The sequence below is a fragment of the Cricetulus griseus genome, chromosome 2 (assembly GCF_003668045.3).
Source record: "Cricetulus griseus strain 17A/GY chromosome 2, alternate assembly CriGri-PICRH-1.0, whole genome shotgun sequence".
NCBI classification, from domain to species: Eukaryota; Metazoa; Chordata; class Mammalia; order Rodentia; family Cricetidae; genus Cricetulus; species Cricetulus griseus.
In genome coordinates, this window is record NC_048595.1 from 398,266,186 (window position 1) to 398,407,969 (window position 141,784).

The window sequence follows — 141,784 nt, forward strand, 5'->3', positions numbered from 1 at the left end:
CCCATGGGATACTTCATGTTCCTACCCGGAAGTCTGCCTGCAGAATGAATCTTGACTCGGAACACTGGCTTGGACTGAGCAGACATGGCAACTGGACTACACACCCATCCTGCACAGTCCTCAAGAGGGCACCTTGAATTATTTCCTTCTCTGGGGGATGGCTTATGTGCATCACCTGGCTCTTTTTTACCAGAATTGAGTATCTGCCATTACAGGTTCTATGGCAGCATCACAGTCTATGGCAACACCACATAGCTCATATCTTAGGACGGCTGTAGCTCCCTCTCCATCCACTCAATACTCCCCACTCCCAGGTGAACACTCTGTCCATGTTTGGCACTGCCATGGCTTCCTCTGGCTGGCTGCCCTTGCAGCCTGCGGACCATGAAGGGGCCTCTGACTTGAAATGATCGTTCTTTTCCCTTCCACCTCAAACCATTCCATCATGTAGGAACCAGCAAAAGGCCAGTTTCACCAAGATGCCTTGTATGACCAGTCTGACCCCTGAACTGTCCTGTCCCAGCTCTTGGGACACCCATTCTCCTACTGTTCCCTTAAGTCAGAAGAAACATCCTATAGCCCCTCTGCCAGAGCAGAAAGTCTTAGAGGGCAGGCACCATAGGCCCCATCCCCAGAATCCAGCCAATCCTATGCAACTTGAGAACATTTTAGTTTCCAAAAGCAGTTTATTGTCTTATTGCTTTCATGAGTTCATATGTCAGCACTTAGACCCTGACATTCATGGGGCATCCTCACCTTTTAAAGCCCCTTCCCTTATTTAATTTGACAAACAAATGGACAACATGCCCAGACAAAGAGCAGCAAAGGGTGAGGACTGAGAAGCTATCCATCCATGTCTGGATTCACACTCCCCACAGACCCTCCGTTCTTCACAACTGGACATCTAAAGACAGCAGGGAGTCTGACTGTGCTGCTGAGCCTAATGCCCTCCTCGTTGATTAGGAAAGACAGAAGAGTCAACTTTAATGAGATATGGGAAAGCATGATTCGGAGGTTGATGAGGCACAGATGGGTTTGGCAAGAAGAGGGGTGTACACTGACCAGACCCTAATACAAGTAACAAATGTATGGTTGGAACAGAACCCAAGAACATTTTGGTGTTCTGGAGCTTGAACTAGCACAAAGAAAGACTTAACAGAGATTAACTAAAAGCCCGCCACATGCATGCAAACAAAACACCCGCACAACTCCACATGAGACATATAGTATGGGAATGACACAGAAAGTGGTGCCAACTCAGGGTGAGTCAGCACAGGGAGGGGTTGCCAAAGACCCAGGTCAGGCTGGGAGGGCTCAAAGAGAAGGCCTGTGCTCGCCCCTTTCCTGGGCTAGCCAGACCTCACCTAGAGGGCTGGGTTCCAGCACCCAGAAGATTCCTGAATGGGAAAGCACTCAAGACATCAGGGGCATCCCAAAGCAAAGGAAATAGAAGTGACGCCCTGAAAAATAAAATTTATGAAGGGAAAGCCATGGGTACATTTTCAGACTCAGACACAAGGGATTCAAGTTGTCCTTCCCTAGGACCTCTGAGGGCAAACTTATATTCACGAGTGAAACTTATAAGGACTGTGTGGGAATGAGGATGCCCCAACACAAGAGAATGGCTGCCACTGTGGAGAGTGTTTTAGAGGAAATAGAAGTGTCTAAAAGGCGCTTCCTCTTGATGGTTTCTGAAGTTGTTTCTAGTTAATTCTTCAGAAATGAGTTAACAATAGTAACCCTGGAAATAACAGTGGTCAAATCTCACACTGTGTTCAAGGAAAAGCCATACAGAGCTCTAACAGCCTGCACACTGTTTAACTGATCTGTTGGTCAACAGGTGCTTGTTGAATACACAAGATATTACCTGGCATAGCCCCTTTATTTAAAGAGTCAGTAATAAGGTCAATAATCTAAATTTGCAAACATTTAAAGATCACTTCTCATTTTAAGATATATTAGGGGAGTTGAGACAGGGTCTAACTATGTAGTCCTTCTATCCTGGAACTCACCAGGCTGACTCACAGAGATCTGCCTGTCTCTGCCTCCTGAGTTCTGGGATTAAAGGGGTGTGCCACAATACCCGGGTCATCTCTCATTTTATAAGGTGATTTTTATATATTTATTATTTAATTTATTCCTTGAAACATCCATGTAAGAAAGATATTATTTCATTATCAGATTAATGAATAATATTGTTGACATTTTAAAATCACTTACTCGGGCTTGCAATATGGTTCAGAGAGTAAAGGTGCTTACCACCAAGCCAGATGACCAGAGTTCAATCCCAAGAATCCACAGAGTGGAAGAGAAGAATCTACTCCTGCAATTTGACCTCTGACTTCCACTTAGACCCTGTGTAACTCCCATGCACTCACATGTATAAATAAATAATTGTATTTTTTAAGGTTTTAATTAATTGTTCCACCGTCTCTGGGAGCTTGCAGTTTGGAATGTCACTCATCACTAATATATCCTTAAAGAGAAGACCAGTTTTTTAGGGTTTTCACATCACTTTCATCCCCATAAAAAATAATCCATGGTAGAAGAAGTACATAATCCAATCAGAAGTCACGGACAGTCTCCAGCAACCAAGGCAGAGAGGAAAACATAAAGACATTCAAGTCTCACCCCTAGCAACTATGAGAGACACATGATTTGAGGTCTTGATTTCGTAGAACACAAGTGGGATGGATTCTTAAGCCTATTTTAGAGTTGTGCTTTGAATCAAACGTTTATTTGACTTTAGACAAGAAATCCGCTAGTCCAGATGCAACAACAACGAAAGTAGCTAAAGCAGGGATGGGAGTTGACTTAGAGGAAGCTCTGGGAGTATCAGACATAAGACTCCTGAAAGAGAAGACACATACATTCACACACACACACGCACGCACGCACGCACGCACGCACGCACGCACGCACACACGCACGCACGCACGCACGCACGCACACACGCACGCACGCACTCACACTCACACAGGCACTAACAACCACAAGAGAAAGAGAGAACACATCAGAGCTTGCACAGGACCCGTTTCAGCACCATGGACAGAACAGGAGCACTCCCTCACAGGGGCATCTATCCAGCTCCCTCAGGGTAAAGGAAACCTAAAGCTATGGACTTCTATGAGACCCTGGACCACTAGAGAGCAAATATAAAGAAGCTAAGGCATCATTATTATCTTTGTAGAAAAGCATACCCAACCTTTGAAAGACCCGCTCGGAATGCTTCTGCATGCCCCCTGCCCCTCTGTCTTCCCCGCCTGTGCCGATGCTGGGTGTTCTCTCTGGAGCAGGCAGGAGGGCAGCGCGGCGGGGACTGAGCAGGGCAGGGCCAGGGTTCGGCCAGGCGGCGCCTGGAAGGGGAACTCGGGCTGGGAGAGCAGCGGTGCTGCTTGTCCAGGAGCTGCAAGCGGGGAGCCGCCTCCAAGGCCAAAGACACGGGGCCGAGGAGCTGCGGGGCCTCCCAAGCCTTCACCCCGGCAGGGCTCGCGCCCCCGGCCCGCCCCGCCTGGCACCGCGCCTCGGGGCTGGGGCCGAGCAACGAGCACCAGGTGGCTGGCCCGAGGGCGAGAGCACCAGTTAGGCCGGCCCGGGGCCCCGCCCCCCACACCCCCACCCTCCGTCCCAAGGTCAGCTATCTGGACTCGGAGGGAATTGAGTCTGTTGTACCAAACACCAGACCTTGAGAATATGCTGATCTGGAATGGCTCTGTGTCTCATTTGAACCATCCAACAGAAATGATTCTGTATTTCGCCTCATTTGAAAGACTCTGTGTTTCACCTCATTTGAATGACTCTATACTTCGCCTCATTTGAATAACCCTGTATAGCGCCTCATTTACATTGACCAATGGGAATAGCTCTGTACAATGCCTCATTAGAATTATCCAATAGAATCCCTGCTTCTAGCTTGCGCCTTTTTCCTATATAAGGACCCCTTTCCCTTGGCTCGGCGCGCTTAGCCACACAGAAGCTAAGTCGCCCCGGGTACCCGAGTCTCTAATAAAACCTCTTGCGGTTTTGCATCCAAGTCCGTGGTCTCGCTGATTCCTGGGTGCGGGTCTCCTTCTACGAAAGTACCTCTTCGGGGGTCCCTCACCTTGCCTTGAGCAGTGAGGAGGCCACCCAACCTCAGAGACTAGGGACAACAGGAATTCAACAGTGGATTGGAGGTAGCTTCCTTTCTCCCCAGATCTTAGTGTTCAGGACAGCGATGGTCTAACAAAACCACTGGGGCCACTGTGCCAGCTATGAAGCTCAGGTTATGCATAGGGACTTCACTACAAGAGTGAAATAAGAACCTAAGGCAACCCATACACTTCACAACCAAGCTGAATGTTCCACATGAGCTGCATTGGCTACATTTTTACCAAAAGGCAGCAGGAAGTTGACTGACAGTCACACTGAGAGAAGCTTGAGCAAAACAGACCTCATTGTCCCTCCCCCACAGTGACATACTTCCTCCAACAATGTCACACCTCCTAATAGTGCCACTCCCTCTGGGGACCATTTTCTTTCAAACCACCACAGTTGGAATAAGAATTATTATATAAAGACGTTGTTTGGAAAGTTTCTTCTAAGCTAAACAGTAAACTCTAAAGACAGAAACTGCATTCTCTCCTTCCTTGGTCCTGGCACAATGCTGAGGACATGATAGAATTTGCTCTAGAATAGACTAGATAACAATCAGAGTAGAAAGCAGTATACATTATAAGTCTCTGCTCGGTGAAATGTATATGTAAACGTTCATACTTCTATGTTATACATGTGTGCATGGAGGTTATGCTGTGGGTTTTCCTGGGGACATATGAACAAGCATCTATTTGTCTCAGATGGGGGACTGACAACAGTGTAAAGAAATGATGCTACTCAACTCTAATTTGTAAAGTCAGGGAGTTTATCAGGGTTACTTACAGAATCAAGGGTGACTCAGAGGCAGCTGCAACAACAAGAAGCCCACCCCAGGATGGGTGACAACAACCAAATCTATATCTCTGGAGCTCCTTGCACAACTTGCGGGTGGCTCAGACTTGGGGTTTCCTCTCCAAGGATGGTTTGTTGATTTTATTAACTTAGGGAGAGAGTCTTAGCTTTCTTTGCCTAAATTCATGAACTGCTTGAATCCTATGACCTTCTCCCATACCCACAGAAGAGAATGTTCTCTTCAGTGGAACTAGCCACACAGCACATGAGTATCAGTGAAGGAAAATGTCACCATGGTAGAGTGGTAAGAAAGGGTGTTTGTTTTTTACTTGTTTGTCTTAAGCATTTTGCTGTATGTGATGTTTTCATAATGGAGAAAACTTTGAAGGGAGTTGGAGAAGAGGAGTGGATAGAAAATAAAGAGGCAGTCACCACTAAGGGTTGAAGACGACTGATATGGTTTTCTGTGTCACTTCGGAAAAGCTCCTCTCTCCCTCTGACCATGCCACTAACAAACAGAAAAACCTTCTTGTGTACCTCCCTGCTGCCACAGAAGAAAAGCTGCCCCAGTTCTGTACCCAACTGAAAGTAGACCCAGGAGGTTTTGCAAGGCCAAGGAAGCTCAGGGTGGATTGTCAGGCTCCCCAGGCTTAGAAAGATCCCATTGCCCCAGCCCTAGCTCAACCTCGGACCAAAGCCCTCACTCTGGAAGCTCTGTAATAGTCAGTCTCAGCGATGTCAAGTGCAGCCAATCCAGGCGGTCTCCTGGGGTTTAGTCTGTCCCTTCACCCCTCCCAAACAATTTTTTTCTATTCTGGTCTTATCTAACATGCCTTTCACCCTCCCTACCTCCACCCCCAGTTTTCCAGCACCCTTTGACTTTCATCCTTCAACTATCTCTCTCCACCGTCTCTCCTCACAACAGTTGACAAGAGGCTCATCTTTCAAGTCTGTCCTACTGCTAGTCTAATCCTACTCCACCTTCTTGTTCTATGAATTCATCTCTATTTCTTACTGTAACTGAACACCAGACTTTCTCTGGGTTCCCTAACCCCTGTGCAGGACCCCGGAGAGCACTCCCAAATGAGCACACTATGCAGGTGGGTAGAACAAGGTGTTAGACCACATGACTACACTCCCAGTCTCTTGTTTAATCTTGTATTTGGCTCAGAACTGGCTTAGGGTAAAGAGGGTGTTGTGTGTTGACTGAGGTCCAGGAGTTCTGTTCGCAGAGAGAATTTACCGAGTCCACTGTGGTGGAGATGGAGCAAAAGAGGAAAAGTTTTCTGAGTCAGACTTCCAGAGAAGTCTGTTTTCTGTGTGTACAAGCCAGGAGTGTGCAAGCCAGGAGCATAGTGCCTGCTCAGAGGCTGGGGGATGATGAAATGAGCTTCCCAAGGTTAGAAAGAGTATAGTGAGTGCTTCTGGCTATACCTGTCACTAGAACTCAAGCAGATAAATAAGGATGAAGCCTTATCAACTCTATGTCCTTTATACCTACTACTAGTCTTCTAGAAGACATATTTTGTTCTGCTCTTATATCTGATCTGTTCCTTGAATAAAAGGCAAACACCCGTTTCTGAAGCATGGTACAATTTATTGAGGAAGGAAAGTGTAACATGTCATCATCAAATGATCCAAAACTCAAGAGATTAAGGTACAGATGTGCCAGGTATGAGGAGAGCTTTACAAAAACCAACCATTTGGAAAGCCTGGCCTGTGAGTAGACAACCAGAATGGACTAGGCTAGACTAGAAGGCTCAGTAAGTCATGGGCTCAGGCATTGATGTTAAATTTGGGGCCCATCACAGGGCCTTCTCCAGGAGCACCACCATCCTAGACTAGTAACTGGGCCACCCTGGCCTAGGAAAAGACCCACAATGTAGGAGCCAGGAGTTGAGCCCCTTCTCCAAGGAACCTGAGTGAAAGCAGGGTTGCACTAAGCACCTGTTGATGCTAAGCAGATGGGGGAGGGGCGCAGTTGCAGGCTGAGGCAGGAGACAGCAGGGGAGTGGGAATGTTTTGCTCCTGAGGATCACTTGGAGCGCTGCTGGCTGGAACTGGTGGTCTGAAAGAAGTGGACACTGCCGCTGCCTCCTCTGCCAGACTTGTAGCTGCCGCCTGTGGAAGCCTGGGTGCCCATTCCTCGCTGGCCTACAGAGGAGCTGTCTTCCCTGCCAAGCCTGCTCCCAGTGCTGTCCCTGCTGCAGCTGTTGCTGACACTGCTGTCCCCTCCATAGTTGCTGCCACCAGCCCCTCTGAAGTCTCCGCTGATGCTGCTGCCGCCTCTGGAGCCGCTGCCACCGGCCCCTCTGAAGTCTCCGCTGACGCTGCTGCCGCCTCTGGAGCCGCTGCCACCGCTGCCACCGCTGCCACCGGCCCCTCTGAAACCTCCGCTGACGCTGCTGCCACCTCTGGAGCCGCTGTCACCGCTGCCACCGGCCCCTCTGAAGCCTCCGCTGATGCTGCTGCCACCTCTGGAGCCGCTGCCACCGCTGCCACCGGCTCCTCTGAAGCCTCCACTGCTGCTGCTTGTGCTGGTAACGTTGCTAACCACCGCTACAGAGAGAGGACAGTTGAGGACAAAGGCCCGGGGAGCTGAAGACTGACTCTGTCTTAGACCTGCCCCGCCCTGGAACTTAGAAAAGATGCCCATCACCTCTGAGGCCTTGGCTTTAGGATAATTGGTGAACTTGGCTCTCTAGTGCCTTAGCCAAGAACAAGATCTGGAGATGTTCACAAAATTTCTGATTCTCCAACTTATGGCACAAGCGGAGGATGGAGAGCCAGAGCATAGTTTACATGAAGAGTACAGCACACAGCTACAGATGAGAGATGGCTGCTGTCACAGGGATGCCTTGAGTGAATTGGACCAAATGCCTGTGCCCATGCACATACACATGCAAAAACCAAAGGAAGATGTCTATCTCCAACTTATTCCCTTGAGATGGGATCTGAAGCTTATCATTTTAGCAAGGATGGCTGGCCAGCCAGTTCCCGGGATCTAACTCCTCAGTCCCAGTCCTAGAACACAGGTGTGCACACCATGCCCAAGTTTTAAGTGAGTAGTAGAGAATTCAAACTCGGGTCCTCGTGCTTGCATAGCAAGGGATTGCCTCCACTGAACCATCTCTATTCCCCAGGGTAGGCTCTTGAATGTGCTACTTACAAATGCTCACAGCACTCTGACATTCTCCAGACATCCTGAGAAGACAAGAGGAGACACAGTCACTTCTTTGGAGAGTCAACAGCCAAAGAACTGGGTTTATAACCTCAGACACCACGTTTTCCCATCTGCCCTCCCAGGGGCCAAGCCCTGGGAATGGAAAGGCAAGTCCAGGTTGTTCCCATCTCCATCGCCCCCAGAGAAGAGGGCTGATTCTGTTTATAACTTGCAGCACCTCTGCCAACCACACTCCATCTCCCTGTCTTCCCACCCTTAGCCCTAAAGATCTGTTCCAAGCAAACTGCCACCTCTCGCCTGCCGCTAAGATCAACTTCTCTGTCTGTGCGTGTCCTTCCCCTCTTCTCCATCCCTGCCTTTATTTACCCACGTTTCCTCCTCCAGGAAGCCTTTCCCAGTGAGGCTTGGGGTGGCATGGGGCTTGGGGCAGCAGTAGTGGTAATGATGGTGGAGAAAACATGAGATGCTGACGCTCAGTGTGTGCTGTATTTGAAATTTTCCTGCTCACAATGCCCAGCTCCCTGGGCCTGATGCTTGTTCATGGAGAACTGTGCAGAAATGGAATGTTTGCATGCCCCCAGCCACAGTCCCACTGATGCTGACCACTCCCTTCTTATCACTCTTAACTCATCTCCGTTGTTTCCCATAGAGACTCATCAGAATTCCTTTTCTTCCCATCCTGGGCTCTCCTCTATCAGATTGAGGACTGACTGAGGGCAAAGGCTCTGAATGAAGATGCATGAGACAGGGGTCAACCGAATGCCCCCTCAACTCTTGACACTGCCTTCACACATGTTGTCCATTCACCAAGCCTTCACCTGCCACTATAAGCTGTGATGTTTTCCAGGGATATGTGTACGGCAAGCACTTCCCCATACAGACTCAGTTTCAGCAATGGGGGTTGCAGGATTGTTCACACTGATTTTCCAACATGGAAGCCACTGGACACATGAAGCTATGTAAATTCATTTCAATTAAATGTAAAGCCCAAATCCTTGGTTACACTACACCCATTTCAGATGCCGGAAGAAGCCAGGTATTGAAGCATAGCCAGTAATCCCAGCACTCAGGAGACTGAGGCAGAAGAAACAGAAGATCAAGATCAGCTGGGGCTACATAGTGAGACCCCAGCTCAAAAAAAAAAAAAAAGAACAGTGGGGGTGGGAAAAGGAAGAGAAGGAAGGAGGGTAAAAGGGAGGGAAGGAAGAAGGAAACCAGGGAGGCTAATGCCCCAGGCTATTTTCATCTTGGAAAGTTCCTGGTCTATAACTTTTATCACAACCTCAACATGCTTTTCCTACCACATTGATGAATAGAAGAAGTATGTGATTCAATATTGTGCCCATGATAAATTAGATAATAATGACTGGTGGAAAACTGTGAACTTGAACGCTTCCTCTGATTCCTTCCTCCTTCCCTGGCCTCTGTCTGACTTTCCCCCTCCCCCCCCCCACAGGATTTCTCTGTATAGCTTTGTAGACCAGGCTTCGAACTTACAGAGATCCTGCTGCCTCTGCTGGGACTAAAGGCATGTACCACCACCACCCAGCTTTGCCCTCTCCTTTTTTATTGTTTTTTTTTTCTCCTTTCTCAGTACCTTAGGTGGCTATAAAACCACACTTGGAAAATGATGACCCTATCACCCTCACCTGCACTCCTCGCCCTCCAGCAGCTTGCAGTAGGTGGCAATCTCCACATCCAGGGCCAACTTGACATTCATCAGCTCCTGGTAGTCACGCAGCAGCCGGGCCAGGTCATCCTTGGCCTTCTGCAGGGCAGCCTGCAAGTCTTGGAGTTTGGCATCAGCATCCTTGAGGGCCCCCTCGCCACGCTGTTCAGCTTCTGCAATGGATGTCTGCAGATTGGCGGTCTGGAGAAGAGAGAATAAAAGATGACATTAGCATAAGACTAGGGAACAAATACCTGATGGTCCTTAGGACAGGCTTTCTTCACCTGTCTGTCACTCCTCCTTCCCTTTCCCAGTAGCACTTGCTCACAAGTCAGGGAGATGTTGTAATTTGGCTAATTCATCCTGGGCCCATTGAAATCAACCCCTCACTCATGGGGAAAAAAAAAGAAAAAAAAACATCTGCTTCCTTGAGATGGCATAGGTAACAGCTATCTGGTTAGCCTTTGATCTCTTTTGCAAGACTATTTAAAAAAAAAAATCCTTTCTCTGACCACTTTATTCCAACGATACAAAGTAGCCGTTGGGGTTGTAGAAGTGTGATTTAAAAAAACAACAACAACAAAAAGCTCCATCTTACAGTGTCACTGGCTGCTTTAAACCAACACTGCAATGGTCAGATTAGCTATGCTGGCCAAAATTGCAGCCCTCCCTCCTGCTGGGTCCTGGGGCATTCCAAAAAGTCCAGCCTCCATGAGAAACAGTTGGAGAGCAGAGGCTCCTGATGCTGTGACTCCTAAGAACTGAGAAAAGTGGACAAAGGAGCTCAGCTGCTGCCACACCTGCTTCTTCACGTTCTCAATCTCTGCTCGAAGTCTCTGGATCATTCTGTTGAGATCCATGATCTCGCTCTTGGTGCTCTTCAGGTCATCCCCGTGCCTGCCCGCTGTGGTCTGCAATTCCCCAAGCTGACAAGAAGAGATGGATCAGAAGGGCTTTGTAAAGTGTTGACAAATTTTTGATGAAGCTGATCAGAGCTTAATGGCCTTAGGGGTGAAGGGAAGTGTCCCACCTTGGTCTGGTACAGAGCCTCGGCCTCAGCCTTACTCCTCTGGGCAATCTCCTCATACTGGGCCTTGACCTCAGCGATGATGCTGTCCAGGTCCAGGCTGCGGTTGTTGTCCATGGACAGGACCACAGATGTGTCTGAGACATGACTCTGCATCTGGGACAGCTCCTATTGGGGAACATGGATGGTCACAGATTCCAAATGATACTGGGACGTCTCTACTAGCAGAGATGTCTAAGAATACTGAATAACGGGGTAATAGAAAAATTAAGCCTCATTTCTGTAGGTCTGGCTACAGCCTACAGAACGCCAGCAACAAGGCTACAAGAAAAGGGCAAGTTGCAAAGATATGTCAGCCTGGAAACACAGCTGGGGAACCCAAGCACGGCTTCTCCTTGGAGTGAAGGGTGGAGGGTGTTATTTAGTAGCAGATTGTGATCTGAAACTGTGGAGTTGTGGGGAAAGAGAGGCCTTGACCCTGCAGGCAGGAGGAGCAACTGGGGCATTTCCTAGATGGAACAGAACTGAGTTAGCTGGCTTTAAGGGTATGCTGCCACTTGGCCTGCCCCCCACCCCCCCGCAAAGTTGTGTTTATGAAGTTGCTGGTAGCCAGTCTCTATGCAGCAAACTGAGGAATCACCATGTCATAGAGAGTTCTCAGAAAGTTGATTTCATCTGTCAGACTGTCCACTTTAGCCTGCAGCTCCACCTTGTTCATGTAAGCAACATCCACATCCTAAAAGAAAGAAAACCCAGAAATGACTTCTGTCCCCTTCTACCCAAGCCTCCCTCTGAGCCCTCCTCTCTCGATGGCCCTCTCCTAGTCCTTCTAGAGGTAACTTCTTACCTTACCTTTGAAAGGGAACAGAGACAAAGTAAGGTACAGGTGTAGGCTAAAAATTATCTTGATCAAGGCCACACATGAGATGTTCATCATTAGTTCACATTACTAATTACCTTGTTAGTTACAGTCAGCTTTAAAGATGAACAGCTCCCTTCAAAGATTTCCCAAGAATGTAAGGAAAGGAGGAAGCCCTGTCCATAGCAGTACTCTGCTCCCTCTGTGGGACACAAAGGGATTCTGGGTCTACTCCACTTCTCACTCACCTTCTTCACCTCCACAAACTCATTCTCTGCAGCAGTACGTCTGTTGATTTCCTCTTCATACCTGGACAGAGAGAGCCACAGGTTGAGACAGTGACATTTCAGAATTGGAGAGACGACTCAGCAGTTAAACATACTGGCTATTCTTCCTGAGGTTCTGAGTTCAATTCTCAGCACCCACATGGCAGCTCAAACCATCTACAACCGTAGAGCCATGCCATCCAACACCCTCTTCTGGAGTGCAGGTGTCCATGCAGAAAAAAACAGCCATAGACATAAAATTCAGAAGTGGAAAAAATGAGGACCCCTGTGCTACTGCAGAATCTCTCCACCCAGACACATGACACCTGCTTCATGGGCACATGGCCTGTGCAATCACACAGAGGCCACAGTATCCTCACCCTGATATCACCATCATCTCAAAATTGTTCAAAAATTTTAACAAGGAGGCTATGTAATCGTTTTGCCAAGAACTGAAAATCACATACTACATGGAGACTTCTCAGAGCTCAGGGTCTGCCTCTCCTTCCTCCAAGTTCAGTGCAAAGCTAAAGTGTATATACTTGGGGTGTATCAAGAGTCCAACTGCTTGCCTGAGCTCTTTGAACAACTTCAAAGAGTCAATGGAGGAAGGATGGGGCCTCCCAGGAGTAGGTATACCCCTCTACATGGGTCCTGACTCCTGGGGATGTCTGGAGCTCCCTCCCATCTCAGGAGGCCCTGTTCACTTCTCAGGTGTGCACTCAAATTTGGAACCTTAAGAAGGAGGCATAGTGAAGCTGCAGAAGACCAGACACATGAAAGACCAGAATGAATTTACACAGTACATCCCTGGACCAGGGGCTAGGAAGGTCTCAGACCCAGCACTGCCATGCCCCCACTGTTTCAGAATAGCAGCAACAGGAACACAGGGATATGCCCTTCTGATGACCTTCCTTAGTAATTCTGTCTGCAACTTCCAGGGAACCCTCTTGCTCATCTGGGCTGATGATATAGGAGGGAAATCTTACATAGTTTCAGGAGACTGAAAACCTCATAAGGATCAGTCCCACAAGCATGGGTTCCCGCCTCTCCAACTTCGACTTGGCCAGACTTCACTCAACAAAGAAGAGAAGAGTGTTGAAATCCCAAATGAGGCAGCTCCTCCACTGGGACCCTTACTTCTTTTTAAAGTCTTCCACCAGGTCTTGCATGTTCTTCAGCTCTCCCTCCAGGCTTCCCTTCTCCCCGAGAAGGGAATCTAACTGCTTGCGCAAGCAGCTGATGTAAGATTCAAAGAAAGGTTCCAGGCTCTGGGGGCCTGAGCCAGAGCCTGTGGTCTGCTGCTGCAGGAGGTTCCACTTGGTCTCCAGGACCTTGTTCTGCTGCTCCAGGAAGCGCACCTGCATCAAGAGAAGAAGGAAAAGAGACCTTCAGGTAGGCACATGGGCTGCCCACCCCAAAGGGTAGGAAGATGCAGAACAGAGCCAGCTCCTCAATCTACGGTGACCTCTGTGTTTCAGAATTTGGAGAAGATTCAGATTAGAAAAGGGGGAGCCAGTGTGTATGGAGTACTTTGTAAACATCTTGTTTTCATATATCCTATGTCCCTTAATTCTTACAACCACCTGGACAGCTGTAAATCATCAAAAGTGAGATGCGAACAGAATTGTAAAATGAGGAGCCAAACCCAGGACTACTCTTGGTCTATCAGGATCCTTCAAAACGTGACTAAAGCCATTTTAAACTAAATTTTAGAATTTAGCTTCTTTCTCCTCCATGAAGGTAGTAAAAACAGCCAATGTATCCTCACCTTGCAGCTCACCAAGGCTCACTTCAAATCATGGGCTCCTCTCTGCCTTGGACCCAGCATGCCTTTCTCTGCCCCACTGTTGACAGTTCAGCTTACCATTGGCAGAGGGACACTATCACTGGGAAGGTACAGTGCTGCTAAGGATATGAGAAGCAGCCCCAGGGTCTGTGCAGAGTTAGTTAGCTGCTAGTTAAAAGCAGTTGCTTGCCAAACAGAAGGTAAGCTGTTCTGGGTTTGTGGCTCAATTTTTCATAACTAAAAGTGCAACTGGATCCTTCAACATGCTGGCCCTCATCTCATCACTAAAGGGAAACTAAAACCAGGAATCCTTCCCTCCTTCCACAGTTGGAATGAGAGGACACAAAAAACAAGAAAGGTGTGCTCACTGCCCTGGAAGCAGTAAGGTAGAACAGGCCAACTGCCAGACATCCCACTGGCAACTTTGAGTACAATCCCCTAGCAGCCCAAACACCCCACAATGCCTTGGGGCTCTGGCCTTACCTTGTCGATGAAGGAGGCAAACTTGTTGTTGAGTGTCTTGATCTGTTCACGCTCCTGGGCCTTCACTTCCCCAATCTGGGGGTCAATCTCCACATTGAGGGGCTGCAGGAGGCTCTGGTTGATGGTCACTTCCTGGATTCCCCCAGGGCAGCTACCAGGGCCAAAACCACCAGGCCTACCAAAGCCACTAGCTCCTCCAAATCCAGATGCTCCCCCAAATCCAGATGTTCCCCCAAATCCAGATGCTCCCCCAAAGCCACCTCCTATTCCTCTGCTACCACCAAAACCACCTCCATAGCCACCTCCAAAGCCACTGCCACAGCTGCCATGCCCTCTGCCGAAGCCACCAGTCTGGGAGCCACCAGCTGCCACACTAATAGAGATACTCCTGCTGCCACCCAGGTTGTAGAGGCTCTGACTGCCAAAGCCACCTGCTCCACTCCGGAACCCACAAGCCCCTCCACCGGCTGCCCGAGTTCGTGCCACACAGCTCCTCCTGCTGCTGCCAGATACCACAGCCGAGTGGCCGGAGAAACCCTGGCTTCCACGGCTGAAGGACTGCTTGCAGGCTTGTCTGCTCATGGTGAGGAGTGTGACAGTGAGCTAGCAATCACTTAGCAGAGCAAAGGGCTGCAGAGAGGATAGGGATGACAGAAGAAGCTGGCCTTTATATTCCAGGCTGCTTGACTTGGCAGAAGGAGAGGCAAGCAATTACCTGAGAGTCATCTCGGGTTTGGTTTGCCTTACAGGCAATAAGTTACTTCTCGGTTCCCAGCACACCTCAAAGATAATCCCCTCCGCCAAAATGCCTTTGCTTTCTTAGCTTAATCACCCAAACTTGCCTCAGTTGACAGAAGGCAGGCTCTCTGCTCCCTCCCAACATGTGATTTCCTCCAGAGTTTCAGAAAGTGAAGCAGAAACCATTATAGCAGGATAAACTGGCTCTAGACCCCAAGGGCTTAGGGGCCCTTGACCTCTGTGACCCCATCAGCCTCTCCCAGGAAACTGAGTTCCAGACCTAAATTCAATGGATGATTGTAATGAGCCAGGTCTTGTGGCACTCCCATAGTGCCCAAGCTATTTCCCTCGTTACTAGACATTGTCTTCTCATGACATGTCACCTGTGCCCTATGTTTCAGAGAACACCTAGAGTGAAGCTGGCAGTAAGAACGCATTAAAACAAGGTCCAGTCTGCTCCCTCTGTAGTCAAAGTTTTCCATCTCAGCAGACCCAGAGTTTGAGGAGAAACATGGTAGTTGTGAAAAAGGAACTAAAGTAGAGCCAGAGTGTATAGTCTCTGGGAAATGGAAGCCCAAGATTTGAAGCCAAGAAGTATGAGGCTAGGGAGAGGAGAAGGTCTCAGAGCAGGCCTACCCCCACCATCCTGAGGTCTTGTAGCAGTCCTGTCCCCACCATCCTGAGGTCTTATAGCAGCCCTGCCCCTACCATCCTGAGGTCTTATAGCAGGCCTGCCCCTACCATCTTGAGGTCTCAATGTAGTAGCTGATAGTTACTGGATCCACAAACAAGACAGGACAGAATACAAAGACAACTCGGCTGGACAGTAGAGTCACTTCAAAGACCTCACTCATCCTGGAATAAGAATATATGTACACCTTAGTATCTATGAAGATACAAGCATTGGGATCTCCTTCCCCTCTGCCATCTGATCTAGTCAGTATCCCTGGCTGTTCACATGCCAGCACTCCTCTAGGCTCTGATCTCCCCTGTGGAAGTACTTGACTGCTACCACTCTGCCTGTCCAGCCCCTAGCACACCAGGGTGAGCACACCACAAAGGATCAGCTGACTCAAGACTTGAGGTCCAAGATCACAAACACCTAGACCTATTTCCACGCAGAGGAAGTATGGGTATCTGTCTGTATAACAAGCATCCCTGTAAATCCTTTGGATCCTGGCCACTTAGGAGGCCCTCATCTAGGCTGGGATGTCTTGCACCTTTTCTACTTGCAGGCTGCTTTTTGCTGGAGACATTTTTACATGACCCAGGGTATAAAGATAGATACACAAATCAAACCTTTAGCAATAAATCATAAAGAAATTTATTTTTTATAATTTATTTAACTTTATTTTGATGCATGAAGGTATCAGATCCCCTGCAACTGGAGTTACACAGTTGTGAGTTGCCATATGGATGCTGGGAATTGAACCCAGGTCCTCTGGTAGAAAGAACATCCATTGCTCTTAACCACTAAGCCATCTCTCCAGTCCCAAGGAATTTATTTTTAAGACAATTGTTTAGTATACATATAATCTTACCATACTAATGAGATGAATGAAGTTATTTATATGTATACATATTTATAAAGAGTTAATTCTTGGCTAAACATTTGATGCTGCAGGATACAGAGCATCTACAATATTTTTCAGAATTGACTGGTATTTTGATTTTTATAATTATCAATGCTGAGACCGCCAATTCACATAAACACACAGCACAAAATGGCAGAAGTCTACATAGAACCATTTCAGAGATTTTGGCAATTCTGCCCTCATCACAACCCAAAAGTTGATGAATGATACTTTATGAAGCTCAAGTCAGCAATTCAAAGATGAATTTTTAAAATCAAACATTTTAACATAACACAACCTAAAGATAAACTCATTTCCTATGTGCATGCTGAGGAAAGACAGTGGGAAAATATTTATAGTCATTGTTTTCCATAATCCAACAGTTACGTTTCTACAGAAACAGAAAACTTTGTGAGTATGGAAAAAACCTGCAAATCTGAATCAAAGTGCTTTGGGCTGAATCCTTTGGTTTTGTGTGATATGACGCCATGCACAGTGCAACACACTCATGATATGTGTTGAGAAGTTAGACTATAGTGAGGTCCACAATGTAACACAGGGAACACTGCCAGAAACAGCTCAGACTCATTAAGTGTTTGGCTTTTAGCAATATTTCTGTCATTAGGCTTTCAAAAACCCTTTATTACCAAATTTTTCATGACTCCCATACTCAGTCACTGAACCCCATACCAAGTGGCAATCTTCAGCTTAAAAGTCTAGACTCAGATCTAGTTCTATCTGGACCAGGGTAGGGGATAGAGGACCCCTTGGTGGCAGGACAGGTACCGCCATGAATGGCTATTCTAGCTTCTAGGAATTCTTTGCTGTCTCCCCACATACATACCACCTCACCTTCACACCCAGCCATCACACACACGGTGCAGTCACACTTTCCAGATATTATCCCCATACAAGACTTACATGATGTGGCAACAGCAGGAGAGTCTGACTCTAGACTTCACCACAAAAGAACTGTCTGGATTATCTGCAGGATTCCAACCCAGCTGGTGGCAAGAGGATAGAGAGCAAGCAGAAGACTGGTGGAAGGCAGAAGGACCAAAGACAACCAACCTCCCTCATTCCTGTGCTCCCCAGTTCACATGTGGCCATATGCCTAACTGAGTCCCAGCTTCATCTCTTGTTGTCTCCTTGGTCTAAGGAAATTTATTTTTGTGTGTCCAGTTCTATCAAGTGTAAAATGAGGCTAGTAATGCCAGCTACTTTATGGGGCTTTTGTGAGCAGTAAATAAGTTAAAGTGTTTGGTGTGGAGACCAGCAAGGTGGCTCAGCAGGCAAAGGTACTTGCTGTCAAGCTTGATGATCCGAGTTCAACCCCTGGGGAGAACCAGATTCCACAAGGGCTCCTCTGACACTTCTACACTCCTATGTGCACACAAACCCTAAATATAACAATTTTTAAATGTTTTGTGTAGAGCTGGACACACGAAAAAGTGTTATAGCATAAGCTACTGTTAGTATTGTCTAGGTACAGGAAAGGAATTCGTTATGTTCTGCCCTGGCTGATAAGATAACCTTGTGGCCCACAAAGAGGTGAGAATGGGAAAGAAAGTCAGTAATGAGCAGTAATGGGCATCGGAATGGAGGAGAGCTACACCAGAAGCAGCTGGCCTGGGTAACCCTGGACCATGAGCCAACACCAGAAATCTGTCCTAATCTGTCAAACACTTGCCCGCCTCTCTGATTTGTGTGAGTCCCACAGCATGTAACAAAATTAAAAATACCTTGAAAAGGATAAGGTGCCACCCAATCAGTCTGCCAGAAAGCCTGTCAGAGCTGAGTTCAAATCCTCCCACCCTGTAGTGACCTTGGACAAGGTACTTGGCATTTCTTTCCTTATTTATAAAAAGAAACATCTATCCCAATTGAAAGACATTTTTGTAATTGATAATGCATAGTTTCCAGCAATAAATATTTGGATTTAAGGGTGGAGGCTGGGAACAGAACCTAGTGTGCTGTAGAAACATATTAGACAACTGAACTGCTAAGAGATCGGTGAGAATTTTGAGAAAGCATCTCATCCAATTGCCCCAGGTGACTGTGAATTCACTCTGTAACCCAGGCGGCCTTTGAGGTTACCATCCTCCTGCCTCAGCCCTGAGTAGATTTGCCTTACAGGTCTGCACTTGTGCCAGTCGCCCGTGGAAACACAAGGGGGCTGTGTAATGCTCTTCTTTGAGACACGGTACCTACCCACTGGATGTCAAGCCCTACCCCTCCAGCGAGGTTTTTATTCACGTTAAAAGCAGAGGATCTGATACCTTGCCTGGGAAGAAAGCTGAGCCAGGCTCCCCTGAAGCCACAGGTAAGCACCTGAAAGAACACGGACAGCCCTCCATGTCTCCTATGTCCTCCCCCTCCCTGGACTCCAGCACCAAGGCAACAAGGGTCAGCCTCCTAAGTGTGGCCATTGCTGCCTCCTGACGCCAAAGGGAGACACTGGGCAGATCACAAGGGCCTGTGTTGAGCTGGGATCTCCCAATCCATGCTTCTTGAGCCTGCCAGTGCATTTTCACCTTGCCTGGCAAGTTAGAATTGTTTTTCCAACAGCTCAATGAAGTTGCCAAGACTATCCAGAGTTGCCACGCTTGGCACTGGTTTCCTTATTTGCTGTAGGATCTGGTAGAGGAGTGTCTGAATGGCTTGACTACTGCCGGCAGCCTGAGTTCTAATCCCTCACATGCCAAGATCTTCTGTAAAAAGATTAGCATGCAGCTGAGCACTCTGGACTCTTACTCCCCACCCATAAAACAGGAAGAATTTGTTCCCAGGTAGTTATTTACTTTAACCAAATTGTTCTCTGGTATTCCCCTGCAATGAAGAGGCTTAAAAGGTGTCAGGATAATTGTGGGTGGGGGAATAAAGTGAACGACACTAGTCATCACCTCTAGGTCAAGGTGAGCAGGCAACCCTCTCCACCCCAGGGCCTGCTGAAGGGGCAGGAGGTATCTTTTTAAATGTGTAGAGCCATGGATCCATTTCAGAAGAGTCACTATTTTGTTATAGAGGAGGTGAAGAAAAAGGGCAGGGCGGGGAGGGAGAGTAGGAGGGAAGGTGGGAGGCAGGGAAGGATAAATGAAACTGTCACTCTGGGAATACTACCTCTGAATAAAAATTAGCATTTTTTCTCTCCTTGATACCATGTTGAAATAAGAACTCATCGCTACTAAAATTGTTTAGCCAACTACTAGTAAAAATGTATGCTAATAAAGAGCAAGCTCACATTACAGCTCGAGCTTGATGATGAAGCACGTGCCTAAGCACAATTAATCCCCTTATTACTAAGGCTCAGCTGGTAGTGCTTATAATTTATATTAATTATGGTCTCATACCGGAACTCACCCCAAACCTTTGTCTAATTCTTGGATCTCTCCCAGGCTTATCTAGTACAGAAGTTGATTCCCTAAGATGGCCTTTGTTAAAAGGTTCTATGGTCAAACAAATTTGGGAAATGAAAATCCTATAGCTCCTTGGAATTACAATAATGCCCATTAGTCCATTCACCTGTTAAGACACCCTTAGCGGTTCATTGGGAAACAATCCTTTGACCTTTATTTAATCAGAGCTTTTCAAATAAACTTAGTCATGAGCCACATTAGTATTGGATGTACTTGAGGAAGCACCAGTCAATGCTGATCCCAGAAAAATAAGACCGGCAGACCAATGCCTATTGTGGGATATTCAATCACACTGTGAAGCCTGAGTTTGCATTTGTGTCAAATAAAATCAACCTTGGGTCAGGATACAGAGTCAGCAAATTGACAGAAAGTAATCATAGAAAGTCAGAGGGAGTCTGGAAGACAGACAGAGGGATGCACAGGAAGTAGTTGGAAGGGACTTTGAGTGTGGCAGTCTTTTCTGGTTTAGTGGAGCAGAAGGATACTCTCTTTCTGAAGTGCCAGCAAAGAGGGAAGATCAGCTAGTTGCTCCTCAACTTCTATGAGATAGCAGGTTTTCACCCCAGCCTCTGAACCCTGTGTCTTATTGATAAATAGAATGACAGAGATTTATTTAAAAACTACACTTCGTGGCAGCAGCAAGAGACAGATCTTGTGGGACTTCTACTGCCTGAGAAGCTGGCCAGTAACTTGGAGCCACAATTGCTGGCTGAAACAGCAGTAAATTCAGGTGCAGCTACTGTGCCAGAGGAAAAACAATATTTTGGCACCCAATGTGGGGGCACCATATACAATCAGACTTTCTTTGGACTGCCAGTTCTCAAATAAGACATGGATACTTCTTATTAAGTATTGAAAGACCCCAACTCAAACCCAGCCTGATACCCACCAGCATGTATCTGAAAATCACCCTGGCCACACACGCACAGCTCTGGGAAAAAGAACACGTGAGATGGTCAGTCATGATGACCAGTCTCTGGAAATTGTTATTATTACTAGTTTCCAAGGAATGTTATTATCTTCAACAACTGTCAGGTTTCCAAAAATTGTTATGAGTTACCCTGCTCCAGAGATTCATAACCACCCAGGTTATCACCAGCTGTCCCATGGCCTTGCAGGTGTAAAATCCAAAATAACATTCCAAACCCCTCGTGGGCAAAATTGTAAGTTCAGTTCCCAACCAATCAGTAAATGACTCATGTATGTTATAGCCAATCAATATGTTATCATACTCTTGCCTAGTGACCAAAAAGATATAAAAACTGCTTACTTTGGAAACTGGGGGTCAATCTCTTCTCAGAGAAAGATCCTAACATGTTTGAATAAAAGCCTTTTGCTTTTGCATCAAACTTGTGTCCTGTGAGTGACTCTGTGGGGTGCGTCTCCCGGAGCTGGACTTCACTTTTGGGTCCAACAGAATAAAAGCTTGGCCTTAGCTGAGGCTTGTTCCCAATTAGTTCTTAAAACTTAAATTAACCTGTTTATATTAATCTACATTCTGCCATGTGGCTCATTACCTCTCCTCCATACTGTACACTCTACTTCCTCCGAGGCTCACTGGCGAATTCCACCTCTCTGATTCTTCCCCCAAGTTCCTCTCTCTCCCCAGACAGCCTGCCTATCCTCTCCTGCCTAGCTACTGGCCATTCAGCTCTTTGTTAAATCAATCAGAAGGTGCTTTCCGGCAGGAAGGACAGAGATGCATCTTCACACAATGTGATCAAATATCCCACAACAAATGCCAGGCATGGGGGATGAGGTCTCAGGAGAGACAGCTTGCTTCAAGACAAGACAAGAAGCTTGCAGCCACCAAGGCCTGGGCTTGAATAAGCAGGCAGAAGGACACTGGGGGCATGGAAAATGGATTCAATCTCTATGGACCAGCTCTTGTCCTTTTTGTTTCTCTCCAGCAATACATCTTGTTGGGTCTTTCCAAAAACTATCAGCATGGAGGATTTTTTTGGAACTCAACTGACTGCATCTCCTCCTTCTCTTGTACCTCAAAGGAATGGGGAACACGCAAGTCTTGTGAGTAGAGAGGTCTGTGTTTAAGCCCTAGCCTTGCCAGTGTCTGATTTATGGCATATGGCAAGTTATTTTGCCCCCTGGATCTCAACTTTCCATCTACTGAATAGGATTTGGTATGGCATCCTCATAACATTACAGTGAGACTGTTAAAGGCAATAAATAGTATAAAACCTTTACACAGGGCAGGTACTCAAACATATGGCAGGCCTTGTGATCATAGTCTCAATAAGAAGCCTTCCTAGAAACTGAGTTTTCAGGCCAAAGAGTAAAGAAGAGTTCTGAGAGCAGCTCAGCTTAGGGTCAAAGAAACACTGATATCTATGAGTTGGGCATGGTGGGACATGCCTATAATTCCAGCCCTGGGAAGATGAAGACAGAGAGTCAGTGGTTCAAAGTCAGCCTGAGCTACAGAGTGTTCTTGGAAAGCCTGGGGTTACACAGTAGTGCCTGGATGGATACCTACATACAGAGAGAGAGAGAGAGAGAGAGAGAGAGAGAGAGAGAGAGAGAGAGAGAGAGAAACTTTCAACTCTATGACGATTTTTTGCAATAAGTTGCAAGGAATCATGGTGTCTACAGTGGGAGGGTCCCACTACAGCTTTCCTGAGTAATCCATCGATTGATGAAGATTTATTGAGCACTGCACACTTCCCAGAGGTAAGAGGATAATGTTTTGGTAAAAATAATTTTCCTTTTCAAATCTTCACTCCTGGAGCTGGACCTGTAACTCATAGAGTGCTTGCTTGAATTGAATCCCATCACTGCCTAAAACCTTATGGTGCCACACACCTATGACCCCTGACCCCTGCACTGGAGAGGCAGAGAGAGGGAAGATCCAGAATTCTAGTCGTCCTCCGATACATAGTGATTTCAGAGTGATCTAGACTACATGACACTGTCACAAAAGGAAAGGAAAATCAAATCTTTATTTCTACCATGTATCTGTGGGGAAAAAATATAAAAATGGTGACTGGAGAGCTGGCTCTGCAGTTAAGAGCACTTGTTGCTTTTGCAGATGACCCAAGTTCAGTTCCCAGCACCACATGGTGGCTGAGAGCCATCTGTGACTCCAGTGCAGGGAATCCAATGCCCTCATCTGGCCTTCCAGAGCTCTGAACATACATGGTTCATTTACATATATGCAGGTTAAAAAAACACTTATACACATAAAATAAAAGGGTTTTTATAAAGAATATATAAATGGCTAGCATGGATTGAGTGCCCACTGTGTACAAAACATTGCCTTAGGTTATTTACAAGATAATTTCTATTTATCATAAAACTCTGCAAGGTCAGAACTTTAATCTCATTTTATAGAAAAAGATATGTGGCTAATTAGCTTACTAACCCAAGGGTTTAATTAAATTATACAGTTCTAAGGCCAGATATAAATTCACAGCACCTTTTTAATGTCTATGTGGACTTTAGCAAGTCAAAATCCATCATCTCCGGGTAAAAAGTTCACTTGGACATTTAAAGAATGCAGCCACACAATTCAATGGCTAGATTTGTCTTGAAGTATCAACCTGTGTTAATGAAAATGGTTTTAAACTTCATGAATACTTCTGTGATAACAAAGAAAACCATTCTTCATTATCAACGTGTACACACACACACACACACACACACACACACACACACACACACAGAACAAGCTTACTACCCGCTCCACCCCACCCTACTGCCTTAATATCTGCTAGAGGTCAGATCTCTCTGAAGTTGAAGGTACCCACCTCCCTGTGGACAGATGAACCTGGCCTGGGTCCGCAGGGCTTGCTATATCAAGCGCTGCACTGGCCGTGAGGAGTATCGGGTGAGTCAGGTCCCTTCTAGCAACCTCCACTCTGGTGTGGAGAACAGACATGAGAAGTGCTGAAGCGTGTCACAGAAGTGAGTAACGACTTGCTGTGAGAGTGTAGACAGCACTCGGCCCTATGTGGGGCGGAGGGACACTTTCAGAATCCATGCTAGGAACTCTCCAAGGATGAGGAGATGACTGAGCAAGTTCCTGGTAAAAAGCATGGTGCCATCAAATAGTACTTTGTATCAGTACCTGGCCCTTCCAGATCATTTGTACAGGTTTTAAATGTCCCTCATAAGGAGGCTGAAGAATTGGCTCAGGGGTTGAATACCAGGTTTAGTTCCAGTACCCACATCAACCATCTATAATAATCTCAGTCCCAGGCAATCCAACTCTTTCCTCTGGCCTCCATGGACACACACACACACACACACACACACACAGAGAGAGAGAGAGAGAGAGAGAGAGAGAGAGAGAGAGAGAGTGCATGCACACAGAGACATGTGTATACATAAATAAAAATAAATACAACTTTAAATGGGAAAATGTCCTCACATAAGACTATGTGGTTGTATAACTTATTTCATATGTTTTTGTCCAGAATTTTAAAAAAGACTTCCAAGGCCTGGAGAAATAGCTCAGCAGTTACACCACTTGCTGCTCTTACAGAGGACCCCTGTTCAGTTCCCAACACGCAAGTCATGTAGCTCACAACTACCTATAAATCCATTTGTAAAGGATCCAAAACCCTCTTCTGGCCTGTATACATGTGGTATACATAAAGTCATGTAGGTGCACACATATAGATGCTAATAAATAGATAATAGATAGATGACAGACAGACAGATGATAGATAACAGACAGATAGATGATAGATGACAGACATATAGACAGACAGATAGATAGATAGATAGATAGATAGATAGATAGATAGATAGATAGATAGATAGATGATAGATGACAGATAGAAAACAGAAATATGGATAGATGATAGATTGATAGAAATAGCTAGATGACAGATTGATGATAGATAGATAGATAGATAGATAGATACATAGATACATAGATACATAGATACATAGATATATAGATAGATGACAGATATCTAAAATTAATTAATAAATGAGCAAAAATTTTAATAAGAATTTCCATTTTATAACAAAGTTCTCATGAGCTAGATATGGTGGCTCACACCTGTAATCTTAGCAATAAGGAGTCCGAGGCAGGAAAATTGCCTATAAGTTTGGGGGTCCATGGGCTCTGTAGTAATTTTGAGGTCAACCTCATAATAAGTTTTAGTCCCCAAGAGCTATATAAGCAAGATTCATCCAAGATAAAGACATGCATGTACACAAATTAAAAAAAAAAAAAACCTCTCATGCCCAGAAGGGTCTCTATTCAGGGTCTCTATTCAGCCTAGCTGCAGCATTGTCCCTCAGCTGAATGCCTTCACCAAGGTGGCCACTGGGGTGAGTTGCTGCCCCTGTGCAGGCTCCCCATCAGTGGAACTGTTGATGTCTCTACAGGGGCAGACCTGTAAGGTGTGGGAGGCTTAGCAACATCTCAGCCTCTTAGGTATCATTTAGAACAGTCAAAGCTGTCACTAGACATTAGCCTTTGTTGGGGAGGGAATTGCATGCCCAGCAAACCACAGCTTTATTGGCTTGCAGAGCCATGCCATCTTTCCTGCCCCATTGATGGAGCTGTAACCATTTAGCTGGGACATGCTCCCAAGTGTGTCAAGTGCTCAGTCATAGCTTCCTAGGAGAAGCAACTCTCCTTCAGCTTGCAGTCCAGGTGACCAACTTGCCCTTAGCCAGTGTGTATGTTGGAAGCGCCTGTAAGGGATATAGACAAAAACCATACAATATACACAAAGAATGTGTTTTCAGAACTGAATCTTCTCTGTCATCCCAATGTTACCACAAGGTGTCCTCATGTGTGGCCTTTGTCAACAGAGGGAGAATGTGCTTGGGCTGAAGTGCTGAGTGGGCAGAAGGAGTGGCCTAAATGCCACCAGATGAGATTTCTGATGACTGGCTGACAGAAATCCTACCTAACTTCAGCTTCATGTCCTCATGAGCAGCAGCAGGTTGAGATGGCACACAGAGGGTACTATATGGCTTTCCGATCCTTTGGGGGAACAGTCCCAGCTTCCTAACCAGTGTGCTGATGTTGATGTTTTCTCTGGCCTGAGGCCTGCATCCCCACTGGAGAGAGAAGGGAATAACCCAAAATCTACAAACACCCCAGAGTGGATGGAGGGTTGAATCAGTGAGTCATCAGTTCCTAGAACAGAAAAGAGCTCTTTGGAACGCGCTCACCCAGGGTGAGGTGGGGGAGAGCTGGCTGATAGAGGGAGTCACGGATAGAAATTGGTGCCTCTTGTCATTACAAGAGGATTTACTACTCCACAGATAAGGAAGGGAGGTAGGGCACAAAGTGGAGAGCCAAAGAGACCTGTGAACCTTGCCCGGTAGCTCCAAGCCCCTCGTAAGAGTCCAGTCATCTAGTTATCCATATTTCCCAGGCACTGTAGACTCCCCCTATTTGCAAAAGCATGCCTTGGGACTACCCACTCGAAGACTGAAAGTCTGGTCCAGCAGAAGAAAGCAAGCTGAAGGCCAGCGCCTCAGAGCCTGTGGAAAGTCAGCGTGAAACGGCAACTGTGTAAGTGTTGAAACAAAAGAAAAGAAGGAACACTGGAGGTCTCTGGGAGTGCCATCAGCCTGGATTGGAAATAGGCAGTATAGTGCAATCTTAATTATTCTTATCAATAAAAACCCTGAGTCAGATATCAAGGTAAAAGATGAAAGATCAGAAAAGCAACAGAGCAGCCACAGTCACTTCTTCCTCTCCAAATCCTCTTACTGAAAGATCCTGTCTAAGCCCCACCTTACCACTTCCTATCTCCACCCCATATTGTCACTTCCTGTCTCTTCTCTATACAGACCTCCAGACCTCTATGGTTAACTAGTGGCCAGCTCCACCTTCTGTTCTACAGGCAAGCTTTATTTGTCAGAACACAAACAAAATACCACAACAAGACAGGGTTAGGCTGAGACACACAGCCAGTCATGATGTTTACTTCCTTGGTCTTGGGTCATCTACTATGGCTGTTCCCCTGGGACAATGACTCCTCTAAGAAATAGCCCTATCTTCCATGTACTCCTCCTGGGCTTCCTATGCCACCCCAGAGGTCTACCTAGAAAGTGGGGCTCCCTGTATACACCCAAGATGAGCAAGGATAGGGGGCATAGGCTAGAGTCTAGGGGGAAGCAGTAATGGACAGCGTCCACTCTTTCAATATGAGACTCACCATGGGCAGTATCCCAAGGAGGGGTAGGCCTGCTTTGATGTTTTTTCTTTTTTCTTGGAGGCACTTTAGAAGCCCCTTTAAGTCTCATGTAGAGTATTCTAGAAAACCTGGACCACTTTGTAACCTGGTTGATGGTCCTCCTCACCCTGACTCTAAATATCAGGGTTTGCATGTCTCACCTGAACCCCCCTTTCCTTCTTTCTGGATGGACTGTCAGTCCCTGTGGCTTTCAAAACTATGCTTGTCATCCAAATGTCAATGATACCCAAATGAGCTTCTCCAGTCTGGCAGGCATTCCTCAGAACATCTCCAACTACCATCTGGACACCACATCTAGCTGTCTCATGAACAGCTCCAGCCAGTCTGTCCAGGAGCGCTCTCCCATACCCACCCCACCCTCCCACCCTTGTCTGGCCAAATAGCATCACCTGACAGCTCACTGTTCTCTGACCCATTCAATCCATCATCATTCCTGTCATTTCTTCAACCGGCCCCTGGCTCCTTTTCTCTGCATACTAATTACAACCTAAAATGATCTCACTCTTGAATGTCTATCTGACCAAAATTAGAGAGGGCTGTGTCTCACTGTTGCTTACCAACTCATCCCTAGAATTTCTCCCAGGATCTGACATAATAAACACTTTATGGGTATCAGCTGTAGGAAGCAAAGGATTTACTGACAATGACTTTGTCCGGGATGAAGCAGCCATCATCAGTCTGGCATGTTTCCCACAGTGACAGCCCACTGAACTAGATGAGACACTGGGATGTCTCACCAGTCTGCTGACTTTTCCACAGAGAGACACCAGCCAGAAAAGTAACATTCCTGACTCAAAATGAGGTATGAGCCACAAACGCCCACCTTTCTAGAAGGTGGCTGAAGTGGCGCTGAAAGCTGGTTCTCTCTGGCCCTTGGTTGCAGGTTTTCTTTGTTTAACTGCCACTTCCCATCCCTGAGATACTCTCTACTTCAGCCTAAGGAGGAAAATATCAGTCCCACCAGCCTGGCTTGACTAATGGTTTCTGTCTGTAGTCTGTGAATGCCCCAAGTGCCCAGGCAGCAGGCATGGCCAGATGGAGCCAGTGCAATCTCACTCAGAGACAGTGTGGGTATGTGGGATCCTGGACTCAGGATAACCAAAGAGCCTAAGTGAGTTGTTCCACCCCTCCAGTTAAAGAAAAAGAGTAAAGACTTTGGAATCCATGCTCCCGATGTGCACACCGGAAGGGGACTGTGGAATATCTGGGCTGAAGAGTGCTAGCAGGTTTTCTTCTCCGCAGGGCCTTTTCTGTACCTTCAGCATGTTCTTCTAAGAGAGAAGCTAACCCAGTCAAAGAACCCTTTATCAGAGTGTGTAATTACACTGTGCTCATGGTGGAGCTTTTAGATGTGGGCAACCCTGTGGTTCTAGCAGTTCACTGTCCATCTCTGTGCACCTTCACAGGGGACAAACTTTCAGGATGTCAGATGCAATGAGAACCAGCACCCTGTGAAGAAACACTGTTTCCAAGACCTTCCTAGTTCTCATACACGAAAGCAGAAGAAAGTGGGTGTCTGTGTGCCCAGCCTTCCTCCAAGAAGCAAGTGAGGTCACACAAGCCCTCCCCACAGGGCTCCAAGGATAAATTAGCCAGCACCTGCCCATTTGGTTACACACAGTGGATGTTGAGTCAATGATTTGGTTCAGAGCTGGAGTTCTGTAGTTGCTCCACAGAAACCAAAGGAAGAGACAAAAGCCCAGAGGGGACCAGATGGGTCTCTGGGGAGAAGGGTACAGAAAATGCTCAAAAAAGCTGGTATAAGACACAATGCTGTTTATTGACAATAGAACAGATGGGTCGGGGACTGTGTATATAGATCCATCACTTCCACCAAGGAAGGAGAGACTTCAGGGAAGCAGAAGATGGCAGCTGAGGTCACACCAGAACAATTACAGGCACAGCATGGCACCGGGAGAAGGACTCTTGTAATCTTCATATGGAGCTCCACCAGGAATATGATGGAAGAGCCAAGGCTTCCAGCCTTCCAGCCCCAAGAAACTGTCCTCTTGGGAAAAGAGTGGGGTGACACTGATTTTGGGGGAGCAGATGAAGAAGAGAGGTGCTCTAAAGAAGAGAGGTGCTCTAAAGAAGAGAGGTGCTCTAAAGAAGAGAGGTGCTCTGGGGTGGCCGGGGTGCTGGCCAGCTCTTTATTTGGAGTCGTCTCTGGAAGACTGAAGGAGATTGACACTGCCACCTCCATTGCTGCCTGAGATGACACCTCCGCCACAGACTCCACGACTACCCCCGGAGCCACGGCCAAAGCTGCTTCCACCACTAAAACCACTGGCACCAAACCCACTGCCAAATCTGCTGCCATTGCTGCTTGCCAGGCGAACATCACTTCCTGTGCCACGTCCAACACCAAAACCACTTCTGTAACCATTTGACAAGGCCAAAGCACTACTGCTGGTTTTGTTGTTGACTACAGCTGTGGGGAAAACAAGACAGCAGTCAGTCAGCACCCTGGCATCCACTCCACTGAATTATAACTAGTGAGCCATGAGACCCAAGGAGATTGGCAGTGATCGGGATAGCTGTGCACTTGACATTAACTAGGAGACATTCTAGTGACATCAGGTATTAACTCCACACAGCAAGTCAGTTCAAATGACAAAATGGTTCCTTCTATATGCCATCAACACAACTGTTCATTTTTGAGACAGGATCTCACTATGCAGGCCTTGCTGAGCTTGAACTCAGAAAGGTCCACCTGTCTCTGCCTCCCAATTACTGGGCTTGAAGGTGTGCATTGACTCATCCTGCCATCAACTCTATTCTTCCTTTGTGCTGCTCGGTATCAAACCCAGGGCCTTGCCCATGCTAGGTAAGAATTCTACCACTGAGCCACAACCCCAGACCAATATAGTCAGTCCTTGAAGACAACTTGTGAAGGTTACCCAGTGTCTGAAATTTTCCCCACTGACCATTTGAAAGTGTCCTGAGGACTATAAGATAGTTCAGGAAGCTGGGCATTGGTGGTGCATGCCTTTAATCCCAGCACTCAGGAGGCAGAAGCTGATGGATCTCTGAGTTTGAGACCAGCCTGGTCTACAAAGAGAGTTCCAGGACAGGCTCCAAAGTAATACAGAGAAACCCTGTCTTGAAAAAAAAAAAAAAGATAGCTCAGGAAGAAAAATGCCTCCATATTATCAGGCTGAAGGCAAGACTGTAGGGCATGTTCTTACTTAGAGATTGATGGGGGAGGGCCCAGCCCATTGTGGGTGGGACCTTCCAGGCTGAGCAAGCCATAAGGAGCAAGCCAGTAAGCAGCACCCCTCCATAACCTCTCCATCAGCTCCTGCCTCCAGGTTCCTGCCCTACTTGAGTTCCTGTCCTGACTTCGTTCAGTGATGGTCTATGATGTGGGAGTGCAAGCCAAATAAACTCTCCCCTCCTCAACTGCTTTGGTCATGATGTTTCATCACAGCAATGATAACCCTAACAAAGACAGTAACTTTTCTAAATTAGGTGCTACTTGGTGTATTAGTACAGATATTTGAGAACCAGCCTTCATCGTGATGACTTGGGCTACTTACAGATACTGACAGCACTCTGGTACCCTCCAGACATCCTGTTTTTGAGAAAGCAAAAAAGAGATGGCTCCGTCACAAAGTAGTCTGCAACAAGGCCATGGGTCAAGGTGATAACTACTTGCTATAACTGAACTCAATAGCCCGGAAGGCTTCATCCACATGGCTGTGTACCATATCGAAAAAGCTGTACACACTGGCTGCATATCCCGTTCAGCTACAATGGAGGGAGTAGACTGGCGAAGACGTAAGCCTAGAGAAGACATCTTGGTGGCCGGCCTCTATTGTCGCTTACTTGGTTACTTGTGTGGCCCTCAGACTGTGACATAGAACAGGAAGATGAGACGAAGCTCACCTGTACTCAGCACCCTCCAGCAACTGGCGGTAGGCAGTGATCTCTGTATCCAAGGTCATTGTGGTTTCTAACAGTTGCTGGTAGTCTCTCAGCAGACCATCCAGGTCATCTTTGTCCTTCTTCAGGGCAGCCTGTGAGTCTTGAAGTTTGATATTGGCATACCTGATGACTGTCTCACCATTTTGCTCAGTTTCCACCACGACGCTGTTCAGCTTTTCGTTCTGGGTTTAATGGGGAGTGGATGGAATGAGCCCAGTAGCATGGCCCCAGGCTCTCTGCCACTTAGAATGGACTATCCCATCTTAAAGTCAAGGAAGGACACCCTTCCCCAAGTTATCTTTCTCTTTTTTATCCATGGGGACATTTTCTCACAGTTAGCCAGCCTTCTAGTTGGACTTACTCTTTGAGCTTCCCAGAGGGCCATGTGCCTTCAAAAGTCCCTTCTTTGTTATGAGTCCCGGGGTGCCCCGCCCCCAGCAACAGTGAGCCCAGGCAATAGCATCCAAGTCATCCTACCCGCCTCTTGGCGTTCTCCACCTCTGCCTCCAACCTCTGGATAATCTTGTTGAGCTCTGTTATCTGGTCTTTGATGTTCCTCAAGTCATCTTCATGCCTGCCAGCCATGGTCTTGAGCTCCCCCAACTAGACAACAGGAAGGAAAACTGAATGCTAAATACAACTATGACTATACCCATGCCACCCACCAAACTGTGAGATACCAGTAAGCATTTATTCAATATCATTTTTTTTTTTTTTTTTGGTTTTTCGAGACAGGGTTTCTCTGTGTAGCTTTGGAGCCTATCCTGGCACTCGCTCTGGAGACCAGGCTGGCCTCAAACTGACAGAGATCTGCCTGCCTCTGCCTCCCAAGTGCTGGGATTAAAGGCATGTGCCACCAACGCCCGGCCCCAATATCATTTTAATGAACCAAACAGAGTCATCTCCAAGGAAGCACGGAAGAAGAAATCTGAGCTATTGGACTAGAAGGTTCTTCCACCTTGTAGTCCCTGAGCTGGAAGTGGTCCCATAGAGCCTGGGAGGAGACAGTATAAAACTTCATACAACAAATGACCACCAGTTGGATAACTCCAGAAAACAGACAAATACAGGTTCATCCAGGGACTCCCTCCATAGCTGTCTCACAAGATATAGCTTCCTTGACTCCTAGTGAAGGCCAGAGGAGGTACCTGATACCTACCTTGGTCTGGTACAGCAACTCAGCCTCCACCTTGTTCCTCTGGGCAATATCTTCAAACTGGGTACGGGTCCCAGAAATGATGCTATGCAAGTCTAGGCTGCGGTTTTTGCCCATGGGGAAGGCCACAGATGTGTCATTGACATGGTTCTGCAGCTGGGACATTTCCTGCCAACACGGAAGGGACTTGCTCACTTTCAGGGCCATTAAAACAATGCCTCCTAAACAACAATTCTACTCACTGACCCTTAGCTCAGGATATGCATGTGGCCCAGCCTGTCCCAGATGATCAGAGAGCCCCCTGTCTACAGGCCACTCTGCTGCTACAAGGGAATATATCTCTAGGCTCATCAAGACAGTCTCCCAGGACCCAGGTACCAAATGTACCAGGCTCACATCTGAAAGCATCACCCCCCTCCTGCATTCTCACCTCTAAGAGGTCCCTCCGAAAGTTGATTTCTTTTATCAGGCTATCCATATTGGCCTGAAGCTTCATCTTGGCCAGGTGGGCAGAGTCCACATTCTGAGAAACAGGAACATAAAGGCCTTATTACCCCCAAGGAGCAAAAGGCAAACTGTAATTGCAACAATTCGGCTTGGAGAGGGTGGGGAGACCCGCCTATGCCAGTGCAGACGGTTCTGATTCAAATGCGGACTCTACATGCACTGGTTCATAAAAGCCTTCAAAAGAATCTCCTGGCTGCTTCTGTCTACTCCAGTGCTTTGAGCCTGACAGTAAAGCAAGCCGATTCTGCCTTCCAGCTAGGACCCTGTGTGACATGCCCCAGGAAGTTCTCAGTAGACTACTACCTTCTTCAGCATCACAGAGTCATTTTCGGCAGTTATTTGTTTGTTGATTTCATCTTCATATCTGTGAACATAAAAGTGAACTTGCTAGATCTGTTTTGTTTGGGGTGGCTTTGCTTTGTTGTGTGTGGGGGCCGGTACTGTGTGGGGGAAAAGCATGCATATGCCACACATGTGGAGGTCAGAAGACAACCTTGACCCATCTTTGCTTTATACCTTGTATGACACAGGGTCTCTCTTTGTTTGTAGCTGTGTATACCAGGTAAGCTGACCCAGGAGTTTCCAGGGATTCACCTGTCTCCACCTCCCATGTCACCTTAAGATCACTGGTGATATAGACACATGTCACTGGCTTTATGTGGCTTCTGGGGAATCCAAGTCCTCGTGTTTGCATGGCAAGTGCTTTACTGGCTGAGCCATCATCCCTGGGCTTAACTTTGAGGTAGTCATAAACTCTACTGCCCTCTATCCCGACCCAGTCTGACCTTTCCAGTGAGGCCTCCGCTTTACAGCTTCTGTGTTAGTGAGGGGACCCAGTCACACCGGTCTGCCCAGAAAAACTGTCCTGGTTTTTAGCACTGAAAGTTCTGCATTCCAGAAACCCCACCCCCCCAGTCCAGGGCAAACCTCCAGATCTACAAGTTACCACCCTAAGAACTGCCTCAGAATCTTTCACATCCTAGAACCAAGGTCTTCCTCAACCTGGCTCATTAGGAAGTGCTTCATCTCTAATAAACTCATCTCTCTTGCAACAAGCTCTGTCTAGACTATATCTATGCTTGGAGAAGGTAGCGGGCAGGGGACCTAATGAACCCGTGAAAGTAAGAGAAGGGAAACAGGCTAGGTAACACCATTACACAGTAGTCAGAAAGAACTAAGGCAGTACCAAGACTCTGGGAGGGGAGGCCTATGACAACTTACTCCCACTTGTCACTTACTTCTTTGTGTAGTCTGCCACTGTGTCCTGCACGTTCCTCAGCTCTGAATCCAGGTGGCCTCTCTCCAAAGTGATGTCATCCAACTCAACTTGCAGAGAGCTGATGAAGCTTTCAAAGTGAGTGTCAAGGCTGTTGGTGCTGGTGATGGAACTGGGGTCCTGCTGCTGGAGAAGCCCCCATATGGTCTCCAGGGTCTTGTTCTGTTGTTCCACAAAACATGCCTACAGGGCAATGGGGCAGCAACGTTAGGCAGCATTGCAGAACCATGGAGGGCCTTCATTAGTTAGTGGGGGTAGGTCCGGGCATCTAGCTCGTGATCCACCTGCTCAAAGGCAGATGTAAAGTTGGGCTCTTCCTGTAGCTGCACAAACTATAGTCAGGCAGTTCATCAACCAGGGCACTGAAGGTAAAACACAGTTTGAAAAATCACAGAGGAAGCATCTCTACACACAAGCTATAGGCTTGTAAAGGGAACTCCTTGAGGTTCTGGGAACTTTAGTGTGACCCTGACTCCCCAAAATACAAAGCACTCTGCAAAATCCCTCTGCAGCAGTGTTTTTTCACAGAAATCACAGAATCCATGGTCACTGCAGCTCCCCAGGCCACCGGCCATTGAGAACTGCCCCTAGATGATATGCCCAGTGGCACAATGTCACTTCTCTTCAGTTTAGAGGTGAAACAGCCCCAAGTAAGCCCCAGGATAGAGTGAACCACAAAGTGGAACACAACCTTCTATACAAAGTTGAGTAGAGATGCAAAGGGCACCAACTTCCCACAACTCCCTGAGACTAGGGGTCAACTTAGAACTCTCTAAATCCCAGTTTGCTGGCACAGCAGTACAGCAGGAAAGGACTCATGAAAAGCCCCAAAGGGTAGCTTACATCCCCAGTGCCTGATTCTAGGTCAGACCTTCTTGACCAGTGATGCCCTGGACTCCAGCTCTGCAGGTCCAGACATATATAAGGCTGCAGGTGGGAGACTTGAGCAGAGGTTCAGACAAGCAGCACAGGGTGAGGTTTGGATCTTCCCAAACCCTACAGCTCTGCCTAGGCCCTCACCCTCTAGCCTGGCCCATGTAGACACATTTAAACAGTGTCTAAACGTCAAACTCAAAGTCTCTTGTGTAAGGATGGGAGTCAGAGTTTCATTACCTTGTCAAAGAAGGAGGCGAGCTTGTCATTGAGAGTCTTGATCAGTTCAGACCCTTTGACCTTCATTTCCACAGTCTGGGGGTCAGTCTTCTCATTGAGGGGCTGCAGAAGGCTCTTGCTAGTGGTCACTTCCTGGATTGCCCCAGAGCCAAAGATTATAGGCCTATTGAAGACACCAGCCAATCCAAAGCCACCAGTTCTCCCAATGCCACCTCCAGTTCCTCTGCTACCACCAAAGCCATTCCCAGAGCCAGTGTTGTAGTTTCCCAGAAGTCCACCAAATCTACCAATCTTGGAGCCACCAGCTGCCACACTGATGGAGATGGGCCTACTGCTGCCCAGGCTGTAGAAGATTCTACTGCCAAAGACAGGTACTCCACTCTGAATCCCATAAGCCCTTACACTGGCTGCCCCAGAGCGAGCCATATAGTTCTTTACGGTGCTGCCGAATTCCACAGCTGACCAGCTAGAAAAGCCCTGTCTCCTACTACCAGGTGTCTTACAGACTTGTCTGCTCATGGTGAGGAGCCTGGTGGCAAAAAAATGAGCAAAGCAAGCAGGGACACTAAGAGTCAGCAGAAGAGCGCGGAGGAATAATGGTCTGGGTAGAATGAATCCTTTTATATGCATTTGACCGAGCTTCGGGGCTCAAGGGAAGGACAGACAATTAATCCCAAAAGCTTGTGAGCTGGGCTTTACCAAAAGGCAGTAAATTTGTCCCGAGCCACAAAGCACACCTTGAAGATAAGCTGAATGTTCAAGTGGCAGGCTTGCCTGGCAGCGCTCCACCCCCATGCACAATACTTCTCAGTTTAATGATCTAAGAGGCACTTGACATGTAACCAGGGAATCAGCTTTAGTCTGTCTACCCACCAGAGCAGAGCTCAGTTCTGGGAAAGTGACATGAAAGAGTAGTGAATGCTCTGGCTTCCTGGGTAAGGGAGATGGTAGAGCCCACTCACAACCCTGAAAGGTTCAGGCATTATGCTGGCCTGCCCCTGTTACCTGGTGGAACAGGCAGTACCCTGGTCAGCCCAAGGTTCCATGGGAACTAAGTCTGCATGCAGATACAGAGGACCCCTTTAAAAGATAGGCCCCTGCCCATTTACACACTCTGTTCCCTCTCTCTGTTCTCCTCTCTCAGTTCCCCTCTCTCTGTTTCCCCGCTCTGTTTCCTCTCAGCTTCCTTTCTACTCTCTCTCACCTATGTGCTCTATGGCGACCAACCATGGCGGTTCCTCTTCTTAGTCTCCCCATTCTTCCGGGCCTTATAATAAACTTATAGTCTTATGTCTCATGTCTCAGCATTTCTCTTTTCTTCTTTTTAAACAAAAGAATAACAGGTATCCACAAAGAGTGACAGGGTTTACTCCAGTCAGAACATGATTATTACATATGCACAGTGTGCCTGGCTTTGTGCTGAAGTTGGAGGCAAAATACTGGCCCTGTCACTTCCCTTTCCTAAAGTCAAAGCCAGGAACCAGCATCATCTGCTCCCTGGGCTCTTCCTCCCTCCCAGCCTTAGTGCAGGAGCCCTTAGCTGTGTAGCTTGTAACCATCCTATAAGGAAAAAAAAATCAGAGTTGACAGATCTCTACATTGATTAGACCTTGGCAAAACCCAACACTCCAAATATTCATTTGTTTTACATACTTCTCAAAGAAACCATATGTACTACAGACATCATCTCAGGGTTTCTCTAGGGTTTCCTATCCTGTTCCCTGAGTTGTGTCATTGCCCCAGTGTCAACCCAAGCCCCAGAAATAGGAAACATCAATTCAACAACAACAAAAAAATAACAATTCAGGGCCCAAACATAGGAAAAGCCTGCCAATGTAAGTTTATGCACCAGTAGGGTACAGATAGCAGACAAATACATGTGATACATCCACCAGGAAGTAGACATGTTATGGAAGAGCAAAGCATGGAAGCACCCTTAAGAGGCTGAAACAGAAGAGTCATGAGTTCTAGGTCAGGATGGACTATATAGCAAAACCTTGTCTAAAAAGGAAGGTGGAAGAGGAAGACTAGGAGAAGGAAGATCAGAGAAAGGAAGGGGAGGAAGATGAAGAAGAAGAAGCAGCAGCTATGAAAGAGGTGTAGCAATAAAATGTTGGGGTGGAGAAATAGCTCCATGGTAAAGAGACCCTACTTGCTGCCCTTGCAGAGGACCCGGGTTCAGTTTCCAGCACCACCTGGTGGCTGATAGCCATCCATAACTCCATTCAAAGGATCCTTCCCCCATCATCTGATCTACATGAGCGCCAGGCATGTGCATGGTACCCACACATACACGTAGGCAAAATACTCATACACATAAATAAATCTACAAATATAAAAAGAAGTATGGTAAGGGAACCATTTCATGGAGTCATCTTGTGGACCTATCCAGTAAATGCAATGATGAGCAAGCATGCAGGCATCTGGAAGAAAGGAGCCCCAAAACAGAAATCCATGAGTGCCCTGAGGTGGGACTTGTCTGAAGGGTCAATGGTTGAAGCAATGAGAGTGGGAGGCAGGCCTCTAAAATGAGATCTGAGTAGCTGGGAGGCAGGTCGCACAGGGCCACATGAAGCTGGCTCTTTCACTGAGAGGAGGGCCACTGAGGTTAAACCAAAGACACATGAGTAAGACGTGAGCTGGCACTGAAAGATTCACTCTGGCTGCTGTGTAGGAGACAGACTGCAGGGATCAAGGGGGAGCAGGTGAGAGCCACTCCTCCCTTTCCTTCCTTTTGTCTTATCTTTGCAAAACTGGCTTCCACCGCCTCCTGCAGGGATGAGCTGAGAGAGCTACACAAGCGTTAAAAGTTTCCCTGTGTTAATGCCACTGCAGTGAGCTGGAGATTGCCCTGCTGAGACTCCTGTAATTCAACGTGTGCTGAGCGTGGTCCCCACCAGACCTTGCCCCTGAGGAGTTCCTCAACAACAGTTGCCCTCTCAGGAAGCTCTGGAAAGACCTTAGGAACTTAGTAGCTACAAAAAAGGAAGGAGGAGGTAGAAAAGTCTTGACACAATCATTTAACCTGGAGAAGGGGGAGTTAAGAGAAAAATCTACAATTATTTTTCCATTAATTATTTGTAAGGTTCTCTCTCTACTAAAGAACTGGGGCAGGGAGGGTCAATTGGACCTAACATGGGGGATGTGAGTGTGGTAGGAAGGACTCTGGTGGCCATGGTCACTGGAAGTAGTCTAAAGAGATTAGAAACAGTCACCCAAGGCCCCTAGCATATAGATGGTATTGAGAATATTGAAGAAATATTGTGAAGAACAAGGAACACTTATGTCAGGAGACAAGGGGGTAATAAGGGTGAACAAGAGTGGAAAAGAGACAAAGCAGTCACAAGGCTCCAGGTGACAGTTGCAGAGAAGGGCAGAGGGTACTCATGCCCAAAGCAGTACCTGGGTCTCCAGGCCAGCCGTGGAGCCCTTTCCCTCCTCTTTCTGAGCCTGCTTACCCAGACACGTTGGTCTGGGCTTACTTTTAGTCTTAGACACAAGCCCAAGCCCCAAACACATTGGGCAACCAGCCAAATTAGAGTCCTCCACAATCTGGCTCCTACTCCTTGCCCTTCATCTCCAGAAGCACCAAGCTGGTTTGGGCTTAGTCATAGTCTACCCTGAGCCACATCTGGAAGCCTCCACTCTGGTGTTCTTACTGCTGGGAAGCCCCTTGGGCCCTTCCACAGCTCCAGGTCCACACTCGTTTTTATCTGGCCGCTTCCTTGGCTCATATATATAGACAAGAGTCACTTCCTCCCAGTCTTCCTTGAATCCCTTCTCCATGGTGCTTCCAGATCCTTGGTGGTATCTACCATGGCTCTCAACACTCTTTTAAAGTCTGGAATCCCTGTGGGTAATACATCTGTCCCCAGGACTCCCCAAATTATACTCCATACTCAGGCTACACCCTCTTCTGCATCAGCCTCATCTGTCTTGAGCTGTCTGTCCCTGTGGCCTCCCACAAGCCAACACAGAAAGGGTATTCACAGACTCCATTGCCAAGGGAAGCCCTGTTCCCCCAAGCCCATAGGTGCTGCATCAAACAAAGAGGAAGAGCTCCAGGAGATGGGAGAGACACTGTCACCTATCAGGGCACTGCTTGGAGAAAGGGGTGTACTCAAAAACTACCCAAAGAAGCCTAAGGAAGAACCAGCACTGGTGTTCAGCACAGTGCAGCCATCTACAGACTTTTTGAACAAGAGGCTTCCCTGGGAGTTCTGAGAGTCCTGCTTAGAGAGCACTTATTGCCAGTATTCAGGCATCTGTACTGCCCTGCCCTTGGGGTCCTGACAGGATATGTCCCCCAGCTGCAGTCACTAAGAGCATCATCTGTGTATATTCACTATGTTTCCTTTTTAAGTGCCTGCCCACCCACCCACCACCCCCTCTCTCTCTGCTTCTCTGCCTCTCTGTCTCCCCCCTCTTTTCTCATCTGCTGCTCCTGTCCCCAGAAGCCAGTCTCCCCTCTTTCCCTCCCTCCTTTTCTTATTCCCTTACCCCTAATTTAAAAAAAAAAAAAAAAAAGCCTCCCTGTGAGCTCTGTTGCACAGTATCTTCCTTTCTCGTGGCGCTATGTAAATTACACCACTTACCCCTCTCTGGCACTCTGGCCCTTAAATGCCATCTCCTGTGTGATACTTTCTGGTGTTTTCAAGCCTTCTCCCAAGACTGGAAGTCATCTCACTTTCCCCTGGACAGTCATTGCGTTGGTTTGTAGCTCCCAATGACATTCATCTATTTGGCCACCAAGTCACTGAGATATAGATATAAACATCTATACCAAAATCTTCCCAAAGACTCAACTAACTCCTTTTGTATTGGGGTCCCCACTGCCTAGCACAGGCTGGGCAATCAGACAACAGCAGTTTTTTTGGTTCATCCCATCACCCTTTATTCAATAGTCACTAAAAGGCAAACATGCAGAAATGGACATCATGATGAATCCAGCCAGGGCTTCTGTGCTGTTTGTTGAAATAATGAACAGATGGGGGTGTGGATGGGTGGATAGATGAGTGGTTGGCAGGTAACAGTTAAAAACATTTCTTGGAATCCCAGTGTGGTGGCGCATGCCTTTAATCCCAACACTCAGAAGGCAGAGGCAGGCAGATCTCTTTGAGGCCAGCCTGAGTTGCAGGAAGAGTACCAGGATAGCCAGGGCTACACAGAGAAACCCTGTCTTAATAATAATAATAATAATAGTAATAATAATAATAATAATAATAATAACTTTTTGGAGAGCTTCTGCCTATCTTTATCTGAGTTCTCCCTTGAATCATTAAGTTTCAAATCCAAGACTCTGGAAGCAATGCAGCTGTAGGTGCAGTCTTAACTGACAGGAGGTCAGGCAGCAGTGAGCCTGGATCATGGGCATCCTGGCCACACTCCTGTCCTCACACGCCTCTCTTCGTGCATAGGGTTCACTCCCAACCTTAACATGCCAAAGGCTCTGAGTAGATGTCCGTGGTTGTTCTTCTCCTTGGCCTCACCTTTCCCTGGCTAGATTGCCAACTGCTCAGAACAGACCACATTAACATTTCCTCTCCTTCTTTCCTTTTTTTTTTTTTTCTTTCTTTGATTTTGTTGTTGTTGCTTGTTTGCTGTGTGCTGGATTTGTTGGTTAGTTGGTTTTTGAAACAGGTCTTTCCATGTAACCCGAATGGGCCTGGAACCTTCAGTGCTGTCTCTGTCTCAGCTTCCTCAGCACAGATATTACAGTATGAACCACATCTCCAGCTTGTTTTTCCTCTTTATGAAAGACAGGAGTCTTATATCAACAAAACACAAAGACTCTCACAGCCAGTTGCCTCTTTACATAGCCACATTGGCTCTAAGATACACTTGCGTGCCTCTCATCTGTAGCTGCCTCAATGGACTAGATCATTAACTGCCCCTGCAGAGGCCAGACAGACCCCAGAGCCCCCTGGACTGGCTACTCCCACACTCCTAAGCTGAAACATGAGAAGGGGGTAGGGCAGCCTGCAGTCTTCTGGTAGCAGAGTCAGGAGCTTTGCCCTCACTCTCAACCCTTAACTCCTCTTCCCCACCCCAGAACTCAAAAAAGAGCTGAGTGGGCATTTTCCCAGGGGCAGGGTACAATGCGGAAAGAAATAGAAGCCACTTAACAGGCTCACAGTCTGCAAATGCTTCCTGCTCTGACACACATGACACACAGGGTGGCAAGCCCAGGACAGACAATGGAGAGATCAGGGCTGGGCCCCAGAAAGATAGATCTCTCTGGGCCAGGAACCTCTCCCAAGAACACAGCCCCAGATTAATGTTCTCTGTTCTATCCCAGGGGGAAAGAAACCTCATATGCCTAGCCTCAGGGTTTGCTTGAGGGCCCCATGGGTAATCCAGGCATAGGCAAAACCTTTCCACATCCTCCACTGCACCATCAGGACAGAGTTCAGGGGGATAAGTGGCACTTGCCGTGGGAAGGATTGGTTCAGGCTGCAAATGGGAGCTGTGTAGTCTGTTTTTAGGAAGAGGGAGGTAGCGGTATTCCAAGCACAGAACTGAAACCCGTTGTTCTCAAAGGCCGCACCAAGCCCTCTCCTCAAACTGCCCTCTCCCCCTGCAGCACTGCACCAAACAGAATCTCCAGGGACACCCTGATCAAGAAGTGTCCCCTTCCTTACTCCAGAAGGCCTGCCTGTCTTCCACCACCCTCCCCTTCTCTCAGGGACAGCAGCCCAGACTGAAGCCCAGTAAGCCCAAGAAGGTGCAGAAGTCAGCAAAGCCTTCCAACTCTGAAAGGGGAGCACCTGGTCCCCTCCATCAAACACTCATGACCTTGTTGGTTCTCGAGACAAGTTCCTGAAAGCCTCTCAGGTCCATTGAGATCTCAATCATGGAACTACATAACACAGGAAGGCCTCTGCCTAGGGTATAGCTCAGCGACCACACAAGGCATGTGCAGGGCCTGGGGTTGGATCCCAGACACCAGAAAATAAGAACTAAAGAGTTCTTGCTAGACACTGAATCCATGTTATTCCCTAAGTTTCATCTTCTGTATACAATAAAGGCACTGGTCTATCAGATGCCCTGTACAATTCCAGACTCAGGCTCTTCCTCCAGGTTGATCCCAGGTTCCACACTGAGTCATCCTGTCCCAGGTCATCCTATAACGAGCATCTTTCATAAAGTTGGGGGGGTTGTGAACATGTTCCCCTGCCCTCTGGGCAGCCTTTGGGTCATTATCCTGCATCTCTGCCAGCAGTACTTTCTGAACCTTGGAAACGGGAACCTGAGATAGTGACCTTGATCTAGACAGAAAGATCTTCGGACGTTTACCTAAATTATCTGAGTAAATGAGCTTCTGGAGACTTCTCCATAGTATGCAACACCAAATACTCAGAATGAATGACAAAAAGCATTTTATTGGGGATGAATAGAGAGATGAGCAGGGTTGAACGGGATACCGAGCAGTCTCTGTTTGAGCCTTGCAGAACCCATTGCTGCCAGGTGGTAGAGAATGAGCATAATTGTAGCAGATGGATGTCCAGGATCTGATAGAGGGTGGTGTGGCTGGAAGGGCAGCATGTGACTCTGATAGTTTTGAAGAAGGAGCTTGTAGTCTTCATCCCCTCTGTCCATTGGGGTGAAATCAGACAGCCCTCCCGTTGCAGGGGGGTCACCAGACCCAAATTGAAAAGAAGCTAACAAGCTCCAAAAGAGCAGAGGCCACACCACAGCCAAGAAGATCATCCTGTAACCGAGAGACCAGGGCAGAGGGGAGGAGACTCTGACAAGATGAACCGGGAAGGTGTGAAGAAAGCATGGAGACACCAGCAATGGCTGACCCTGCTGGCTCAGGGCCATCAGGACCCCGTCTCTTCTATCGCTGGGACCTCTTGGTCACAGTGGTGGTAGAGGTGATCTTGGTACCGGAACTGCCATAGACACCACCACCAAACCCAAAGCCACTTCCAGAACCGGAACCAGAGCCAAAACCACCACCCAGGCCAAGGCCGATGCCAGCACTGCCGCCGATGCCAGCACTACCGCCAATACTGGCACTGCCACCAACTACCGCTGGAGGGAGAGACAAAGTACACAGTTATTCTCAATTCTAGTAGTCCCCAACTCAGACCCAGAGGACTAGATGACATGGTACAGAAGGTACTTACAGATGCTCACAGCACTCTGGCATTCTCCAGACATCCTGTTAGGGAGAGAGAGATGTGAGCCATGCAGAACAGAACCCCACCTCCTTCAGCATAAAGATATCATGTGCTTATCTCAGCCTTGAGCAGCCACAATGTAACAGCAGAGTGTCAATCCGTGCTCTAATGGTCCTGGTCAGAAAGTACCAGCACAGCACCGAGGCAAGAAGTCCTGACCCCAAACCCAAACCTCCCTCACCTGCACTCCTCGCCCTCCAGCAGCTTGCGGTAGGTGGCAATCTCCACATCCAGGGCCAGCTTAACATTCATGAGAGCTTGGTAGTCACGCAGCAGCCGGGCCAGGTCCTCCTTGGCCTTGCTCAGGGCGTTCTCCAGCTCTGCACGTTTGCTGTAAGCATCTTGGAGAGCTGTCTGCCCACGCTGCTCTGCATCAGCCACAGATGTCTGCAGATTCTGGCACTGTGGACAGGGACATTGATGGACAACATCAGTGCCCTACTTTAGAGAACTTCATACCTGTTTCTCCTCCTGAGCCAGCTTCCCTTGGTTAAGATTCTGGTCATTCTTCTTTCCTGACTCAAGAGTCCCATTCCTAACTGGGTGGTGGTGGTGCACGCCTTTAATCCCAGCACTTGGGAGGCAGAGGCAGGTGGATCTCTGAGTTAGAGGCCAGCCTAGTCTACAGAGAAAGTTCCAGGACAGCCAGGGTTACATAGAGAAACCCTGTCTCAGAAAAAAAAAAAGAGTCCCATTCCTTCCAAACAGAATACATCCATGTAGGTATATAGCAAGACCACTGAGCTCACCTATAACCTCACCAGAAAACAAGATAAAAATATACAAAAGCCAGGGAAGACTAGCCAGGAGCCCTGTGTTTGGGATGTTGCATCACATTAAACAAGACATGATGAGATCTGTGTGGTTGGTATCATGAGGTATAAAGGCCTTATAGACTAGCCTGGAGTCTCCAAGCCTAGTGCTTTATCTGTTTGTCCCCCATAAAGGCACCCACACCCACCTGCTTCTTGATGTTCTCAATCTCTGCCCGCAGCCTCTGGATCATCCTATTGAGTTCTGAGATCTCATTCTTGGTGCTCTTCAGGTTATCTCCATGTTGGTCAGCTGAGATCTGGAGCTGCTGGACCTGATACCCAAGGGAACAGGGTTGTAAGTTTGTACAGCAGACCCAGTGAGGGTAACTGCAGATGGAGGGTAATATCACATACATGAGATCCCAGGTCAAACAAGAATCAATGGTACCTAAAGGAGCCACTCATCTCACACACCTACCTTGGTCTGGTACCATGACTCAACCTCAGCCTTACTCCTCTGGGCAATCTCCTCATACTGAGCTCGGACCTCAGCGATGATGCTGTCCAGGTCCAGGTTCCGGTTGTTATCCATGGAAAGCACCACAGATGTGTCTGAGACGTGTGTCTGCATCTGGGACAGCTCCTACAAGGACCATGTCTCACATCAGACCCCAATAGAGTTAGTCTTCCCTGACCTCTGACACCATCCTCCCATTTCCATGGAAATGACTGTGAAATAGGTCTAAAGGAAGCAGATTTAATAGTCCCCATGTGTAGGGAGAGGGGCAAGAGAAAAATGAAGTTGGTGACATCTCTGAACAGAAAAGCAATAGTTCTAGTCTCTACTGATCCCCAAGAACATAATGCTCTGTGGATAATGAGGCAGGAGTTCTATGTGTTAGGTGAAGGCAATCTAATGGAAACATGATGGGTAGCAATGACTTTTCCCCATGCAACCTCCAGCTCTAAGTCCTCTTCTAAGGCATCTGGTCCTGAGAAACTCTCCAATCAGTCTCTCACTTCACTCTAGTCTTTTCTCTCCATGATCTTGCCAAGAACCCATTGCCTTGACATAAATCATTGGAATTTATTAAGAACCATGACTTCCAACCCATAGCCTCATAGATAGGGGTTGCCCTCCTCTAAATGGAGGATGGAGGCCTCACCGCTTCATAGAGGACCCTCAAGAAGTTGATCTCATCCTTAAGGCTGTCCATCTTGGCCTCCAAATCCACCTTGATCATGTAGGCAGCATCCACGTCCTACAGAGGTAGAAGAGGAGAAAAAGGAGGAGGATGAAGGGGGGAAAGAGATAAGGGCACCAAAAGCCATCAGAATATGTAAAGTTCACTGTCTAGATAGGTTTTCCTCACACACTTACTTCCTTTTAGATCTCAACCCATTACCCACTCCCTTTGATACCATAATCCCAGATAGTGCCAAGGAAGACACAGACAGGCAGCGATGGGCTAAACACATGGCTTAAGCCAAGGGCCACTCCTAACAAGGGGGGATGCTAGAAGCTCTTCCTGCATCCTTCCTGGCTTACTTTCTTGAGGACCACAAAGTCGTTCTCTGCAGCTGTGCGCTTGTTGATCTCATCTTCATACCTGGGGGTAGGGACAGGAAGACAGAGGGCCACCATGAGCTATTTTTCCAAGGTCCACTGCTTGCTCCCAAACATATAAGAGTTGGAAAACATCCATATCATGAGCAGCACTCAAGTGAGGTCATTCTTCTACCCATGAGGCTAACACCTTGGCCCTGGTTTATTCAGGGACATAAAGACAAGCATAAAAAGAGTATTCAGGGGACAAGATGTGAGAGAAACCACAGCTCAGTGATCAAATTAGATCATTGGAAAGATTATCCTGATTCTAAATTCTAGGCAGACATTCCAGTTCCCTTTTCTCGATGTGTTCATTTTCTTAGCCCCATCCTACAGAGAGCAAAAGTAAACCTACTGTGTATTGCTTGTCCACTATATGTTCTATCTGCTCTGTCCCTACTCCCTATTCTATCCAATTGTCAGAAGCCATAAGGTAAGAATACTACCCCTATTAAATACTAAAAAAGCAAAAGCTCAGAGATTTTAAGAAACATCTAAGGTCACACACAAGCACACAACTACACACACACACACACACACACACACACACACACACACACACAAATCAGTATTGAGTTTGCTCCATCTCTTCCCAATCTACATACCAATCTGTATTCCAGTCTATGACCAGGCTAATACTGCTATTAAATGCTATTAAAATGGCTATTGAGCCATTTTATTTCTGAACCTCTTTGTGGGTACACACAAAACCCAGAAACCTAAATTGATCACTGATTAAGGCAACTAGTGGTTACTTGGCCTCTGCCTGTGAAAATGTCACCATTTGAAAATGAAAATTGGCTTAGAAGAGCTTTTCGCCCGGCTTTGGATTCCACAAGCCTGAGGTCCCAAGCCACTGGAGAGAAGCCTGAATGTGGGCCAGCCCTCCCTCTCTCCATGTACTTGGTCTTGAAGTCCTCCACACTGTCCTGCATGAGCTTCAGCTCTGACTGTAGGCGTCCTTTGTCATTGATCAAAGAGTCCAGATGCTTCCTCAGGGCATTGATGTAAGTCTCAAAGAAAGGATCCAGGCTTCTGGGGGATGTGGTGGTGGTCTGCTGCTGGAGCAGGTTCCATTTGGTCTCCAGGACCTTGTTCTGTTGCTCTAAAAATCGCACCTGTGTGGGAAAAAAAAAGACACAGGCCACTAGTAAAAGCCAGAAGCTTCAGCAGGAGGGTGTCTTTGGCCTGCACCAGTCTAGATAGTCCAGACCACCTAAGAGTCACCCAGCTTGGGCCACCTCATAGCAAGCCCAGGACACCATCATGACAAGCATGCTACTGGTCCCATCATTGCTGAGGGACATGTAGCCTGGAGAACAGAGTGTAGGGTTGATGGTATACAACTGCACAGGTGGCAGTTGCTGACATTCAAGGGACCCCAACCCACGGTGAAGAACGGCCACATTTACTGAAGAGTTTGAAAATAAGCTAAGTGTGGCGGTGTGCCTGTGTGGCCCAGCACTAAGGAGGCTGCAGCAGGACAATGAGTTTGAAACCATGATCTACACAGGAAACCCTTGTCTTCTCAATCTGTACCAACTAAGTCCTCACATGTTCTGAGACTCAGCTAGAATCCACCCTGGCGAGGACTTCCTAGGGCCTTCCCTCTCTAGAGCACCTACCCAGGCCAACCAGAGGAGTGGCCCATGTTACACACCATAAACATGAGTCCCACCTTCTAAATCCAAAGAGTGAGATAAAAGGAGATGGTGGCAAGCAGGCACCAAGAGCTCTCCATCTGTCACTTGAGTCTGTATTCCTGGGGTCACAGTAAAACCTCTACCAGCTACTATAGGCTTATTCAAGCCAGTGGGAAGAGCAAGTGTAACCCCTCATTTGCTTCAAGGTGATTTACTCTTGCCTTAAGCACTTAAAGGAACCAAAACCTTGACGCACAGCCACCTTGAACAGCATGGTCAGGAGCACCACACTGGTCCTTAGCTGTAGATCTTTGAGTAACTAGACTCCATGATGCATGGCCACAATTGAACCTACACAATGCGATCTCCAGATCTTTCATGAAACCAGAAGCTGGGTTAGAAAAAGCAAAGAGCATCCCCCCAGCACTTCAAGCAGCCTCAGAAATGAGAGGTTTCATCCGGAGACAGAATTGGGTATGAGATGACCTCCTGGCTAAGACCCAGGGCCTGGGCCTCACTCCCACCACCCTCTGCACATGTCAGGCTCGCTTGCCTTGTCAATGAAGGAAGCAAATTTGTTGTTGAGGGTCTTGATCTGCTCACGCTCTTCCGTGCGGACTCTCTGGATCTCTGGGTCAATCTCCACCTGAAGAGGCGTCAGCAGGCTCTGGTTGATGGTAACTTCCTGAATACCTCCAGCAGGACAGACGGGGAAGCCTGGACCACCTCGACCATTGAAGGAACCTCCGAAACCACCTCCAAAGCTGCCTCCAAAGCCACCAGCACCAAACCCGGCACCGAAGCCTCCGATACCGAAACCTCCAGCACCACCATAACCACCGCCTTGGCAGGACCCAGCCACACTCATGGAGATACTCTTGTGACCCCCGAGGTTGTAGAGACTCCTGCTGCCGAAGCCCCCAGAGGAGCATCGGCCTGCACCCCCAGACATGGAGGCTGAGCTGAAAGCCACCCGCTTGACTCCACTGGCAATGGCTGAGCCACTGCTAAAGCCCCGGGAGGCTCCGCGGACACTTTGCTGTCTGGCAATCATGGCTGAGAGAGAAGGCAGCTGCGATGAGCGTAGACCAGAAGGGCCAAGTCGAGAATGCCAGAGCCCTTGGCCCTTGTAGCTTATATGGGCTAGAGCAGCAGGGCTTGGTTTCAGGGGCATAAAGGGAAAAATCCGAAACATCCCTGGGCTGGGCCTTTGGCACAGGCCCATCTTTCTTGCACCTGCTGAGCATGTCACTAAACACACCTACAGAAGTCACTGGGAGGGCACAGCTTACGGTCCTATCCCCTCCCTGAGCCAGTGCCCCAGGGCCTCCTGCATCATGGCCCACCTGGCTCAGCCTCGCAAAGCCACACTGCCCTTCAACCTTCCTGGCCTGCTTCATGGGGCTCCTGCTCCAAACAAATAACTCTGTCACCCCTAATTTTATGTCACAGACTCTGGGACCTAAGAACCTGGGTTCCAAGGCACAGCCTGCCACTGACAGGCTACACACCCTGACCCGAGCAAGCTGCTCTCTGAGCTCAGCCTCAGAACTCATAAATAAGAAAGAATGCAAATATTTACTTTTCCTCTGAAGACAAGTGAGATCGTGATCATGGATGGGTGCTCCGAAGGCTGTCACAGCAGCTCTCAGACCTTGTATCCATTGTTCTTATCCTTCATGTGCTCTTGGCCCTGTGTTCACCTGGGAAAGAAGGCTCTTCTCTTACAGTTCCTGCCTAGTAGCCTTTCCAAGAAAGACCCAAAGGAGCTTCTGTCTGGGATTTCACCCTGTGGCCTACAGCCACCCTGGGACTCGCTGAGCTTACCCAGAACATAGCACATTTGGCTTTTCCAATGTGATCCAGAATTCTGGAAAGAAGGACCTAACATTCTCAATGCTGGGGACCACTTTGGCAGAATAGTGATAATTCAGGGCCCCTCCTCTCAACTGTGTATAGGATGCAAAATCCTAGTTTTACTCCTAGAACTTGGCTTCCTCCTAACTGACATATATCAGACTCTATCCATTTCTCACTAAGTAGCTATGCAGCCCTAGGGTGGTCACCTGGCTCTCTGAACCCAGCCAACTCATAAGTAAAACAAGACATGTGCCTGTGCAATGTACCCAAGGTGCCCACTACCTAGGAGGCCAAGAGACATTCATCCTCATCCTGTCCAGGCACTCGGAAATCCAATGCATCTGTGTCCCCTCCTCCATCCATCATTGAGGAAATGACCCAGATGTAAGAAGGAGCATCCACCAGCAACCTAGATAACCCTCCAAGCCTGAGCCACTCCATGTCAAACATATTCCCCAAAAGCTTTCCTGATACATAAAGAACTCAGGGTAAGGGCTGGGGAATAGGAGCGGGGTGGTGAGCATAGTTCAGGCCTTAGGAATGGAGCTACAAAGAAGACCAGACTGGCCAGGAACTCAACTAGCAGTCCTCCCAGCTCTCCCCTCTCCTTTGCCCTGTCCTGCCACTGTCCAGCTGGCCACAGTAAACCTACTCTGGGCCTGGGAGGGCTGGAGCCCAGATGTGCTCAGAAAGCTGGAGCAGATGAGCATAGCAGAACAGACAGGTGCTGCCCCTCTGCCCCCAGTGTTTGCTGGGAACCAGTTTTGAGCCAAGTTCTGTGACTCAGAGGACAAAGGGGCTATGGGACACTAGCATCTAGACCTGTGCATGCCCACCCTAGTCTGGGAGTATGTATGGCTTGGCAGGAAGGTGACAACAACTCCAGATCTCAAGGGCCACCTGATGGGGGCGGTGTTCTGAGAACCACCCTCATTCTGCCCTTCTCTCTACACACATCCCCACATGTCACCTCTATCCTCTACAGGAGCTAAGGCATTGATAGGGGTTTGCCAGATAAAACCCCAGGGGACTCATGACATGCCCCTAGGTCTTGTATGTGGGACTATAATACTCCAAACTTGGGAGAAAATGACAGACGTGCATGGTCATGTCAAGTACTGAACCAAAAAGAGACAGAGTCGGGCAGTGGTGACACACACCTTTAATCCCAGCACCCAGGAGGCAGAGGCAGGTGGATCTCTGCGAGTTCAAGGCCATCCTGGTCTACAGAGAGAGTTCCAGGACAGCCAAGGTAGACAGAGAAACCCTGTCTCAAAAAAAATAAAAAATAAAAATAAGCCAAGAGGGGATTCTCAGAGAAATGACACAAACTACACAACCACCCTCATTTTGTGCCTGGGGTCATCCAAACCACAAAGCCATGACTGAAGATGTCCCTGATGGTTCCTTAAAGTGTATGGCTATCCCTTCAGTCAAAAAGCAGAAGAGGGAAACCCAGTGCATTCTGGGTAGAAGCAACTAACTCTCTTAGAATGTCTGTTGTATGCTGAACACCAGGTGCTTTTCTTCTTGGGACACTTTCATTCTTCTCAGCCATTCCAGCAAAGAGATGTTGAAGGCTCAGAAAGGTTGTATTTCTCTCCTGAGATCCAACAACTCAAAAATAATGGGCATAAGAAGCCAGAACTGTAGGCTTGACCTCAAAGCTCATGACCTTTCTGCACACTGTTTTACATGAGTGTCTCAGCCACCCACAGTTGATGGCCCACCAGAACAGCAGCAGGGTCTTGGGGAAATGCTGCTTGCTCCAGCTCAGCTCCTACTCAGTATGATTGGTGGCTTGGTTTGTGTGACTCCATCCCAACAGGTACCCAGTAAGTCATGACATGATCCTCAAAGGCCAATCTTGTACCTTCCAATTAACTAAGTCCAAATTAATGTAATTGTAACTCCTATGATAAACCCAGACCAAACAAGAAGAATGTTCTGGTCTCAACATATAGCCTGTGAGTTTGTTAAATCAGAATTGCAGACACTTCACAGAATCCTCAACCCATAAATAAGAAACTGCAGATAGACACAAGCAAAAATTACCTTGAGATTATTTAGTCCCTGTGGTAAGAGAGTCAAAGAGAAGTTATTTCCCTTCTACACAGACACAGACAAAGTCAAGCGCCCACCAGGAGGTGACAACTGAACACGAGTCCCACATTCCCGCTGCAGCCCTGTGCACACACAGCCTTTGCTTTTGCTACTGTCCTTGGTGACCCTGCTTCCTTTGGCCATCTGCCCAAGCCTGGCTCTGAAGAGTAAGCCAGGTGCTGTCAGGCATGGAACAGGAGTGGAAAGGGTGTGTTCCTTCAGAGCTTTCTGAAGTGCAGGAGGCGAAGCCTTCCCATTCAATCTGGGATTACAGATCCTGAGGCCTCTGTCACTGTCAGCTCCAACCTGAAGAGCAGTGTGGGAAAGTATCTTGTCTTCCCCAGTCAGGTGGGTGCTCTGACCCCAATGGGTCACCTAATCTCAATTGCCCCATGGCCTGAGTCACTCTGAGGGATCCAGAGCCAGCAGAGGGATCAGAGGCCAGTGTTCCAGGAGGCCCCAGGGAGCTGGGAGGAAGGTAGGGCTCTTGCAGCCAGGGCCAGAAAAGGCCACGGATCAGCTCACTCAGTCTCCTGCCCCTGGCAGATGCCAGTAGGGGTTTTCAACCCTTCCCACAGCCACTCTTGCTGAAGTTTTAAGACTACAGGAACAGAAGCCAGGCTATGGCATACAGTCCTGCCCTTGCAGCTAACTGGCCTTCCCTCCCTACCTGCTGAAGCCCTCGACTAGGAGTGCTTCATGGGGAGGATCCTGGTGTAAAAAGTCTCTTCTGAGCTTGATGACAAACTATGTCACTCAGCTTCTGAGCCCTAAATGTACCTTCAAATGGAGCTGCTTTTTACTCTGCCATTAACTTATTGTAGCTTTCAGGCATAGGTGTTCCCTCCAGACTCCCACCAACAACAGCAGCCTTTCTCTCCCATGAAATAACAGTTTGGACTGACTGACTGCCAATTTGTTTTTCTCAATGGGTGCCATAACCTAATGAGGGGCTTAGGCTTAGGGGCAAATTTCCTTTGGATTCTGCATCCAGCACTGTGGCCCAGAAAAGTTACTTAACCACTCTGTGTCTTATGTTCCTCACCTGGAAATGGGGCTGTCAGAAAGACTGGGTTAGCCTCTCAGAGAATCCAAGTGCCTAAGCTCTCCCTAAAAGTCTAAAAGTGCATGAGGAGCTCCTGGAGGAAGAGCTCAGTGGTGTCAGGGTCATGAGGGTGTTGCTTGCCAAGTCAAGGTGCTGTGTCCCTGGCTGGTTCAGAATCTCTGCTTGTATCCCCCGACCTTGGCACCAACCTTCCTGAGTTCTCTGGGGAGCACAGCTGAGAGCATGGGCTCCTGCTGAGAGTGCCCAGCAGCACTGAGGCAGGAGAGGCTCTGACTGAGCACAGGCTGTGGGGCAAGATGGAACAGTGAAGAAATAGCTGGGCCTCCACCTGTTGCATGTCAATGAGGAGTGGGATTCATGCTGAAGGGGAGATGCAGGGAGCTGAGAAGGAAAGGAGGTGACCTAAGAGACAGGAGGCAGGGAAGGTGGGGGAACCTCAGTAGGAAAGGGACGAGTCTTGAGAAGCTAACTCCTAGGAGCCTCCATTGCCTGAGTTAGAAAATGGAGAGCCCTGTGTCCCTGTTGAATCCTGGAGCAAATTATGCACACGATCCAATTAGATGTGTCTTTGTATTGGTGGCTGGATGAGGGAGACTAGGGGAAAAATCACCAAAGGTGTGTGCAGAGAATCCAGAGGTCCAGGGAAGGGAAGTGAAGAAGGCTTCGGGGAGGGGCTCCCTAAGTCATGAGCTTAGCGTGTTCCCCCCTCACAGTCGCACTTTCTATAAAGGAAGAAACTAGGCTCGGAGATCAGAATTCTGCCCAGGTTCCCAGAGCTAATAGTGGCAAAAGGTGAGAGCTAGCCTGCCTGGTTCTGAAGGCAGGAGTGTAGGAGTTTGCTGATGGCACTAGGCTAGCACCTAGGACATTCCAGCTCCCCAGGGAGACAGACTGGAGTCACAGGCAGTTTGCTGTAGTTGCTCTTTATTGAGACACACATCACAGGCACAGACGGGCTAGGATGTGAGGTGACCAAGATATTCTGATGAGAAGCTGAGGAGGTTGGAGGTCTCTGGGAACCACCACTGTCTCCTCTCTCCTCCAGCTTGCCCTGAACTCAGAGAGGATCTGCTAACGTGAAAGAGTAGAAATGGACATCCTACCTCCTCTAAATGGTCAGGTCACGCCCATGTCTTCCAGCTGGTAACCCTGACCTCCCTCCCATCCCACTGTATTACCAAGGAGAAAATCTGAGTAAATTTGAGCCCTTTCCCAAATGCAAATCTATGTAAATTGTGCACCGCGAATACTCAGCCTCCGCGGTCCTGAGAAGGCGTGGCCAGCGCTAGGAACGTGACCCAGCCGCTCCCTCAAAGCCTTGTCTCTAGTATCTCCGGCTAGAAGTCTTGACCGTGGTGGTCTTCCGCAGGATGGAGGTTCCCCCAGAGACCTGCCCACCCTTTGCAGTGCCGTAGCTCACATTGGCACTGAAGCTGCCCTTGTTGGCCCCGCCAGCCCCGCCCAGAGAGAGGCCGCTCCCGAAGCCAGCCGCGCCGCCTGCACACACCGACGTAGAGTTGCCGGTCACCGCTGCAAAGCAAAGGCTCTGGCTTAGTAGAGCTGTCGAGCCAGGAAGAGGCGGGGGGGGGAGCTCAGAAACCCCCAAAGGACGGGAGCAGGGTAATGCGGCAAAACTGCTGAAGGCTCACACTGCCCGACCCTTTAACCCTGACTCTCGAAGAAGGGTCCCTAAGGGGACCTGGACCTCGGTCATGGGCGGGGAGGGGCGGAGAGGGGCGGGGAGGGACGGGAAGGATGGCAGATACTTACAGATACTAACAGCACTGGGACACTCTCCGGACATCCTAGGGGAGACAAAAGCCCAGAGTGGTCAGCGGTGTGGAAGCCCATGTTTAAACCTTCCCTTCCCTCCCCTTGCCTCTACGTGCAACCAACTCGGTACCAGGGCCTGAGGACAAGATCCGGAGACGTGGAATAGTAGAGATATGCTGCAATCCGGGACTCAAGGCCTCCCAGCAGAGCCTAAAGGCTGTTCTGCATGAGGCTTTCAAGCCTCCCCTCACTCCCACAGCACACAGCATCCCTAAGGACAGATCTTCCTGTCTTTCCCAGTGGAAGGAGTTGAGCCTGACCTGGCCAAGCAAACCTTGCTGCTGAGCCGGGGTACTCGAAGGATTTGGATGGTCAATCCATCCAAGAAGTGAACAGCAGAAACAGGGAGCTTGGAGCTGGAGGAGACACCCTAGAGCACCACCACCACCTTCTGCCCCACCCACAGACTCCAGGTCTCCCCAAGGTGTACAGAGGAGCAGAGGGGCTGCCACCTGCTCTCCTCGCTCTCCAGCAGCTTGCGGTAGGTGGCGATCTCCACATCCAGGGCCAGCTTGACATTCATGAGAGACTGGTAGTCACGAAGCAGCCGGGCCAGGTCCTCCTTGGCCTGGTGCAGGGCTGTGTCTAGATCTCCAAGCTTCTTCTTAGCGTCCTTGAGCGCCATTTCCCCACGTTGCTCCGCTTCTGCGATGGCGGTCTGCAGCTGCTGGCACTGCCCACGGGAAAACAGTATTGGGAATACCTTCCAGGGTCATGCTGTTCATCCCTTTGCTCTCAAGCCGGGAGCCCCATACCCTGCCCAACCAACTTGAGAAAAACAGAAGACATTGTGACTGAAAGGGAATTAATAGAAGAACTGAGGGAACCCAGAAGTCTAATCACTTCAGATCCCGCCGCCCCCCAGGGCTTTGGACAAGGTAAAAATGAGTAATAAAACCTTACTACCGAGCAAGGGCCTTGTTCTATCTAAAGAAGAAGTCATACTGTTAGGCCACACCTACATAGAGTTTGCATCATAGAACCCTTTGCTCTGCCCCCTGACATCCTAGAGATGGGCTAGATTTACCACTTTGAAGGTCATCCCATATGCTCTAGCACTTATACACTCTCTCTCTCTGAAACCTGATCACTTGTCCTGGGAGCCCCTTTCCAAAAGGAACAGGTTGATCTTGCTGGGTCAGACTTTGAGTTTTCCAGGCTGAGCCGGTGGCCTACCTGCTTCTTGGTTGCATCCACTTCTCCTTGCAGTCTCTGGATGGTGCGAGTGAGTTCTGCAATCTCGTTTTTGGTGTCTCGAAGACTGTCCCCATGCTTCCCAGCTGTCACCTGCAGCTCTTCATACTGAAGGCCGAAAAAGTGTCAGTGACTATCAAGAGCCCTGAAGGTAACTGTTGGCCTCAGAGCCCACCCTCTGCTGGAAGTCCCTTAAAAGCTGAGTGTACCAGGTCCCAGAACTCCTAGGGCCCAGTGGGCCAGGCCACTGTAGGGGAAGAGGTCCAATTACCACCTACACACCCAAGCTCTGCCCACCTTGGTCTGGTACCACGACTCAGCCTCAGCCCGGCTCTTCTGGGCGATCAGTTCATACTGGGCTTTGACCTCAGCAATGATGCTGTCCAAGTCCAGGCTGCGGTTGTTGTCCATGGACAGGACCACGTTGGTGTCAGACACGTGGGTCTGCACTTGGCTCAGCTCCTGAAGAAACAGGAGAAGCTGCCACCAGAGCCCTGCTCCAAGCCTTGGACAGAAGCCAGAGATGGAGAGCAGGACCCTTGCATGGCCTCAGAGGGACATCCTAGGCTTCCACGGGATCCATCCAGAAAGAATCTACCACTGAAAAAAGAACTTCCATCTCCTGGATGGCATCAGCATTCATCTTCACTGTTGATCTTCAGGCCTCCTGCTGAGAGATCTGGAGGACGAGGGGAGTGTCCCTCCCAGCCCTGTGCCACCCTGGCTCTGTGCTAGCATATTCACTGGTTTCTGTGATCTTCACAGAAACCTCCCAGCTGGCCTGAAGACTACTTCTGTGCTCCCAGGGCAGGCAGCATGCTGACAGCCACCTGCTCCACCATCCATGATAAGGAATGAGGCTTGGAAGTAAAGAAACTCATACCACATACAGGGGGAAGGAGATGACACTGGATCTGGACAGTGAGCCCTGATGGCTTCTGACAATCACTGCACTAAACCGTGGTGTTCTCAAGATGTTCTTGCATTTCTAGGGTCACCACCTTTCTAAAAGATGCCTTATTGACCAGGAAGGTGATGTGAAGATAACAAAAGTTGAGAGTCTGTCGTCTGGGCACTGGTCACGACTTCGTTGGCTCCCAGAGAGCTCTGCCTCTGCTGCCCCTTGGCTCCCTGAGCTGCTACCAGACTGCCCGCCACTCCAGCTGGAAAGCCACTTGCACTTTCAGTCTTCCTCATAGACTACCTGATGAGCATGGAATCTTTCCTCCAAAAGACAACACCTGATGGGCATGGTGACTTCCACAGCACTCAGGGGTTCATGACCAAAGGAGTGCTGTAATTTAAAACCAGCCTGGGCTACAGTATGAGTCTGTGTCTTGTAAAAAGAAAGAAATGTCTTCCATATTCTCACTGCATCTCTAGCACCCCTTACACACAGCCCAGAGGATTATGACAGAGAGAGAGAGACAGAGAGAGAGAGACAGAGACAGAGAGACAGACAGAGAGAGAGAGAGAGAGAGAGAGAGAGAGAGAGAGAGAGAGAGAGACTTGCTTGGCCATGCAGTAAGTAGGATGAGTTAGAATTTGGAACACTTCTTTTTCTACCTCCACAGAGAGATGAAGTCACTTGCCCCAAATCAACAAGCAGTAAGGAAAGCCCATTTTAACCCCTGAGCAGCCTGACCTCAGGACCTGAGATGACTCAAACCAAAAAGAGAGCTGAGGGAGAGGGAGAGATGGGAACCAGAACCATATCTACCTGACAGCTGGGGATGTTGGCTGTGCTCTAAGTACAAGGGTGGGGAGAAAGGAGTCACTGAAACTGGAAAGGAGAAGTGGCAGTGGTCCGGGGACAAGCTACTCCTGGCCTGCTGTGTACCAGCTGGGTAATCAAAGAACCTGACATTCTCTGTGTGTCGTCATGGTGTATGGTGGCCATGAGGTTCCAGATCAGACTTGGCGTCGGTGGGTGCTCAGGAAATGCACTCATCTGCTCAGATTCCTCTGAAGGGTAAGAAGCCCTGAAGACTCCTTGTCCCAGGTGACTCCTCACACTCCTTTGGGACACACAGCCAGCATCATCTCTCAGCTCCAGCACCCCCAAACCCCACCCTCAGACCACCACAGAACAGCACATGGCCTGAGTAGAATCAACCTGGAGTTAGTAAAGCAACAGGGACAGAGACTCCCCACCAGACAGCAGCCTCAGTGATCTGCTGGCACCATGATGTAACATGGAGAGGAAGGTCCAGGTGTTCAGGGAAGCGGAATTAGTGAAAATAAACAGGAGGAACCCCAAGGCAAGCAAAGCGTGAGTCTCTTCAGACATCAGAAACACTCAGGTGGAGAACAGTGGAGGTGTCCAGGCAAAGGAGCCAGAGATGCAAAAGTGGGGTCACTAGGGAAAGCTGAGTCCTTAGGTGTCCCCCAGGCTAGAGAGGGAACTCAAAGGTTGTTTTCATGCCAATGAGACATTCAGTGAGAACGAGCTCACCCTCCAGGTTTCCTTTGGATTTGGCATGGCCAAAACCAGAGCATGGGATTGAATCCTGAGTGCCAAGTTGGCTACCATGACTGGCAAAAGAACCATTGGTCTGGTTCTCCTCTTGCTGTGAAAGGAAGCCCTGATGGATGAAGAAGCCCTTTGACTGGAAGCAATCCCCGGGAACAGTTTGTAACTATCTTCCCTTTATGCATCTTCATTTAATTCTCCCACCTACTCGATGCCCGACTTGCTGACTTCCTGCCACCCCAGACATTGTGCCCTTTGATGCCATGGCCCTGCCCAGCTAGACCTATCCTGTGCCTGCTTCTGAAGTCCAGCTCTTTCTTAAGATCCAGTGCAGGTGTTTTCTCCTCAGAGGGCTCCAGAAGAGCTCCCACCACAGGCCCCCTGTGTGCCTTGGAACCTTGAGCTGTCCTAACATGGCTGTCCTCATTTAAGAACCCGGCCCCAAGGGCAGGAACTTTATCTTACTTGTTATGTGGGAGGAACCCCATAAATGTTTGTCAAGTGAGCAGGGCAAAAAGAAAGGGATGCTGGGTGACCCAGCCCTGTGCTTTGGATTGGGTGAAGCCAAACCTGAAATACTGAGAACAGACAATTGAGCCTAAGGGTGGATAGGGAAGCCCTAACTCCCAAGAGATCACCAGGGAATCCCAGCAAAGAGACATGGAAAACTCCCAGAATCCTTTATGGTGAGCTCCACCTGGCTGATCAGATGGAAGAGAGCAGAAGAGCCCAGTAGAGCAGGGAATACAAAAAGAGGGAAGTGACACTAGGCTAATGCCTTCAGAAGACCCTGAGCTAACTCAACTACTATGTCCTTTGCCTCAGTTGCATCTCAGAGAACAGTCTTCCTACTGGAAATAGAAACCCAAGACAGACTTGGAACATGTAAGAGAGGCCTTGGCCCAGGCAACCTCAGAGTCTAGTTCCAGGGGGACAGATCCTAGGTGCCCCAAGGAAGGTCAAGGAGATGAATACTGAGCCATCCCAAAGAAACAAGGATATAAAAAGATAAATAAATAAATAAATAAATAAATAAAATAAAAAGGTTTTAAAAAAAGAAAGAAACAAGGATGAAGAGTCCAGAGCCCAACAGCAAATGCCCTGCTCCTTATAGGAAAGGGATCAGGATGCAAATTAAGGAATTATAAAACATGGGAGGAGGCACCAAGAGTCGCCTGAGGAGACATGAAACCAAGTAGGTTTCATTTTCACACATCAATGTATTGCTGGATAGCAAAAAGCTTACCACGGACACTATCTGACCACACCTTTCCAGAAATTCCAAAAATAAGACAAGAGACTGGGGAGATCACTCAAGCAGTAAATGTTTGTCATGCAAGCATGAGTTAGGATCCAAACAACTATGTAAAAAGCTTGGCATCTTGATGTGTACCTTGTAACACCACTGGAGTGAAGGAAGACTGGTGGATTCCCAAGGCTCATTGACCAATAAGTGAAGTACAGGCTCAGTGAGAGACCTTGTCCCCCAAAATACAGTGGAGAGTGCTAGAGTAAGATGCCCATAGTCAACTTCTGCCTTCCTCCTCTCATTTTCATTAGAAATAAATATGAATATAATTTGATTTAAAAAATAAAACAAGCCAGGTGGTGGTGGTGCAAGCCTTTAAACCCAGAACTTTGGAGGCAGAAACAGGTGGATCTCTGTGAGTTAGAGGCCAGCCTGATCTACAAAGTGAGCTCCAGGACAGCCAGGATTGTTATACAGAGAAACCCTGTCTGGGGGGGGGGGGGAGGGAGGGAGGAAAGGAAAGAAGGAAGGGAGAGAGAGAGAGAGAGACAGAGAGAGACAGAGTGAGAGAAAGAAAGAAAGAAAGAAAGAAAGAAAGAAAGAAAGAAAGAAAGAAAGAAAGAAAGGATAAAGGAAAAGAAAAATAAGACAGGGTAATGTGCTCCAGAGATGGTATATTAAATAGACTGGGGGACTAGGGGGCAGGCCTCCATTATATATATATAGTCCAAGTTGGCCTTGAACTTGGGGTCCTCTTGCCTCAGCTTCCCAAGTGTTGAGATTACAGGCAAAAGATACCACACCATCTTGGTTAAGTGGATGTTAAAGTAGCTAAGGCACTTTAACTACACAATCTTGATTAATGAAATGATAGCATTTTGGAAAGTTACCAATGGAGACCTGAGTGCTCTATTCTTGACCTTGATTGCCTTCTTCCCTCCATTAATGACTTATCAAAGACGTAAACAGGAGGGTCTGGACACAAGCTTAGATCAAGGAGTGCTTATCTAGCATGCACAAAACCCTGGGTTCAAACCAGGAGTGGTGATGCACACCTGTAATCCTAGTCAACACAGAAAGACCAAGAGTCATTCTCAGCTACATAGCAAGTTTGAGACTAGCCAGGGCTAGTGAGCCCCTCAAAAAGTTAATAATCATGAAAATATTTAATTAAAAAATCTAAGCAGAACATTTATCCAGTTTGAAAAAATAGAACAGGACACCACTAACACATGGGATAAGACAATCCAGATGCCAAGTGCCTACATAGCATTGCTTGAGGGTACAAACCCCTGCAGCATTATAAGGAAGGGAGACATTAACTCTTGCGTTTTGTATAAAAATTCAACTGACACCAGGTGTGGTGGACCATGCCTATAATCTCAGTACTTGAGGGGTTCACAAGGACTGCTGTGAGTTTCAGACTGGGATAGATTATAGCAAGGCCTTGTTTGAAAAACTAATAGCTGGAAATGGAGCTCAGTAGTACAGCACTTGCCTAGTCCTGAGTTCCATTCCCAGTAGTCTCCTCTCTCTCTCTCTCTCTCTCTCTCTCTCTCTCTATATATATATATATATATATATATATATATATATATATATCTCACACACACACACACTCACACTCACACATGCACACACACACACACACACACACACACACACACACACACACACACACACACACGTCACTCTTGAAAGCATCTATGTGAAAATCTCCAGAAACTGTCTAAGCAGCCAGAATGATAAGGTGGTCTCTGAAACCCAGTATACAAACTACAGGAATGTTGGGGTGCATGAACAGGTAGTGTCTGCTTGGCTTCCCTGCCCATCTGTTCTCTAAATACTAAGAGCCCCATTTCCTGACTTCTCACATTCCTTGGGTTTTTGTTTCTTCATTACCACAAGATTCAAGTCACCTTCTTTGGGGTTGTTTGGTTTGGTTTGGTTTTTGTTTGGTTTTGGTTTTTTGAAACAGGGTTTCTCTGTGTGTAGCCCTGGCTGTCCTGGAACTCATTCTGTAGACCATGCTGGCTTTGAACTAAGAGATCCACCTATCTCTGCCTTCCAAATTAAAGGCACAGACCACCACCACCCTTCCTGAGTCACTTTTTAACAGAGCCCTCACTGGGGCAACACCTAACCTCACAGACTGTGAGCACCCTGCCACTTGGAAGGTTCGGGTAGAAGCTACATGACCCCCTGTCTGAATGGCACAGAAGGAGGTTTTGCCTGTGATAGAAGGTTAACTGTGAGGTCCCTGCTGGTGCTAGGAACATCTGATTCTCTAATGAATTCCCACTAAGCTCAACCCTCTGGACCCAGTCCCAAGGCTCCCTGTCTCCTGAGACCGGTTCTGGATTCACTGAACTACCCACTACCCTACCTCACCAACCTGGAGCACAATCCCTGTTTGCCCATCTCTGCTGCTCCAACCCCTGCCCCATTACAAACTGATCAGGCAAAGGGCACTACTTCTAACTAGTTCCATGACCAAGGACAAGTTACACTGTACCACAGTACCTTTGCTCTCAAAGGGGCATGATGATAACACCTACATTATGGAGCTGTTGAGAGAATTATGCAAGAAGTTGACCCAAGGCCTGGCCCTGTTGAGAACATCAACTGTATGAGAGGTAATACTCACTAAAGGGGTGGGGTTTTTCTTTTTTGAGACAGTGTTGTCTCTCTCTGTCACCCTGGCTTGTATACAACATCCAATAGACCAGGCTGGTCTCAAATTCACACCACCTGCCTCTGCCTCCAAATGCTAGGATTAAAGGCTTGTGCCACCAAGCCTTGCCCAGTTGTAGGCTCCAAACTTTTACCAATTTCACACCTCTATGGGAGACTCTCCAATGATACATAAATGTTTGCAAATCATGTCTATCCATTCGTCTCCTCACCATCTCAAAAAGATGTTGCAGGAAGTCAATCTCCTGGGTCAAGGTGTCCACTTTTCCATGCAGATCCATTCTGCCCATGTATGCAGCATCTACGTCCTAAGGAGAAGGAAAGAGCAAACAGAGTGCTCAAACCAGAGTCCAAATCTCTGCAGATCTACCCAGACCCTTCGCAGCCAAAGGACCGCTTCCCCCAGCCTAGTCTCCCCACACACCTTCTTAAGCAACACAAATTCATTCTCCAAGGCAGTTCGCTTGTTGATTTCATCTTCATACCTGTAATACAGGGAAGTCTCAGGCCAGCTCAGCCAGTTCTGTCTTTCAGGAGGTGGGCTCACCTGACTCCCAGTTTCTCCCACCAACCAGAAACAAATTTGGGGAACAGTTCTTTAATGAAATCAACCAATGAAGACACTGGGATGGTGTCTTTATTTAAACCCTTCCTTCCCCTTTTTGAAGAAAGGACACCAAACTTACACAACATTGTGGCACTGTGGGACTGCCATCCCTTTGGATCCGAGCCCTTGGAGCCTCTACCAGACAGAACAACTGTGCCAACAGTGGTTAACCTCTGTCTCCACTTTCAACAACATGCTGTCATTTGAAACAATCAATTCCTGCCCAACCACCTCTGCCGAGACTAAGGTTTAGAAATTACCAGTGTCAAGTTATGGGAAAAGTTTTTGTTGTTCTTGATTTGTTTGTTTGTTGTTTTTGAGACAGGATTTCTTGTGTAGCCCTGGCTGTCCTGAACCTCACTCTGTAGACCAGGCTGGCCTCAGACTCAGAGATCTGCCTGCCTCTGTCTGGGAAAAGTTATTTTGAAATTACATTTTAATGTTATAAATACATGTATTGCCAAGCATGTTGTAGAATGGTCATTTGGATCTCAATTCAAACACTCATTTTTCTAAATTTATATTTATGGACCAGTTGAAAATTCCAAACTAGGTAGTCCATGAGGCTGAGGAATTGGTATTCTGGACATTTTAGATATGGTTGTGGCATTGCGTTTAAGTTTTGTTAGGTCAAGTTAGGCAAATGAACTATAGAAACATACCTGTTGCAATTTGAATTAAGATTATGTGAGGATATAAGGAAGCATAGGAACATCCGATGTTGATATTTCTCAAGAAGGGAATTTGGAATGCCACCAAATATGAGAGAGAACACAGAAGTGCCAGTGACTTCCCTCAGTTTCTAGAGAATAGTTAGGGTGCATGTTGTTCCTGTACCTCAGATGTTTTTCTGAAGAAAATTAGTGTTGTTGTGCTTCATATAACCTTGAGCATGTTGGGCTGGGTAATAGCCTTTTCTGCTGAACTGTAAACTCATAATTGTTATAACTGCATAATAAAAATGAGGTTCGAGATTGGCTGCCCCAGGCCCCTGGTTTCCTGTGTCAATTCTGGCTCTACTCAGGAAAGATGATTCAGCCAACCTCTCACATATTCCTAGTAAACACATTTATGAATAAAGTCGTGAGATGGATAGACTTGCTTGGAGACAAAAGGGGAGGAGGCAGGAAAAGAGAAGGACACAATGAGATTGGCGGAGCTTAGTGTGGATGGCAAGCGCATGGGGTTTGGAACACCATTCTCCCTACCTTATGAAAAGGACTTTTTAGAATTACCAAACTGAGTGAGATGACTCACACATGTAATCTCTGCGACTGAGGCAGGAGGGTCACCAAGAGTTCAAAGCCAGCCTGGGCTAAGAGCAAAACCCTGTCTCAAAAAGATAATAGTAGTAGTAGTAGTAGTAGTAGTAGTAGTAGTAGTAGTAGTAACAAAATAAATAAACAAATATATCACAAACAAACATGACAACGCCCTAGGCCCTCAGTAGGGGTAGCTCTCCCTGGATAGGGGTGTGATCTTTTCCATAATGTCATATATGTCCCACAGGGCAGCATGTGTGTTCTCTCACTTGTTCTTGAAGTCCTCCAGATTGTCTTGCACGCTCCTCAGCTCCATATCCAGCCTCCCATGCTCGCTCTGCTTGGCATCCAGCTGCCTCCTCAGGTTGCTCAGGTAAGTCTCAAAGAGAGGCTCCAGGTTCCTGGTGACCCCTGTATTCTGGCTCTGCTCCTGTAGCAGTGCCCACTTGGTCTCCAGCACCTTGTTCTGCTGCTCCAGGAAACGCACCTGGCCAGGGAAAAAAGGATGGGTGGACATTATCTGAGGAGCAGCGTCCAACACACCAGGCACCAGCATCATTAAGGTAGTGCGGCATCACCTAAACCTCACTGGGAAGGAACAATCCTGATCAAATGACAGTCCAAACAGATGGAAAGGACTCTAAAGAGTGAACAAACACAGGGCCCCTGTGCTTGTGTTATGTGTGCTAGTCACCTGAGCCTGAGCACTTGGTTCTCTGTCTCACTTTCCCACTTGTCCACTTGTCCTGAGTAAAACTGGATGAGGTCAGTGTTTATGAGACTGATCCTACATCAAAGTCAACTGTTAAAAATATCAGAGAGAGCTGGGTGGTGGTGGCACATGCCTTTAATCCCAGCACTTGGAAGGCAGAGGCAGGCACATCTCTGTGAGTTCAAGGCCAGTCTGGTCTACAGAGTGAGTTCCAGGACAACCAGGACTGTTTCACAGAGAAACCCTATCTCAAAAAACAAAACAAAACAAATATATCAGAGACGATCCCAAAAGCAGGCAGATAGATGAGACTGGAGAGAAGGTTCCGCAGAGAAGAGCACTAGCTGATCTTCTAAAGGATCCAAATTTAATTTCTAGAACCCACACAGAGGCTCACAAAAGAACAAGAGTCACCAGGGAAGAGGATGAGAAATGGGCAGCACTTGCCTTACCCTCTGGTATGTAGGCCCCACCTCCACAACAACCCAGGCCTAGTCAAGTGGCCATGAGCTCTGTAGCAAGTGCACATTGGTGCCCAAGTCCGTGGAGCTCTGCACCCTACTTCATGGTTTCATCTCTGCTCTCAGGCCCCTGTGTGATCCTGGGCAAGTCACAGGACCACTCTACTAAACCTCAGGTTTTATAACTTAAAAATGGGCAAAGCATCACCTACCCTGACTCCTTATTGAACCCTGTGGATGACGCATGAGAGGGGATGGGGCCCTTCTGTGTTAAAAGTTCAAATCATGGACCCAATTGAGTTATTCCTCGGACCTTCATCATGACCCCACTGCCTAGGCCCAGAGGCAACATACACAGTGCTGACAGAATGAGCACCAGAGTCCTCCCAGTCACCCTGTAGGTGAGACAAGGATGCAAGTATAGTAGTCAAACCATATGGTGGCCACCCTCCTCACTGTCCACCACAAACTGAGCTTCTTGGTTGGGAACCAGAAAAGAAGAAGCAGTGGGGACTTCCTCTTGTCCCCTATGTTCTAATTGTAACTGACTCCGAGGCTTCTTGGGTTGGAGAGAGCAGACAGGATCCCAAGGCTTCAACCTTGGATAATTTGTAGGATTCCTAAGCCATGCATGGTTGCCCACAGCTATAAAATGACACAAGTCATTAAAGGCCACCTCCCTAACAGGAACACCAACAACCACACGTGTTTTAATTATGAGGTAAGGCTGCTGCTTAACGGTACCCAACACAGTCAAGTGGGCTGAGCCCCTCATAGCCTGAGGCACTCTGACAGGAGAAATCCCAGCCATCAGGTTTCAACCCCAACCCGAGGTTAGCAGAAACAAGTCACCCCATCCTGCCTGCCTAGTGCACATGGCTGAAACTTCCTTTACCCAGACTACCCTCCATTAGAGGTACAGCTTCCAGCCCCAACCCCCAGTTTTGCCCCACCCACCTTGTCAATAAAGGAGGCAAACTTGTTGTTGAGGGTCTTGATCTGCTCGCGCTCCTGGGTGCGCACCCGCTGGATCTCGGGGTCTATCTCCACATTGAGAGGTGTCAGCAGACTCTGGTTAACAGTGACTTCCTGGATCCCCCCAGGAGGACAGACTGGCCCAAATGTCTGCCTGCCAGCCCCTAGGCCCAAATAGGCCCCAGTGCCAAAGCCTCCTAGTGCCCGGCCAGAGGAGGTCCCACCAGCCACACTGACAGAGATGTTCTTGCCTCCCAAATTATAGAGGCTCCGGCTGCCGAAGCCCCCAGAGCCAGGGCAAGAGCGGACCCCACCGCCACTGCCGCTGCTCCTGGACATGGTCACTGAGCTGTAGCTGGTTCGAATCCTACTTCCGCCTCCTCCGCTGGCTGAGTTAGAGCTGAAGCCTCCTTTTGTGGAGTAAGTCTGTCGGGACACAGAGGACCGCATGACTGACAGCAAGTGGGGAAGCAGCTGGGAGCAGGAGGGAGCAGAGGAGAGGAGCACAGTGAGCTGCTGAGCCACCAAGGGCCTTTTTATCTTTTCCGAGCTGGGCTGGCCCTGGGTTCCACACACTCCCGCAGTGATTACCACAGGTGAGAGGGAGGGGCCTTGTGAGCCTGGGGGGAGCCCCTCTCCCCGAGGATATGGGAGGGCCTCGCCCAGCCATCACCGGGACTGGAGAACTGCACCTAAGCAGAGACTACTTGGGACCGGAAGCACAGCCCCCACCCCCACCCCTAGCCCCCGCAGGCTCTCCTCACTTGAAACAGAATGATAAGGCTCCCACGGCCACCCTCACCACCCAGTGGCTGACTTGGCCTCCTCCTACCCAGCCCTGGTGGCCTGCTGTCAATGGGGCTCTGTTTTGTGGGGTTTGTCCCAGGGCCCTGTGGTAAGCCAAGGCCCCGGGGCCCAGGGCTGTGCAGGTGGCAAGGGAAGGTGCATTGGGCAATGGGTTGTAGAGAGAGTGCCCAGGCCTGCTCCAGTCCCACCCTCCCAGCCTACCGCCTCCTGTCTCTTGGCAGGTCCAGTGTGGGGGGCACAGGTGACAGTGTAGGGGTGGGGCAGCTGCTCTTCTGTCTATACTGGCAGGTGTCTGCTGGGTGGAAACCCTGTGTGGGGGAAAGAGGATCCAAGGACGAAAAGAGGTCCCTGCCCAGCCATTGGTCTAGACAGGCACACAGTGTGGGTTGAAAGGCTCTGGTTCAAACCAGGCATGGTGGTACACACCTATAATCCCAGCACTCCAGAGGCAAAGGTAGGAGACTCAGAAGTCCAAGGCCAGCCTGAGTTCCATTAAACCCTGTCCCAAACCCAAAAAAAATAAAAAAGAAGAAGAAAAGAAAGGTTGGCCTCCTCAGGCAGGGTGTTAGGACTTAAGACCTCAGCTGTCTTTCCTGGAACTGGAAGGGGGCAGGGAGCACTGACCACCCTTAAGCTCTTCCTTGGTGGAACCTTCCAGAAGAGACCAGCCATTTTGGAATAGCTGAAAGTATACACATCCAAGAAGCCCCAAATGGTGCACATTGTACCCCTATCATCCTTTGCTTTCCCTGTCCACCAGGAGTCCACTCAGTTCAGAAGGGCAATGCCACTTTACATCATCCTCCACTCTCTTTCCAGCCAGGTTTCTAGAGCCAAGCACAGCCAGAACACTAGAGAGACTTTAGACACAAGATCCCAGACCATGGAAGAAGGTCTCGAAACCAGCCCTCCTCACCTCTTCATCATTCAGTGAGAGTAGGGTCCAGAAAGGACAGAGAAAGCCTCGCCTGGCTTAAGGCGAGTATGGGGCAGTGTTTACTCTGCCAGGCTAGAGTGCTCAGCCAGCTTGAACCCTAACAGAAGCGCAGGACCTTAGTGAGGACGGTGGCCTCTAGGCTCCGAAGGAGGGTGATGGATTTTTCACCTGGGCCACTGGGAAGTTCAAGCAGCTCTCATTTCCTTGAAGCACTGAACCCAGCTCCTACCAGGGGTGAAAAGCCACAGAACTAACCCCTTAATGCCACCCAAAAGACTGCCTTCCCTGATGGCAGCAGGGATCTGGGAAAGCAACCTCTCTGACTGGAAGCATAGCCCACCGCAGAAGTCCTTTGGAGAAACAATGGCCTTAGATGGAGCCATCATCTCCCACCAACCACTCTGCATCTCCTTTCCCCAGGCTGAGAGCCCTTTCTCAGGCTCCCTTATCTCTGTCTGGCAGCGTGGGAGTGGAGATAGCTGTGAGTGGGGCCTAGCCTCCAGGCTACTGTTTGGTCCCCGAGGCAGGAAGATGATGTCAGTCAGTACTGTGAGTCACTGTGTGGCTGGAGTGGTGGGAGTGGGAGTCGGGCTGTAAACATGAACGTACCCCACCCCGAAGAGGAGCATTCAGGTATGCAATTCATTTATGTATTTACCAAGCACACACTCTGTGCCAGGCTTTGCACCGGGAGGTAATGAGCTAGTGGCAGATGCCGATGCAGCCCAGGTCCACCCTTGGGAGACAAAGTTGTTGCTCACAGACAACCTCCCCTTCCCAGCCAGACAGATCACCAGGCAGGGTCATGTGAGGTTGCTTTGCCTTTTCAGCCCTTACTCCCAGCTCTGTAGCTCTTTTGCTGTTTATAGACATCAAACTCAAACCTTCTTTGAAAGTTGTTTGCAGAGAATACACACACACCCTGATTTTATGTAGCCCAAGCTATTATTAAACTCTGTGTGTAGCCAAGAATGACATTAAACTCCTGATCCTCCTGTTTCTACCTCTCAAATACTAAAGTGAAAAGCATGTGCCACCACACCTGGCTTTTGCAATCTTTTAAGAGGAAATCCCAGTCTTTAATCCCAGCACTCGGGAGGCAGAGGCAGACAGATCTCTGTGAGTCCGAGGCCAGCCTGATCTACAAAGAGAGTTCCAGGACAGCCTCCAAAGCTATAGAGAAACCCTGTCTTAAAAAATAAACAAATAAATAAATAAATAAATCCCATACCTTTAAAACTGGCGGGGCTTATATTAATAATTGTAAACTGAAGAGAAGTAAAGAATTACAAAGGTCCATGAATCAAGCACTCAGGACTTCAAAGGTCTCCTACTAACACCAGAATCACACAGCCACTCTGGGAAAGGTGATTTAATGGCTATAGTGCATTAATTAACTGGCTGGTGAGCCTCCTACCAAGGTTCTATCCATTGGCAGTAAGTGCCTGAACTTGATCCAAATTTGTGGCCTCCCACAAATATTATGGAGGAAGTCCAGGGAGGAGGGGTTTCCAAAGGAAGGGAGAGCTACAGCCTACTGCCACTTCTACTGCTAGCTACCAAGGGCCTCCAACTCTAGAGACTCTCATCTGCCTAAGTCCTCACCAGCTAGCAGAAGACAAAAGTATGGGGATTTGAATGCTACTGTCACCAAAAGCATGGGTCAGAATAGCTGATAAAGGCAACTGACATTCCTAATATAAAACAGCTCGGATGTGAACAACATGGAAGACACAGGACAAGTCACCTCCCAAGAGAAGGACTTTCCAGTCTAGTAAGAATGAATATTATCATCAGCAGGTACTCAGTGTGACCCATTGTGGCCTGAGAACCTTCCATCAGTAATGGCAGCCCTTTACCCAGCCCTGGCTATGCTCCCTGGTCTCTGCCCTACCTCAGGGCCATGCCCACCTTCTACACACCTGGACACTGCTCTCTTGTTCCCTTCTTCCAACCAGGTTGACCTAAGAAGAGATCAGAAGGGAGAGAAATGTTTATTCTTGCTAGCTCCCGCCATCTTGGGTCACACTTCTCCTAGGGGTCCCTCCCCACTGTTCCAGAAACTACTCGCTGTGCCATGTCTCATGACACTTCGTCTCTATACAGGGGAGCTAATGCCTGCTCTTCCCTGGCCTGTCCTAGATTAACACTGAAAGTCGCCTTGGTCCCAGATAACCTGAAAAAGTTAGCTGGCTTACTGGAGAGGTGGTGGCTTCTTCCCTGCTCCTTACTGTTGTAGGTCCCTGGCCTCGGTTCTCTTCTCCTTGGGAAGTAATCCTTCCTGTAAAGACAGTTCACCTCTCTCGGGTCCTCACTCCCAGGGTGGTAGCCAAATAAAGGAATCAGGGTTGTGAAAAGAGGTGACAGTGGTGTACAATTCACTGCATGGACTGGACCCACTATGTGCTCCAAGGACAAGGCCATTAAGAAGTTCCTCATTTGGACCCACTATGTGCTCCAGGGACAAGGCCATTAAGAAGTTCCTCATTTGGGGTCATGGTAATGGCTCAGTGGGTAAAAGCACTTACTGCACGAACCTAGAAATCAAAGTTCCATTCCCAGCTCCCACACCTGGGAAGGAGAAAATCAGCTCCCAAAGATATCACCTGGCTGGAGAGATGGCTCAGTGGTTAAGAAGACTGACTGCTCTTCCAGAGGACCCAGGTTCAATTCCCAGCCCCTACATGACAGCTCACAACTGTATGTAATTCCAGTTCCAGGGGTTCCATCACCAATAGTCAAAGCACCAATACACATAAAATAAAGATTAGATTTTTTTAAAAAAAGATATCACCTGAGCTGGGCGTTGGTGGTGCACGCCTTTAATCCCAGCACTTGGGAGGCAGAGGCAGGCAGATCTCTGTGAGTTCGAGGCCAGCCTGGTCTCCAGAGAGTGTCAGGATAGGCTCCAAAGCTACACAGAGAAACCCTGTCTCAAAAAACAAAAAACAAAAAATATCACCTGACCTACCACACACAATTAATAATAATAATAATAATAATAATAATAATAATAATAATAATGTAGAAAAAAGTTCCCTATTTGGTTGATGTGATAGCTCATATCTGTAATCACAGTCAGTACTGGGAGGCTAAGGCTATCCTTGAACTCATGGCAATCCTTTTTCCTCAGCCTCCTAAATGAAGCTACAGACCCAGCTACCACACCGGGATGTTCTTTTTTTTCAGATTTTTTTTGTTTGAATTAGAAACAAGATTGTTTTACATGACAATCCCAGTTCCCTCTCCCTCCCATCCTCCCCTACCACCACCCCCCAACTAAAACCCTACCTATAACATATCCTTTCTCTTCCCCAGGGAGGGTGAGGTCTTCCATAGGGTATCATCCGAGTCTTTCATATCTTTTGGGATAGGGCCTAGACCCACCCCCATGTGCCTTGGCTCAAAGAGTATTCTTCTATGTGGAATGGACTCCCAAAGTCCACACCTATGCTAGGAATAAGTACTGAACAACTACAGGAGGTCCTGTAGATTTCCGAGGTTTCCTCAATGAAATCCATGTTCCTGGGGTCTGGATCAGTCCCATGCTGGTATCCCATCTATCAGTCTGGGGAGCAAGAGTTCCCTGATGTTCAGTCAGTTGTTTCTGTGGGTTTCACCAGCCTGGTCTGGACCCCTTTGCTCTTCACTCGTCCTTCTCGGCATCTGGATTCCAGTTCAGTTCAGTGATAAGTTGTGGGTGTCTGCTTCTACTTCCACCAGCTGCTGGATGAGGGCTGCAGAAGACCAGGGAACACAAAGATCATCCATCTCAGCAGCCACCAGGATCCTGTCCAGGAAGCCATGGGATCCAATATCCTAGGAGCCTCCCTCACAGCCTGACAAGCACTTCTCTCTAGCTGTCCACCTGAACATCACAGCCTCTTGGTCCTTGGGAACACATAGACAGCACTGTATCCAGGGGTGCCTTTGAAAGACCCCTTGAGGCTCAGGCCCCCAGGATCTCGGTCCAGGACATCGACGACCCCAATCACCGGGCGGAGTCGAAAGCTTTATTGTAGGCTTTATTGTAGCTGTTTAACAAGCTAACCCCCATGTTAGCTCAGGCCTTTCATCCATCCACATGGCAGATGGCTAGGAAAGACTCCGGGATGTTCTTAGAGTCCTCTTATGAATGAGGACACTTAAGCATGGAGAGAATACCCCACCAAGTCAAAATCACATCACTGGGAATGGTAGAGCTTGGACCAAAGCACCAACCATGTCTCCTGCACACAGGTTGGCACAGCTCCTTCCCAGATAAGTGATGAAGAGTCCATTGCCATGCTTTCCCTGGCACAGTAGCAGAACTTCAAGACATCCTTCAGCCCAGGCCACAGAGCTGGCAGCACAGCCAGGCTGACTCTCTCTAGGCCCCAGGACGGGAAAGTGAGCAGAGAAGAAACATTAAAGAGACCCACACAGCACCCAGAGTAGGGGAAAAGTCAATCCTGCCAGAACCTCCTGACTCCCATGAGCCTGGCTTCCCTCAGAACATCCTAAAAGAGAAGAAAACCATTTCTAGGCTCAAGTTCAGACAGGTCCAGAGACCAGCAAGAACTAGAGACATCATTTCAAGTCCCCTTGAGATCTCTTTCCTGGGTTCAAGAGGAAGAAATAGCCCGGGGCTCCCAGGCTAAAAGAGACACAAGTTTTCCCCTACCAGTACTCAACCAGAATGTACAGGACACAGGAAAGGTCCAGAAGCTCAGGTGTGGGGCAGTGGGAAAGGTTTCCAGGAGGAGAAAACCAATGCAGACTTGGGAAGAATCAGCAGAGGTCAGGACCAGAACAAGTCCAAGCAGACAGCCTTGATTGGGGGATGAGCTCTGTAGACAACTGATGAGCAGTTCTGAGAGCCCCCGTAACATCAGTGGGGGTGTGGGAGATGGAGCAGCATGTTTGACTGGTGCCTCAGGGTCACACCAGGATGTAAAGGACTTTCTGGATAAGACGGCTGTGATGCCCAGGGGGACGCCATAGCACACACTTGGCACTGTAGAAAGTCCCCAGATTTTCTCTCAAGGAGAGTGGGCTGGAGAAATGCACAGATTACATTTTGTTTTGTGTTTTGTTTTGTTTTTGATAAGGGGTGAGAGCTGGAGGCAGAGTTGAATTGCTGATAAAATAATGGCATAGAAGTTACACTTGCCTCCACCCTTCAGCCTCTCCTGTAAATGCCTTTGGAACTCATTTCAAGGCTGTTGCTGAGCATCTGGACTGAACTGTGTACCTGCTGGGATGTTCCTACTCAGGAGTGCCAAGGCCAGGTCAAAGCTCTGCAGTGATATTGTGGGAGGGTAACAGGAACTGGGCTTGCTGCCCTGGGTAACACTGAGCTGCGGACTGGAAAGAGGGACAGGACAAAAAGCAGCCTCCCAAAAACCCACATTCCCAACACAGGGGATCTGTAGTTCAGATCCCCTGTGGCAAGAGTTGTGGCAAGAGGCCAGCCCTTGGCCTGGAAGGAAGCTCAGGCTCACAGGTGGGAGGGACTTACTGGAGGTGGCAGAAGTGTCCAGGACCTGGTGCTTGTCAGAGGAGCCCCAGTGCTGGCACACAGCACAAAGGTGGCTTGGCCCTGAACAAACATTGTGAGGAGGGGACGATGACAGGGGAACTGAATGCTGTAGCACTGTGCAGGACAGCTGGAGAAACAGATGCAGAAAGAGTAGGGGGAGGAACCAAGTTGCACTCCCTGGTCCCAGACTCCAGTTTCAGGTTAGTGACCTCTAGACACTCCCACTGAAGGATATTTGAACCAGGGATGGAGTCTTGCCAAAGCCTAGCCAAAAGAACTTCCAGGCCAGCCTGAAGGTCATGGAGAAGGGAGTGAAAACAGCTGCTGGCTGGAGAACAGAGCCTATGCACCACATGGACACACACACACACACACACACACACACACACACACACACACACACACACAAATGAGATGCAAATGAGTATGCAGAGCAAGGCCTGCCAGCTGAGCACTTGGAACAGCAAGCAGGCAGACTTTATTGACTTTCTCCAGTGCCCAATGGGCTGTCTCGGGTTGTGGACATTGGACATGGGGGAAGGGATGGGAGCAAGGCTACTAGGTTCAGAAGGGATATGATTGCCTGGTCACTCAGTAAATGACAGATGTCTTCCGACTTGATTCCACTGTCTTCTTCAGGATGGTGCGGCAGCAGGAGCCAGAGCCAGAACTGAAGCCAGAGCCAGACACGGAGCAGGAACTCATGCTGGGACTGCACCCAGATCCCTGGGGGACATCAAAGCCACCAGTTACAATGCTAGAGCAGCCTCTAGATCCAAAGCTGCCTTTCCAGCCTCTGAGTCCACAAGTGCCATCACCAACTCCTCCAGGCACAACCATTTGGCCTCTACAATCTCCTCCAGGCGTGACCATTTGGCCTCCACAATCTCCTCCAGACATGACCATTTGGCCTCCACAATCTCCTCCAGACATGACCATTTGGCCTCCACAATCTCCTCCAGACATGACCATTTGGCCTCTACAATCTCCTCCAGGAATGACCATTTGGCCTCCATCAACTCTTCCAGGTATGAAATTTTGGCCTCCACAATCTCTTCCAGGCATAACCATTTGGCCTCTACAATCTCCTCCAGGAATGACCATTTGGCCTCTACAATCTCCTCCAGGCATGACCATTTGACCTCCATCAACTCCTCCAGGCATGACCATTTGGCCTCCACAATCTCCTCCAGACATGACTATTTGGCCTCTACAATCTCCTCCAGGCATAACCATTTGGCCTCCATCAACTCTTCCTGGTATGACATTTTGGCCTCTACAATCTCCTCTAGGCATGGCCATTTGCCCTCTACAGTCTTCTCCAGGCACGATCACTTGGCCTTCATCAATTCCTCCAGGCATGACCATTTGGCCTCCATCAACAATTCCAGGTATGACCTTTTGGCCTCCATCAACTCTTCCAGGTATAACCATTTGGCCTCCATCAACTCTTCCAGGTATAACCATTTGGCCTCCATCAACTCTTCCAGGTATAACCATTTGGCCTCCATCAACTCCTCCAGGCTTGACCATTTGCCCTCTACAGTCTTCTCCAGGCTTGACCACTTGGCCTCCATCAACTCTTCCAGGAATGACCTTTTGGCCTCCATCAACTCTTCCAGGAATGACCATTTGGCCTCCATTAATTCTTCCAGGTATGACCACTTGGCCTCCTCCAATTCTTCCAGGCACAATCATTTGGCCTCCTCCAATTCTTCCAGGTATGACCACTTGGCCTCCACCAACTCCTCCAGGGACAACAACTCTGCCTTCTGCCGTGGCTGCCAAGAAAGCACTAGGGTCACAACAAGGCCCTCAGCACCACAAGGCAACCCTACTCTCAAAGGCCCCTCATACTCACAGACAGTGACCTGGCTGGTGTACTCCTTAGATATCCTGGGGGAGGAAGGACAAGAGGGATAAAATTAAGAAAGACTGTAATGAATACAATCCCTAATTTAAAATCCTTCCCAGCAGGGTTGGTTGTCCTTAGTGACTTACAGGGTAAGGAAACCTCTCAGAATCTCCTCTAACAAAGAAAGGCCTGCACTGGCCTTCCATTCTCCCCCAACCCAGTCTCACTTCCCCAGGTCCCTCCAGGTCCCCCACCTGCATTCCTCGCTCTCCAGCAGCCTTCGATACATGGCAATCTCCACGTCCAGGGACAACTTCGTGCCCATCAGTTCCTGATATTCTCGCAACATTTGGGCCATGTCTTGCTTGGCTGTTCTCAGAGCAGTCTCCAGCTCATCCAACTTGGCCTGAGCATCCCTCAGAGCCATCTCCCCGTGTTGCTCAGCATCGGCAATGGCAGACTGCAGAGTACCATTCTGGAGGGGAGCAGGAATGAGGTAGAAAGTAGCTGTAAGCCTTACAGGGTCTCAAAACAACCACCATGGGTATAATTTGAAGAACCAGATAGACCCTAATCTCATGAGCTCAAAAATATGCATGACCACACCATGCCCAGCCCCTCTCATCCTAAGGGGAAATATTGCCTAACAGCTTCTTTGCCTGTGGCAGGGGTCCACTGGAGTTCCTGCAACATCTTCATGTTTACCCAGAACCTCAGAACATGATCTTCTTCTTGGAAGCAGGGTCTTGGCTGGCATACTCAGTTAAGTATCTCATGACAGCATCATGGTACTTAGTTTGAGTCCTAAACCCAGTCACTGGACACTGAGAGGCTAGGTTTGAGAAGAGAAGTGGAAGTGGGGGTGGGCGTCTCAACATCATCTCAGATTTAGAAAGGAAGAAATCCTCCAGAGGCTGTCACTGCTCTGTCCCCACACAAATACCCCAGACCAGGAACAAGATCTCCTCTCCATGTCTCGGAAAGGTGATGGGTGACTGAGTAGGGAACCAGCACTCTGAGTCAGCATGAAAAGCCCAGTCTCTCGGGTCTGTGCAAAAAAAAAAAGTAACGGACAAAAAAAGAAAAAGAAAAAGGAACAGGCTCTCCCAGGAAGACTACATGCAGTGAGTAAGAGGCTAGGGCTCCTCGGGGCTGGCCCTGGTGTTTATTTGAAATGCAGGTGTACAGATACATATGCAAGCAAAACACCAAACCACACAAAATAAGAATAAATAGGTGAATAAAATAAGAAGCGGGAAGTAGAAAGATGGCTCAGTGGTTAAGAGCTTTGACTGCTCTTCAGAGGACCCAGGTTCAATTCCCAGCACCCACATGGTGGTTTACACTATCCGTAACTACAGGAGATTCAACACCCTCTTCTGGGCTCCATGGGCACCAGGCAAACACATGATACACAGACATTATTGCAAGCGAAATATGCATACAAATAATGTTAATTTTAAATAAAAATCAGATTTAGGAGGGGAGGCTGTAGAGATGTCTTGGGCCAGGAGCACTTGCTGTGCAGTTGTGAGATAGCCCCACCCACATAGCCAGCAGGCATCTTACACATGCATCCACCACATATATACTCTCCTGATACATGTACTCTATGCTCATCACCCACTATGGGTCTCAAATCTAGTCTTCCGTTTTGAGAAACATGAGCACAAACTTGATAACCCGAAGTCAGCACCCTTCCTGTCTGGGACAACATGGCACCTCAGACCTCCTCAGCCTCATGTGAGATCTCCTGAGACGGCTGTACCCACAGCCCATCTCCCTTCTGTGGTCTCTCCCTCTCTTTCACACACTTTTCCCAAAGGAAAACCAGAAAAGTCAGTGCTTGGCCTTAAGTTCCCTTTTGCTTGTGGAGGAAGAGTCCAAAGAAGAGATGAACTGAGAGGTAAACTAACCCTCTCTCCAAAGAGACAGAAACAAGGTGTCCATCCGGATGGAGACTGTAACAGTCTCCCTGGCGCTGGACAAGAGCTCAAGGGCTCTGCCCCAGAAAAGCCAGCATGAAGGCTGGAGTTCACAGGGAACCAGCGAAATCAATTCAGAGGTAACTTGAAGATCTGTCTCCAACCTCCCCGCCACAAAATAAATGGTCCAGAGACCCAGACAATTATCCAGATCCCCCTACTCATCCTCCTATAATCCCATCTGGGAAGGAAACAATGCGTGGTGGAGGATGGAGGCACCAAGCAGCAGGTGGATGCAGCAGTAGACACTGGGAGCCTACCTGCATCTTGAGGCTGGAAATCTGACTCTGCAGCTTCTGTATGGTCTGCCGAAGCTGGGAAATCTGCATCCGAACTTCCTTCATGCTATCCCCTTGAAGCTGGGCTGATGCCTGGAGTTCCTGGTACTGAGGACACAAAGGTAATACCGTTGGTTGAGTCGACAGCTGTCTCTGAATCCGGAATCAGGGATCTGCCATCTTCCCACCCTGGGAGATGCCTCCTGATGTCTGCATTTTTCCCAGTGCCGGCCAACTGCACTGCAGAGCTCATGGCAGACATGCCTGCAGAGGTCCAAGCCTATCTCCTACTTTATTGCCATTGTCCCCTTCCTGATCCGTGGACACAGCCCTATCCTCTGAGCCCTGAACCTCAAGGATGTCATCAGAGCTGCCCCAATAGGACCAAAGTTGGTGACCTCCCTGGGGTGTCGATGTGACCACCCAGCCATCCTCAGCTTGCTTTTGGGGCCACAATACCTTGGTCTGGAACACGGCCTCTGCCTCAGCCTTGCTAGTCTGTGTGATCTCCTCATACCGGGCACGGACCTCAGCGATGATGTCACTGAAGTCCAAGCAACGGTTGTTATCCATGGACAGCACCACAGACATGTCATCTGCCTGGGTCTGCAGTTGTCCCAGTTCCTATGGGAGAGACCAACTCAGTGTCTACCACCCTGGCTCCCTGTCCCCTGTCCCCATAAGGGGAGAAGGATGTCTGAATGCCATCCACTTGACCATCACCCAGTAGTTGTCCAGATTTGCAGAGTAAGAACTACTGAGGTGGTCTCCGGTGATGGTTGCAGTGTGGATAATAAAGGAAAAAGACCCACAAGACCCAAAATTGTCTGTCCCTGTCACTCTTCTCATTCCTTATCACACCTTCCTCCACACAATCCTCCTGCCCCAGCCACACTGGTCACCTCACACTTTCTGTGGCTAAGGGCACAGCCTCTGCCCAGAGTCCCAGAAACTATCTGTCTGAAGAGCTTCATCCCTCCTTCACATTTTCAGCTTGGTTTTACCTTTTACATCAGGCTCATTTGCAATTGCCACCAACCCACATTCCCAAGCCCCCTTCCCTGCTCTCTGTAGCACCTATCACTATCTAACAGAGGATGGAATTTATATTTACTAAGACTGGTGCTCTGCCTGCCTCCTAGTAGAAGCAGCCATGAGGGAATTCATGGGTGAATTCCCACAATAATGCTTAGTAGCTGATTGTCAAATGACAAATGACCACAAACCAAAGCCATCCTAATAGGCTTCCCCTCCTAGTGGCTCCCCTCATGGTCACAGGGAACCTGCCCATCCTGTCCCTTCTGTCATTTCTCCCTGTTCTTCACGGGTCCTTACTTCTTCATACAGACGTGTCAAGAAGCAGACGTATTCTCTCAGAGACTCCAGCTTGCCTTCCAAATCCATCTTGCTCTGAAATACCTCATCCACATCCTGAGGACAGGGAGACAGAAACCATGCATCTCCCACTCCCTCTCATGACCCCCATGACACTGTGTCTGGAGACACCCTTCTTCTCTCCACTCCACCCTACTCCACACTATCTGTGGGACACTGTTCCTGATTAGCCCCCACCCACTGTGCTGTCTGCACTTCCTCCCCTGCCCCCCAACCTCTGGCCACTGTGCAACAAGCCCAGAGCCTGCTGAACAGCCCTTCATTCAGACCTGTCTTTGTGTGCCCGTGTCTAGGTAAATATCCCATTCTGGCAGGGAGTGACTACATGCAGAGTGACAGCCTGTCCTCAGTCAGTATCTCCACCCTGTGACCTCCCAGCCTGGGACCAGATTTAGAGCATGGTGGGGTCTTTCTAGGTGGAGCATTTGAACCCCTCCCACCTTCTTAAGGACCACAAAGTCATTCTGCACCAAGGCATGCTTGTGAGCTTCCTGGTCATACCTGCAAATGGAAAATGACAGCCAAGCACCATGTTAGAGCTGCATCCCACCTCTGCATTCTGCACCCCATACCCTCCCTGCCTACAGTCCACCCCTGCACTCTGCAACCCATACCCTCCCTGCCTACAGTCCACCCCTGCACTCTGCACCCCATACCCTCCCTTCCTACAGTCCACCCCTGCACTCTGTACCCCCATACTCTCCCTGAGTGCCCTTTTCTCTTCAGAGGGCCCAAGTCAGGAGCCACCATTGACCCTTTTCCCATTCCCTTCCAGCGGGTTTGACATACCCTATCTATACCTGAGTTGGCCTGTATCCCACACAACAGTAGGCCACATGTCTTGATGGTTTTCCAAGCACTCAGATGCCTCTGAGCAGGCAATATGGGTTTCATGGGAGAGAACAGGACTCTCTACATCAGACCTGAAACCTTGGGGGCTTCTCTCCCTACCCCACCTTCCCTGATTCTTTTCCAGTGGCCCTGGAGACCACAAACATAAATGACCCTTTCCCAGACTATAACAGTAGAAACCAAGGCTGAGAGAAGCAGGAGGCCTACCCTTGCTCTCCAGCCCTCACCACCCCTCAGCCCAGGGCTGTCTGCATCACTAGGCTGCCTACATAGAGAGTCTAGAACCACAGTCCAGCTGTGAATTACACCGTGGGCCTGGGGACGGGTACACTAAACTGACTGCCCTCCACCCAAGACCAGAGGATGTCTGAGTCACACTAGCCACATAGCCTGCTAAACAAGAATTTCTCGAGAAAGCTGTCAAGGTGTTGTTTAAATCAGCCCTTCCCAGTCCTGACCATTCACATGGACCCTTGAAGCTGGGCCTCAAGCCTCTGGAAAGAGACCTCCACATTTCTCCCAGGTCTCTCCAAGCTTGGGTGGGGCTGGAGGGTCTGTACTCTACATAGTACAGATGACCCTTGTGAATCAGGAGAGGGGAGGCCAAGGGACCAGATAGAGGCCAATCATGCAGCCCTGGGTGCTGGACATGGAGGAGCCCCTCAGGCAGGCAGAGCACTCCACACACACCCCCTAGATAGCACACAGAAATTTGTGTTCCTTACTTGGATTTGTACTCATCCTCCTGATCCTGGTAGGTCTTCAGCTCAGAATCCAGAGCCCCTCGCTCTCTCTGCAGCTCCTCCAGCTGTTGCCTGAGCCGGGCCAGGCAGGCTTCAAAGATGGGCTCCAGGCCCTGAGGACTGCGGTTTCCCTGCAGCTGCTGCAACAGCTCCCACTTGGTCTCCAAGACCTTGTTCTGCTGCTCCAGGAAGCGCACCTAGAACCAGACACAGGGTCCTGAGACTCCTGGAACTCTCCTGGCACAGCCTCTGGAGAGGGAAGCCTCAAAGACCCTCTCATGGGCCCCTTACTCTTGCCTTCCATCTCTGCCTGTGCAGAGAAACCTCAAGCCCTCCCATAAGAACCTGAGCACATCCAAAATTATATGGGACAATAGAGATGAGGCTTCTCATCGCTACCTAGCTGTTCTCAATCCCGGAGCCCCAGCCATGCAAGAGCAAGGCATCAGCAAACCAGAAAGCCACTATTTAGACTCTGGGAGGATTTCCTTGCCACTGAAGTGATGTAGGAAGTGGCAGAAAGAGGTCATCTCTCCTCTTTCTAGCTCATCTTGTCTAGAGCACTTGTCTATAGGAGACCCAGAAGCAGGGACTGCATTTACCCTCACCTTGTCAATGAAGGAGGCAAACTGGTTGTTGAGAGTTCTGATCTCTTGAGTCTCCTGTGTCTTCACCACCTGGAACTGGGGGTCAACCTCAATCTTCAGTGGGGTCAGTAGGCTCTGGTTGACTGTCACCGCTTGGATACCCCCTGGAGGGCACTGGGAAAGACCAGGCCCTCCACTCCCACGCCCAAACCGTAGCCCTTGCCTGGCCTCTGCCCCCCAGACCCTCTCACAAGAGCTTCCTCTGCATCTTCTGGAGGAGCTAAGGCTCCTGCTGCTGAAGCCAGCCCTGCCCCGAGCCCCTGAAAAAGCAGAACATGCTGAGCGAGCACTGAAGCCCCTCTGGGTCCGGCAAGGGGAGAGAGACATGGCAGAGACAGACAGGCCCGCAGCTTCAGACAGACTGGAGATGGTCACAGTGTGTATGCTTCAGGCCCTGGGGCCCTGGCACGAGACTTTTATCCCCTCCCGTCCCTGGGCTGGGCCTTGGAGAGCAAGATGTTCTCAGTCTGACTGTGTCTGCCACTTGCTGCGGCTGATCTGCTCTGACACACCTGGGGAATAGGTGCGTGGCACGTGCAGAGCCTAAGGCAGGAGACCAGGCCCTGCCCTAGAAGCCAAAGACAAGGAAGCATCTAGAGACATGAGCCACGATTTGGGGCAACGGTTGACATCACTGGGGGTATTCAAGGAAGGCTTCCTGGAGAAGGAGAGAGAAGAGAGCGCATGTACAGGACACAGTGGAGGTACCACACGCCATGGAGATGCAGGACACAGGACAATGCAGCTCCCAAAGAGAGATCCAACCTCATAGAGGCAGCACGGGCCCTGAGCAACCCAGAGGCTGGCAGAGGTGGTGCAGCAAAGACATGCCACGATGTAGAAATGACACAGAAAAGCAGGGCACCCAGTCCCTCCTTTAGCCCAACCCAGCAATCATCCATGACATGTGAGACAGAACCTGCCCCACACCAAGCAGCTATCTTTAGACAGAATCTGTAGAACAGCAGCCAATCCTGTGGCCCTACTCCTCCCAACATTGCTACCCCAGACCCCTCCAGCTGGGGCAAGCCCTTCCAGGAGATAAATGAGAGGCACCCCACTACAAAAATGAAGTGACCCTCTAGAAAACTACACCTGGGAGGCTGGGAGAAGAAACAGGGGCCTGGGATTCTCCCAGGATGGATTTCATCCCTGCTCTAGCGAGTAGAGGAGCACCTAATCTGTGCCTGATATTGTGGTCCAGCCTCTGCCTAAGGCAGGGTCCCCAGGAGGAAAGCACCCTGTAGATGATCAGCTGCCCCCTGGGAACTGCCAAGCCTCTCATTTGAATTCCTAGGGTTTTCTTTAGTGGAACAATGGTGGCTGTTCGCTTCCTCTCCTAGCACCTGGTGGATTCTGAGGGGGGGATATTTGGGGTCTTTGAGGATGCAACTCCAAACAAGAACAAACAGAAATTCAACTACTAAACACTCTCGAGATGCTATGAGGAAGTCATTCTTGACAATTATTACAATCCCAGAGGCACTCCCCTGTGCCAGGCAACTGTGCACAGGCATGTTTCTGCTCTCACCAGGAGGTTATAAGCCCCTTCCTCTTTCTCTGAGCCATTGGCAGCACCTCAAGGGACACAAAGAAGCCTTGCAGGAGGCAGGGGTAGTAAAGAAATTCAAGGCATGAGGAACCAGGGAAGCCAGAGAAGAGGAGAAAAAAAGACCCAAGAGAAAGCTTCATGTACCCTGGGAAGGGGGCACACATGGAGCTGCCTGGAGTCAGAAAGAGCTGGAATCTATTTGGCTCCCACTGAGAAAACTCAGCTCCAAAATATGCCCACCACTGTCAGAGACACTTTGTGAAACAAAGCTTTGCCCACATGTAGAAGAGTGAAAGAAGACCTATATCTATCACCCTCCTTAAAAATCAATTCCAGGGGCTGGAGAGATGGCTCAGAGGTTAAGAGCACTGACAGCTCTCCAGAGGTCCTGAGTTCAATTCCCAGCAACCACATGGTGGCTCACAACCATCCATTATGAGATCTGGTGCGCTCTTCTGGTGTGCAGATATACATGGAAGCAGAATGTTGTATACATAATAAGTAAATAAATATAATCTTTAAAAAAAATCAATTCCAAGTAGACCAAAGACCTCATCCATTCAGGGATTAAGGCCAACAATTGACAAATATGATCTCATAAAACAGAAAAGCTTCTGCACACCAAAGGAAAGACACAACTGAGTGAAGGGGACACCCACAGAGTGGAGACGGCTTTGCCAGACATGCATCAAATCAAGAGTTGATACCCAGCATATATAAAATAACTAAAATACAGAGCTAAGAAAACAAAATGGGCTATGGTTCTGAACAGAGAGTTCTCAAAAGAAGAGATAAAGCAGTTAATAAATATCTCAAAGTGCTCAACACACTCAGTCATTAGGGAAATGCAAACTAAATTACTTTGAGGGGCTAGTTAGATAGCTCAGCTGACAGAAGCACTTGCCAAGCCCTGTGACCTGAGTTCAATTAGTGGGACCCACATAGTAGTGAGGTGGAATCAACTCTCACAAATTATCGTCTACCTACACATATGCATGCTGTGCTCACGTGTGCACACACACAAAAATACACACAGAAATAAATAAGATGTGAAAAATACCTAGCCGTTCCAATTGGGGTGACGTGACATGTCAAAGACCAAAAGAACAAATGCTGTGAGGGTGTGACACAGGTGTACACCGGAATACTCCTTGGCTGTAAAGAAAACTGAAATCATGAACTTTCCAAGGAAACAGATGGAGCTAGGATATTTTCTACTAAGTGAGGTAACCCAGACCCAGTAAAACAAACGCCATGATTTCTCTATTATTTGTGGATCCTAGTTCTGAATCTTTAGATGTGTGTAACATGGAGTAACTGCAGAAGCCATATATAAATAATTTAAATGAAGTTGTGGCACTTCCCAAGAGCCATAGACTATCTAGAAGAACAGAAAATCGGTGCCAGGCATGGGGACCTCCCTTTTGGTTTTGGTCAGGGGCTATCCAAGAGACTCTCAAAACAATGTAGGATGTTGGCATTGCCCTTTGTTGCCTCCCAGAAGGCAACAAATAAGGTAAGACTTGATTGATGAAGACACCACACACTTAGGACACAGAGCTTGGAAGAATCAAGCTAGAACTTCCTGGAAGCCTCCTCCCTGAGGCCTGGCTCTCATAGTGACAGAAGGTGCTAAGCATGCTACCAAAGGAGAAGAGCAATCAACAGCCCTACCCACTGTAAAGCCTCTGGACCACGCAAAGGATCCCCACAATGGTGCAATAGTGACACTTTTATCTTAGAAGTGACCAACAGCTGTCTAGTTGGACTTAAGGTCCACTCAACAGGAGAGAATGTGTTCCTGGTACTGTAAACCTAGCCACTTACCTGTGGCTGGAGAAGCCATAGGCCAGAGGAGAAGATACTACTGCCATTTCCTACACCAATGTAATTGCTAACTTATCCTTATAACCAAAGGTAGGTGTAGCTCCCATCCTTCATCGAAGTAGCTTCTTTACAGGGGTACATATGTGGTCAAAATGCAGAGAATAAGTGACTGTGACCAATACATCTACAACATAATCCCAAAGACTCAGAGAAAACCATGAAAGAGGGGACAGAAACGTTGTAACAGCCAGAGAACCAGGACATCTGTTGTGACATGGTATCATCTATATATGTTAGGGAAGCTGCAACTGTGAGCTCTCAACAATACAGTTGCTTGAGAAAGACTAACACAGTGACGATATCAGTCGACCTGCCAATGTGGACAGGAAAAAATTCTACAAGGTCCCACCCCAAGATGAAGAGCTCCAGGTTGTCAGTGCCTGCTAAGAAGGAGAGACTCACTCTCCCACACAGTTTGTCCAGTCCCAAGTGGTCATCCCTGGACACATGTACATATGAGCAGAGCTAAATCGACTCAATAACAATAATAATTAAAGGGGCTGGGCATGGTGGCACACGCCTTTAATCCCAGCACTCAGGAGGCAGAGACAGGCAGATCTTTGTGAGTTTGAGGCCAGCCTGATCTACAGAGTGAGTTCCAGGACAGCCAGGGCTATGTAGTGAGACCCTATCTCTATTATTATTATTATTATTATTATTATTATTATTATTTTAAAAGAAATCATAAATTTGGAGGGTGACATGGGAGGAGCTGGAGAGGGGTGGGAGTGGCAGACATGATACATTCGCAGAGTTTTCATATGGTTTTAAAAGAATTATTATTTTTTTTAAAGAGAGGAAGAAAAAAGACTTGGGACCTTCCCGCCTGCCACCTCAGTGGGTCTTGCTTAAATACATCCCTGGGGTCCCTCGCAGCCTGATTTCCACCACCCCTATCTCCCTTTGTATTGAAGAAGGACAAAGGTCACACCGAGCCTAGCATCAAATCCTCCTCCATGAAACTTCCCCATACTTGTAATGTCATAGAACATGAGATCCACAGGAAGCTTCAAGGTCACAGGACACAATGCCTTTGTTTTGCACTTGAGCTCTCTCAGACTCCATAGGGTGTGGGGCAGGCACAGACCGTGCTTCCTTAGGTAACCAGAGAGACGGCACCAGCTGAGCTCAGTCTGCTCTGGGCCTCACTCTGGCATCTGAGGGACTTGACCAACAATGCCACCCACAGAGAGGACAAGAATGAAGCCAGCACCCTAACTCACTTCCCTCTAGGAGCCCTCCAAACTGCCCAAATGAGCCTCCTCCCGCAAATTAGTCCTTCAGAGACCCTATCACTCTACAGTGTTTTCCAGCCTTCCAGCCAGCCAGCTCAGGATGTAATTCACTAGGCATCTACAGCATTAGATTGAAGAGATAAACTGTGTTTGTGACACTGAGGGTACATGACTTTGTGAACACTTGGCAAGCACTCTGCTGCTGAGTTACAGCCTGATTTCTCTTTTCTCTTTATTTTTGAAACAGAGTTTCCTTCAGTTGCCTAAGCTGAGCTTGAACTGAGCCCAGGCAGGCTTTAAACTTGGCAAGCATCCTGCCTTGGTGCCTGGAGTAGCTTGGATTATGTGTCTACACAACCAGGCCTGACAAATAGTTATCCTTGACAGTCACATGGGGGACCTTCTAGAATCCCCCAATGGCAAATGTGAGGTCATTTAAAGGACCATTGAAAACTCAGATAGCTCAGCAGGTAGAGTCTGGTGGAGAAACAGACATTAATTGGTAACTAGACAGGTCTTTAAGTATAGGATTGCCCCCAAGTCCGACAATTTGAGTTCAGTTCTCAAAACCCACATGGGTAGAGAACCAACTTCCACAAATTGTCCTCCTGTCTCCACAGTGCACTGTGGCAATTGCAAGAGCACACATACACACATTTACACATACACACATACACACATACACACATACACACATACACACATTCACACATACACACATACACACATTTACACATACACACATACACACATACACACATACACACATTCACACATACACATATTCATACATACACACATTCACACATTCACACATACACACATACACACATTTACACATACACACATACACACATACACACATACACACATTCACACATACACATATTCATACATACACACATACACACATTTACACATACACACATACACACATACACACATTTACACATACACACATACACACATACACACATACACACATACACACATTCACACATACACACATTCACACATACACACATACACACACACACACATTTACACATACACACACTCACACATACACACATTCACACATTCACACATACACACATTCACACATACACACATACACACATTCACACATACACACATTCACACATACACACATACACACATTCACACATACACACATACACACATTTACACATACACACATACACACACACACATTTACACACACACACATTTACACATACACACATTCACACATACACACATTCACACATTCACACATACACACATTCACACATACACACATTCACACATACACACATACACACATTCACATATACACACATTTACACATACACACATACACACATACACACACACACATACACACACACACACATTTACACATACACACATATACACATACACACATTCACACATTCACACATACACACATTCACACATACACACATTCACACATACACACATTCACACATACACACATACACACATTTACACATACACACATACACACATACACACACACACACATACACACACACACACATTTACACATACACACATACACACATACACACATTCACACATTCACACATACACACATTCACACATACACACATTCACACATACACACATTCACACATTCACACATACACACATTCACACATACACACATTCACACATACACACATACACACATTTACACATACACACATACACACATACACACACATACATACACACATTCACACATACACATATTCACACATACACACATTCACACATACACACATTCACACATTCACACATACACACATTCACACATACACACATTCACACATACACACATTCACACATACACACATACACACATTTACACATACACACATACACACATACACACACATACATACACACATTCACACATACACATATTCATACATACATACACATACATACATTCACACATACACACACACACACACACACACATAACACACACTCACACACATATACACATACTCACACATGAATACACACATACACACACTCACAGTCACACATACACAGGAACACACATTCACACATGCACACATACAACATAATTAACCTTTGTCTAAAAACCAGTACTGCCCATGGTACGTGGTGATAGGGTAAGTCGGGATGGTAGAAATGCCACTCTCCTGAAAAGACATGAAAATAGGAAGGAGATAGTTGGAAAGAGGAGAGATCTGTAGGCTAGAGAAGAGAGCAAGACAAGGTAATGGGGGTGGAATGTTTGAAATCCACTATATATGTATATGAAAGGGTCAGAAAGAGGAAAGGAGGACCACACAGAGGACAAAATGTGGAGGTGGAGGGATGTGCAGAGCCCCTAGATCACCAACAGCAAATGAAAAGACTAGAAACGTCGAACTGGGCCTTGGCTCTCAGTGCGGCCCAGCAGTGCAGACACACTAGGCACTGTGATGTCTTCCTCTGCCTCCCTTGCTCCAGGTCAATCATGAGGGATGGGGTTGGTTGTTGTTGTTGCTGTTGTTGTTTTGTTTTTTCCCAGTTGTCCTGGATTCGTTCAGCAAATATGGCTGGGCATCTACTGTGTACCAAGCCCTGTGCTGAGGAGAATTTAGCTAAGACCAAAGCTCTGCCAGGAAACTTAAGAGTCCAGTGGAGAAACAAACATGAAATAGGTAATTAGACGAATCTTTAAGTACAATTATGATATGAAGACGAAAGAACAGAACATGAAAAAGGCCAGGTCATCCCTAGTTTTTTCTTTACTATACCAGAAACACTGCCTCTCATAGCCTTTGCACTTTCTCTTCCCTTTCCTGGACGGCACCTCCCAGGATGCCACCCAGGCCTGTGTTCAAGGACCATCTTCCTTGGCTGTGTGGCATTGTGCCCATGTATCCTCTGCCATTCCCTGTGTCCTCCCAGCATCCTCCCTGCTGTCTTCCATGTCCTGTGTCAAACTGACTCGTTCTGCACGAGGCCCTAAGCTCCACAGAGACAGGATTCACCTGTGGCTCCCTTCGGTCCTCTGCACCTAGAACAGAGCTGAAGTCTGGCAAGGGCCCAGTAAACAGTTAATGACTAAAGAAATCACAACCCAGGCTCATTTTGTGGCTTCCTGAACACTGTCAGCTCTGTCCACCCTGTAGGGTCCCACTCTTCTCTGAGACTCTAGCCCTCTTCCAGGCCCCAGGAGCCCTCCTGTGGAGAAGCATTCTAGACTTGAGGCATTTGATCCCTTGGGGGGTTGAAAGGGGAGCAGGGGTGTGGGGGTGTCTCATACAAGCACATATACAGAGCATTGACTGCCAGTATTCAGGCATCTATACTGGCCTGCCCTTGGGGTTCTGACAGGACATGTCCTCAGATGCAGCCACTAAGAGTACTCCCTGTGCACATTCACTACGTTCCCTTTTAAAAGGGCCCTGCCCACCTCCCATTTTTCTCTCTCTGCTTCTCTGCTTCTCTGCCTCTCTCTCTCTGCCTCTCTCTCTGCCTCTCTCTCTCTCTCTCTCTCTCTCTCTCTCTCTCTCTCTCTCTCTCTCTCTCTCTCTGTGTGTGTGTGTGTGTGTGTGTGTGTGTGTGTGTGTGTGTGTGTGTGTGTGTGTGTCTCTTTTCTGCCACTCCTGTCCCCAGAGGCTGGTCTCCCCTCTCCCCCGTCCCTTTTCCCATTCACTTTCCTCCAATAAAAAAAAAAAAACCTCCACCCAAGCTCTGTTGCATGCACTGATTTTTTAAGTTACAACATTGACTACTGAATTAAGTAATCCAGGAGATGTGAGATGGATAAGGCGGAGGCCCAGAAAAGAATATATAATCCCATGGAAGATCCACTCATAAGCACAAAACTCAAGAATAGAAAGGACATGGGAGGAACTGCCTTGGTGGTGGGAGTCCTCTTCTCACCTTGATCCAATAGCACAGTCTTGAAGGAAAGTGAGAACAGAGCCCTGTGGCACATGGCTAGGCACCCTCCCCCTGGGAGTCACACAGCTTGGGCTCCTATTCAGCCTCATTGTCCTAACTTGCCCAGAAGGACATCAAACATCATGTCACTAGTCTTGCTGAATCCCAGAAACCTTTGTCTGAGCAACAATAACTGTCAGCATACCCTTGCTCTGCCTCCTGACTGTGGACCCAAAGTAAGTGCTCCCTCATACCTTTGCCTCCACACCCTCCTCACCATGCTGGACTGTATCCCCTGAACTAAGTGGACAGGAGTTCACTGTATAAAAACAAATGAATCTTTAATGTGCTGAGAAGGCATCTTGTAGACCAAGAAAGCTAACAAACACAAAAAAAAAATTATCCTCCTGCCTCCTGCTCCCACACATTGGAATTATGGGTGTGCACATAAAATATTTTGTATGTAAGAGCAATAAAACAGAAGAATTAAAGGCATAAAGAATTAAATGCTTCCCTATGCTGCTTGCAGCCCTTCTGTTTGAACTGGCTTTTCAAGCCTAGTGGAGGAGCATCCTCGCTGTCTCTCCACTGTGTGTGGCTTCACTGAGAAGGTAGGCCTCTACAGTATGGGAGCTCAACCATGTTAGCAACCCAGTCTCAGACTTCCTGTCTCCAAAACTGTGGGAAGGAAATTTCCATTGTGACTACTGTGTGGAAAAAGAAGATTATTGATGAGCTGAACTAAGAATAAATGAGGCCTACATAGTACTTTGCATACATTAAGTATTCTTATGTAGACCTATACTTCAACCTTACACATGTCAACATTTAGTCTTTGCACCTTAGGAAGCAGCTGCTACTACTAGTGCCATCTTACAGAAAGGGACCCTACAGAGTAGAGCCACAGTGGGAACAATTAATTTGCAAAAAGAGAAAAACCACACACAGCTTGTAAGTAGCAGAGCCAGAAATCTGCTCCTGAGTAGCAAGATTCCCAAGTTTGTTCTCTTACAGCCAAACAGCGCTGCTCTTGGGAACCTAGTAATGCCATTGTTGAAGGAGGATCCTTTAGTCAACAGAAGACCAGAGAGGTAGGACAACCAAACCTAAGACCACACAGTAGCTTCCAAAACTAAAATTCCATCTCAGCACATACTCATTCTTTTATGAAGCACATAGCATGTCCAAGACACCATGCTAGAACAAGCCAAGAGAAGATTAAAAAAGGTCTCTGCCTTGCCGGCCCTTGCAATCTGATGAAGGAAAAAGCGTGAGTGGGAACCCAACTTAGAACTAACACATGCAGTTAAGTACAGGACTGCAGCTGAAGCAAGTGTGTGCTAGAGGACAGAGGCCTGAAGTCTTCCCGAAGCAGCAATATCAGAGGGTCCTGCTCCTGACCCAGCCCAGGAGACTCAGGTCCTCACCACGGGCACAAAGGCTCAGAGTAGGTAGGCAGAGGAGTAGAGATGGAACTGGCCCCAGGTTGGAGGCTGGACCACACTCACTCAGGTTTCCGGTCCCTCTATGGCTGGTTATTGTTTGAGGGGACCCAACAGGGAATCCTCCTCATCCTGTCTGCCCGTGGACAGCTCCCTCTACCCATCCTGGACGGTACAATGACATCCTCTGACTTGGTCACCATGGAACCTTCCTCCAGGCTTTGACTTTTGCAGCTGAGAAATGAACCAAATTCTAACCTTGAATATCCTGGTTCTTCCAAACAACCATCATTTGTGTCTCCCCAGCAGTATCACAACCCTGCTTCACTCAGTCACTGAGGACTTTCCAGGTGTCCTTACATGTACTTGTTGTTGTTTTGTTGTTGTTCTTGTCATTGTTTTGAGGTAGGGTATCCTTTGTAGCCCAGCCTTGAACTCAAGACACCCCTTCTTCTGTCTCCCACATACTGCAATGACTGGCCTACACTACCTCACCAGTTCCTTGAATGGAACTCAAGCCAGTTCACTTTTCCCCTATAATTTATGTAATTATAAAAAAAATTACATCCTACAAACCAAACTTCGAGGAGTTCGTTCTAGTTTTTAATTAATATGTAAGCAGAGCTTAATTATTAATATGTCACAGATCTGTCTGTGTCTTGGTTTCCTTCAGTAAACAAACATCAGAAAACACAAATTTCTGTTGTTGCTATGGCTATATGGGCACCAGATGACTCCAAGATTCCCCAAGGTGAGGTCCAGGCCAGATGTAATTTATAACTGGCCTGTGTGATCAGACATTTCTCTCCCAACCACCAGTTCCCAAATTGCCACACAGAGACTTACATTAATTGCAAAATGTTTGGCCAATAGCTCAGGCTTATTACTAACTAGCTCTTATTTTTAAATTAATCCATTTTATTCATCTATTTATTGCCACATGGCCCGTGGCTTCATCTGTCCTCTAGCATCTTTCTTCCCCAGCGGCTTATTGGTGTCTCTCAAGTCTGCCATTTGTCATCTCAGTCCTCAGTATGATTGTCCCACCTAACATAGCCTGCCTTGCTATAGGTCAAACAGCTTTTCTTTAACCAATGAGAGTGAGAAATATTCACAGCATACAGAAGGATTGTCCCACAGCAGGATTGCCTGGCAGGAAGGAAAATATTCTAATGAGACACTGTGTCCCTCACTTTGACTATCAGACTATTGAATTCCAAGAAATTAGAATTCACACTGAGAAACGAAAGGGTTAAAGCCTGGGCCAGCCACATGAGAGGAGTTTGTTTCCCTAAGATTTACAGCTTGGCCAGACTGAAGGCAAGACATGGATGACTCAGTGGTGAGTGGGATCACACCCTGGCCAGGACTGCCTCGCTATGCATAGCTCTGGTCCTCTGCTTAAAATGTAAACCTATGCCAGAACCCGAATATGAAGTTAATATGGAAGGGGAGTCATGGGATCTTTGTCCCTCTTCCCAGTGTGGCCACAGTCAACAAGTCTTCTTATAATACTACTGACCTGTTTAATGGACTTAGCATAGGTGACTAACCCCGGCTTACTGGGGATATCACCCCCGGCTCTGACCCGTAACCATGCTTCCCCATTTCTAGCAGTCTTAGTGATGACGTCCTCTTGGTGTCATTATAGACAGTAGCCCACGCTTCCTCTGCCCTCGGTTGGACAGCACAGCTTGTACTGTCTGCTCCAGCTCCTCTCCTGCAGGACTGGGGACAGGAAGCCATGCTCTCCTCACTGGACCACTGCAGGAGAATGATGGTACCCCCTAGGGAATGGGCCTATTGCAACCAGGAATGGGTATGCCATGGGGAGCCACTCTGATGTCTATTCTGGCCCTCCCTGGCCAAAGAAAGACCCCAAATCAAGTTAGGGAACATTCCCAAGAAGCTTCAAGAAGTTTGCAAAACTCTAACTGGATGTAAACCAAGGTCTTGGGTTCTAAGTAACAGTGGGATTGAGAGCTGATAACTACACATTTACAATCATGTCATGGGCCACCCCTCAACACCATCACTGTGCAAAACCCTCCTCCACATCTACATCCCCTGATCCAGAGGAAGCAGGGTTGTCCACTCAACAGAGACAGAAAATAAGAAAAATTGCCCAAGATCTCCAAGAAACCCAAGATAAGAGTCTTCCAAACTCAGCCCAGGAAGGTTTTCCAGACATCTCCTGTGACACTGTGTGGCTTTGTGTACGTCCTGAGTAAGGAAAGGTAATCACGGGTTGAGGAAGAAGGCCCAGGGAGAAGATGCTGCTCTATGGTAGCCCACAAGCGGCCCAGCAGCACAGCAGCAGAGTGCTCTAGTCCCAGGGCTCACTCTCCATCCGGGAAGGACACACAGCTGCTTCCCAGCATTTGTCATTTTCCTCTCTTCTTTTCCTTTTTGTTTTTTGCTTTTTGATCGTCGAAGTCTGGGAAGCCAAGCTAGACCTGTTCAGGTGCTGTGCAAGCACTGTGTTACTAATGTGCCCTCAGCCCACTTTTTTCTTTTTTACTTTGAGTCAAGGTCTACCTAAATTACCCAGACTTGCCTTTGAGCTCACTCAGAAGCCCAGGCATTAAACTCTCAGTCCTCCTGCCTCTGTTTCCCATATAGCTGGGGCCGCAGGTATGGTTGCCATTTGCCATATGGCAGACTATTGTGGTGATGTCACTGAAGGTAGATGTGGAAAATGTGGCCACAGTTTGCACTCCTGTTTGTTCTAGAATACCAGACATACATACATACACACACACACAGAGAGAGGGGGGGGGGGAGGCTATGAGTAGCCCCCAACTGGGAGGCAGAGACATCACGTGTTCCTACATAGAACCTGGAGGCCCTTGAGAGGTGAAGAGGGAAGTGTGTTCAGACCACAAGACTTGAGCTGAGAGCCCAGACTTGCCCATGTGGCCCAGCTCCCAGCACTGCCCTGGTGACCCAGTCAGGTTCTGCCGGTTGGATGCCCTGATGCTAGCTAGCAACAACACTGGCCTGGTAAATATTATGAGGTACGTTACCAAGCACAGCCTCCAAGACAGCCTGGCTGCTTCTGGGGAAAATTTCCCACTTTTTTTGCACCTAGGTGGTACAGGGTGGTCAGGAGAGAGCCAGGGCTCTGTGGGCCAAATCCCAGACTTCACCTGCTCACCAGCCTTCCCCCTGAGCCATGCAGAGGGCGCTGTCTTGTGCAGAGTTGGGGCAAGATTCTACCCTGTCGCCAAAGAACAGTCTGAGAGAGGGAGATTTTCAAACTACAGAAGGCAATCCACAGCCACCAATGGACACCTGTTGAGTGTCTCCACCAGCTCTGAAGAATGAAGGATACCTCAATGCCAGTGGGGGCAATGTCACACTATGGCACACTGAGGCACATCTGGATAACTAAACCTAGAACTGTGATGCAAATGAATTTATTACTAGGATCACTGTCCCAGAAAAGTTTAGGAAACTCTCTGAAAGAAACAAAGGTCCATACTCCTGACACACACAAACCCTAGAAAATACAAGCTGAACCAAGTATGCTGGCACACATCCCTGATCCCAACATTTAGGAAGTTGACTGAGACAGACCATGGGCCCAAATTCAGCTTGAGCAACATAAAAGCAGTGTTTGATGTCAGGCCTGGGGTAATAGGTCTAGAGGTTAACTCCATTGGTATGGTGTTTGTCTAACAAGCACAAGGTCTTTGGTTCAATCCCCTCATATTACACGTGGTATCACATACCTAGAACCACACATGGTACCACACACCTGGAACCACACATGGTACCACACACCTGGAACCAATCACAGGTGGATGTGGAGGCAGAAAGACCAGGTGGTCAAGGTCACCCTCAGCCACATAGTTTGATGGCAGCCTGGGCTACAAGAGCCTGTCTCAAAAAAAAAAAAAAAAAAGAAAAGAAAAGTTTAAAAACAGGTTTCATAGAGAAAGAATAAGGCCTGGTGTAGTGGCACATGCCTTTGATCCTGGCACTTAGGAGACATGAGGCAAGCAGATCTCTGTGAGTTCAAGACCAGCCTGGTCTACACAGTGAGTTCCAGGTCAGTTAGGACTGCAAATTGAGACTCAGTCTCAGAGAGAAGATAGAGGGGGAGACAGGACACTGAAGCATTTCTCTCAAACTGCCATGAAGTTAGGAAATCACCCTAATTTCTTAACTAACCCCTAACCCACTTACTCACCCAAATGACAAACATGAGATCTTCCTCTAGTCACCCTGAGCTGAGTCACATCTGTAAGGAGGTCAGGGAACAACCAGCATGTGCTGGGGAAGACCTCTGGGCTGGGGCAGCAGACAGCAGCACCTGGAACCTAAGGTCACCATGGCCACCCAGAATCTGGGCAGCCACCATGCCTGATTTGGGGAATATGAACCAAATGGCATACAGCTAGAGAACACCTGGCAGCAAACCTGTCCCTGAGTGCACGTGTGCCAGAGATCAAATGACAGAATGACCCATCAGATAATCTTGTATAGCGCCCTTGTTTCATTGCAGAGCAAAATGAGGCCAAGAGGGAATAATCTAGCTGCTAAGGTCACATTGCAAGATTCAAACAAGCACTTGATAGGCCAGGGCTCCTTCAAGCTGCAGATTGGAGCCTGAAACGGATTAGGGGTACACAGCACCCCTATGTCAGACAAATTCATCACACTGTCACCCACCATCTCAAAGCTAAGCACTGTGCTGGGTGCTTTAGACACAGTGACCGATCTTCCTAGGGAAGAATGGACCTGCCGCCTTAGGCAGTGGGGACAGCTCTGTGACCTCGCACAGCCTCCTTTGCTGTCAGGAAGCTCTCCTGTCTAACCTTAATCCTTCCTGCTACAATAGTATCAGATTCCTCTCAGTCCTAGGAGCCATTGCTTGCTTGCTTGCTTGCTCACCCAGCCTAAACTGCCCAGGCCCTCTCCCAACTCCTGAGTCAGCTAGCCCATTGTTGCATGACCCTGTCTGCTAGGGTGCCATGAAAGCTCCAGGAGATGAACCAGCTTAAGTTTGTGGGCAGGAGGGGAGGGAACGCTGAAGAATGAAGTTGGTGGGGTAGCTGAAGGGACAAGCAGATCCCACCCGATTCCTGAGTTTTTAAATCTAGGCATGTCAGTTTAAATGAGGGTGGTGAGGCCTCTAAGTCTGTGGTATTTCCTATCCTATATGCAAAGAATACAAGCCCATTGTTGACATTTTTTAAACAACAGACAATAAAATAATGCTTGAAAAACAAATACAGGGCAGGATAGATGAGTCGGTGGGTAAGCTTACTGCCAACCCCAGGACCTACATGGTAGAAGGTGAGAGAGATCTGACTTCCTAAATTGTCTTCTGACCTCCACAGGTGGATGTCCACACACTTACATAAAAACACATGCAAATAAATAAATGCAATAAACTTTTTAATAACATTAGGAAAATTAAAACAAAACTCTTTCAGTAATTCGATCTCCTGGAAGCAGCCACTACATTAGGGCGTGGCCTTCCAGGCACTCGCTCGCAAATCAAAATATCTGTCAATATCCTTCATTCATCACAGGTTTACTTCATACTTACTACGTGCCAGATATTGTTTGAGCATGGAGAGTACAACAGTAAGCAACTGGGAATCGGCAGTCTGGTGCTTTCTCAGCATGCATCAGACCTTGGCTATAAAGAAAAGAAGAGAAAAAGAGAGAAGAAAAGATGCCCAGCAGTGGTCTTGCATGTTACAATCATGCCTATGACATATGCTTAAGTGTGCGCATATCTGTATATTCATATCTAGAGTGGCATCACATCCCAAGCAGAGGAAGCATCATTTATAATTAATTGCCTGTACGTATTTCTATAGTAAGACCACACAACACACGAAGATTTCCACAGGCTTCCTTATCTGTGTCATATAAATCACTGTCCATGGCTGAGTGTTCTCACACACACAGCTCCTCACACTCGCATACACACACAGGGAAGCCTGTGAATGGAGTCCAGTCCTGATCCTCGACAGTGTCCAGGCTTTTCCAGGACAGACTCATTCCCGGTATTTTTTCCAGGAGGAGCAGTGTTCTCCCACACTCGACTCCCCCTGCAGGTGGCCCAGGTTCCTGCAGCCTGAACTGTGCTGGGAGCCTAAAGAAAGGTTACCAGGAGCAAGGTTTCCCGGAAGCCCATTCTCCCTGCCACCTCGGGGAGGCCTGATGTGGCTGGAATAAATCACCAAATGCAAAGGAACTTCAAAGAACTAGTGAGTCTCGAGCCTTTTCCAGGACTTAAATGTCACAGCTGGTCCCAGGCAATGTCTCAGGAAGCTAAAACCTGGGATCCTAGTAGTGTTTCAAAGAGCTAAGTGAGGCTGAAATTCAGGAATAATGGGTCCCTGTGGGCTAAGGTTGAAGGTCAGCTGCCGATGTCCATGGAGGAGTGACTATGGGGCCTCAGGCAAAAGACTTAGCTTCCCTACCAAGCTCCCCTGTATTTGACCAGGGGAAATAATGCCTATTTCTCACAGCAACACTATGTATAAAAACAAGATGATACCAGCAGAGCCCCCAAAACAAAAGTCATACACCAGCTGTTTGCTTTTGTCATGACTAACTTCAAACCCCTGGCCCTTCTCACCTGCCAGGCCTGCCACCGTTGGATACTGGCCTTCCTGAGACTCCCCCTGCTCTGAGGGAGCTTGTGATAACAGCAGGACACGAGTGTGAGTGTGCAAAGAGATGATGTGTGATCGTGTAGAACTGTGTGTGTGAGCTCACAAAAGCCTAAGTAAAGGGGTAGTCAAACATGGTGATACATGACTGAAATCCCAACACTCAGGAAGCTAAAACAAGAGAACAAACCTGGGCAAACATAGACTGTCTCTAGAAAAAAAAATAGAATATTTGAAGGCATACCTCGCATGTGTGTAACATAGTGTGTTGAAGAGTAGGGGAAAGGGGAGCTTTTGTGAATGAGTGCCATGCGTGTCACGCATGTGTGCTGATGTGTAAGGAGTGTGAGAGGGTGTGCAGGATACAGAGTGTGCGGGGGGCCGGGGTTATGAATGTGTAAGAGCTGGTATCTGGGGCTGGGTGCGGAGGTCCATGCTCCACACACACATCCCAGACGTACAGCCCTTGGTATGGGGGCTTTGTTGCTGACAGCACAGTCCCATGCTGTAGGACAGATAGTCTGTGACTTGACTTTTTTCTCTTCCTAAGCTTTGAGGTTTTCTAAAGAAAAGCCAACTCCACCCTGCCCAGCCTCACTCCGCCCTCTGATCGAAACTGGAAGGAGACCAAAGCCAGACAGCATGGGATGCACCCTTTGGGTAAGACCGTAGGCTGGTGTCCTTTCTCCACCCCTGCTCCTCTGAAGGACTGACTGAGAGCCTCAGCCCCCTCCAGACTGGGAAAGCTTCTCAAACCACCTACTCAGGGAAGCCCACTCCCTGCCACGGGCAACCAGGAGGGATCTTCAGATCCCACGACCATCCCCTTTCAGGGCAGGGCTCCACTCCACCCACATCTCTCCAGAAGCAAAATCAGGAAAGGGCTAAGAGAGTGGCCCTCAAGGAGTAAAGGGCATTCAGAGGATAGGGGCTGGGGCGATGTGGCTTCCTTCATGGCCTTTCTTCCAGGAAGTCTCTTCTTGTGGCTGAAGATCACCATTTAATATGCAACTAGTTTCTGTCAGGTGCTTTACATATGATACCAGTGGCTAGCCTCGTTTTATAGCTGAGAAAACTGAGGCTCAGCCAACCTAAAGGACTTGTCCTAGATCGCACAGCCAAAGGTGGCAGAGCTGGAGTTTGCAGCTGTCTGTAATGCCTCTTTCAAATCCTATGTCTGTCTGCTCTCTGGCTGGCATTGACACCCCTTCTTCTCTCCCCTCTCTGGAGGTGAGGCAAAGCCCAAAGAGAGAGGCATGCTCATACCAGATGGAACATCTGGGGGAGTAGTAGGTGATGTGGTTGTCAAAGGGGCGCATAATGACCTCAGAAAGAAAGGGAGATGAAGGAGAAAGATGAGGAGGCCACAATGAAATCTGTTCACCTCTATGGGAAGGGTGGCATGGAAGCTTATGGAACATAGGGTGCAAATAGGATGCAAATGCAGGTCGTTGCCTCAACTCTCCCAGTTCAAGTCAGGCTGCAATGTCTCTGCTCCCTAGGCCAGAGCCTTTCTCCTCACAGCTACTTCTATCAGGAGTCTAGGGCCCTTAGAGGCCCAAGCACTGGGTAACATCCTGATGTTCATGAATCCAGCTCAAGAATGTACCAGACATTGTTCCTCAGCCTCCCTGTCCCCAGAAACAGAGAGCCATGTCAGGGGAGGGGGAACCTCAGGGCCATTCAGTGACCAAAGGAATGCCAGAGAGAAGGGGGCCTGGGCAGGTATGGCAGGAAGAAATAGCAGGACCCAGTAAATGTTGGGGACAATGCAAACTTCTCCTGAGATTCCCCACCCAGCTGAGTTGTGAGGAAAAAGCAATGTCAAAATCTGCCATGCCTTTCTTCCTCCATGGAGAGAGATCATTTTGAATGCTCCCTGCATCCCCCAAGCCTCTTGAAAGCAAGTCAGTGATGAGTTAGATAGGATAATTCCCATCAACGCACCCCTCCCCATTTCTCCTTTGCCACAAACACACGGGATAAGGTACCAATGACATAAGGGATAGAAGTTGAGATGAGGAAGTCAGTAAGCAGTGGGACTGGGTCCAGGGGACACAGATAGACGGAAATAGGGTGTCCCTTACAGACTAAGAATCGGTCACAGTTCTGCCTTCTTGCAGTGTTTTGGGGGCTCTCTGAGTATTTTTTCACCAGAGACCAGAGCCTCATTCTTAGTCTTTCAGGGTGGCCCCATTGGAAGACGAGGCTCACTGGCTGTATTAGTCCCAAACTCACTTGCCTCTGATTTATAGAGAAAGGGGAGCCAGATGTAAAATCAGAACAATAGCCCCTGCCTGAGTTATGGTGGCAATTAAGGGGAGTATTGATGCATTTAGCCTGCACTGCAAGGGAAGAGTTGGGTACCTCTCTGCACACCCAGGACTAGGAAGAGGGTGCGTGCCTGAGCCCAGACTGGCAGGTGCTAGCCAGGGCGGTCTAGCCATGCCGGTTTGCATGTCATTTGCATGTGTTCTTCTAGTCACCAACATCTGTCACTCCTGTCGCTACAGAATCTCTGGGTCACAAATTCTCTGCCTCTGCCTTTATGCCCTTTGCTGGACTCCTGATAGCTAGAGGACCCCGGAAGAAAGAAAGAATTCAAATTATGGGGACAGAGGGTCGGAGATACGACCCAAAGTCTGAAGAAACTATGGGCTTCCGCCGTCTGTGGAAACCTGGCTTAGGGCGCCCCCTGCAGGACAATCCCAAAATGCAGGGAGATCGAGAAAAGCGAGCCTGGCTCCTCCCCTCTCCCCACTCATAGGCAGCTGGCAGCAGCCCGGCCCGGCCCGTTTGCCTCCCAGAGGCTCTAAGGCTGCCTAGCACCCAGGATCCGCCAGCTCTGAGTCACCCCAGAAATTTGTATTTCTCCCTTCCACCAAGTAACCAAGACCAAGTGAGTCAGCATGGTCGTCCCAAAAAAGCCACGCAAGAGTATTTGGGAGCGTTGGGCTATGAGCACCATCATTAACTATCTATCATGGGTGACAGAGCCCACCATAGGCTCACGTGGCCACCCAGCAGTTTAGAGTAGAAGGAATTGTGGCTCCACCTTTGGAAGAGTTGGGGAACAGAGAGGATAAGATTGTAATGGGGAGAGATCCTCACACAGCAGTACAGAGTGACCAAGTTCTCTCCAGGGAGACCCATACCCCACAGGGGATGAAGCCAAAGAGATGGGACTGAAGCCCAGGCAGGGGAAGAATTCCTCGCAGCAACAGATCTCATGGGGCAAGGGGGTAGGGGACTCGTGTGACCCGGGAGGACACCATCCTCCTTCCCACCCAGAGTCAGTTTCTGCCTGTCCAGTTCAGACAGGAGGGAAATACCAAAGGAAATGCAGCCACAGCAACATTCGACTAGGAGGAGGGGAAAAAATGCCAAAGATGCTCTGAGCCTGCACTTGGCTTGTTGACATACACAGAAGATCTTGCCTTTGCCGTGGGCTCCTCCACCTGCACCTTTGCCTGAGCCCCGGCGTGTGAATGGGGGCACTGGAGAGGGCAGGGCAGAAGGGTGTGTGTGTGAACAAGTGAAGTCATTCTCTCTGGGTGGTTCCTTTTAATTAGTACCCTGAAAAACTCCCAGCCAGCAAAATTGAGTCTTGCCAACTGGGAGCCCCACCCTTCTGGCTCATCCAAGCCCTAGGGGCAAAAAGGGGAACAGAAAATCTGAAGGCAAAAGAGATAGGGGCCTGCTGAGGGCCCAAATATTGAAAGAAGCCTTCTTAGCCCTCCAAAGACTCTTGGTGGGATGGAACAGGATGCTGAGTCTGGGAAAGCTTTTCTGCAAAGTTTGAGAGCTGGAGAGTGGGATGAGCTCCATGTCCCGGGCCTCCAGGAGTCCAGGCCTTGAAAATGACCAGTGTCCAGCCCTGGAGGTTACCCTGCAGATATGACATCAGGGACCAGGCATGAGAAAGGCCTCTGGGCAATGTGTCTTTTTGCCTTTATTCCAGCTATTTAAGCAAAAAGTCCTCTGGTCCCTCATGGCCAACCTCCAGAGTCAGCCAGGGGCTTGGAAGCAGCAGAGTACTCCACAGAATGACAGAACAAGCATTGTCCCCTTCTCCAAGACCCCTAGCCATATAAACCAGGCATACCTTTGTTTGTCACCTCTCCCTCAAACCCTTTTCCAGGTGACTATTACCAAACTTCCTAGAACCTGTCACCTGATATGATCATTCTATATGTGCCTCCATCAAGGACCTGACATTCGTTCCCCATCAAGTGCAGAGGACAAGGCCTGAGTCCTTCTGGATCTCGCCTCCCTCCCTAGACCCTGGCAGGAGTCAGACCACAGAGGGACACAGCTGTGCTCACAAGAAAATGGCAGGGACTGGGAGAGAACAGACACTAACATTCAGGACTTTTCAAGCCACAAGGACAGGAGACCTACTCTTAATTCCAACCCTTCTCCTAAAGAGTCACTGTGACCTCAGACACAGAGCTCTTCCTTGAAAGGCTACACTCTGTGAAGTGGGGGTCCATCTGACAGACCTTGGTGCTCAGCAGGAGGGGATATGAGAGTGATGGTGAAATGCTAAATGGAAGACCAGGCCAACATGGCCTGAGTTCATCAGCAGAGGGGTGTTAATCCAGGCCCAGGCATTGGGCTTCTTCTGAGCTCTCTCTCTCTCTCTCTCTCTCTCTCTCTCTCTCTCTCTCTCTCTCTCTCTGACTCTAAAGTACAATCTTCAGATTCCTGCAGCCCCAAGGCTGGGGACAGGGACCATAAGACAGAGTGGAGTGGGGCTTCCTGGAAACCCTGCAGGACCCAAAGTCCTCTAGGTCCCCTTTCAGCTGAAGAGGGCTGAGCAGCCAAGGCCTCAGAGCCAAACCGGGAAACCAAGAGGACTGGCGGGGAAGAAACACCTCTGAAGACGATGACCCCAAACCTACCCAAAAAGCCATCAGGCCCTGCTAGCAGGGCACAAATTCGGGGGGGCGGGGGGGGGTACACACTGTAGGGCTCAGTTGTTGCAAGAAGGTATGGCCTGATTTTAGGCAACAATGGAGAAAAGATGGGGTGACTGGCCTTGGGGACAGAGGAGGGTGTGTTAGAAAATGAAGGCGTCCTGACCCTGGGGCTGAGTGGGAGCTAGGGCACATCAGGCACCGCCTAGACGCGGAGGCCTCCTGGCCCGCCCAGCTGCCTTGCTGGTTCCCATCACACCCTGGGCAGTAAAACTTGATTTTATGGTCGCTGTGGGGGTTGCTGCTTTCCTGGTTTGGGGGGGGGGGGTAGTTGTGTCTGCAGATCCAAGCAAATACACCTGTGTTGATGTGTATCTGAACATGTATCGGTGTCTGAGGCTCTGAGTGGGTGAAGGCTGTGTGTCCTCATCGGCTGTGTTTGTGAGGCTGTATCTGTGTGAGGGAGAATCAAACCTACCATTTCTTGAGGATTTGTCAATTACTAGACACTCTCTTTATCGCCATAGCAATCTATAATAAGAAAGGTCTCCGGCTGTTCGTCCTGTGCTCGTATATAGCATATGAAAATCCAGGCCTGCCATCTGCATTTGTCTGGGCTTCTTTGCAGTTGAATCTGTGTGTATCCGTGTGCCAAGGCCAAGGAAGGCCCAAAGAAGGCTGGCCAACAAATGGGATCACCAGAGTCTTAAGATCATGACCTTCCTAGTGTGGAGACTCTCTTCTGAAGCAGAAAGTAGTCGGTGGTGTGGCTGACTGGGAGCAAAGAACTTTGCCCATGGAGACTGTGACAGGAAGTGCCAGGGTTCAGCCAGCACAGCCTGGCAAACACGGGAATCTGTCCTCTTCGAGAGGGCGCTGGGCACACATTATGTCGCTACCTGGGAAGAGCCCAGAGGGGCGCAGTAAGGACCCATAGCCCCCGATGTGCGACGTGACCTCCTGGGGATGTGGGGTGACCCTAATCAGCGGTGGCGCGGCAGGAAGGATCTAGAGAAGCTGCCCCCACCTCACCTCCTGAGCCCGCAACCTCTTGGGGAGGCAGAGGTCGCGGGAACAGCAGGTCGCCAGGGTCGGGGTCCGTCAGGGTCGCGGGACCTGGGAACCGGAGGCGGCTGGCCAAGGTGGGCGTGGCGGCGCAGGCCGGGTGGCAGGCGCTCATTGGCTGTGCTCGAGCGCTCTCACGGCCGCCGGGGCCGGGCGGCGCCATCGCGCCGGATCCGCGATGACTCACCCGCCACCGCACCCCGCTCTGGCCCCATGCCGAGCCTCTTCCCACCCCGGCCCGCCCGCTAAGCCGGGCCAGCCTGAGTCAGCAGGAAGCCGCCCAGGGATGATGGGGGTGGCGGGTCCAGCCCTCTGGGACTGTTTGCCCGCTGAGGGCGGGGGAGAGCAGAACCTAGCATCTGGGGGTGGGGGCTCCAGTGTCTACGCAGTCGGTGAGGGGGCTTCTGTTCCTTTGAAAGGGAAGATGTTGGGGTGCTTATTCTGGAGGTATTCTGTCTGCCCCCTTGAGGTTTTCAGGCCTTACCTTGGCAAGCCTAGATGGCAGGCTGGCTTTCTGGAATCTACAAGTTGTTCCTATGTGGTCACTCAATGGCCACCGTTTTCAGATCATCTCTGCACCCTCTACCACCACACCGGCTTTCTACGTGTCTCAGAAATCCTTTGAGGAGTTCTGCTCCAATTCTAACTACCTCCAGGTGGCCTGGGCTCTTGTTGGTCAGGCCAGATTATGTACCATAGCCTAGACTCAAGGTGTCCACTCCAGTTCCTTGGCCAGCCTTGTCCTTCTAGAAAAAATTCTTAATAGAGTCTCAAAGCATTCAGCAGGGGGTCACTTAAAAAGGAAAGGGACCCACATCTGCCCTGAGCACTCAAGGCCAAACCCTGCTGCTGAAAAAGATGAGCACCAGTCCCAGTTCACAGAGGCCAACTCAGGCAGAGAGGGTGATGTCCCAAACCACACCGAGTAAGAAAAAAGAGAGTCTAATTAGAACCCAGGGTCATCAAACTCTACATCATAGACTCCTTCACTACCTCTGGCTGCCCAGGTTCCTCCCTAGTGGTCACCGGCAACCACTGTATCACACTACAGCAAACTTGGGGGACATCACTGTCAAACTCACCCAGCTTTTTCTGTCCCCAGGGAGGGTCCCTCCAGGCAAAATAGAGAAGGGAACAGAAAGAACACACCTGTCAGTCCATGTGGGCTTGGGGGAGGGGGTTGATGGTGTTCCCAGTCTCTAACTAGAAAGGACAGCGTCACCTCAGCCCACACAGTGTGTAGGGCACACACACACACACACACACACACACACACACACACACACACACACACACGGTTCAGGGATCCCTTAGTATCTAGAGGTCATATACAAGAGCATAGATACACATGAATGTTCCACATGACACACACCTGGTTTAAGAACCCTTAGAAGGTTCCAGGCTAGAAATAAAAAGTGAAACCCTGTGTGTAGCTGGGGGGAGGGGAGGCACAAAACAAACCAACCAAAAGGAGGAGGGTAAAGTATGTTCTGAGCAGTACAAGGACCTGAGTTCAGATCTCTAGCACCCACGTAAAAAATCAGGTAAGAGTTTGTAATCTCAGCTCTGAGGGGGTGGAGCTCCCTGGAGCTCCCTGGCCTGCCAATCCTGAGTTCACTGAGAGACCCTGTCTCAAAAAATAAGGTGGGAAGGGGCTGGAGAAACAGCTCAGCAGCTAAAGTGCTTGTCACAAAATATAAGGGCTCCTCAAAGCCTACATTAAAAAAAGAGACACTTAGTGGCCTACTCTAACCCCAACTCCAGCACTCCCCAGGAGGGTCCCTCCAGGATGTGGAGGATTCCTGGGGCAAGGGACCTAGCTAGACTAGCTGACTGGAGAGGCTGCACATTCAGCAAGAGACCCTGCCTCAGTAATTACAGTAAAGAGTGATCAAGGAAAATCCCCATTGTCTGCCTCTGACCCACACATGCAAACACACACACACACACACACACACACACAGTCATAAACACACATCACACACACTCATACACACATGCACACACACTCATATCCACACACATGCGCACACACACTCATACACACCCACACCACATACAAATATAAAGCAAAAAAATAAATAAGGTGCAGAGCAACTGAGGAAAATACCAGTCATTGACCACTGAACTCCACATATCCCAGCACACACACACACACAGCATGTCACACACTCACAGATAAAAATAATTTCTATGATTTTGTTTATATGTACGTGTGTGTAACACTAAATACATATGATTATAACTTCTGTGTAATGAACTAGGACGTTCATAAACTACTTAGCTGCACACAGAAATACAATGGATTTCTTGAAAAACAGAATAACACAGTGAAGTTGCTGCTTTTATGTTGGAACACTGTTTTTATATGAAAGAATAATGAGCAGATCCAGGCATGGTGGTACATGTCTATCATCCAAGCTCTTACGAGGGTATGGTAAGATGACAGTGAGTTTGAGACTAGCCTGATCTACATAGTCACACACACACACACACACACACACACACACACACACACACACACACAGAGGCAATATTATATATATATATATATATATATATATATCATAAGTCTATAATTGAGAAATTGAGAACTTGACAGCTTACTACCACAAACTCTTATGATGGTTAGTGTTTAATCCAAGTTTCTATGTCATATAACAAAATACACCAACATTCAGATGGTCTGCCTAACTGTGAGCCGGTACTTTCCAGTGGCCAGTGGGGGGAAAAAAAAAAAGCTCAAAGTGAGCTAGGCCTGGTGGCAAAGGCCGATAATCCCACTTCTTCATGGGGCTGAAGCCAGAGGGTAGAAAGTTGAAGACCTGTCTGAACTACAGAGTGAGTTCAAGGCCAGTCTGGGCAAATCAGTGAAACCCTAACTCAAAAACAAAAACAAAAAAAATTCAAGTGAAACATAAGGCTCTGGCCATAGCTCAGGGCTAGAATATTTGTCTATTGTATACTTGGGAAGCCCTACATTGAATACCTAAAACACAGAACAGATAAAAACGAGCATGCAGACTCACAATCATTTGTGGGTCACGTGCAGACCCAGCTGGAGGGTGGTGGAATATGACCATTAGAAGGCACAGGAACAAATCAGTCCTGGGTCTGGCCAGACCCACTCACATGTCAACCTAAAATCCCACGCACTCCTTTCTCTGTATCTACTCACATGACAGGCCACAGTCAGCTCTGGCCTCTGGGCCTGACACCTGGGTTACTCGTGTATATAGAGAACAACACACAGGTCTGTGGACACACACTTGTGCATGCACACATGCACGTATGCACACACATGCACAGGCACATGCATGCCTTCAGGAAAACCATCTGAGCACTGACTCCCATGGATATCCTCCCTGAACAAGACATACAAAAGCTACACAGGTCTTTCGATAAATTGGCACACAGGACAGTCCTTTGGGCACTTGGCCTTCCCACGGATTTGCATCCATTCCTGACCCTCACACAGCATCCACTACGCCTTGCCTAGACCCCTGGATGCATGGGTACAGCACAGCAGGACTACAGACACACACATGAATCAAATGTATGTAGTCACAGAGCAGGTGTGCACAGACTACGAATGTAACATGTTTCACCCCAGCACACAAGGAATCCCCACAGAACACACTACTGGCCCCACAACCTTCCATCTTGGCAAAAACAAAGCCCAGGCTTGCCCCATCACTTCTTTCCCCTCCCTGCGGGAGACAGGCCTGCCCTACCTGCCCCAGCCTGCTTTGGGTGGGGCCCCACCTGCTCCCAGGACCAGCTGCCAGCTCAGCAAAGGGCAGGCTGCCCGGTGCTCCAGCACATTGCCAGCCCCACCCCCTCCTCTGCCTGCCACCTCAGCATCTGGCCTGGGCCAGATGGGGCTGGCCCTTGTTGGCAGGCCAATAGTGGGAGAGGGAAAAAGGTCCTTGATAGCAGGGCTGGAGGCCTGCTAGCTAGGCCCCATGGGAGGGGGCCACTCAACTCAAAGCTCCCTCATGACTGGGGACTTTCCTTTCTTCATATTAAACTCTCCCCACCAGCACTGATCCCACAGTTTCAAGTAGCTTCCTGGTGACAGAAAGCAAACACACTCAGAGCCATGCTAAGCCTAGGAGATGTCACTCCAGAAACAATGTACTCTCACAGCCCAGCTACTGGGCCAGAAGGAGAAGAGCAGAAGCTATGGTTGAAGCACAGAGTCATTGGACCCTAAGGCACTGTGGTCGACCTGCTAAGACTTGCTGTCCAAGAAGAATTGGCCGTGAATAAATTCCAAGGATAACCAAAAAAAAAAAAAAAAAAAACTTGTAGTTAGGAAGATGGCTTAGTGGGTAAAATGAATCCCCAGAACTACACACACGTACACACACATACACATACTCATACATACACACTCACACACACCTATACACACTCCTACATACATACATATATACTCACACATGCACTCGTGCTCGCATACATAACACTCACACATGCACACACACACACACACACACACACACACACACACACACACACACTCCAATGCTGGAGGAGGCAGGGCAATAACAAAACAGTAGAAGAATCAGAACAGAGTGAGTTCAAGATTCAAGAAAGGGGGCTGGAGCGGGCGATGGTGGCGCACACCTTTAATCCCAGCACTTGGGAGGCAGAGGCAGGTGGATCTCTGTGAGTTCGAGGCCAGCCTGGTCTACTGAGCAAGTTCCAGGACAGGCTCCAAAACTACAGAGAAACCCTGTCTCGAAAAAAGAAAAGAAAGAGCCTAGAAGCACAGGTCAGTTATTAAGAACACTTGCTGCTCTTCCTGAGAACCAAGTTCAGCTCCCAACACTGACATCAGGTAGCTCTCAACTACCAGTTCCAGGGAATCCAACATCCCTCTTCTTGCCTTCCTGGGCCCACACACATGTGCAGGCACACACGCCTACACACGCACAGGCCCACACATTCACACACGTTTTTCAGGAATGTTCCTGAAGCAGCACTGAGCAGACCCAGGCCCTTAGAGGGAACGGGTGAAGGTATAGGGCTCCTCTACCCCCCATTCTGCTGGCTAACAGTCAAATGGCAGTGTGTAACAGCCCCACTGTGGGCCTTTGGGCCTGCTCCACTTTGTAGATCTGGGTTCAGCATCACGCTCAGGTTGTGAGACTCCATGAAGCTCTGTGCCTGACTCAGAGTTTCTGTGCAGGTAACGCTTCAACAAATGTCTCTCTCCAACATCGTCTTCCTTTGTGTCCACAGCCTCGTGTTTCCTGATTCGATGTGAGCATGTCTGTGCCTGCCTACATAAGCTTGCCCTGGCGTGCAAGCACACATGCACAAGCCCACATGCTCACATGCTCATATGGCACGAGCACACACACGTATGCACACACTCACACAAGCACTCACTCACACGCACATGTGCACACAACATGCACTCACACTTCACACACACACTCACACACACGTGCATTCCCTGTCCATCTTCCCTCAACAGGAAGGCTATATCCACAGAGGGCAGAAAAATTGCAACCAGACCTTGCTTCCCTTTAGACAGCAGGCATCCAAGACACACCCCTTCCTTGCCAGGCACAGGGACACAGGCTACATTCGGGACACACAGGTCCTGACCTAGCTCAGTCTTGGTTGAGGGAGAAGGGTCTTATGGTAGATACAGAAGTAGGGGACCAGAGTCTTACAAGGGCAGAGAAAGACTTAGACAAAATCAACTGTGAATTAAGAGACTAGGTGCCCACCAAATGGACAGGCAAGACATTGGAAGCACATTTAGGGTCAGGCATACCCAAAAGCAAAATGCAGATGGGACATGATGTCTTCGTGGACCCTCCCAGGATAGCTACCGGAGGTAGCAGAGAGGGGGTGGGCAGCTGCAGACCCGGTCTTGAGTCAGGCAGGCCCTACTGGTCAGGCTTCCTTGGATGTTTCCACCGGAGGGAGCACAATGGAGGGACACGAGCTAAACCGAAAGCAGGACTTTTACTCTCCCACTCAGGCTCTGCCCCGCGCACCCTGATGGCTCTCTCTGAGGCCCCAGAAATACAAGGTGCTGAACCTCTGAGTTGCTGACTCACATAGGCCAACCATGCCCTAATAACTCGGGTGTGCCCTCTGATGCCTGCCATGCTTGTACCCCCTGCATCGGGGTCTGCTGCCCTCTACCTTCATCTCCATCTGCCAGCCTTGTGAGGCATGGACCTCCAGCCTTAACCTCAGAAGGCTCTAATGGTGGCACTTGGCTCCAGGAGCCAAGTGCTGTCTCCTGCTGGACAGATGGGGAACAACAAGCAAGTAAGACAATGTGGACTAGGAAACCTTGGTATTTAAACTGGTATTTAAACTGCAATGCACAGGTGGCAGAAGACACACTCCTTCAGAAACAAAGCAGTCCAGGACAGCTTACATCCCTTGGCTCTCAACTCCTCCTCTCACCCACCTTACAACAAGGTGAGGGGCATCGTAGACAGGAACTAAAATCCACCCAAATGTCACTCACCGCTTCATGCTCTACCCAAAACAACGGGAGCTTCCTTTGATTAGTACATAACTTGCCACTGTGGCCAGAGGTAGGCTGCGACGAAGAGCCGCCCAGGTCTGCTTCCTGGAATAGGAATGCAGTGGGGCTGGCAGGTTCTGCTCGCAAAACCTTCAGAGCAGTTTCCACCATGCTCCTCTGCTGTCCCCTAGTGGACATGTGGTGTACTTCCCGTCTACACTTGCCTCTACCCTATACAGCCCAGTACTGCCTTTCAAGGGGTTAAGCTTAAGCAGCTGGCTGAGGGGGAGCTAAGAAAATTCAAGAGCGTAGAAACCCCGGCTTCCGATCAGTAACCCTCATAGGGTTAGCCCAAAGGAAGATTTAAAAGGGCAATGTTGAGAAAAGCAAAATTTTTGTTCAGAAGTGTGCCTCCTGCCACTCTGGCGAGGGGATGAAAGCTGTTTGACAGATGCCTGGTCTGGCTTCTGGACTCTCCCACACAGGTGCCAAGAAGAAAACAAGAACAAAGATGCACCCTGGGGAGAGGGCACTCTGATGAAGTATTTGAGAAGCCCAAAATGTGCATTCCTGGAATGAAACTGATTTTCTCTGGGATTGAAGAGGGGGAAAGGGCCAGACAAGGCCAGACAGTGGTGGTGCACACCTTTGATCCCTACACTCAAGAGGCAGAGGCAAACAGATGAACTCTGTGAGTTCAAGGCCAGCCTGGTCTACAAAGTGAGTTCCAGGACAACCAGAGATACACAGAGAAACCCTGTCTCAAAAAAAGAGAGGGGAGAGGCAGATTTAATAGCTTATCTTTTTAAGACTTCAAATGGGGCAGGCATGGTGACATATGTCTTTAATCCCAGCACTTAGGAGGCAGAGGCATGTAGAGCTCTGTGAATTTGAGACCACCTACATCAAGAGTTCTAGGCCAGCCAGAGCTACATAGTGACACCTTGTATTAAAGACTACAAACGGGATTGCAAGATGGCCAGTGGGATAGGTAAAAGCAGTTGTCATGCAAGCCTTGTGGTCTGAGTTCAATCCCCAAAACTCACAGGAAGATAGAAGCTGGAAATTTTGGAAAAAATTACCAGCTCCAAAAAATAAGCCTCTGACCCCCATTCAAACATCCACAGAAGACTGCTCAGACATGGGCTTAAGCCAACAGAAAGTCTAATAGCCAGCCAGCAACTACACTGGGTGTTCCAGATCCCAGTGTAGCGCCAAGCTTTTTCTCAACGTGAGCTTTCAAGCACAAAAACCATGTCCTGGGCTGACACACTGCAGTTGACAAGAACAGTTGGCCAGAATCGGAACCACAAAAATGATATCACTATCTTGCGACCAAGAAGAACTTGCCTGTGTCTCAATTTGTGTCCATTAGCCTGGTACTGGCTCAACTGAACACAAGGAAGAGGCCATCTACATTGTTCTTCCAGGTGTTCATTGAATCAGAATTCCCTGTGTGGGGAGATGCCACCTTTTACTCACTGAAAGGCATTGTAGTTTATGTATAAAACTAAACAGAGACTATAAAGATATTTTAAAGGGCTGGATAGCTTGCTCAGCAGTTAAGAGCACTGGCAGCTCTTCCTGAGTTCAATTCCCAGCAAACACATGGTGGCTCACAACCATCTATAATAAGGTCTGATGCCCTCTTCTGGTATGCAGGCATACATGTAGACAGAACACTGTATAGATAATAAATAAATGAATAAATAGATAAATAAATAAATAAATCTTTTTAAAGATATTTTATAGCACTCCCAGACTCCCTCTGCTATGCTTCTGGGTCCTGAATCCCCACACACCCAGCACTGTGTCCCAGGACCAGCAGTGACTCTCAAAATCTGGCAAAGACAGGAGCTAGGGTTGGTGGTGTTGCCCCTTTCATGTCCCCTTCTCAACCCCATCTCTTCCAGTTCAGAGTCCCAGGCTGCTGTCACCCATGCAAGCTTGTCCCTCTGGTCTCTGTGTCCCTGCTAAGAGTCAGTTTTCAGAAATAGTTTCCAGTGACCCATGTGAGGTTGCCAAGATGGATTCATTAAACATGTGAACTAATTGCTAGCATTCAAAAATCAGATTTCATATAAAACTTAAGATTTCTAAGGCAAAGTTGAAACCTTGGGCCATTCTGGAACCACATTCCTGGGTGGTTCCATGGGCAGGGCTGAGGGAAGCTGCTGCCTAACTCCAGCCTCTGAGGAACCAGGAAAAAGCACAAAGAAGAGGGTCACAACTCCCTGCTCTCCTGATACATACATATATATATATATATATAGAAACTAGCTGTGTAGTCCTGGCTGGCCTGGAACTCACTCTACAGACCAGATTGATCTCAAACTCAGAGCTCCTCCTGCCTCTGCCTCCTGAGTGCTGGAATTAAAGGCATGTGCCACCACTCCCCACTCATAGCCTTATTTTAAACGTAAAAAGAAACAGGGTAATTAATTTTGGCTTTGGTTTGTTTTACAGGGTCTCAGCCTAGGCTAACCTGGGTCACTGGATCCTCTTGCCTCAACCCCGGAGTACTGACATTGCAGGCCTGGGACAACATATACAGTGAAATTATGTGTAAAAATAATGCTTTATATAACCAGATGTTTCCTAAACCTAATTCCAACATGTAACCAACATACAAATATAAGTATGTGTGTGTGTGGTATGTGTTCTTGTCTGTGTGGCACTTATACACACAGGTGTGCACTTATACACACAGGTATGCATGTGTGTGTGAAGGCCAGAGGTCAACATCAGATGTCTTTATCACTCTCCATCTTTTTTTATTTATTTTATACCTATTTCTTTGTTTTGTATGTATATACTTGTATGGGCACACAGTGCCACGACCTATTCGTGAGGGGTCAGAGGACAACCTTCATGAACTGGTTCTCTCCTTCCACCATGTGAGCTCCAGGGATCCATCTCAGGTCATCAGGCTTGGTGGGAAGTGCCTTCACCTACTCAGCCATCTCACTGGCCCCTTTACCTCAAACAGGGCTTCACAGTGAACCCGGAGTTTGTCAGTTTGGATCCACCCATCTCCACACCCATCCCTCCCAACACTGAGATTACTGGCGGAATACATGTGAAAAACATACACTCTTTTAAAAAAAAAAGAAAAAAGAAAAATCCCAGGGGCACCGAAGATCAGCATCTTGTCTCCATGCTTGCACAGTAGACATTTTCCTGCCTGAGCCATCCTCCCCAGCTCCCCCTCAACATACACAGTGCTAAAACACTCTACATTCCTTCCTCTGATACCAAGTCTTCAAGATCTGATAGATGATTTAGCAGTGTTAGCAGGTCTCAGAGCAGACCAGCTGTATTTGAAGCTCTCAATAGGCAATTGTGACTAGAGGCCACTGCAGCAAACAGCCTTTAAAAGCCTTCTCCCACCTCAGCAGGGAGAACTAGGGAAGAGGGTCAAGCAGCTGTTGGTCATAGGTTTAGGCCATTCAGTGAGGGACTTGGGATCACGGGCTCTGTCTGATCAGACATCTCTGGCTCCTTGGATTCCTCCAGGAGTGAAAAATCTTAGCCAAAGGAGTGGCAAAGTAAGTGGCACTAAAACAAAGGGCACTGACTGCCATTTTTTGTAAGGTTTTTGTCAGGTCCCAAAGAAACTCAGGACAGAGGTGTTGGTGTCCATGGTCCTCCTGTGTCATGTGGATGTCTATGGCCTGTTTTACCACTGAAGGCCATGTGAATGTCTGTCTTAGCTAGAGTTCCTATTGCTGCAATGAAACACTGTGACTAAAAGGCAAGCTGGGGAGGAAAGGGTTTATTTGGCTTACACTTCAACATTGCTGTTCATCATGGAAGGAAGTCAGGTCAGGAACTCCAACAGGACAGGGTCCTGGAGACAGGAGCTGATGCAGAGGCCATGGAATGGAGGAGTGCTGCTTACTGGCTTGATTCCCCCACAGCTTTGTTTAACCTGCTTTCTTCCTTTGTTTCTTTCGTTCTTAGGATTTTATTTATTTATTATGTATGCAGTGTCCTGTCTGCATGTGTCCCTGCAGGCCAGAAGAGGGCACCATATCTCATTACAGATGGTTGTAAGTCACCATGTGATTGCTGGGAATTGAACTTAGGACCTCTGGAAGAACAGCCAATGCTCCTAACCACTGAGCCATCTCTCCAGCCCTTAACCTGCTTTCCTACAGAACCCAGGACCACCAGCCCAGGGATTGCACCACCTACCATGGGCTGGGCCTTCCCCCATTGATCACTAAATGAGAAAATGCCTTCCAGCTGGATCTCAAGGAGGCATTTCTTCCACTGAGGCTCCTTTCTCTATAGCTTGGGTCAAGTTGACACACAAAACCACCCAGTACAATGTCTGTGGTTTGTGATACTGCCTAAAGCCATGTTGATGTCTGTGGTCCGTGCTGTTACCAAAAGCCTTGTTGGTGTCCATGGCCCACATTACAACAGAAGGCCATGATGCTGTCCATGGCCCATGCTGTAGCCAGAAACCATGTGGAAATCCATGACCCATGCTGCCACTGACTGTAAAGGGCAAGGCAGTTTTTTTGTAGTGGTATCGATGACTTCAGACTCACAGTTGAGAATGAGAGACATAGAAACAGTCTAGACAGGAAGCCATGAAAAAGAAGTCTTTAAAGTTGTGATTGGGCACCTTTAATCCCAGCACTCGGGAGGCAGAGGCAGGCGGATCTCTGTGAGTTAGAGGCCAGCCTGGTCTCCAGAGCAAGTGCCAGGATAGGCTCCAAAGCTACACAGAGAAACCCTGTCTCGAAAAACCAAAAAAGAAAAAAAAAATAAAGTTGTGATTGGGATGCTGAAGTGTAGCTCTTCACAGTTGATGGCTGCTGGTGGGATGGGGCTGAGGAAGAACTCAGTTCTTTTTAAGGGGAGATTAACCGTGCTCCAGTGAGTATATGAATAGCACAAATCGGACTTGGCATTTTTTTAAACCAAAAATCTCTCTCCAAAGTACTCATGTTATTGCTATTGTTACTGCTGTTGTTATTGCCCAAAGGCAACCAACTGGCCATTTGAAATGCAATAAGGGAGCCGCTACCTACATCGCAGAACAGTTCCCACAATGTCCACCAGGAGGCACCAGAAACCTGTATAAAGAGACCCATATACGCCTCTTCAAGGTGTTGTCCTTACCCTACCACTGCCTAGGACTCCTCTGTTCGTGGTCTCATTCAGTTCTCAGATCTCCACTAGGGAACAAGAGGCAGGTGAAGTCATCTGGCAAAAACTTGGGCTTAGATGCAAGTCTGTTGCTTTGATCTAAACCGAATGCCACCAAATGCCTAGGTTTCCCAAGCCACTTTCGGCTTCTGGGACTCCATAAGGAGAACTGAGCCTGAGTCCCAAAGATGAGAGAATCAGATGAGGCAAAGCCCACCTGACCACCTTGAACTGGAAGTGAATACAGGAGGGATGAAGAAAGGCTGGAGAGATGGTCCAGTGGTTAAGAGCACCGACTGATCTTCCATGGGGCCCAGATTGGATCCCAGCACCGACATGGGCAGCTCACAACTATCTGTAACTCCAGTTCTGGGGAGTCTGACACCCTCTTCTGGCCTCTGCAGGCACTACACTCATGTGATGCCAGACACATATGCAGGCAAAACACACACACAATATAAAAGTAAATCTGGTCTAAAGAGTGAGTTCTTAGCCAGAACTACTTGAACTTCTGATCCTCCTGCCTCCACCTCCCTAGTGCTGGGATGATAGGCATGTGCTGCCATTCCTGGTTTCTGTTTTGCTGGGGGTTGAACCCAGGGCACTGTGCATGGTGGGTATGCACTCTGCCAACTGAGCTACATCCTCAACCCTACCTTTTTCTTTTTTGAAAGTATTATTTGTAATCTTGCCAGAGCCTGCCAAGAAGCCAGGATTACAGACTCCATACTTAGCAGTTTTATGCCTCCTCACTCTGAAGCCCTGAAGCAGCAGTGAAAACCAAGCAGAGGGAACAAATCTGCCCAGCGAAGTTTGGGCAGTGGTTCTCAACCTATGGGTCTCAACCACTTTGGGGATCCCATATCAGATATTTACATTACGACTCAGAACATTATCAAAATTACAGCTATGACAATGAAATAATTTTACAGTTGGGGGTCACCACAGCATGAAGGACTGTATTAAGGGGTTGCAGCTTTAGGAAGGTTGAGAACCGCTGAGCTAGAGTGCATGGGGTAAGCTGACATCAGTAAGACATGTCAGCAGAGGAGTGAATGGCATCACCTACAAGGATGAAACACGGGCTAACCAGAGAGCTTAATACAGAAATAATACCCCGTGGATGGGCAGAGGCCCAGCCAGCACAGCCCTCAGGCCAAGCCAGGACTGACCCTTTATCTTGGGAACAGACATTGGTAGTTAAGTAACTAAACCTGGGTTTGGGTTTTGTGAAAGCATATTTAGGGTCATGAAATTACTCAATACGACAAGATGATAAAGGATACGTGGCATGAAACATGTCCAAATAGACTTCCCAACACTGACTGAATCCTAATGTCAGCCACAGACACTGTGACAGTAGTGTGTCAGTATGGCTCTCATCAGTTGTAATGAACTCCATGGAGGGAAGTTGCCCATGCCTTCTGGGGGGAAAGGATGTGTCCTGATTTGATCTCTGTTTCTGTGATGATCACCCTGACCAAAAGCAACTTGGGGAAGAAAAAAATTCATTTCCTCTCATGGGCTATAATCCTTCATCAAGTGAAGCCAGAAAGGAACTCAAGGCCAGAGCTTGAAGCAGAAGCCAGAGGAACACGGCTTATGGCTCTGGCTCGCCCACAAGTTCATGCTCAGCTAGCCTTCTCATATAGCCAGGACAGCCTGCTCAGGAATGGCACTGCCACAGTGGGCTGGGCCCTCCTACACCAATTAGCAATCAAGGAATTACCTCACAGACATAGCCAGAGGCCGGTCTGATAGAGGAAGTTCCTCAGTTGAGATTCCTTCTCTTCAGGTGATGCTAATTTGGTCAAGTTGACAGTTGAAGTTAATACCACAGGAATGGGAGCATTTTAAAACTTCCAATCAATTTCATTGACATCCTGAAATGCTCTAAAAAAGAGGTCCATCTGCAGATGAAGTTCACTGGGTAAAGTCTGTCGAGGAAGCCCAGAGACTGATCCCCAGCACCACAGTATAGGTGGCGCACACAAGAGGTGAAAGCAAGAGAATCAAGGCCATTCTTGGCTACATTTAGAGTTTGAAAACAGCCTGGGCTACAAGAACCCACTCTCAAAAAGAAAAGGCACTATGTATTAGTTTGCTTCTCTATTGGTATGATAAAACACTGATGAAAGCCAGGTAGTCATGACGCATGCCATTAATCCAGCTTTCATTTTGCTTTGGTTTTATTTCGTTTCTTTCGGCTTTTTGTTTGTTTGGTTTTGGGTTTTGACTTGCAACAAGGTCTATATAGATAGCCCAGCCTGTCATTGAACTCATAATTCTCCTGCCTCAACATCTCAAGAGCTGCAATTAGAAGCCTGGGCCACTCCAACTGAGTTCTTCTTTATACTCTGAGTCATTGTGAGTCTACTTTTAATATCATGTTAAATGCTATGTAATGTTAGACTGTTTTATTTAAGTGATAAGGACAAGGGGGAAATCTGAATGTATGAGATATGGGTGCAATCCTTTCTCCTTGAAATGTTTTCTATTCATGGCTGGTTGACTCTCCAGATGCAGAACCTACAAGTGTCAGGGCTTAGGTACATTTAAGAAATTTTATCTTCGATTCTTCCAAGTTTCCTCATTTAAATAAGGACTGGAATCCATTCATTCATTCATTCATTCATTCATTGAGACAAGGTCTCCTGTAGCCCAGGCTGACCTCCATCTCCTGAGTGCTGGGATAACAGGCTTCTGACACCATTCCTGGCTTATGCGGAGAATCAAACCCAGGATTTCATGCATGCTAGGCAAGCACTCTACTAACTGAACTACATCCACAGCCCCTGCATTTGCTTAAGGGAGAAAATATGTTTTCAGTACTTAAGATGGACCCCAAGACCTTCTGCATGATAGATGTTAGACAAGCACTGCCTCTAAGCTACATCCCATCCTTTGTGCGTATCTAAATTATAACGGGGCTGAAAGTGGTTGTGTAATTCCAGCACTCAGGAGGCAGAGGCAGGCAGATCTCTGTGAGTTAGGGCTGTGAGACCAGCCTGGGTCACATAGTGAGCTCCAGGACAGCCAGGACTTACATAGTGAGGACCTATCTAAAATAAATAAATAAATAAATAAATAAATAAATAAATAAATAGTAAAGGCTGGAGAGACTGCTCAATGGTTAAGAGCTGCTTTTCCAAAGGACTCAGGTTCAATTCCCAGCACCCACAAGACAGCTCATAACTGTCTGTAGCACTCAGACATCAACTTACAGCCATCTGTAACTCTTGTCCCAACACTGTCTTCTGACCTCTATGGGAACCAGGCACACATAGGGTAAGCATATATGCAGGCAAAACACCCAAACACATAAAAATAAATCTTAAAAAGATTAAAAATAAACCAATCCATAAGTTCTGTCAGGTAAAGGAGGTAACTCCCGATGGGTGGCCTTGCCCCGTGGCGGTGCATATGGGAGAAGATGGGTTCCAGCATGGAAGAGCTAGATGTGCACCCTTCCTTCAGGAAACAGTCAGGGTGTGGAGATCATCTGGCAGCAGTGAGGGAGGGCTTCTCCCAACCTGCCCATTGCCTGGCAGTAGAGCCTGATAAGACAGGTGGTTGGCTCCAAGGATTGGGTGTGGCACAACTGAAAATATTGACTTGGGGCTCTAGTCTGCAAGAGGTGCCTCTGCCTGTGTTCCAGTTGCCCAGAGCAACCATGGTAACCGTCGTCCTGGTTCCTGGGACTCGCTTATGCATGTGTCTGTAAACCATAATAGAACTGAGTTTACCCCTAAGTGTGGTAGTGAGCACCTGTCACCCATCGGAGGCATGAGGGTAGTGAGATCACAGCCAGTCTAGGATACTATAAGAACCTATTTTTGCTGGGCAGTGGTGGCATACACATTTAATCCCAGCACTCAGGAGGCAGAGGCAGGCAGATCTCTGTGAGTTCGAGGCCAGCCTGGTATACAGAGTGAGTTCCCAGACAGGCCCCAAAGCTACACAGAGAAACCCTGTCTCAAAAAACAAAAAAAAAAACAAAAAAAAACAAAAAAAAAAAAACAAAAAAAAAACACCTATATTTTAAAAAGAAAAAAGAAGCTGGGTAATGATGTCGCACTCCTTTAATCCCATAATCCCAGCACTCGGGAGGCAGAGGCAGGCAGATATCTGTGAGTTGAAGGCCAGCCTGGTCTACAGAGTGAGTTCTAGAACAGGCTCCAAAGCCACAAAGGAACCCTGTCTGAAAAAGCAAAGAGGAAAAAAATAGAGGGGTAAAAGTAGCTCAGAGATAACTCAGACATTAAGGCACCTGATGGGGGATGTCCTTCTGTATATGTTTCTCTTATTGGGTGATGAATAAAACACTGATTGGCTGCTAACCAGGCAGGAAATATAGGCAAGACTATGAGACAAGGAGAATTCTGGGGAAAAGAGGAGAAAGGCCGCCAGGGAGAGATGCCATGTAGAGACTGGAAAGAGAGAATGTGCCAGGCCTTCTCTGGTAAGATAAGGCTATGTAGAAATACATAGATTAGTAGTTATAGGTTAATAATTAAGAGAGAGCTAGCCAGTGAGAAGCCCTAGCCATTTGCCAACAGTTTATAAATTAATATAAGTCTTTGTATGTGTATTTGGGGAAAATCGACTGCAGGACCAGGCAGAACAGAAACCTCCATCTTCAGGCACCTGATGCCAAGGCTGCTGACCTGAATTCCACTCTGAGGACCCACAAGGTGAAGGTGAGAACAGCTCCTACAAGTCATCCTCTGACCTCCACGTTCATGTACATGTCCAAACACAATAAATAAATAGTAAATTTTTTTAAATACGGAGGGTTTGCCTATGTGGTCAAATAGGTGCAGTAAGAACAGCTCTTAAGCTGATGGGGGGAGGGGGATCCTAAGAATTTCCCATGTGACAATGGGGCAATCCCAAAACAGATAGCTTCTGCTCTAGCTGGTAGCACTGTGGCTTTGTCCCCAACTCTAAAGGGAGATTTTTTTATTCAGTGTGGCAACAAAGAAGTCCCTGCCAAAAGAGATACTTGGGTCTCTCATTTCTGCTAACAGAGTACTAACACACAGCATGCTGACATTTAGAAACTCAAAAGGCCTGGCCCAGCCACATGGAGGTAGCTTGCTTCCCTGAGATTTACAATTTGTCAGACCACCTTGCAGGCAAGACTGGAGCCAAGACAATGATGGCTGAGTGGTGTGTGGGACTACACCCTGGCCAGGACTGCCTAGCTATGCACAGCTCTGGTCCTCTACTTAAACCCAAATCTCAAGCCAGGACCCTGAAAATGGACTCAGGGTGTCATTGTATCTCTTTGTTCCTCTTCCCAATGTGGCAATGTTGAAGAGTCCTTTTTCTGTTTTTCACTATTGTTGGTTTGTTTAATTAGCTCAAATAAGGACAGGCTTATTGGGACTGTCAGTACCCAGGCTCTGACCAATACAGTAACACAGTAATGACTTAAGTCCCTTACTATGTTAGGATCCCTGGCCCTAGCTGGGAGCTGGGTCGAAGGCTTGGAAGGACAATGCTGACCTAAAAGCCCAACTCCATGAAGCTAGGAAGGTAGCAAGACTGATGCCAAGGGCCTGGCAGATATGTACCCTAGCCACAGAGGAACCACGTGTGAGCTTCCTGTACCTGTCTGTTCCTACTTCCTGTCCCCTATGCATCTGTTTATTCTCCATCAGTTTTCAACCAATTTGAAATAGCATAGCCTCAGCAGTGATGGTAACATCCAATGCACACCTGGCCCAGCACTGCATGGACTATTTGACAGCCAGAAACTACACACTGATGGCCATGGTGCAGGAGCTTTGGCAATGATTCATCTCGCTGTCTCCAGTCCTAAACCTTGGGAGACTTGTTTGACAGATAAGCAACTTCTTCACGCACTTCGAGGAACCTATATACACCCATAAGCACACAGTCCACCCTCCATATGCAAACACTGGCTGCACACAGACCTTTCCATCAAGCATAGCAATAAAAGGGGAAGAAGGGGTAGTTCGAGGCAATGTGGATGGGTGTGACGGTGGGGAATAGGGACAAGCCCATGCATCAGTGCCAAGTCCTGTACTGAACTATTATGGCATCCAGAAATTACAGGCAAGACACACCCATCACTAAAAATAGACTCTGGACATCTGGAGGGATAGAAACCCAGACCTCCTAAGCCCCCTGACAAAGACATCTGGACCAAGGAAGCTGTGTGTCTGCTCAAGGACAGGCCTGAGAATCAGACAGTCCTGACTTCACAGCCAGCTCAGCCACTTTCTGTGAGTGGTCCTCGGCAAGAGCAGACTGACTCTCTCTGATAGGACCACCCCAGATCAGAGGCCTTGACACATGTGCTGCAAAGCTCATGTGAACCTGGATGTCTGAAACCCTGCTGTAAACTGTAAGAGGCTGTGCACTGGTAAAGAACCATGGTCCAGTGGGCTAGAGGGACTGCTCAGAGTTAAGAGCACTGGCTGCTCTTCCAGAGGTCCTGAGTTCAATTCCTAGCAACCACATGATGGGTTACAACCATCTGTAATGAGATCTGGTGCCCTCTTCTGGCCAGTAGTGCAGGCCAGTGTTCTCACTGTATGCATAACAAATAAGTCTAGCTGGGGGTTGGTGGCGCACGCCTTTGATCCCAGCACTCGGGAGGCAGAGGCAGGCGGAGCTCTGTGAGTTCGAGACCATCCTGATCTACAAGAGCTAGTTCCAGGACAGCCTCTAAAGCCACAGAGAAACCCTGTCTCGAAAAACCAAAAAAAAAAAAAAACAAGTCTAAAAAGAAAAAGAAAAGAACCATGGTCTGTAGCCAGACCATCAACCAAGGGACATCCTTTTGCAACAGCCTGGAGACTTTCCTACCTTGTACACCCAGCTTCCATGCCCCAGGAAGGACCCTCCTGCCCATCCATCCCACCCACACGAACACACACACAGAGCAAAGCCAGTTGATGGAGGCTTTATTTTGGAAAATACAATTGAATTGGGTTTGGGAGGGAGGCAGGGGCCAGAGGGGTACTTCAAATGGAAGATTCCTCCCAAGGTTGCCAGAGGGCTAGGACTGATCCTCTGGTGGGTCTCTTATTCCCTGCACTCTGCCATACAGCTATCTCCCCTGGGCAGCTGCAGGAGCACAGGCTGGCAATGGCTCCGGTGGCCGTTCACTTGGGCAGGATATCAGAGGACTCCGACACCAGCTTCCCATCGCGGGTTTCAATCTTCTTCACAACCACAGCCTTGGTGCGACTATAAGTGCTGGAGCCCCCGACAGAGCTGAAGCTGGGCTGGAAGGAGCTCACGCCATAGCTGAAGCCGGGGCTGGTGAGTCCCCCATAGGCTGAGCTCAGCCCTCCTGGTCCAAGACAAAGGAGAGAGGAGGCCATGTGAGCACAGGCTTAGGGCCCCTTCTCCCTAGTCACTCTCTGGCAACCACAGATGGAGAGGCTGGCACAGGCCTGACTGATAACTATGTGAGTCACAACTTAGCTGTCTGGAGAAGCAGCTCCAACATGGAAAGATTTTCCTTCTAGCTGCATGTACCTGACAAGCACTGGACTGAGCCCTTCTCTCAGTTATTTGGAGGGAAATGTGAAGATGCATAAAAGCCCACAATAATACATGAAAGGAACTTCGCACAGGTCTGGCACACACCTAGCATTTATGTGGGACTTTCTATTAGCGAGCATATTACTTAGGTCCTTAGTCTGTCATCAATCCCTGGGATTCTTCGAAGAACAGGGATCCTACTCCTTCCCTTTGTCTTTGGCAACTGCTACTGAGCACAGCTTCTCCCAGAGCCCTGACCTCCTGGGTCCCCTGCCCTCCATCCCCAATGCCAAGGACACTCACCTGAGTAGCCACTGGTGGTCTTTGTATGGATACTCAAGTTCTGCATTCCAGACTCCAGCCTATAACCAGATGCATGGGTGTCAGGACCAACTCTTGGCCCTTTTCCTCCCACAACAGAATCCAAGTCCCAGGAGTGCTGCCAACAGCACCCACCTCTCCCCATTCCAGGCCCCAGGAGAGACCTCCAAACCCACCTGCTCTCCTCGCCCTCCAGCAGCTTGCGGTAGGTGGCGATCTCGATGTCAAGCGCCAGCTTGACGTTCATGAGCTCCTGGTACTCGCGCAGTTGCCGGGCCATGTCCTGCTTGGCCTGCTGCAGGGCGGTCTCCAGCTGAGCCAGTTTGGCATTGGCATCCTTAATGGCCATCTCCCCACGTTGCTCAGCATCAGCGATGGCAGCTTCCAGCGTTGCTTTCTGTGGGGAAGGAGACATATGAGCAGATGTTATCTGGTATATCTCCTCCCTAAAATCCATCCACATTGAGCTTCTTGTTGTTGTCATTTGTTTCAAAGGCCCAGGCTGGCCTAGAACTCACTATATAGTCCAGGCTGGCCTTGAACTTACAGCAATCCTCCTGTTCTAGCCTGCCAACTATCGTGATTACCAATGTGCACCACCATGCCTGGTTGTGTGAGGCACTGAACCCAGGTCTTTGGGCACACAAGGCAACCACTTGAGCAACTGAGCTACATGCCCAGTCCCACCATGAGCATCTTTGAAAGTCTCCCCTCCCTGACTTAGACCAACTCTATCCACCTAAGAGAAAATTCTACAGGTGACACTGAGCAAGCCTAAGAAGCATGGGAGCTGCTTCCTGGCATTTCCCCCTCACTCTTCCACCATAGCAATGTAAGAGCTTTGCTTCATCCAGATCTGATCTTCAGCTTCTCTAGGCTTTTCATAAAATAGCAAAACCCAACCTGGGCCTGCATATGGCAGACTAAGTAGAGAAAGCCTGGGAGAATGACCCCTGGATTCTAGCCAGTCACCCAGCGTTCTTTCTCCAGTTGACCACAGCAACTGATAGAGCTGACTAGTAGCTGCCCCCCCACTCTCAACCCGGCTTCCCTTCCTGACCTCCTCTCCCCAGTCGCACCCAAGTCCAGCAGTACCTGGCCTTTGAGGCCTTCAATCTCTGCCTGCAGGCGGCTGATGTTGCGGTTCATCTCAGAGATCTCAGTCTTTGAACGGCGCAAGTCATCCCCGTGCTTCCCAGCCAGGGTCTGCAATTCCTCATACTGCAGGGGCAAGAAGAGAAGTGAGGTTCTAGCTGGGAGAGCCCCCTCTTTGTCAAGTCACAAAAACCTGATCATTTTGCCCACCAACTCCCTACATACGTGAAGAAGCATGCATAAGTACATGCATACTTGCACGCACATGTGCACGTGTACACACACACACACACACACACACACACACACACACACACACAAAAATGAAGGTCCCTTTCCAGAATGCCAGGCTTCCATTCTGCAGAGCCAGCCCATAGCAGGCATAGTGGAATTTGGAACCCTGTTCCCTCCTCATGATCCAGGGCACAGAATTGGCCAGTAAGAGAGGCCCAGGCATGGTACCCTGTTCTTTACCTTAATCTGGTACATGCTTTCCGCCTCAGCCCGGCTGCGGTTGGCGATGTCCTCATACTGGGCACGGACTTCAGCGATGATGCTGTCCATGTCCAGGGAGCGGCTGTTGTCCATAGACAGCACCACAGACGTGTCTGAGATCTGAGACTGCAGCTCTCGGATCTCCTGTAGGGCAGAGGCGTGGTGGTAAGGCTATGTACACAGCATCCTTTGCAACATGACAAAGGGGCAAGCAAGAGCTAGGGCTTAGAAACATCAAAGTTAACAGTGGAAGGAAGACAGTCAACTCTGAGCCCTGAAAAGAGGCACCAAGGAAAACCTGAAGTTAGGTAAAGAGCCAAGAGAAAGACCCTGTCCCCACTCTCTAGAGGCCTTCAAAACAGGGCAAAGACCAGGAACAATGGCTTTGAGGACACCATGAGTCTAAGGTAGGCTGGTCTGCCACTCTATATAGGACCTGGGATGGATTATATCACTTCTCAGAGCCCATTTCCCCATTTCAAGTAGGGACTGGAGCCTCTGTAACAATGTTAACTGGCTGTTGTGGTTATCAGGCCCTTGTTGAGTGGTACTGGAGGAAAGGGATACACTGTCTGGGTACCAAAGTAGGATGCTGACAGGCTGGAAGACCTGCCCACTCCAGCTCCTGAGAACGTACCTCTTCATGAATCTGCCGAAGGAAGTTGATCTCATCAGTCAGCCCTTCCAGTCGGGACTCCAGTTCTACCTTGTTCATGTATGCTTCGTCCACATCCTGAGGGTGAGGTAAGGGGCCTGAGTTCAGTACCCAGGGGCTCCCCAACATTTGCCCATGGCTCAGACTTGAGGCTGGCCCTCCACTGTCTATTCCCCTGGATCCCAGCCATGAACTTTATCTCTACTTCTTGTAGGCCTCCACCCCACCCTTCCTCCTCCAGAAAGCTAAGGCTAGACCACTAACCTTGTCCAACTTGATACCTAAAATACTATCTAATTTCAGGAAACTAACTTTGTCTTGTCTGCCTTTCTACTGTGTTGTCTAGAAGGCGGAAGATGGCAAAAGAATTTGTCCTATTACTTAGAAAGCAATGAGGTCATCAGAACTCCTAGTCTAAGTACCAAAGCTCAGCCTCCTGTGTCTGCATACAAGTTAGAGGACCCTCGTCTTCTTCCTTCTTCTTTTTTAAATTATGTAGGTGTGTGTGCCTGCATGTGGTTATCTACACATGAGTTCAGGTGCCCTCAGAGGCCCGAGGCATCAGATACCCTGGAGCTTCGGTTATAGGCAGCTACGAGCCATTTTATGAAGGTATTAGGAACTGAACTCAGGTCCTCTGAAGAGAGGCAAGAGCTCTTAACCACTGTGACATCTCTGTGGCCCCCCAGACCCTCACCTTCTTGATGAGGACAAATTCGTTCTCCATCTCTGTACGCTTGTTGATCTCATCCTCATACCTAGTGAGAAAAGAGTTGGAGTCAGTGGGTGAAGGTGAAGCAAGGCTGTCCTGGGTCTGCTGCTGCCAGGGATGGAGGCCAATGCAGTACACGCTCGTGCACAGCTAAATGCAAGCATGTGGAGGGTTTCACCCTACCCACCTTGTTTTCTGATGGGGGAAATGAGTATCTACAAAGTTTTGTTCAGAGATGTAGGACATGAGAGGCTGGTCCTTCTGCCCTCACTACCATTGACCATTTTCCTCTCCCCACCTAATCTTATTTAACCAATGGAGAGGCCAAGAGCAGGAATATACACTAGACTTGGTATGTTGATAGAGTCAGCATGGGGCCTGACATGAGACCTCAGAGTCCTCTCTGGAGTTTGCCAGACATTGGATCATGCCTGTTAGTGTGAATGTGAGGACTGTTAGCTGCCTATCATCTGAGTGCGCACACACACACACACACAAAAAAAAAAAAAAAAAAAAAAAAAAAAATCCCTAGCTGGCCCAGAACTCACTATTATGACCAGACTATGTTTGCGTAATTCTCCAGCCTCTACTTCCTAGGGTGGAATATTACAGATCTGTGCCACCATATCCAGCTTAAGTACACTATTTAAACGGGAAATTTGCTACCCAAATCTAGACAGTCCTGAGACTGAAAGCGGCTGATGTTATTTGCATCTGGGATGATGAGCATAGAATTGAGTGTCATAAATAAAGCTGATCATATGGCCACAGGGCCAAACTGCCCAAAAGCAGAGGGCGGTGGGGACTTAGGCCTCTGTCCCAAAATGTGGGGCAAGGAAAGATGACTTCATTGGGTAGGGACTCACTTAGTCTTGAAGTCCTCCACCAGGCCCTGCATGTTGCCAAGCTCCGCCTCCAACTTCAGCTTCTCCTGGCCCAGGGCTTCCAGCTGCCGGCGAAGGTTGTTGATATAGCTCTCAAACATGTTGTCCATGTTGCTCCTCGATGTCTTCTGCTGCTGCAACAGGCTCCACTTGGTCTCCAGCATCTTGTTCTGCTGCTCCAGGAAGCGCACCTGCATGAGGAGGACACAGCCAAAAGGCCCACGTCAGACTAGGGTTGGGGTCTACAGGGAAACAATTGCTGTCTTTTCCCCTGAGCAAGGGGATCACCTATGACCTGGAGAATAGCACAGTCAGATGGTGGCATCAGGAGCCACATCTCTCCAGCACTTGAAATGGGAATGTTCCTGCAGCACAGATCTTATTTGCATAAATTATACATCACAGGTCAATAAAAAAGCCCCACTTTCTAAAGGTGTGTTGATTACTTTTTATATAAGATTGAGAAGGGTGTAAATTATTCACATTAAATACTATCAATCTTCATTTGGAGGAACCTTGAAGAAAAGCCCTGGAAATTTTAGGGCCCAGAGTGTTTGCTAAGGCTTCTTTTTTTTTTTTTCTTGAAGTTTTATTTTTTTATATGCATTGGTGTTTTACCTGCATTTATGTCTGTATGAGGGTATCAAATCACTTTGAGCTGGATTACACACAGTTGTGAGCTGAGTCCCTTCTCCACATAGAGCCCACTTTTAGCTTAGGAAGAGGCAAGAGAAGGCAGGTTTTTCTCCTTCCCACCCTGCTGCAGCAACCTACAGACTCTAGAGTCTCACCACCCTCTTGCCCAGAGTCCACAACCCTACCCTCCTACCACAAACACGGAATTCACATCTTAGAGCATGCAATAGGAGACATGGTACAGGAGAAACATTTTCATACTGGTAATAGAGTGCTCCAAAGGACAGAAATGCATTTTGTGCACTCAGCCTGAAGCTGTAACTTTTTTTAAACTGGGGGAACTAGAAAGAGAAAGACATACTGAGGGTGCAATCGGATTGCTTTCCCACAATCCATGCTGTCGATCCTTTCTTCCCGTAATTACTAAAAATTAAACAAATAGCCCTAGTGGTTCTAACATTGCGAATGGAATGCTGAAGTTGGGCCAGGCGCTGCTAACCTTCCCCCACCGTGAGCTAAGCGGGCAGAAAGTGATTTAGGGTCTGTCCATTTGACAGATAAGGAAGTCAAATTTGACAACATGGCCCATTGGAGGAAACTGTGGGTCCCTGTAACCAGAAGTTACACTGCCGCTTACACCAACTGCTCTGCATCAGGACGCAGTGAGAAGCTAGGGGCCCTTGAACAGCAACTAGCAAGCCCTGGTGAAAAAGAGGCAGGCGCTCCTGGGGCCTCCGACTCCACCCGCTCATCTGCCCCGTGTTTTCCCTCCTCCCGTTCCCACCCGGCCTCTTAGGAGCCAGTCAGCATAAAGAGCCAATCGTTCCCGGGCCACGAAGGCCACCTAGCCACAGGACTGCAAAATCTGGCCTGGCTCTGAGCTTGCGAAGGAACCAGGCGGTTGGGGCGGAGCCAGGGTAGGAAAAGTAAAAGGGGTACAAGGGCCAAGCAGGCAGATGGGCGTTGGCAGGCCGACGATATCTGGGGCCATAAACTCCGGTTTTAACAGGTCGTGAAACCGGGGCGGAGTGTCCAACGCCCGTAGACTTTGAATCCTGCATGGGCTTTCCCGAGGCGGAACCCCGCGACTCCCGAGCTCCTCCTGGTGGAAGGGCAGACTCAAGACGCCGCCGACCTCCGCCCCGGCTCCCCAGCGGCCCCGCCCACTCTGGGCGAGCAGGGCAGGGGCCAAGCAGTGACTCAGCCTGAGCCCCACACTCTGGTCCTGGGCACCAAAGACCTCCATCTGCGTTTGCCGGGTTCCATCAAGACACCTACGACCTTCTAGAATCCTACCCAACCCTTCATTATTTAACAGGAAGAAAGAAAAGTGCACCAGGACACCAATAGGAAATGTTGGGGCAGTGCGAGGGGGGAGGCTTCCCTGCCAGAGAGTTGAGAGACGGTGAAGGTGCCAGGCCCGCCAGTGGATAGGCAGCTTAGAGCGCAAAAGTAGGAGAGGGAGTGCAAGAGGAAAACTCAGGATTTAGTCACAAGCACTTCAGACCCTCTCGGGCCCAAACCAAAGTATATGGGAGAAGCTGGAAGGGAGTGTGGCCAGGACGGGTGGGGCACAACAGGAGCTCAAGGGGGGGTAGAGATGTACCCATCTTCTGTGACAGCAGAGGAAAGGGCGCAGGACAGTCGGGCAGAGAGTGATCTCACCTTGTCAATGAAGGAGGCGAACTTGTTGTTAAGGGATTTAATCTGCTCCTTCTCCTGGGTGCGCACAGCCTGGATGTTAGGGTCCACCTCCAGCTTCAGGGGGCTCAGCAGGCTCTGGTTCACCGTGACTGCTGTGATGCCCCCTACACCAGCCCCGCCGAAGCCGCCCAGACCCATGCTGGTACCCAGGCTTCCCCGGAAGCTGCTGCCGCTGCCCACCCGGGAAAAGCTGGAAGAGCTGATGCGCGCACCGGGTGCACTGGTGTATGAGCGGCTGCTGAAGGCCCGGGGGCCGGAGGTGGACACCTTGTAGGACTTCTGGGTCACCCTGATGGACATGGTGAAGTCTGGAGGGAAGGCAGTGAGCTGAAGACGGAGGTTCGAGAGCGAGCGGAACAGCTGCTTCTAGGCCGTGGGACAGCGCCCAGCAAAGGCCCTTTATAAAAGAGAGCCCAGCCCCGGGGGAGGGAAAAAGACCTCTCACCTGAGTGGCTAGACACAGAGAGGGCAGGGCCTAACCCAACGTCTGCTACCTCCAGGCAGAACTCAGGTGAGGGCAGTAGAGAGCTGCTCCCACCCATGATCCCTCTCCAACCCCACCCTAAAAATCCAGGAGCCAGCAGCTGAGCTCCTGCAAGGCCAGGAAGAAAGCCTGGGGTCTCCCAGCCCTGGAATCTAGGCATCTTGTCTCCAGGACTACTCTGGGAAGTCTGGGTGGAAAGGGTTTCCTGGCATTTGGGGGTCTTTAAAAAAAAAAAAAAACACCGGGTCTCGTGCCAACCAGACTGCTTGAACTCACTGTGTCACCAAAGCTGGCACCTGCCTTTACCACCCCAGCACTGATGTTCTGGGTTCGTGGGTGTACCCCACCCTTCTGGTTGGTCTCTTCTAAAACCTCAAAGAAACTCTCCTTTAGGTGTGGTTGGCCAGCAGGACCCTTCCGTTCCCAGGCTCCTATTTGCTTTGTCTGTCCAGGTTACAGCCACCACCACCCTGCACCACATCCTGCAAACCATAGGCTGCCAAAGGAGCTAAGTAGATATTGTCTGAATGAATGAATGAATGAATGAATGAATGAATGAATGAACACATGCTTCCAGCTGTCTTCTCTCTGGGTGCAAGGTAAAGAGAAATCAAACACAGTGCTTTTTCTGGACACAGCCCAATATTCCCCCTTCCTACCAAGACCCCAGAATCCCCCGGGGCCAGGCAGAGCATTGTAGGCCTCAAACAATGAAGAATAGAGGCCAAGGCAGAAAAGGGAACCCCAAAGAAGAGGAGAGGCATAGGGGTCTTCATTGTTGCTGCTCCTTTGGGGACACCTTCCCAAGGCTCCCAGCCCAGTGAGTCACGGGAAGTGAGACAAAGTGGAATGGGATGGCACTGCTGGTGACTCATTTTCCAGCCACCTGGACCCTGGTCCTCTTCCCCAGCCCCCAATTGGCCAGACATGATGAAGAAAGCATCCTTTCCCTGCACCTGTCTCTCTGAACTCATTATCCCAGAGTGAGTCAGGAGAGCAAGTTGGGGCACAGAATGCACCTGCAGAAGGTTGGAGAAAGGGGAGCTGAGCAAGGCCCTCCAGGCCTGGGTGGAGCGGGCTATGGCAGGCTGTGGGTGGAAGGCAAGAGGTTTGGGTCCCCAAGGCAAAGATTCCACCTGCAATTAAATTACCTGATGGGCTGGGCTCTCTGGAAGGTGCTGCAGGGTGTGTATGGGGACTGGGTGGGTCTCAACTAGGGAAACCAAAAGATGACAGATGTCCAAACCCCCTGGGGCACAAGGCAGATGGCAGACCCCACCCACCCAACCCCCCCCAAAAAAAGGGAAAGGGGAAAACACCCTCTCTAGGAGAACAGTCTATGGATTGCTACCCTTCTTCAGGAGAAAAACCTAAGACCCCAGGAGAATAGACACATATAGGTGCCTACCAAAAGGGTCAGAGATCCAGAAGTCCACTCCTAGACTCACACAGACAAGTTCCTTTCATTCACAGCACGCACACACATACACACAATCTGAAGTCACTTCCAGAAAGGCCGATCTAGAAATCCCAAAGGGCACACAATGACCATGTCCCTTCCTTGCATGCCTTTGGCCTCTAGCCCAGCCCTCAGTTCCCCAGTCTTGAGTTTCCAGCCTGCTAGGAAGAGGAAAATCCAGTTAGAACCTATTTACACCTCTCACGGCCCCTGAAACAACACCCTCCATTTTAAGGTGGAAACTGATTTGAGTGTCTGTTCACCACCCCCCTCTCCAACACAGGCCCACACCCAGCAAGACTCGAGATTTTCTTTCAGCAAACCAAAGGGAGGGAACCTGGGCTGGTGCCAAGCCAGTGAGTGAAAACGGAAGGAGAAAGGGAGGGGCTGGTCAGACAGGTATGGCAGCCCTGGGGAGGGACAGCCAGCTCTCCCTTTCTTCCCTTCCCCCACACCGTTTTTGGAGGACCAGAAGGAAGAATGCTCCAAAGGAACTGATTTAGACAACTCGCAACATAAAAGCTAGCCTCCCAGTACCAGTCCTGAAATCTCAGCTTCCTCCACCCTAGTCATCTGATTGCTTGGTCCTAGGAGTGTCTCTTAAGGTGAGGACAAAGGTGCACTAGAGACACGGTCCCTGAGCTGTGCCCCTCACTCATGGGCCAGTGCATTTGCATATCACTTGTCAACTCCCTGTTATCTTGAGACCCCAACCAACCCCTCCCAACATGGCCCCTGCTCATCCAGAGAGGCCTGCTGTCTCCAATGGCTTCTGCCTACAACTTCCCCAGGATAGAGGCAGAAGGGAAAGCCCCCAGGGACTAGGACCAAGTGGTCAGGGGAGAAAGATCCAGCCTGGAGTAGCCACAGGTACAACTCCTTATAAGGCAGTCTCTGGCCACTGTTGTCACAGCAGCCTATTCAACAAAAGGTAACTAAGGGGGAAAAGAGGAAGCATTCTCCCTGGTAAGACCCAGCTCTCTCCTTCCTCTGCACACATACACACAAATAAATTAATGTAGTTTTTAAAAATACAATTTTCGAAAAAAAGAGAAAAGGTTTAGTGGCTAAGAATGTAGCTCAATTGCTTTCCGAGCATGCCATGAAACCCTGGGTTTGGTGCCAGCACCACATAAATGGGGTGTGGTGGCCCACGCCTATAATTCCAGCACTTTGGAGGTGAAGGCAGGAAGAGCAGAAGTCCAGGGTCATCCTCAGCTATGTTTTGAGTTTAAGACAAACCTGAGATACAAGAGACCCTATCTCAGAGGGGGAAGAGAAGGGGGACACAGAAGCACAAATGAACTCCATATAAGGAGCTGTTAAGTTCATAGACCTGACCTGGGGCTAGAAACAGGAGGAAAAGTAAAAGCTGTCCCTGCATGAGGGTGATGTCCTAAAGGCACTCAAATCAATTTGGAGCAATTTTAAATATTGATAGGCAGCAAACAGCCGAGGGGGCGGGGAAAGACCAGGACTGAGGCAGCTGAAGCTACAGATGGTGTGGACAGCCATCTGCAAGCCACAGAATGAGTAATAAAGTTGATTGCTGGCTCCATGCTGGGTGCCTCAAGGTGAAATTGTTCATTGCCTATGCCTAACAAATAGAGATGTATACATGTTCCCTCACAGAGCTACAGCCCTAATGTCTCTTCAGTCTTTTGTATTTTGAGGCAGTCTCACCAACTTGCCAGCACTGGCCTGAGCTCACTCTGATATACAGGTTACTCTTATCCCCTTCCTGCCTCAGCCTTCCAGATAGATGGGAAGGACTACAGTCTTGGACCACCAGGCTTGGCTGATGGATTTTTTTTCCTTCATGGTAAATCATGGCTCTGATGATAAAACCTCAGGGTGGGAATGGGCTGACTACCCAAAACAGAAGCAAGCAAGCTCAGGAAGTGTTCATTCTAGTCACAATGACACTTCCATGGCACCAGAAGATGCCTTATAAGTATTATAAATGCCTTATAATAGCCAGGCAGTAGCCTTTAATCCCAGTACTCTGGAGGCAGAGGCAGGCAGATCTCTGAGTTCCAGGACAGCCAGGGCTACACAGAGAAAAAAAAGCCCTTATAATATTATAAATATTATAAATATCCACACAGGCATGAGAGACAGAGAGAGAGAGAGAAAGCAAGTGTGTGTGCATGCACAGACACATACACACACAAACACACACACACACACACACACACACACACACACACACACACACAAATAAATTTAAAGAAACATACCCCAAAACATACAGCTGCATGGCTCGGTCTTCCTGCTCAGAGCTATGACATGCTCACCATAGAGTGGTGAAGAACAAGGTAAGTTGTACAAGAATTTAACAGCATGAGATGGGCACCCAGGTGGTCAGGGTCTCAGAATAGACTGAATAGCCGTTGTTGATGGAAAGAACAGTGGCAATGGGCCCAATAAACCTGGAGGACCCTGAGTTGGGTGAGGTGGCCAAGCATCTTTCTTCACCACTGCTGCTTGAAGCCCACCGGTTCTATAATGAAAACTCCCAAGTTTCCATTTGGCCCTCTCCTCCTTTCCCTAGGCCCTCTGAACATCCTAGGGCCCTCCTATAGAGGGAGTCTTTTGTAGCTGGAAAAACGTCTTCCAATCATCCCCTTAAATGCCTGTGATTCAGGGGGCTGGCTAAGAATCTCTGACTGCCCATAACTTGCCGGGGCACCCCAGGCAGGACAAAGGAAGCTAACAAATCAGATGCAAATGCTTCTGACCCTAGATGTTCTGGGCTACTCAAGAAAGACACTCTTGGGGCCAGGGTTGTTCAGTTGGAAGAGTGCCTGCTGCCCAGCACACAAGGAAGTCCCACTCAAGGTACCACATAAACTAAGCATGGTGGTGCACACCTGTATTCTTATCTCTAGGAGGGAGAGACAGAAGGATCAGAAGTTCACGGTCATCTTCAGCAGCAACATAGCAAGTTCAGGATCAGCCTGGACTATGTTAAGGTCTGAACAATGGCCTGTCCCCAGGTAAAGAGACTCCTGCTTTCCAGGAGTCTAGGATCAGTGACACTCCCATATGTGACATAAAGAAGACAACCTTGGAGCCTGGAGCCCTGAAAAGACAATGACAGGGTGGCCTTTGGGAGGTATCCTAGCCTTGGTGTCTCAACCCACTGTGACTGAGGCCATCGCCAACCTTCCCCACAGTGGTGCTATATGTGAAATGGCCATTTGTGAATGCCAGGATGGAGAACAGAAGGGTTTTTGATACCAAGGAGTGGGAAGAACAGAGCCAAGACCAGAGGTAAGAAGACAGGGGGCTTTGAGATACACACTGAGTGGCCAATGTGTGCGTGGTCAGAGCACACTCTGCACAGCCATGCCATCAGACACTCTGGCCAGGAGCCTGCCTTGGGGAAAGCTCTCTGGTTTGTGTAGGGAGGCATAGAAGGAAGAACAAGAAGGATTAGAGAGCAAAGAAACAGCCACAGCCAGGGCTATCTTGAAAACAAGGCTGGGGATCAAGGGCCCAGATCAGAGCTGGAGGCCACAAAAACCCATATACTGCAGATGCCTTAGTAAATCACCAGCCATAAAAGCAACCGCAGCCTTGGAGAGGAAAGGCTGAGGGAGTCTCCTCGAAAAGGAGTGTCCCAAGGCCAGCCCTGCCCACCAGTCCATCTACTTGAGTAGAGGCTAGAAATGCCTCTGACCTAGGGTAATCTTCCTGTGCCCCAATAGGTCCCACCTGCCTATGATATTCATGGGTGTGCCTCCAATAGTTCCAGCTTCACCAGTATCAACAAAAGTTTTATGAGTCTGTGTAGCATTTGGATATCTAAGGAATTTGGCTTTGGTCGTTGGAAAACAATGAGGATTTTTAGTTGGGTAGAGCTAATGATAATAGACAGGCTGGGGTTTTTTTAGTAGTAGTAGTATTCAATTGTGTGTGTGTGTGTGAGAGACAGACAGACAGACAGACAGACAGACAGACAGACAGACAGAGACAGAGGGACTGTGTGGTCAAATTGAGGTTGCACCGAGCATGAGTAAGCAGCTGAAGATGTATATGAATGTCAGGGGGAAACTGTGTGGAGACTCTTCTCTCTTCCACCATTATGTGGGTTCTGGAGATTGAACTGAGGTCACCAGGCTTGTGTTCTGTCTGAGCCATTCTGCTGCTCAGGCAGGTGGCTTCAAGCAAGTGCCTTTGGAAACAAGTATACAAACGAATGCAAAGCTGGACCTGGAGTTCTCTCCCAGAAAAGCAACTCACATGCCACGCAACTTCAACTATACGTCAGAGTCCCTCTATCCCATCATATGCACATAACGCAGAGAGAGAGAGAGAGAGAGAGAGAGAGAGAGAGAGAGAGCTCTGTCCTTTCCCATTATGTGACCCATGCATATATTTCAAGGAGCACAACCATCTGACATCCCATCATGCGTATGAGCATGAGCACATGTTCCGACCTTTGCCCCCCCACCTGCCACTCATCGTCTCAGACTCATAAATACAGCCTTCCTATACCTCTCACATGTGCATACATGCACAGCAGCATGTAAGGCATATATCCAACACACAACACAGGCTCTTGACAATAAATAACTGATACCCAGTGGACCAGGCTTCAGCATATAAAGTCATTTATTTGTTCTCACAACTGAGAAAGGATGCATTTGACTTATACTCTAGCTAAAGGGACTCAGTGGCTCTTTTCTTCTCCTTTGGTCTCCTTTGCAGGCCATCTCCAAGCTGTGATGAGGATGGACACCACCAAGGGAGTGCTTATTTCCAGATGTTTCCAGCTGAAGTTCCAAGGGTAACTCTCCTTAGGCTGGCAGGTCACATGCCTATTTCTGAACCAAGCCTTTGGTCAGGAGAATAAGAATAAATGATGTCTTCTGAGCTAGATACATCCCATGGTGAGCCCCTAGGAAATAGGGGAAAGGGCAGACCCACACAAACTAATGGAAGAAGGGAAAAGAGATGATTCACCAAAAGGAGGGCGGGGGGGAATGCCAGGCAGGCAGAAACAACAGATGTTCATTACAGGCACCAACCCCAATGTACACAAATAAAGATGTGGAAGCCCGGAGATCATGAAGATATTGGCATACACAGTGAGCCAGCCTCTGGTGCCTTGCCAACCAAATATTGATTTCAGATAAATAAAGGATTAAGACTTGTGCCTTAGAACTTTGGGGGAAAGGAGACCCTTGAGCAAGCTGAATTTAGGGGGGAAAAAAAGGTGAAGAGATTGGTTAGTTGAGCCAGACTCTGTAACATGGGCTAATTTGAAACTTGCTGTGTACTCCATGCTGGCCTTGAACACATAGCTATCCCCTAGTTTCAGCTTCCTCTCCCAGGTGCTGTGAATGCAGCCATGCCCTACCACACCCAGCTTAGAAAAGTAAGGTGTGAAGGCTGGAGGTCAAACTTGGTGACAAAGCCTTCAATATGAAGGCCTAGGCTCAATCCCCAGCATCATAAAAACAAAAATGGGAGCACATGGTAGCACACACCTTTAATCCCAGCTCTCCGGAGGCCGAGGCAGGTGGATCTCTGTAAATTTGAGGCCAGCCTGGTCTACAGAGTGAGTTCCAAGAGAGCCAGTGCTATGTAGAAAGAAAGAAAAAGAAACCCAAAAGTAAGGTGGATGGAAAGCTCTGGAAATGTAAAACGGCACTAGGCAAGCACAAAATTCCTAGGGAAGAGTGGAACGGCTAGATGGTGTGTTAAAAGCCAGAGTAGAGTCAGTAGCTAACAAAGGTCAATAATGGTGACCTGTTTTCTCCCCTGCTAATCATGCCACACTGAAAAACAGTGGCACTTCTCAGGACTTGGGGTATGCTGAATCTCTGCTCTACCACAGAGACACGTTCCTAGCCCCCCAGCTCTTATCTAAGTTTTACAACTGGCCCAAAGAAGTAGAGCAGTGAAAGGGGGCGTCTAGTATACATTGTGTACCTAAGCTCACATAGCTGAGACTCGGGAATGACCTGTCAGACTTAGAGGAGTGTCTCTGTCTTTTCTCAAAAGTTCTGCTGTGACTAGGACCAAGACCCTGAGAACAGGAGCCCTCTGAAGAATTTTTTGTGTGAAGTTGAATAGGTGACTTAACCTCTCTGAGATTCCTCTTCAACAACCAGAAACTTGCATGGCACATCTTTCAGAGAGCAGATTAAGAACAATGGGTTGGAGCACAATAGTAGGTTTCAATTCACAGTAGCTTAACTGTTACAGCCTCTGCATGGAACAGCTCCTTTAGGGCAGACCGTGGTCTCCTCTGCAGCACCTGCTGACCAACAAGAGATGATTGAAGAAGAGCGTTTGCCGGAGGAGCATGAAGAGTACCTAAAAGAAGGTGGCAACAGGGTTGATAAGGAGGATTCGATAGGGCTGTAACAAAGCGATAATAGGCAAAAATCTGCCTCCATGCAAAACTGGTGCTTGCAAATGCAGTTCCTAGGGAGCAAGTCATGCAAACTGCCAGCTGACCCTTGTCCCTGCCAGTAGTGAAGGTAGCTCTAAGGGTGGGCAGGAGAGTGACAATGGTGGCTGTCATTTATTTGGCTCCTCCTAAGTGTCACAATGTCTTATTTCTTACATACTTATAACCCTAAAATAGCCAGTGAGGAAGGTAGCATTCCCATTTGCAAATAAGAACAGTAAAGTTCAGCCAGGCGGTAGTGTTGCAAACCTTTAATCCCAGTGCTCCAGAGGCATAGACAGGAAAATCTTGGATCACTGTGAGTTCGAGGCCAAAGCTAGTTTTAGGACAGGCTCCAAAGCTACAAAGCTACAGAGAGACCCTGTCTTGAAAAAGCAAAATAAATAAATGAAGTTCCAAATTCCTCCTGTCAAAGTAATAGTGAGAGCCTCCAAAGTAATACAGTGTACCTCCAAAGGCTGTGTGTGCTTCTTCAGGACTTCCATTTCAGAAACATGTCTAATTGTGCCTATTAAAAGAAGCAACAGTCGGGGCTGGAGAGAGCTCGGAGGTTAAGAGCACTGGCTGCTCATCCAGAGGACCTGGGTTAAATTCCCAGCACCCACATGGCAGCTCACAACTGTCTGTGACTCCAAGATCTCACACCCTCACACTATATGCAGGGCAGCCAAAAGCACCAATGCACATAAAATAAATAATTTTTTTTAAAAAAAGGCACTAGTCACCAGGCAGTGGTGGCACACGCCTTTAATACCAGGCAGAGGCAGGGAGATATCTGTGAGTTTGAGGTCAGCCTGTCTGCAGAGTGAGTTCCAGAACAGCCAGGGCTACACAGAGAAACCCTATCTCAAGAAGAAAAGAAGAAACAATAGAGGGCTGGCTCAGTGGGTAAAGATGCTGCCAAGCCTGATGACTCATCTGCAGGACCCACATGGTAGAAAAGGAGAACTAATTCCACAAGTTCCATGTTACATGTGCCATCTCACAGACACACAAACACACAAAAAAATAAGTGTAATTAAAAAAAAATAATAAAGCACTGGGCAGGGGGATGAATACCGGTCAATAATGCAAAAGAAACACTCTCAAGTCCAAAGCCATATAGCACCCATCTAATCATGCAACCACTGTCTGATGAACCTCTAGAGTCTTCTGCCCACTGAGGGATTCCAACAGGCTTGAGGGAACTCTGCCCAGTGCTGTGGAATGCTACATTCAACAGAAACCATGACTATCTTGCAAACTGCATACCTATAGCATTAGAAAACACCTTGCTTAACTCCAGAAAATGCTGGGTGAGTGGATCCAAAGGCTGACTTGGCCTTCTCTATCATGAGATAAAACAAGACAGACAGGGCCAGGAATACAGCAAGTGGTTGAATACTTCCTAGCCTGAAGATGGTTTCATCCCTACCTAGGGGGATGGAGAGAAGAAAAGAGGAAGGGAGAGAGAAAGAATGAGAGAGGGGCTTAGCTAAAGAAAGACCTGACCTGCTGCCTACTGCCCTTTAACCCACCTGTCTTCCAGATTCCCTGGTCTCAAAGGGCTGAGATAACTCCAAATCCACACACAGTTACCCATTCATAGGTCTTAAAGAAAAATCTGTTGACTTAGTGAGATTGGACTGGGTTAGGGCCAGACTGAGCCAGTTTAGCATCTGGGACTTGTTAGGCATGCTCCCATGGCAACACAAGTCACTATGCAGTTTCTGCATTCCTGACAGAACTTTGACATCCAGTCCCCATCACCCACCCTCTCTCTTCCTCCTAGCCTCTCCTGGTTTCCCAGGTGACATCCAAGGAACACTAAGAGTTGCTAGTGACAGAAAAGCAGCTTGAGGAACCCAGAAAGCAGAGGGAATGCCCCAACAGGAGAAGGGAGGGACCCTTAACTCCCCAGACCAGTGTTCCTCTCTCAGAAGCCTCCAGCTGCACCTCCCCAGTTTTGTAAGCATGCTCCTAGACCTGTGGACACATGGCACCAGTGCCTTCCACATCCAGTTGTTCTCTATTCCCCATGGCCTGACTCTGTTCCTTTTGACTGACGGCTCCTCATGAAACCGCTCCACCTCTGCAGTTCTAGGGCCCAGAGACCCTACTCCTACTCTCCCACCCACCTTCCCCTTGTTCCCCCCATTGCTCTAGCTTGACCCTGCCACAAACTTCTCCAGGAAGCGTCCAGCATGGGCTCCCTCTGGCTCCAGCCTGGAGCCACCACTCTGAAGTTTTGGCTCCCACGGGCCATCACAGGCCTGGACATGGGTCCAGGCACCCCATGGCCTAGGGTTCCCTTAAGGTAGCAATCCATGCAGAAAATGAGAAATAAGCAGAACAAGCACTTGGGAGCTGAGCGTGGTAGTTAAAACATAGAAGTTGGAGAAGGAACACCAGGTCTGGGCCCTGTTTCCTCTGCCTCAAGGCACTCCCTGCACCATGTCTGCTTATAACCCATTAAACCCTCTCAGCTAAAACCAGAAGAACTAACTGTACAAACAGCCTGCTTTTCACAGATGAGACTGCAGAAGAGTAGAAACTGGGGGTATTCCCTGCGGCCACAGAGCACACTGGGCCTGGGCAGAAGCAAAGGTCTTTGACTCCAACACCTGGTCAGATCCTCTCTTCTCTGGCCACTCAGGATTACAAATTCTCCTGCATGCAAGCAGGCTCCAGACTCTGCTCTGTGTAGCCAGTGCCTCTAATGAGGGATATGGTTTCCAGAAACTAGTGAGATAGCTGCAGAGCTTTGGCATAGGAGAGCCAGGAACCCACATACCCTGCACTCTTCCCTCTGACCCCTGACTTCTGAAAATTCCCCCATGTTCCAAAGGACACTTGGACCTGTGGTTAGAATCCACTTGTTTTAGGGGTTATGACTCTAATTAAACAAAATTCCCAGCAGGAAGATGACTCAGCAGGTAAAGCCACCAAGCCTGAAGACTGAGTTTGATCCCGGGGACCTACAAAGTGGAAGAAGAAAGCTGTCCCCAAGTTGTCCTCAGACCTTCACAATCACAACATGATGTTGGCGTGCATACACACGATTAGTTAAAATATAATGCCAGGAGTGGTAGGCAGTACATGCTTTTAATCCCAGCAATAGGGAGGCAAGGCCAGCCTGGTCTGTAGAGAGTGCTAGAATAGTCAGAGCTACATAGTGAGACCCAGTCTCAAAAAACAGTGGGTTTTTTTTTTGGGGGGGTGGGTGGGTGTTGTTTGTTTTTGTGTTTTTGTTTTTGTTTTTCAAGACAGGGTTTCTCTGTAGCTTTGGGGTCTGTCCTGGAACTCACTTTATAGACCAAGCTGGCCTTGAACTCACAGAGATCTATCTGCCTCTGCCTCTGCCTCTGCCTCTGCCTCTGCCTCCCAGGTGCTGGGATTAAAGACATGCACCACCACCACTTGGCTTGTTTTTTGTTTTGTTTTGTTTTTAAACTTTAAACAAAATTATGTGAGTTTGAGGCCATTCTGGTCTACAGAGAAAGATCCAGGACAGCCAGGACTATACGGTGAACCTCTGTTTCCAAATAAATAATTATTAATAATAATAAATTATGTTTTTCTCTGTTCCCCACCCCCCTTCTTCCTGTCTCACTCCCCTCAGCTAAAAAGGTCCAGGCTCAGCTGTGCTCTACAGTCTGCCTCAGTTTACTTTCTCAATGCACTGGCATCCTGTGACCTCAGCAGTCCTTTCTCCTACTAAGCACCAAAAAGGAGTAAAAGGCCAGAATCAAGAAAGGCCTTCCTAACCAAGATCTGGTTAGGAAGAGAAGGGAGAGTCTTGTCTGGGTCAGGCCTTCCCAGAAGCCAAACACATGGTGGGTAGACAAGCCTCTACAGGACAGGGACTGGGGATGGAGAGAGATGACCTCCAGAGACTGAGAAGCTCAACAGGTAAACAGAGCTGCCAGACATCTGAATTCCTGGGGAAGCCTGAGTAAGCCATCCCCCTATCCCGACCAACAGTGGAATGCAGCTGGGTGGCCTGCATGCAGGGTTTACCCAAGCCAGAGCTGTATACAACCAAAAACTTTATCTCCCAGGCTCTTCTGAGGTTCCCAGAACTCAGGGTGAGTCAGAGCCCAAGGCTGGGGCCTGCGGCACACCTGATTCACTGCCGGATATGTGGTCATTCTGAAATGAAATGGGAGCAGAGGGGACCCGCCTCTCTGTACAGAGAGGTGAAGAGGTGGGCCAGGTGATCGATTCTCATGAAGGCTATGGGCCAAGTCTTACCAGCAGCGCTG

General features: G+C 48.5%; 6 protein-coding genes across 7 annotated transcripts; all 6 read right to left on the minus strand.

The window, feature by feature from the left end:
* Positions 1-6,961: 6,961 nt before the first annotated feature.
* Positions 6,962-14,785, minus strand: LOC100764819 (keratin, type II cytoskeletal 2 oral). Its single transcript, XM_027396044.1, has 10 exons — positions 14,204-14,785; positions 13,072-13,292; positions 11,914-11,974; positions 11,447-11,542; positions 10,810-10,974; positions 10,580-10,705; positions 9,760-9,980; positions 8,096-8,130; positions 7,396-7,485; positions 6,962-7,182 (listed from the first exon to the last, which is right to left on the minus strand). The coding sequence occupies exons 1-10, from the start codon at positions 14,783-14,785 to the stop codon at positions 6,962-6,964; spliced, it is 1,818 nt and encodes a 605-aa protein (XP_027251845.1).
* A 14,483-nt stretch (positions 14,786-29,268) lies between these two features.
* On the minus strand, positions 29,269-35,616 carry LOC100774738 (keratin, type II cytoskeletal 3). Its single transcript, XM_027397863.2, has 9 exons — positions 35,098-35,616; positions 33,947-34,167; positions 33,012-33,072; positions 32,632-32,724; positions 32,205-32,369; positions 31,523-31,648; positions 31,007-31,227; positions 30,658-30,692; positions 29,269-29,549 (listed from the first exon to the last, which is right to left on the minus strand). The coding sequence occupies exons 1-9, from the start codon at positions 35,614-35,616 to the stop codon at positions 29,269-29,271; spliced, it is 1,722 nt and encodes a 573-aa protein (XP_027253664.1).
* A 7,321-nt stretch (positions 35,617-42,937) lies between these two features.
* Krt4 (keratin 4) lies at positions 42,938-48,359 on the minus strand. Its single transcript, XM_027396644.2, has 9 exons — positions 47,844-48,359; positions 46,551-46,765; positions 45,588-45,648; positions 45,205-45,300; positions 44,517-44,681; positions 44,245-44,370; positions 43,465-43,685; positions 43,230-43,264; positions 42,938-43,134 (listed from the first exon to the last, which is right to left on the minus strand). Exons 1-9 carry the CDS (start codon positions 48,342-48,344, stop codon positions 42,938-42,940), a joined length of 1,617 nt encoding a protein of 538 aa, XP_027252445.1. The 5' UTR covers positions 48,345-48,359.
* Positions 48,360-53,347: 4,988 nt separating this feature from the next.
* Positions 53,348-66,229, minus strand: Krt79 (keratin 79). The gene is made up of 9 exons (XM_027396645.2): positions 65,762-66,229; positions 63,901-64,118; positions 62,187-62,247; positions 61,975-62,070; positions 55,644-55,808; positions 55,329-55,454; positions 54,605-54,825; positions 54,090-54,124; positions 53,348-53,849 (listed from the first exon to the last, which is right to left on the minus strand). The coding sequence occupies exons 1-9, from the start codon at positions 66,227-66,229 to the stop codon at positions 53,644-53,646; spliced, it is 1,596 nt and encodes a 531-aa protein (XP_027252446.1). The 3' UTR covers positions 53,348-53,643.
* Positions 66,230-73,471: 7,242 nt separating this feature from the next.
* On the minus strand, positions 73,472-110,093 carry LOC100774159 (keratin, type II cytoskeletal 78). Of its 2 annotated transcripts, XM_027396646.2 has the most exons (10): positions 109,982-110,093; positions 80,761-81,457; positions 80,135-80,349; positions 78,998-79,058; positions 78,498-78,593; positions 77,622-77,786; positions 77,145-77,270; positions 75,154-75,374; positions 74,906-74,940; positions 73,472-74,825 (listed from the first exon to the last, which is right to left on the minus strand). In XM_027396646.2, the coding sequence occupies exons 2-10, from the start codon at positions 81,124-81,126 to the stop codon at positions 73,636-73,638; spliced, it is 2,475 nt and encodes an 824-aa protein (XP_027252447.1). In that variant the 5' UTR covers positions 81,127-81,457; positions 109,982-110,093; the 3' UTR covers positions 73,472-73,635. The 2 variants fall into 2 exon arrangements, with proteins under 2 accessions (XP_027252447.1, XP_027252448.1); XM_027396647.2 differs by lacking the exon at positions 109,982-110,093 and having other exon boundaries at positions 80,761-82,733.
* Positions 110,094-122,084: 11,991 nt separating this feature from the next.
* Positions 122,085-129,503, minus strand: Krt8 (keratin 8). Its single transcript, XM_035439221.1, has 9 exons — positions 129,132-129,503; positions 126,813-127,021; positions 125,932-125,992; positions 125,217-125,312; positions 124,559-124,723; positions 124,085-124,210; positions 123,166-123,386; positions 122,972-123,030; positions 122,085-122,474 (listed from the first exon to the last, which is right to left on the minus strand). Exons 1-9 carry the CDS (start codon positions 129,468-129,470, stop codon positions 122,284-122,286), a joined length of 1,467 nt encoding a protein of 488 aa, XP_035295112.1. The 5' UTR covers positions 129,471-129,503; the 3' UTR covers positions 122,085-122,283.
* Positions 129,504-141,784: the final 12,281 nt, after the last annotated feature.

What these genes read in the sequence shown, in the direction of transcription:
- LOC100764819 (XM_027396044.1), bottom strand. Translation starts at nt 14,785, where the DNA reads ATGAGCAGACAAGCCTGCAAGCAGTCCTTCAGCCGTGGAAGCCAGGGT. An exon ending in TTGCCTCCTTCATCGACAAG is followed by an intron (nt 13,293 to 14,203) that starts GTAAGGCCAGAG and finishes CTCTTGATGCAG; the next exon opens with GTGCGCTTCCTGGAGCAGCA. An exon ending in TGAGAACTCTCTATGACATG is followed by an intron (nt 10,975 to 11,446) that starts GTGATTCCTCAG and finishes GTTCCCCAATAG; the next exon opens with GAGCTGTCCCAGATGCAGAG.
- LOC100774738 (XM_027397863.2), bottom strand. Translation starts at nt 35,616, where the DNA reads ATGAGCAGACAAGTCTGTAAGACACCTGGTAGTAGGAGACAGGGCTTT. An exon ending in TCGCCTCCTTCTTTGACAAG is followed by an intron (nt 34,168 to 35,097) that starts GTAATGAAACTC and finishes ATTGCCCTGTAG; the next exon opens with GCATGTTTTGTGGAACAACA. An exon ending in TTCGGAGGGACCTCTTAGAG is followed by an intron (nt 32,370 to 32,631) that starts GTGAGAATGCAG and finishes CCGTGTTGGCAG; the next exon opens with GAAATGTCCCAGCTGCAGAA.
- Krt4 (XM_027396644.2), bottom strand. Translation starts at nt 48,344, where the DNA reads ATGATTGCCAGACAGCAAAGTGTCCGCGGAGCCTCCCGGGGCTTTAGC. An exon ending in CTGGAGGGCGAGGAGTGCAG is followed by an intron (nt 43,265 to 43,464) that starts GTGAGGGAGGTT and finishes TCTCCCTAACAG; the next exon opens with GATGTCTGGAGAATGCCAGA. An exon ending in CCAGAGTGCTGTGAGCATCT is followed by an intron (nt 43,135 to 43,229) that starts GTAAGTACCTTC and finishes CTCTCCCTCCAG; the next exon opens with CGGTAGTTGGTGGCAGTGCC.
- Krt79 (XM_027396645.2), bottom strand. Translation starts at nt 66,229, where the DNA reads ATGCGGTCCTCTGTGTCCCGACAGACTTACTCCACAAAAGGAGGCTTC. An exon ending in CTGGAGGACTTCAAGAACAA is followed by an intron (nt 62,248 to 63,900) that starts GTGAGAGAACAC and finishes CCTGTATTACAG; the next exon opens with GTATGAAGATGAAATCAACA. An exon ending in AATTTGTGTTGCTTAAGAAG is followed by an intron (nt 62,071 to 62,186) that starts GTGTGTGGGGAG and finishes CCTTCTCCTTAG; the next exon opens with GACGTAGATGCTGCATACAT.
- LOC100774159 (XM_027396646.2), bottom strand. Translation starts at nt 81,126, where the DNA reads ATGTCTCTCTCCCCTTGCCGGACCCAGAGGGGCTTCAGTGCTCGCTCA. An exon ending in ACTTTGTGGTCCTTAAGAAG is followed by an intron (nt 78,594 to 78,997) that starts GTGGGAGGGGTT and finishes CCCTGTCCTCAG; the next exon opens with GATGTGGATGAGGTATTTCA. An exon ending in CACCAGCCAGGTCACTGTCT is followed by an intron (nt 74,826 to 74,905) that starts GTGAGTATGAGG and finishes CTTTCTTGGCAG; the next exon opens with CCACGGCAGAAGGCAGAGTT.
- Krt8 (XM_035439221.1), bottom strand. Translation starts at nt 129,470, where the DNA reads ATGTCCATCAGGGTGACCCAGAAGTCCTACAAGGTGTCCACCTCCGGC. An exon ending in GTGGAGGACTTCAAGACTAA is followed by an intron (nt 125,993 to 126,812) that starts GTGAGTCCCTAC and finishes TTTTCTCACTAG; the next exon opens with GTATGAGGATGAGATCAACA. An exon ending in TTCGGCAGATTCATGAAGAG is followed by an intron (nt 124,724 to 125,216) that starts GTACGTTCTCAG and finishes TCTGCCCTACAG; the next exon opens with GAGATCCGAGAGCTGCAGTC.